Below are 142,724 nucleotides of genomic sequence, written 5' to 3' on the forward strand. Positions count from 1 at the left end.
CATTGCAAACCTTCCAAGCTCGCCCTCCACCAACTCCATTTTAGTGAGCATGGTGATGTCGTTCCCCTCGTGAGAAATCTTGAGGGTGTCCCATATCTGCTTGGCATTGTCCAAGCCGCTCACCTTATTGTACTCGTCCCTGCACAAAGAGGCTAGCAACACAGTAGTAGCTTGTGCATTTTTATGAATTTGTTCATTAATAAGCATAGGGCTATCCGAGCTATCAAATTTCATTCCATTCTCTACAATCTCCCATATGCTTGGATGGAGAGAGAATAAGTGACTACGCATTTTGTGACTCCAAAATCCGTAGTCTTCCCCATCGAAGTGTGGAGGTTTGCCAAGAGGAATGGAAAGCAAATGCGAATTCGAACTATGTGGAATACGAGAATAATCAAATGAAAAGTTCGAATTGACCGTCTTCCTGTAGTCGTTGTCGTCATCCTTTTGGGAAGAAGTCGACTCATCGCTATCGTCGTAGTAGACGATCTCCTTGATGCGCCTTGTCTTCTTCTTCTTCCCATCTTTACGCTTGTGGCCCGAGCCCGAGTCAGTAGGCTTGTCATCCTTCGGCTCGTTGACGAAGGACTCCTTCTCTTTGTCGTTGATCACGATTCCCTTCCCCTTAGGATCCATCTCTTCGGGCGATTAGTCCCTTCTTGAAGAGAACGGCTCCGATACCAATTGAGAGCACCTAGAGGGGGGGTGAATAGGTGATCCTGTGAAACTTAAACTTATAGCCACAAAAACTTGTTAAGTGTTAGCACAATAATCGCCAAGTGGCTAGAGAGGAGTCTCAACAAAACACAATACCACAAGAGATCAAACACAGAGATGACACAGTGGTTTATCCCGTGGTTCGGCCAAGACCAACGCTTGCCTACTCCACGTTGTGGCGTCCCAACGGACGAGGGTTGCAATCAACCCCTCTCAAGCGGTCCAAAGACCAACTTGAATACCACGGTGTTTTGCTTTGACTTTCAATATCCCGTTTGCGAGGAATCTCCACAACTTGGAGTCTCTCACCCTTACACTTGAGATTCACAAAGAAATACGGAGTAAGGGAGGGAAGCAACACACACAAATCCCCAGCAAAATGCGCACACACACGGCCAAGAATCGAGCTCAAAAGACTATCTCAAAGTTCTCACTAGAACGGAGCTCGAATCACTGCGAATGACAAACGAATGCGCAAAGACTGAGTGTGGATGATCAAGAATGCTCTAAGGTTGCTTGGTGTTCTCCTCCATGCGCCTAGGGGTCCCTTTTATAGCCCCAAGGCAGCTAGGAGCCGTTGAGAGCAATTCTGGAAGGCTGATCTTGCCTTCTGTCATCGGGCGCACCGGACAGTCCGGTGCACACCGAACACTGTCCGGTGCCCGATCTCCTTCCTAAAATGTTGCAGCCGACCGTTGCCCGCCAGAGAGCCGTTGGCGCACCGGACATGTCCGGTGCACACCGGACAGTCCGGTGCCCCCTTCTAGCCGTTGGCTCGGCCACGTGTCACGCGCAGATCGCGCGGCCGACCGTTGGCCCGACCGACCGTTGGCTCACCGGACAGTCCGGTGCACACCGGACAGTCCGGTGAATTTTAGCCGTACGCCGTCGGCGAATTCCCGAGAGCGCCGAGTTCACGCCGAGTCAGCCTGGCGCACCGGACACTGTCTGGTGCACCACCGGACAGTCCGGTGACCCACTCGACAGTCCGGTGCTCCCAGACTCAGCAGATTCTTGGCTGCTCGAGCCAAGACATTTCCAATTGGATTTTTCCTGTTTCCAGCACTTAGACACAATACATTAGTCCATAAAACAATGTACTAAGTCTGAGAAACATACCTTAATTCTTGATTTGTACTTTGTCCACCTTTTTACACTTAGGCACTTGTGTTGGACACTAAATCACCAAAACACTTAGAAATGGCCCAAAGGCACATTTCCCTTTCAGAGACTCGACTAAAAACACATTAGATATAGAGTGCTCGGATGAAATAGAAATTTTACCTAACCCTTTTACCTTGCCTTGATTCCCATCACCGAATATTATTGAATCTTGGGAATCCTTGTTTTTGACGTAGGAGGTGAACATCTTCTTCTCCCCCGTCATATGGTTTGTGCATCCGCTGTCGATAATCCAGCTTGAACCCCCGGATGCATAAACCTGCAAGGCAAATTTAGGCTTGGGTCTTAGGTACCCAACTCTTGTTGGGTCCTACAAGGTTAGTCACAATTGTCTTAGGGACCCAAATGCAAGTTTTGTCTCCCTTGCATTTTGCCCCTAATTTTCTAGCAATTATCTTCCTATCCTTTCTACAAATGGCAAAGGAAGCATTTAAAGCATGATATATTGTAGAAGGTTCATTAACTTTCCTAGGAACATTAACAACATTTCTCCTAGACATATGAACAAAATATCTCCTAGACATATCTTTACCATGCATATAGGAAGAACTAGAAGCAAACATGGCATGAGAGTCAAAAGCATCATAAGTATTACAACTCTTATAAGACTGTTTTCTATCATGGTACATAAAAGCATGGTTCTTTTTAGCACTACTAGCCATAGGGGCCTTCCCTTTCTCCTTGGTGGGGATGGGAGCCTTATGGCTTGTTAAGTTCTTGGCTTCCCTCTTGAAACCAAGTCCATCCTTAATTGAGGGGTGTCTACCAATCGTGTAGGCATCCCTTGCAAATTTTAACTTATCAAATTCGCTTTTGCTAGTCTTAAGTTGGGCATTAAGACTAGCTACTTCATCATTCAATTTAGAAATTGAAACTAGGTGTTCACTACAAGCATCAATATTAATATCTTTACACCTAGTGCAAACCACAACATGTTCTACACAAGATGTTGATTTATTAGCTATTTCTAATTTAGCAGTCAAGTCATCGTTTATGCTTTTTAAACTAGAAATAGAGTCATGGCATGTAGACAATTCACAAGAAAGCATTTCATTCCTTTTTATTTCTAAAGCAAGGGATTTTTGAGCTTCTACAAACTTGTCATGTTCATCATATAAGAGATCCTCTTGCTTTTCTAGCAATCTATTCTTATCATTCAAAGCATCAATCAATTCATTTATTTTATCCACCTTGGTTCTATCTAGACCCTTGAATAAACATGAATAATCTATTTCATCATCATCACTAGACTCATCCTCACTTGAAGAAGCATAAGTACTAGTGTTATGAGTGCTTACCTTCTTTTTGAGAGCACCTAGAGGGGGGGTGAATAGGTGATCCTGTAAAAACTTAACTTATAGCCACAAAAACTTGTTAAGGGTTAGTACAATAATTGCCAAGTGGCTAAAGAGGAGATCTTGCACAATACGACAATCACAAAGAATTCAACACAGAGTAGACACGGTGATTTATCCCGTGGTTCGGCCAAGTACAAAACTTGCCTACTCCACGTTGTGGCGTCCCAACGGACGAGGGTTGCAATCAACCCCTCTCAAGCGGTCCAAAGACCCACTTGAATACCACAGTATTTTGCCTTGCTTATCTTTATCCCACTTGCGAGGAATCTCCACAGATTGGAGTCTCTCGCCCTTACACTTAAGATTCACAAAAAGCACGGAGTAAGGGAGGGAAGCAACACACACAAATCCACAGCGAAATGCGCACACACACGGCCAAGAATCGAGCTCAAAGACTATCTCACAGTTTCTCACAAGAACAGAGCTTGAATCACTTAGAATCACAAACGGATGCGCAAAGACTGAGTGTGGATGATCAAGAATGCTCAAGAGTTGCTTGGTTATCTCCTCCATGCGCCTAGGGTCCCTTTTATAGCCCCAAGGCAGCTAGGAGCCGTTGAGAGCAAATCTGGAAGGCTGATCTTGCCTTCTGTCGTCGGGCGCACCGGACAGTCCGGTGCACACCGGACACTGTCCGGTGCCCGATTTCCTTCCTTAAACAGCGCAGTCGACCGTTGCTGATCTGGGAGCCGTTGGCGCACCGGACATGTCCGGTGCACACCGGACAGTCCGGTGCCCCCTTCCGACCGTTGGCTTGGCCACGTGTCGCGCGCAGAATCCGTGGCCGACCGTTGGCCCTAGTCGACCGTTGGCTCACCGGACAGTCCGGTGCACACCGGACAGTCCGGTGAATTTTAGTCGTACGCCGTCGGCGAATTCCCGAGAGCGGCCTGTTCGGCCGAGGCAGCCTGGTGCACCGGACACTGTCCGGTGCACCACCGGACAGTCCGGTGCCCCAGACCGAAACAGCCCCTTGGCTGTACACAACCACCTTTTTTCCTTTTCTTTTTCTTCCTGTTTCCACTACTTAGACAAGTATATTAGTACACAAAACCAATGTACTAAGACTTAGAAACATACCTTTGCTCTTGATTTGCACTTTGTTCATCCATTGCATAAATTCACATTTTAAGCACTTGAGTTGGCACTCAATCACCAAAATACTTAGAAATGGCCCAAGGGCACATTTCCCTTTCACTTTTCCCTTGCCATGAGGCAAGTGTGATGCTCGTTGGGGAAGAGGGATGACTTGTTGAAGGCAGTGGCGGCGAGTCCTTCGTTGTCGGAGTCGGACGACGAACAATCCGAGTCCCACTCCTTGCCAAGATGTGCCTCGCCTTTTGCCTTCTTATAATTCTTCTTCTTCTCCCTCTTGTTCCCTTCTTCCTGGTCACTATCATTGTCGGGACAGTTAGCAATAAAATGACCAACCTTACCACATTTGAAGCATGAGCGCTTCCCCTTTGTCTTGGTCTTGCTTGGCTGCCCCTTGCGACCCTTTAGCGTCGTCTTGAAGCGCTTGATGATGAGGGCCATCTCTTCATCATTGAGCCCGACCGCCTCAACTTGCGCCACCTTGCTAGGTAGCGCCTCCTTGCTCCTCGTTGCCTTGAGAGCAATGGGTTGAGGCTCATGGATTGGACCGTTCAACGCGTCGTCGACATATCTTGCCTCCTTGATCATCATTCGCCCGCTTACAAATTTCCCAAGAACTTCTTCGGGCGACATCTTGGTGTACCTAGGATTTTCACGGATATTGTTCACCAAATGTGGATCAAGTACAGTAAAGGACCTTAGCATTAGACGAACGACGTCGTGGTCCGTCCATTGTGTGCTTCCGTAGCTCCTTATCTTGTTGATAAGGGTCTTGAGCCGGTTGTATGTTTGGGTTGGCTCCTCTCCCCTGATCATTGTGAATCTTCCAAGCTCGCCCTCCACCAACTCCATTTTGGTGAGTAAGGTGACGTCGTTCCCCTCATGTGAGATCCTGAGGGTGTCCCAGATCTGCTTGGCATTGTCCAAGTCGTTCACCTTATGATACTCGTCCCTGCACAAAGAGGCTAACAACACAGTAGTAGCTTGTGCATTTCTATGAATATGTTCATTGATAAACATAGGACTATCCGAGCTATCAAATTTCATTCCACTTTCCACAATCTCCCATATGCTCGGATGGAGAGAGAACAGGTGACTACGCATTTTGTGGCTCCAAAATCCGTAGTCCTCTCCATCAAAGTGAGGAGGTTTGCCAAGTAGAATGGAGAGCAAATGAGCATTTGTACTTTGCGGAATACGAGAGTAGTCAAAAGAAAAGTTCGAATTAACCGGTTTCCTTCTCTAGTAGTCGTTGTCGTTGTTGTCCTTTTTGGAAGAAGTTGACTCATCACTGTCGTCGTAGTAGACGATCTCCTTGATGCGTCTTATCTTCTTCTTCTTCCCATCTTTGCGTTTGTGGCCCGAGCCCGAGTCGGTAGGTTTGTCATCCTTGGGCTCATTGACGAATGACTCCTTCTCCTTGTCGTTGATCACAATCCCCTTGCCCTTAGGATCCATCTCTTCGGGCGGTTAGTCCCTTTCTTGAAGAGAACGGCTCCGATACTAATTGAGAGCACCTAGAGGGGGGTGAATAGGTGATCCTGTGAAAACTTAAAACTTAATCCACAAAACTTGATTTGAGTTAGCACAGTTAAGCCAAGTGGCTAGAGAGGAGAACTTGCACAACACGATAACCACAAAGAGATCAACACAGAGATGACACAGTGATTTATCCCGTGGTTCGGCCAAGTACAAAACTTGCCTACTCCACGTTGTGGCGTCCCAACGGATGAGAGTTGCACTCAACTCCTCTCAAGTGATCCAATGATCAACTTGAATACCACAGTGTTTTGTTTTTCTTTTCTTATCCCGTTCGCGAGGAATCTCCACAACTTGGAGCCTCTCGCCCTTACACTTTTGATGTTCACAAAGAAGCACAGAGTAAGGGAGGGATGAGCAACTCACACAAGACACAAAGATCACAGCAAATACGCACACACAAGACCCAGACTTGAGCTCAAAAGACTAGCACACTAGAACGGAGCTCAAATCACTAGAATGTCGAACAAGTGCGCAAGAATGGAGTGTGAGTGATCAAGAGTGCTCAAAGGATGCTTGGGTGTGCTCCTCCATGCGCCTAGGGGTCCCTTTTATAGCTCCAAGGCAGCTAGGAGCCGTTGAGAGCAATCCGGGAAGGCAATTCTTGCCTTCTGTCGCCTGGCGCACCGGACAGTCCGGTGCACCACCGGACACTGTCCGGTGCGGATTTCCTTCCTTATTTGGCGAAGCCGACCATTGGCAGTCTTGGAGCCGTTGGCGCACCGGACACTGTCCGGTGCCCCCTACTAGCCGTTGGCTCGGCCATGTGTCCCGCACGGATCGCGCGGCCGACCGTTGGCCCGGCCGACCGTTGGCTCACCGGACAGTCCGGTGCACACCAGACAGTCCGGTGAATTATAGTCGTACGCCGTTAATTCCTTCCCGAGAGCAACAAGTTCGCCTGAGCCAGCCTGGCACACCGGACACTGTCCGGTGCACCACCGGACAGTCCGGTGCACCCAGACCGAGCTGACTTTAGCTGAAAGAGCCATCTCATTTCCAATTCAATCTTTCCTATCTCCAGCACTTAGACACAATACATTAGTCCATAAAACAATGTACTAAGTCTAGAAACATACCTTTTGACATGATTTGCACTTTGTCTACCACATTGCATAGATCAACACAAAAGCACTTGCGTTGGCACTCAATCACCAAAATACTTAGAAAATGACCCAAGGGCACATTTCTCTTTCAGCACCGGACAGTCCGGTGCGCCACCGGACGCTGTCCGGTGCGCCTGCCACGTCACCCAGCCGTTGAATTCCGACCGTTGGAGCTTCTGTCTTCTGGGCCACCGGACAGTCCGGTGGTGCACCGGATAGGTCCTGTAGACTGTCCGGTGTGCTTTCTGGCGCGTGCCTGACTTCTGCGCGTACTGTAGCACATTTAATGCGGTTGAAGGCGACCGTTGGTGCTGAAGTAGCCGTTGCTCCGCTGGCACACCGGACAGTCCGGTGAATTATAGCGGAGTGGCTCCTAGAATCCCCGAAGGTGAGCAGTTCGGAGTTGGAGTCCCTGGTGCACCGGACACTGTCCGGTGCGCCAGACCAGGGCATACTTCGGCTGACTTTTGCTCTCTAAATTTGAATCCTTTCTCGGTCTTTTTATTGGTTTGTTGTGAACCTTTGGCACCTGTAGAACTCATAATCTAGAGCAAACTAGTTAGTCCAATTATTTGTGTTGGGCAATTCAACTACCAAAATCAATTAGGAAAAGGTGTAAGCCTATTTCCCTTTCAGCGCGCAATCAAGAGAGGGTGAAAACCAGAGAAATAATATTGGAAATTGATTTTTAATACAAACATAATCCCAAAAACTTGTATAATTCATGTAAAATTCATATATTGTCCAAATTTACTCATTTCAGTTCCTATAATTTTATAATATTATTGTTTATCAAATAGTGCCACTGATTTGACATGAAAGACACTTTAAAATTTATTTCCTAATTAATCTTATATCAAATACATGAAACCTTAGGAAATTCATAACTCCTCCGTTCAAGTTGCGTTAGTCTCGTATAAATATCTACTATGCAATAACAACATTTATTGTACCATGTCTCATTATTTTATAATAAGATATGTATTTAACTGATGTTGGTTAGTCTTGTTAATGTGCTCATCATTATCTACTAAAATATGATCTATAGTCAATGTATAATTTAGATTAAAGTTGAATTAATTACTATTTTTGGTTATCTTTTCTCTGGAATTATAAAATAACACCTAATTTTAATCATTTAATCACATCATAACTTGATGACCACGACTCCGATCTTAGTAGTTCTTGATCCCACAAGCTTGTAGCTTCGCGTAGATTATTATTCAGTTTGTACTTATGTTTGATGTGTTGTTAATTTTATCTATACCATGTTTGTTTGTATTGCTACGACTAGCAGTGAGGTCACGAGGATTTGAAGAATCATCCTGGTACCTGGAATCTCAAGTGTCAGGCAAGTTGTGCCCTTGATCCACTTTTGTTACCCAATAATATTCTTTATTATCATTATTCAATGCATAGATTTAATTTTGATGGGACCCAATAGGTCACCCTAGTCTGATTATCTTTTACCTTGTTTACCCCTGAATCACTTGGGTAGTTTTTGCTATTGCTTTATATGGTTTGGGTTAATATTTCATTATATCCATGTTCGAATTATTCTGTTATTTTATTTATGTTCATGTCAAGATCATTATATTTAATTGGAACATGGAGCTTAACTTGTGAAATACGTGCCACCATAAGGGTGAAATGGGACGACCTTGGCTGACTAGTTAGGAAAGCTAGTGGAAGACTACCTTACCCGAAAGGGGCAAGGGCAGTAGGGGAGTTGCATGCAAGGAGGTTCTCGGGTTTATTTTGCTCCGATGGCGGTCAGACAGGGAATTCTCGCAAGTGCTCTTCCCATAAACTGTAGCGGGTTTTCGAAAACTAGTGGAACTTTGTAAAGGCCTCGTAGTGGGTCCCTAACCATTCACCTCGGTAGTGTCTAAGGGCCTTGCAAACCCTGGCGACATGGGATACACGACTTGTGCGTACAGGGTACAACCTCTGCAGAGTGTAAAACTGGTATACTAGCCGTGCTCGCGGTCATGAGCAGCTCATGACTCTCGCATGGTTAAATTATGGAACTTAAACTCAATTTGTCATATGCATTGCATGAGATTATTTATTAATTTTGTTCTATTATTCTTATTATAGTTTGATATTTACTTACATTTAGTAACTGCTAATAAAATTTGACCAACTTATTAAAAGCAATGCTTAGCTTTAACCCCTATTGTTGATCAGCCTTACACTTCACATGAACTCCCACCTTTGGTGAGTTCATGCATATTATTCCCCACAACTTGTTGAGCGATGAACATGTGTGAGCTCACCCTTGCTGTCTTACACCCCCCACAGGAGAAGTACAGGTGGTTCAAGAGGAGCCATGCAACGAGGAGTTTGGTGGCGTCACCCAGTTGACTTTCTGGCGCCAAGGATGGATCTTAGATCCTTTTATATTTATCTTTTATTTTGTAAAAACTTCCGCTATGTAATAAGTACTCTGATTATTTTATGACATTTATCTCTATACACTCTTTTATTATATATGTTGTCTCCTTTGGCGCATATATGAGATGCACCCGGTTTTGTCCCTTAAAACCGGGTGTGACAGTATATAAATGAACTATGTGTGCAATGTTTCAATCAAAGTTCTGAGAATCAAGAATATTTAGCTCATTCCTAAGTTTGCTAAAGGTTTTCTCATCTAAGAGCTTGGTAAAGATATCAGCTAATTGATTCTTGGTATTTACATAAGCTATTTTGATATCCCCCTTTATTGGTGATCTCTCAAAAAGTGATATCGAATGTCTATGTGCTTAGTGCGGCTATGTTCAACGGGATTATCCGCCATGCGGATTGCACTCTCATTATCACATAAGAGAGGGACTTTGTTCAATTTGTAGCCATAGTCCCTGAGGGTTTGCCTCATCCAAAGTAATTGCACACGACAATGGCCTGCGGCAATGTACTCGGCTTCGGCGGTGGAAAGAGCTACTGAGTTTTGTTTCTTTGAAGCCCATGACACCAGGGATCTTCCCATAAACTGACAAGTCTCTGATGTGGTCTTCCTATCAATCTTACACCCTACCCAATCGGCATCGGAATATCCTATTAAATCAAAAGTGGATCCCTTGGGGCTCCGATACCAATTGAAAGTCGCCTAGAGGGGGGTGAATAGGCGTAATATGAAATTTACAACTCTAAACACACACTACAAGCCGGGGTTAACGTTAGAACTAAAATCAAGTCCGAGAGAGAGGGCGAAAACAAATCAAATGAGAATCAAGCGGATTCACACGTTGATTTGTTTTACTGAGGTTCGGTTCCAAAGAACCTAGTGAGAGCACCTAGAGGGGGGGTGAATAGGTGATCCTGTAAAATCAAACACTAAATAGGCACAGACTTGATTATTAAGGTGTTAGTTAAATCAAGTGGCTATGGAACACGCTCGTGCGAACAAAACAATCACAAGAAGCAACACACGAGACACGCGATTTTTATCCCATGGTTCGGCCAAGTAACACTTGCATTCTTCCACGTTATGGCGTCCCAATGGACGAGGGTTGCACTCAACCCCTTTCAAGCGATCCAATGATCAACTTGAACACCACGACTTACTTCGTTATAGTCTTTCTCCCGTTTGCGAGGAATCTCCACAAGTTGGAGCCTCTTGCCCTTACAATAGAGATCACAAAGAAAATCACAAGAGTAAGGTTAGGAGAGCAACACACACAAGACTTAAATACGCAGCACAACCACGCACACAAGTGAAGACTTAAGCTCAAAGGACAACACAGGGAGTTCACAACTAGGATGGAGCTCAAATCACTAACACAATGAAGCAAATGTGTGGGAGCGGAGTCTGGATGCCTTAGTATGCTTAGAGAATGCTTGGTATACTCCTCCATGCGCCTAGGCGTCTCCTTTATAGCCCCAAGGCAGCTAGGAGCCGTTGGAGACCAACTTGGAAGGCAATTCCTTCCTTCTGTCGAATGGTGCACCAGACAGTCTGGTGCACCACCGGACAACCACTGTTCATGTCCGGTGCACGATCTCCTTCCATATCGGGCGCATCCGATCGTTGCTCCTCGGGGCTAGTTAGCACATAGACACTGTTCGGTGCACCCAACCGACCGTTGGGGCGAGTCACGTGTCGCGCGTTGATCGCGTGGACGACCGTTGGCCGCTGGCGCAGTTGGCTCACCGAACAGTCCGGTGAATTTTAGCCGTACGCCTCTGTCGTTTTCCCGAGAGCAGCCGGTTCTCCGTCGGCCAGCCTAGCGCACTGGACACTGTCTGGTGCACCACCGGACAGTCCGGTGTGCCAGCCCGAGCTGATGTTGGCTGCTCACAGCCAATTCATTTCTCTTTTCTCTGCACTGTTTCTAGCACTTGGACAAACATGTTATTACTTAAAACACAATTCACTAAGTCTAGAAGCGTACCTTGTCTTTGACTTGCACTTCTTACTCACTTTGCACATACAAACTTAATCAATCGTGTTGGGCATTTAATCACCAAAACATTATAGAAATGGCCCAAGGGTACATTTCCCTTTCACCTAGTCCCCGTTGAGGAGGTCACAAAGACCGGGTCTATTTCGACCCTTTCCCTCTCTCAAATGGTCACTTAGACCGAGTGAGGTTTCTTCCTTAATCTCACGGGTCACTAAGACCACACAAGGACCACCACACACCTTGTGTCTCTTGCTTCGCTTACAAAGCACTTGAGAATAAGAATGGGAAAAGAAGAAAGGCAATCCAAGCGACAATAACTCGAATGAACACACAAATTTCTCTCTCACAAGCCACTAAGTGTTTGGAGTGAATTTGGGACTCAGAGAGGATTTGATTGCTTGTATTGTGTCTTGGAGTGAATGCTAGAGCTCTTGTATTGAATGTGATATTCAGAAAACTTGGATGCTTGAAGTTGTGGTGGTTGGGGTATTTATAACCCCAACCACCAAGGTAGTCGTTGGGGAGGCTACTGTCGATGGGCACACCGGACAGTCCGGTGCGCCACCGGACACTCACTGTTCAGTGTCCGGTGCGCTGCCACGTCATCCAACCGTTAGGGTTCTGGAGCAGTCAACCATTGGTGCCTTTGTCTGCTTGTGGCACCGGACAGTCGGGTGGTGCACCGGACAGTCCGGTGCCCCTCTGACTTCTACCGTGACACTGTAGCGCTGTCAGAGTCGACTGTTGCGCGCAGGTAGTCGTTACCCCGCTGGCTCACCGGACAGTCTGGTGGCACACCGGACAGTCCGGTGAAATATAGCGAAGCGCGCCTGCGATTTCCCAAGAGTGGCTGCTTCAGTTTTGTACGGGCATGGTGCATCAGACACTGTCCTGTGGCACACCGGACAGTCCGGTGCGCCAGACCACAGCACACTCAATTCTTGCTCTGGTTCAATTTAGTCCCTAACTTGAATCTTTTATTGGTTTGTGTTAAACCTTATGCACCTGTAATACATGAGTTCTAGAGCAAACTAATTAGTCCATTTATTTGTGTTGGACATTCAACCACCAAAATTAATATTAGGAAAATGTTAACCCTATTTTTCTTTCAAAAATTAACATAACATTAAACGGAAGAACTAAGCGACCAGGGCATCATTCTGCAGGTTGAGGATGTATGTATTACTGAAGCCCCACGAATCATCCAGTGTGAAGAAGAAACATTCTTAAATAGCATCGAAACTGAAACCTGGTACGGTAGGTTCAAGTGACTAGTTGAACAATGCAACATTAACATAAATGACCATATATTATACAATACCTTGATCCATAAGAGAGATTCCCGTGAGTCACATAAAGTACTAGATCAACCTTAAAGAACATGTAAAAGAAATTATCTGCCAACTGTATTTCAAGATCAACTTCTACATAAATCAGAAAGACCGTGCTGAAGAAGTAAGACATAAACATTAGGGGACGACCATAACATGATGAGGCTACTGAAGAAGTATAGAACTGAAGAGAGGATGAGCATAAGGCATCGATCCACGCCGGCTTAAAGAATGTAGTGCTGATGGTGGCACAATTAGCCCTCCATGGTGGGCTCCTTTTGTAATTGAATTTTCTTCTTTATGTACAGAACAACACCCGGAGAAAACAATTGTGTTGTTAATCATTAATCTTACACAAAACGACCCCACCTATATTTTCAAGACAAACAATAGGAAATTGTACTTATTATAGTTTTGGGAATATATTTTTTATTCATTGACAGCGCTAGTGCCAAGTTACTCTCATAATTTCTTTGCGAGAAAGTTACTCATATAAATGATAAATATAAAATAGAACAACATCCAACTGAGCTTCTCAGGTACTTCAGTTTGGATTAGTAGGAACTTGGAAGAACTGTTTACCATGCTTTAGAATAGCCATATCTTTCTTCAATTTAGATATCAACATGTTTTTCCTTTTAAGAACTTCTTGCAGCTCTGCAGTTCTCTACATGCCAGAAAGGAAGATTTTACCAATACTCCAATAGTATATTACCTGAAGTGTTAGTAGTGACAAATAATGAGATTCTACAAGACAACTGAAAAGATGGTAGATCAACCTCTAGATCAGGTAAAATGGCTAGCTTCTAACAGATCAAAATGACTAATCAAACTACCACATCTCAGAACAGAGGGAGAAACCATACTAGAATTAATATGAAAACATGATATAGAATCAATCGGGGATGAACCCAAGACAAAATGAGAGTGTGGGCATACTTGTAAGGATGAGCATCAAAATGATAGAGTAGGTGCATCTAAGTGACATTGAGCAGGGAATTTCATGGTGAAAATTTAGGCTCTACTACTTGCAAAAAAGAATTCAGCGGGGCCTAGGCCCTCATTGGAACCTACGTAGGTCCACCCCACCCCTGGACGAAGCAATAATATTTCAAAATATTGTAGTGTACATAGTTGTGAAATGTGATCAGAGATATTGCAACATCTCCATTTTCTTTTCTTGTAGAATTTATAATAATATCATCAATTGTATGAGTAGTCCATTTAAATATAACCTACACAATTATTATAATAAGGTTTATTTATTAAGGCCACCTAAAATTCCTCATGTCCATAGTAGTAAAAATAGGACTATGCAAAATCCATTATGAGGCTCAGCAAAAAGTGCAGCCATCCACAATTTCATTGTATGATATACGAAGGCGAAAGGGGAAGACAATCTTTTCAACCTGACCGCCCTATATAGGGGTGGTATTACCACCGTATCTATTCTTCGGACGCTCTGTAGCTAAGAGGATATCTATCACCTTTTAAGAGCGTGGTATACTAGTTCTATCGGATCTATTCTTCTTCAAATGACTTAAACTCTATCTTAAAAACTGCTCCACGAGAGAAGCCAAAACTTTTTAAAGTAGTTGGAACGTGCCGAAACTAGCCTATTTTATAACAAAATTAGACAAAAGAGCTAGATGATTAGTGGCGGAGGTGCTATTATGGCTTAGTGTGGCGTCAACCATACCTAAACTTTTAAAAGTTTTACATCTTCTATTATAATTATAAAAAAGATTTAGTGCAATGTATAGGCTATTATGTTTTAAGCCTGGAGGTTGTGAGTTTGATTCTTGTCTCTCTTTTCCCTTTTTCTTCCAACCATGTCTAACTTGTCTTTTGTCTTTTGCTGATATAGATGATATCATATTTTCATAGTTCTAGCTCCTCTATGCTCCTTGATCTCTACTGTTTTAGCATCCACGTTTTGAGATCAGGAGCAGATGACCTATTATGGCTTATTATAGCTAAGTCATACCATGTCTGAAAACAAAATTAACAGATATGTGACCTAATTCTTACAAGACCACAACTCCACCAATCCACCGCAAGCAGCCGACAGCCCTCAGCAGCCAACCTCTCACACCCACCATGGCTGGTCGTTGCGATCAAAAACCTTCAGCAGTTCAGCCCGCCGTCCGTCCATGGCCGACAGTCCTAGCCATAGCATGTTGTCCTCTGCCCATCCTCTTCCGCCAACCGGCCTCGGTCGCATCACGCAGAGCTAAATCCAGGAAGGCTGCCTCCGACGCCTTCCGGTCTCTTCCGCCTGTGGCCTGTAGCCTCCGCCCACATGGTGTAGTTGCTTAGAGCCATACAAAAAAAAATTCTTGTCCTCCGCCACTGCCACTGTCTGGGATTGTTTCACGACAGATGAAGTTGAAGCCGTCACTATACCAAACGAGCCTTTTATCAACGACATGTATTGTATTTGAGAAAGTAACAAAAGTTTTTTTAAGGGATAGTTTAGGAACATCGTTTTTCCAAGGGATTCAATTTTCCCAAGGTAAAATGAACTAATTTTTCTTTGAAAAATTGGAATCGGGAAAGCGGTGTTCCAAAAAAAAGGACGAAGGGAAAAGTTGCATAGAGAAAAACGAAACGGGAAGGAAGCCAAGTACAGTGCATATGCATACTACGTGATGTGTGTGCACTGTGCATCCCAGCGGCATTGACTCGCTGGACTCCTTTCGCCAAAATCGCGTGGCCAACGAATAGGGATGGCAATCGGGTAGATAGGCAGATAGTATGTGGATATATAGTTCACGAACCTATACCCGCTAGACAAAACTCAATTCATATTTATACCTATAAACATTCGTGGGTATGGATCTCTACTCATACCCGTACTCGTCGGGTATCCGTTATCCAGTAGATATCTGTTGCCCGCCCGCCCATTACAATTTTAGCATTCAACATCGAACAACAATTTTATCACATTTCAAAAACAATTATCATTACATCATCATCAAATAATAATTTTAGCATCAATCAACATGCCACAGATAAAAATTGAAAATTAGAAATTAGGTTAATATATTAAATCTGGATGACCCACATGTCAAATATCCATTAGGTAATGGGTATGAATACTGGATATCCGTACTCGCAAAAAAAAATATCCACAGTTATCTTATTATTCATAATTGTACACACGGATACCAAATTTTACCATAACTATATTCAATAAATAATTATCCGTAGTTATTTATCCATACTCGTATCCACTGTAAGACTAGCTCCAACAAAAGCTCTAAAGGGTCCTGTACCCTAAATTTAGAGGATGAGAACGTCCTCTACTCCCTCCAGCAACGTTCTCTAAACGGTCCTCTAAATTTAGAGAACACTGTTGGATCCTCTATATGTAGAGTTTCTCTAAACGGTTCTCTATCTATTTGAATACTTTAAACAACCGGTTTAATAAAACTAAAATATGTATAATACATTTGAGAGTATGACAAATACGTATGTACAAAAATTAAAAAATTAAAAATGTCTTTAATATAGGTATTTACATATGGAGGACGTGATTTAGAGGACGTTGTTGGAGAGAAAGTAGATATAGGAGATAAAATTTTTAAAGAAGACTGTAAAGGATAGATATAGATGATGTATATGTAATACGTTGCTGGAGACAGTCTAATCCCGCCGATAGCCTCCAAGACGGAGCTGGTCTCCCAAAAAAAACAACTAAGAACTAACCAACCCCGACTCCCGCCCGAGACACCAGTGAGAAAAAGACAAAACGGCGGGGGGTCTTCCCTCCCTCCGCGACACCATCTCCGCCACCTCATGATCACTAACGTTTCCCTCTTCTACCCATTAGCGACTTCCCGATGTGCTGGTGGAAGCGCTACTCCTCCCCCTCCCTCTCCTCATCATCCATGCCCGCTTCCCCCGCCCGCGCTTCCACCCTCCGTCCCATATTCGGTTGGGGCAGCGGCCCTAGCTCCCGCCGTGATGGCAGCGGGGGCAGCAGCGAACCGCAGCCGCGGCTGATCAGAGCCCGGTGGATGCGCTACGTCGTCGATGACCTCGAGGTCGGGGTATCCGCGCTCGGCGTGGACTCTCCGGTGAGGAGGGACGCGGCGGCGGGGTTTGGGCTTGCGACCGTGAGCTCCACGCCGATCTCGAAGTCTCCGAGTAACATGGAGGTGGCGCCGGCGAGACCCTCGTCGACCCCCGTGCTGCTGCCGCATCCGCTGCCCCTTCCAGTCGAGGGGGAATCGACGTGCCGGGGTCCTGGGAGGTTGCTTCGGTCACCGGCGCCAAGGATGCTCGACGGGGAGTGGAACGGGCCTGCAGCGGACGCTCCCGGGGTTTTAGAGACTGGGAGCGAAAGGATGACGGCGTTACTCGCACGGAGGTGATTAATTCGTACTATACTTGTAAACGTTATGTTTTATTGCCATTTATTATTCAAGTAGATTATATTGTCTGCAAGGATATCACCCTCACAGCTTGAGGATTCCAGAGTCGGGCTATGATTTCTATTTACTACCAATATTTACATTTCAAAAAGGATAACACCATTTACTTGTATTGTGTCACCATTGAGGTGTTAAACACTTAGGCAGTTAGGCGGGTAGAGTATCTTGCAGAGAATGGCAACAGTTTTTATGGTGCCTATGGTTCAGCGATGTATCCTTGGCTGCAGAGTATGGTGATTTTGAAGATATGGATACCATGGTTCAGGGATTGGATATACATATACACGAGTTGAATTGTGATTTAGCAACTTGAGTTAGTTGTAGGGTGTTACTAGCTAAGGGTTTATTGGGAGACCATGACATCAGCCATCAGGTCATATTAGGATGATGCATCGTAAAATTATATTTGTTGTGTATATTGAGTTATCATGATTTTTGCACGCGATGCTTTCATTATTGATTTGCACATATAATATTCCTAAAAGATGCAAATCATGAATTCTTAACTCTTCCTGTTTAGATCCTTCGAATTGAACTCCATTGTAATAATCGTAATTTAGGCATAGATCAATTAAGCTAATATGATTTTAAGCAGAATATATTTGTATACCATTGTTGGCCATATGAGAGATATTTATGTGCAACATTCGTACTATAGTCTATAGGGGAGCGAGTTGAAGAGTGTGTTATAAGTTGAAGGGTAGAAACATAGCTTGGTGATATATAAAATCAATTTCCATCCCCCACCCTTTGAATTTGAGATAGATTTATATCTGAACTTTGGAAAGTGGTGGAATGTCAAATTCCAAGCCAAATAGCCTAGTCTATTAATTAGATTCCAATTCCTCCAAAATGAGTGGATCCAAACAACCGTTTTGTGAATTGATTAAATATTGACATGATGAAAATAAGTCAGCTAGGGGCTAGGGCGTGGTGTTTTAATAAATAAGTGATCTAGTTTGTTTTAGTGCTGTACTGTAATTTCACTTGGTTGGATTGAACTGCTATGAAGCTTCTAAGATGAACCAAAAAACACCAAATAAGTTTAAGCTACTGGTGAAATAATTTAGTTCAATATTGCTGTTAAAAATTGTACAAGAAACAGTGAATATATCTATCGCTTAATGTTTTTTTTAATATATAAGCTCCGTATTACTCATTGCTTAGACTATTTTCATTTTCGAAATAAGTTTTGTGTTCCCTTGAAGCACTTCAATTCAGATTGGTGATCCTGATGTTCACTTCAATTCACAAATGAATCATTTGTGATATGCCTATTATACCAGAGTGGTGGCCCAAACACTACCAAAGGCTCATGAGCACAACAACTTTCGGTTAAATGCGACTACCTGTTATCAGCAGAGAAAGGGATTTAAAGAGAAGTTCAAGGGTAAGAACTGTGCTGAAACTTTGAACTTCAGATTGAACATTCCTGCTAAAAGTGCTCCAAGCAGTGGGTTTTCAAGTCCTGCACAAAGTACTCAAGGACTGAGTAATGTAGACTTCTCATCCACTGCAATCTCTATCCGAGATACTAATGTATGGTCAGCATGGTCTTATGACGCGATGGGATCTTCACCTCCTTCTGATTCACCTGACAAGTTTGCGGGTCGTCAGGAGCGTTCTCCTCTCTCTAGCCCACTGAGAAGTCCGGTTTTAAGATCAAGAAACCCAAGTGCACGTCCATCACCAACGCATCCAAAGTTATTCCTGGTGAACCATGTTTGTCGCCCTGATGGCAATGGAAGTGCCAGTTTTCACCCATTACCGCTCCCTCCTTCTGTAAGCCCAAAGCAGATAAATGCTAGCCACCAGTTAATTCCAAAAGCTGAGATGTCTTCAGTGGCTGGTCAATGGCAGAAAGGCAAACTCCTGGGTAGTGGCACATTTGGATGCGTGTATGAGGCCACAAATAGGTACATAAACCATTTTTTTAGCATCATGATTATTGTTTCATTTTCTGTTCTGATTTTTGTATTTCCATTCATGTACATAAAGGCACACTGGAGCCCTTTGTGCCATGAAAGAGGTAAATATAATTCCAGATGATGCTAAATCAGCTGAGTCTCTGAAGCAATTGGAACAGGTTTGGTTTTGTTTCATTGTTGTTTATTCTGACTACAATTGATCTATATGTTTGTTCCCCGATAAAATTTGATTTCAGATCTTCATGGTTAAGTAACTTTTTCTTATGATGTATTTGATTTGCATGCGAAAGGGTCTCTAGCCGAGTTGGTTAGGTGGTATGAGTAGCACTCTTTAGGTCCTGAGTTCAAATCACAGTAGGAGCAAATTTCAGGCCGAGGTTAAAAAGGTCACTCGTTGGTTCCCCTGGTTGTGTGCACACAAGATGGACTGACCTATGGGGGGCGGATCCTCGTGTAGGGGCTGGGATGGCTCAAAGCACAAATAAAGATCTGGCCTATAGGGACCGGACCCTCATGTTGCACGGGGATCAACTTACGTGACCTTTCTCGGTCGGGGCTCCGATTAACCTTCTTCTTAATTTAATACCGTGGGGGCGGTCTTTCCCCTACCAGTCGAGTTTTTTTTTTGTATTTGATTTGCGTTCTTTTTGTACATGCTTTGAGCTTCCATACTATATGTTTCTCAAGTTCAGACCAATTTCAGAGCTGATTGGACAATGTTAAATTAGTCATGTCTCAGTAATATCTTTTCCTGCATAAAGATTGTGCAAGTATGCACTTACTTTTGTTGATTTGTTCTCACATTTTTTTCAGGAAATTAAGTTTCTTAGTCAATTTAAGCATGAAAATGTTGTGCAGTATTATGGCAGTGAAACCGTAAGTTCTCCTTTGCCACGTTAAGTACCTCTAATATTTATGTGCCAGTTTCCAGTGATTTGTAATGTTCTTTTACTCAACTCTTGCAGATCGAAGATAGATTCTACATATACCTGGAGTATGTTCATCCTGGTTCAATCCATAAGTATGTTCATCAACATTGTGGATCATTGACAGAATCAGTCATCTGTAACTTCACACGTCATATTCTCAAGGGTCTTTCTTTCTTACATAGCCAAAAGATTATGCATAGGTAACTATTTCTTTGTTTTGAAAATTCTAAACCAATAGTATCTTAGCTTACCTAATATTTAAATTTAAATTTTAACCTAAAAAATTAATAGCATGTTACATTTTTTATTTCCATGTAGGCAGTACACTATCCTGTCTTCTTTTGAACTATGCTCTTGTTGTTTTTCCCCATATTCTAAGTTGTTGCATTATGCTGAAAATGTATAAATGTATGTAAATATAGTTCTGCTCTTGCAGGGATATCAAAGGGGCAAATTTGTTAGTTGATATTAATGGTGTAGTAAAGTTGGCTGACTTTGGAATGGCAAAGCATGTGAGTCCAAAGTTGCCTATAGTTTTCTGCTATTTGATATCAGACACAATTATCCAGTAGTCAGTACCCTGGATTTGGCTTGTCAACTTCATGTCATTAAGCTTATCACTACCATATTATAAAAAACTCGATCTACATGGGTAAGATAGCCTCCGGGCATTGTATTAAGACAAGACCATGCCATTAAGCTTATCACTACCATATTAAAAAAAAAACTCGACCCGGGTAAGATAGCATCCGAGCATTGTATTAACAGATTAAGACCAAGGGGCAGATTTGTTAGTTGATATTAATGGTGTAGTAAAGTTGGCTGACTTTGGAATGGTAAAGCATGTGAGTCCAAAGTTGCCTATAGTTTTCTGCTATTTGGGTAAAAATTGGTTTGTTCACTGTTGCACATTTTTAGGCTCTCTTTTGATTTATTTGAAGTATGGGCCAATTTCAAATTTTAATTGTTCAACTCACTTACTATGATGGTTTGGGGTGTTTACCATTTTTGTAGTGGTATACTAGTGGTGAGAGGCTTCCTGAATTTTTCTTGCCATTAATGTATTTGTCCTTATATTTTTAATCATGGCTTTTCTTGATTTCTTAATGCCAAATAAAATTATAACCTTAGATTAGCACTAGACTATGGTTCCTTATATTTTTCCTAGGTTCTGTGTAACTTAGGCATGCTAGGAAAAATATGGTCATTCTCTGGTTTTCATTTCCTATTACCTTTCTTATGTTTCTAAAGTTTGGGCAGAAATAACCTTTAATGGACATTCTTGGTTTATTTTTGTATACTGCGGTGCTCAGTATTTTTAAACAGTGTATATGCCAGGTAAGTATCTTTACAAATTTTATTTAGCCCGGTATAGAAATATTCCTATTTTTCCTTGTATTAATAAGGTTTGGGTAGTTTTCTAATTTAAATCCAAACTCTAAAATTTAGTACAGAAAACATGGGGTTCAATATTTTTGTCTGACAGTTCATAATGTTTGGAATCCAGCAAAATTGGTTTGACTAATTTTGGATGAGTATTTCTCAAGTTATGCATTTAACTGATTTACTGCTGATTTAAAGAATTGAAATTTGAAATGAAAAGGAAAATCTACTTTGCTCTGGGGTCCCTGGTATTTTCTTCCTGGGTTCCTTACAAGCAGGTCCTCGGTTTCCTATTGCACTGAGTCTCTGACAGTGCAGAAAACCCCCTGGGGTAATCCTGAATCTAACCCGCGGTCCTTTCCCTAATGGAACAGTACCCACGGGGAGAAAAGGGCGGCGGGGCTTACCGGCGGCGAGATAGCTCCGGCAAGGTGGTCGATGGCGTAGGGAGGTCGCGATGGTCACGTCGATGTGCGGATCGTCGTCGGAGGTGACCGAAGTTGGCGGGTCCACGTGTGCAGGCGGGGGAGTTCGTCGGCGGCGAGGACTCTGGCTTAACCAGGGCGGCATAGCACAATCCAGTGAGTCGGGGAGCTTCACGGGAGGTCAGAGAGGTCGTGGGTGCAAGGAATCGAAGAATGGTTCACCTGGTGGCCCGGTCTACGAGCGGTGGCGGGCGGCCGAAGTCCGGCGATGGTGATCTCGCTGCTCCGGTGAGGCAGTGTCTCGATCCTTGCTTGGAGAAGCTTCACGACTCCACGGGGAAACTGTCCAGAGGCTCGGGTGAGGCTAGGGGTCTCTGGGAATGGCTGGCCGCGATGGCTGGCGTTCGGGTGGCTCGGGCGGGCGGCGCAGAGCTCGCCGGAGCTAAGGACTCGGCCGGGACAGTGAGGGCAAGCGTGGAGTGAAATGTTGCGCGTCCGGGGATGGCTTTTAAAGGCGCGAGCGAGCACGGCCGAGGGCTGCTCTGACATGTGCTCGGGGCGTGCGCGGAGGAGTGCCAATGCGCTCTGCCGCCTGGGCACGACATCGAGCACGAGGCAGCGCTGAGAGTGGTCACTTTCAGGCGCCCATTGGCTCCAAATCTTCGCGATTATGGCCATGATCACTTTGTGAGATCTCTTCACCGGACCTTCCTTTGTCGTTTGTGTGTGGCGACCTATGGATTATGTTGAATGGAGCCGAAGATATGGGGCGCTCTAGTAGGGTTTGTCTCACTGCGTGAATCCGAGATAAAATCCTTGACTTGACGTGTCTAGGGCACGAATCTCGATGCCATCTTCACACACGTTGCAGAGGGGTTAATTTAGCACAACTTTGTCAATGGGAGCTTAAGGTTTTGAGTTAGGGGTCAAGGTGAACGCGCCCGAGTTCTAGGTGAGGGCTGAAATTCAGAAATCTGAATTGCATGGCCTTTTTGGGGATTTTGAACAATTATTTTGGCCAAACTTTTCTAGTAGTTTTTGTAGCTTACCAAGTATATTTCAAGTTTTATAGTTGGTTCTGGCCATGATTTCACATTTTTCATTTCCCTTTTTCAAATTTCCCTTCTGCACTAAAATGGCTTAATTAGGGGTATTTTAGGGTTTGGGCATGTTTCTCACTTTGAGGTGCATGATATGGTTAAGGTATGATCCTTAAGATAAAAAGACTCAGTTAAATCTTTGCTGAAAGGGAATTAGGCTTACACCTAGTTCCTATATAATTTTAGTGATTGAATTGTCCAACACAAATCTTTGGACTAACTAGTTTGCCCAAGTGTATAGAATATGCAGGTGTAAAAGGTTCACACTCAGCCAATAAAAAGACCAAGTTTTGGATTCAACAAAGGAGAAAAGGGGCAACCGAAGGCACCCCTGGTCTGGCGCACCGGACTGTCCGGTGCGCCACCGGACATGTCCGGTGCACCAGGGGGACTCAGACTCAAACTCGTCACCTTCGGGAATTCCCAGAGGCGACTCGGCTATAATTCACCGGACTGTCCGGTGTGTACCGGACAGTGTCCGGTGCGCCAAGGGAGGTCGGCCTCAGGAACTCGCCAGCTTCGGGAAACGCCAACGGCTAGTCCACTAAAATTCACCGGACTGTCCGGTGTGCACCGGACTGTCCGGTGCGACTCCGAAGCAACGGTCATCTCCGCGCCAACGGCTCTCTGCCGCGCATTTAATGCGCGCTCTGCGCGCGCAGAAGTCAGAATCGTCCATGCTGGCACACCGGACATCCAACAGTAGCTGTCCGGTGTGCACCGGACACCCAGGCGGGCCCACAAGTCAGAAGCTCCAACGGTCAGAATCCAACGGCAGTGATGACGTGGCAGGGGGCACCGGACTGTCCGGTGTGCACCGGACTGTCCGGTGCGCCATCGAACAGACAGCCTTCCAACGGCCACTTTTGGTGGTTGGGGCTATAAATACCCCAACCACCCCACCATTCATTGCATCCAAGTTTTCCACTTCTCAACTACTACAAGAGCTCTAGCATTCAATTCTAGACACACCAAAGAGATCAAATCCTCTCCAATTCCACATAAAGCCCTAGTGACTAGTGAGAGTGATTTGCCGTGTTCATTTGAGCTCTTGCGCTTGGATTGCTTCTTTTCTTTCTCACTTGTTCTTGAGATCACAACTCCATTGTAATCAAGGCAAGAGGCACCAATTGTGTGGTGGCCCTTGCGGGGAAGTTTTGTTCCCGGCTTTGATTTGAGAAGAGAAGCTCACTCGGTCCGAGGGACCGTTTGAGAGAGGGAAGGGTTGAAAGAGACCCGGCCTTTGTGGCCTCCTCAACGGGGAGTAGGTTTGCAAGAACCGAACCTCGGTAAAACAAATCCGTGTGTCTCACTTCATTATTTGCTTACGATTTGTTTTGCGCCCTCTCTCGCGGACTCGTTTCTATTACTAACGCTAACCCCGGCTTGTAGTTGTGTTTATATTTGTAAATTTCAGTTTCGCCCTATTCACCCCCCCCCCCCTCTAGGCGACTATCAATTGGTATCAGAGCCCGGTGCTTCATTAGAGCCTAACCGCTCGAAGTGATGTCGGGAGATCACGCCAAGAAGGAGATGGAGACCGGCGAAAAGCCCACTACAAGCCAAGGGAGCACTTCATCGGAAGAGTCCCGCACCAAGAGGAAGGAGAAGAAGAAGGACTCCTCCAAACGGAAGGAGAAAAAGTCTTCTTCTTCTCATCACAAAGAGAAGAAAGAAAAATCTTCTTCCCACAAGCCGCATCGGAGCGGTGACAAGCACAAGAGGATGAGGAAGGTGGTCTACTACGAGACCGACACTTCATCACCATCCACCTCCGGCTCCGACGCGGCATCCGTCACTTCTAAGCGCCAAGAGCGCAAGAAGTATAGTAAGATCCCCCTACGCTACTCTCGCATTTCAAAGCATACACCTTTACTTTCCGTCCCATTAGGCAAACCACCAACTTTTGATGGTGAAGATTATGCTAGGTGGAGCGATTTAATGCGTTTTCATCTAACCTCGCTCCACAAAGGTATATGGGATGTTGTTGAGTTTGGTGCGCAGGTACCGTCAATAGGGGATCAAGACTATGATGAGGATGAGGTGGCCCAAATCGAGCACTTCAACTCACAAGCTACAACAATTCTCCTCGCCTCACTAAGTAAAGAGGAATATAACAAAGTATAAGGGTTGAAGAACGCCAAGGAGGTTTGGGATGTACTCAAAACCGCGCACGAGGGAGACGAGCTCACCAAGATCACCAAGCGGGAAACGATCGAGGGGGAGCTCGGTCGGTTCCGGCTTCACAAAGGAGAGGAGCCACAACACATGTACAACCGGCTCAAGACTTTGGTGAACCAAGTGCGCAACCTCGGGAGCAAGAAGTGGGACGATCACGAAGTGGTAAATGTTATTTTAAGATCTCTCATTTTTCTTAATCCCACTCAAGTTCAATTAATTCGTGGGAATCCTAGATATACTAAAATGACCCCCGAGGAAGTTATCGGGCATTTTGTAAGTTTTGAGTGCATGATAGAAGGCTCGAGGAAAATCAACGAGCTTGGCGACCCATCCGAAGCCCAACCCGTTGCATTCAAGGCGACGGAAGAAAAGAAGGAGGAGGCTACACCAAGTCGACAACCAATAGACGCCTCCAAGCTCGATAATGAGGAAATGGCGCTCGTCATCAAGAGCTTCCGCCAAATCCTCAAACAAAGGAGGGGGAAAGACTACAAGTCCCGCTCCAAGAAGGTTTGCTACAAATGTGGTAAGCCCGGTCATTTTATTGCTAAATGTCCTATATCTAGTGACAGTGATCGAGGCGACGACAAGAAGGGGAGAAGAAAGGAGAAGAAAAGGTACTACAAGAAGAAGGGCGGCGATGCCCATGTTTGTCGGGAATGGGATTCCGACGAGAGCTCAAGCGACTCCTCCGACGACGAGGACGCCGCCAACATCGCCGTCACCAAGGGACTTCTCTTCCCCAACGTCGGCCACAAGTGCCTCATGGCAAAGGACGGCAAAAAGAAGAAGGTTAAATCCAACTCCTCCACTAAATATGAATCGTCTAGTGATGATAATGCTAGTGATGAGGAGGATAATTTGCGTATTCTCTTTGCCAATCTCAACATGGAGCAAAAGGAAAAACTAAATGAATTGATTAGTGCTATTCATGAAAAGGATGACCTTTTGGACTCCCAAGAGGATTGTCTAATTAAAGAAAACAAGAAACATGTTAAGGTTAAAAAGGCTTATGCTCTAGAAGTAGAAAAATGTGAAAAATTGTCTAGTGAGCTAAGCACATGCCGTGAGATTATTGACAACCTTAGGAATGAAAATGCTAGTTTAAATACTAAGGTTGATTCTCATGTTTGTAATGTTTCAATTCCCAATCCTAGAGATGATAATGTTGATTTACTTGCTAGGATTGATGAGTTGAATGCTTCTCTTGCTAGCCTTAGATTAGAGAATGAAAATTTGATTGCTAAGGCTAAAGATTTTGATGTTTGCAAAGTTACAATTGCCGATCTTAGAGATAAGAATGATATACTTCGTGCTAAGATTGTTGAACTCAATTCTTGCAAACCATCTACATCTACCATTGAGCATGTCACTATTTGTACTAGATGTAGAAATTTTGATGTTGATGCTATTAATGATCATATGACTTTAATTAAACAACAAAATGATCATATAGCAAAACTAGATGCTAAAATTGCCGAGCACAACTTAGAAAATGAGAAATTTAAATTTGCTCATAGCATGCTCTATAATGGGAGACGCCCTGGCATCAAGGATGGCATTGGCTTCCAAAGGGGAGACAATGTCAAACTTAATGCCCCTCTTAAGAACTTGTCTAACTTTGTTAAGGGCAAGGCTCCCATGCCTCAGGATAACGAGGGCTACATTTTGTACCCTGTCAGTTATCCCGAGAGCAAAATTAGGAAAATTCATTCTAGGAAGTCTCACTCTGGCCCTAATCATGCTTTTATGTATAAGGGTGAGACATCTAGCTCTAGGCAACCAACCCATGCCAAGTTGCCTAGAAAGAAAACTCCTATTGCATCAAATGATCATGCTATTTCATTTAACACTGTTGATGCTTCTTATGTGCTTACAAGCAAATCCGGCAAGGTAGTTGCCAAATTTGTTGGGGGCAAACACAAGGGCTCCAAGACTTGTGTTTGGGTACCCAAAGTTCTTGTTTCTAATGCCAAAGGACCCAAAACAGTTTGGGTACCTAAAGTCAAGAACTAAATTTGTTTTGTAGATTTATGCATCCGGGGGCTCAAGTTGGATACTCGACAGCGGGTGCACAAACCACATGACAGGGGAGAAAAGGATGTTCTCCTCATATGAGAAAAACCAAGATCCCCAACGAGCTATCACATTCGGGGATGGAAATCAAGGTTTGGTCAAAGGACTTGGTAAAATTGCTATATCTCCTGACCATTCTATTTCCAATGTTTTTCTTGTTGATTCTTTAGATTACAACTTGCTTTCTGTTTCCCAATTATGTCAAATGGGCTACAACTGTCTTTTTACTGATGTAGGTGTCACTGTCTTTAGAAGAAGTGATGATTCAATAGCATTTAAGGGAGTGTTAGAGGGTCAGCTATACTTGGTAGACTTTGATAGAGCTGAACTCGACACTTGCTTAATTGCTAAGACTAACATGGGCTGGCTCTGGCATCGCCGACTAGCACATGTTGGGATGAAGAATCTTCACAAGCTTCTAAAGGGAGAACACATTTTAGGATTAACAAATGTTCATTTTGAGAAAGACAGGATTTGTAGCGCATGTCAAGCCGGGAAGCAAGTTGGAACCCAACATCCACACAAAAACATCATGACGACCGACAGGCCGCTTGAGCTACTCCACATGGATCTATTCGGCCCGATTGCTTACATAAGCATCGGCGGGAGTAAGTATTGTCTTGTTATTGTGGATGATTATTCTCGCTTCACTTGGGTATTCTTTTTGCAGGAAAAATCTCAAACCCAAGAGACCCTAAAGGGATTCTTGAGACGGGCTCAAAATGAGTTCGGCTTAAGGATCAAGAAAATAAGAAGCGACAACGGAACGGAGTTCAAGAATTCTCAAATTGAAGGCTTCCTTGAGGAGGAGGGCATCAAGCATGAGTTCTCTTCTCCCTACACGCCTCAACAAAATGGTGTGGTGGAGAGGAAGAATAGAACTCTATTAGACATGGCAAGGACCATGCTTGATGAGTACAAGACTTCGGATCGGTTTTGGGCCGAAGCAGTCAACACCGCTTGCTACGCCATCAACCGGTTATATCTACACCGAATCCTCAAGAAGACATCATATGAACTCCTAACTGGTAAAAAGCCCAACATTTCATATTTTAGAGTCTTTGGTAGCAAATGCTTTATTCTTGTTAAGAGAGGTAGAAAATCTAAATTTGCTCCCAAGACTGTAGAAGGCTTTTTACTTGGTTATGACTCAAACACAAAGGCATATAGGGTCTTTAACAAGTCCACTGGACTAGTTGAAGTCTCATGTGACGTTGTGTTTGATGAGACTAACGGCTCTCAAGTAGAGCAAGTTGATCTTGATGAGATAGGTGAAGAAGAGGCTCCATGCATCGCGCTAAGGAACATGTCCATTGGGGATGTGTGTCCTAAGGAATCCGAAGAGCCTCCAAATGCACAAGATCAACCATCCTCCTCCATGCAAGCATCTCCACCGACTCAAAATGAGGATGAAGCTCAAGATAATGAAGTAGAAGATCAAGCAAATGAGCCACCTCAAGATGATGGCATTGATCAAGGGGGAGATGCAAATGATGAAGACAAGGAGGATGAGGAACCAAGACCGCCACACCCAAGAGTCCACCAAGCAATCCAACGAGATCACCCCGTCGACACCATCCTCGGCGACATTCATAAGGGGGTAACTACTCGATCTCGTGTTGCACATTTTTGTGAACATTACTCGTTTGTTTCCTCTATTGAGCCACACAGGGTAGAGGAAGCACTTCAAGATTCGGATTGGGTGGTGGCGATGCAAGAGGAGCTCAACAACTTCACGAGAAATGAGGTATGGCATTTAGTTCCACGTCCTAACCAAAATGTTGTAGGAACCAAATGGGTCTTCCGCAACAAGCAAGATGAGCATGGTGTGGTGACAAGGAACAAAGCTCGACTCGTGGCCAAAGGGTATTCACAAGTCGAAGGTTTGGATTTCGGTGAAACCTATGCACCCGTAGCTAGGCTTGAGTCAATTCGCATATTATTGGCCTATGCTACTTACCATGGCTTTAAGCTCTATCAAATGGACGTGAAAAGTGCCTTCCTCAACGGACCAATCAAGGAAGAGGTCTATGTTGAGCAACCTCCCGGCTTTGAAGACAGTGAGTACCCTAACCATGTCTATAGGCTCTCTAAGGCGCTTTATGGGCTCAAGCAAGCCCCAAGAGCATGGTATGAATGCTTAAGAGATTTCCTTATTTCTAATGGCTTCAAAGTCGGCAAGGCCGATCCTACACTCTTTACTAAAACTCTTGAAAATGACTTGTTTGTATGTCAAATTTATGTTGATGATATTATATTTGGGTCTACTAACGAGTCTACATGTGAAGAGTTTAGTAGGATCATGACACAGAAATTCGAGATGTCGATGATGGGGGAGTTGAAGTATTTTCTAGGATTCCAAGTCAAGCAACTCCAAGAGGGCACCTTCATTTGCCAAACGAAGTACACTCAAGACATTCTAACCAAGTTTGGAATGAAGGATGCCAAGCCCATCAAGACACCTATGGGAACCAATGGGCATCTCGACCTCGACACGGGAGGTAAATCCGTCGATCAAAAGGTATACCGGTCGATGATTGGTTCATTGCTTTATTTATGTGCATCTCGACCGGATATTATGCTTTCCGTTTGCATGTGTGCAAGATTTCAATCCGACCCTAAGGAATCCCACCTTACGGCCGTAAAACGAATCTTGAGATATTTAGCTTATACTCCTAAGTTTGGGCTTTGGTACCCTCGGGGATCCACTTTTGATTTGATTGGTTATTCGGATGCCGATTGGGCAGGGTGTAAGATTAATAGGAAGAGCACATCGGGGACTTGCCAGTTCTTGGGAAGATCCTTGGTGTCTTGGGCTTCAAAGAAGCAAAATTCGGTCGCTCTTTCCACCGCCGAAGCCGAGTACATTGCCGCAGGCCATTGTTGCGCGCAATTGCTTTGGATGAGGCAAACCCTGCGGGACTACGGTTACAAATTAACCAAAGTTCCTTTACTATGTGATAATGAGAGTGCAATCAAAATGGCCGACAACCCCGTCGAGCATAGCCGCACTAAGCACATAGCCATTCGGTATCATTTTCTTAGGGATCACCAACAAAAGGGAGATATCGAGATTTCTTACATTAACACTAAAGATCAATTAGCCGATATCTTTACCAAGCCTCTTGATGAACAATCTTTTACCAGACTTAGGCATGAGCTCAATATTCTTGATTCTAGAAATTTCTTTTGCTAAGCTTGCACACATAGCTCATAAATATACCTTTGATCATGTCTCTTTCATATGCTATGACTAATGCGTTTTTCAAGTCTATTTCAAACCAAGTCATAGGTGTATTGAAAAGGAATTGGAGTCTTCGGCGAAGACAAAGGCTTCCACTCCGTAACTCATCCTTCGCCATCACTCCAAGAAAAGGACCTTGTCTTTGGGGGAGAGAGTAAAAGCCCAAAGCAAAAGGACCGGACTTCGTCTTTGGTATAATCTTAACTCATTTACTTATGACCAAAGGGGAAGATAGTACCTAAGGGCTCTAATGATTCCGTTTTTGGCGATTCATGCCAAAGGGGGAGAAAATAAGCCCAAAGCAAAAGGACCGCAACCGCACCACCACCAATTTCAAAAGACTTAGTGTCGAATATTTATCAATTGGTTTTCCTATTATGTTCAAAAAGGGGGAGAAAGTAGTATTTCAAAATTATATATCAAAACCCTCTTGAACACTAAGAGGTGGATCTCCTTCAGGGGGAGTTTTGTTTAGTCAAAGGAAAAGCATTTGAAACAGGGGGAGAAAATTTCAAATCTTGAAAATGCTTTGCCAAATCTTATTCATTTACCTTTGACTATTTGCAAAAGATCTTTGAAATAGATTTATAAAAGAATTTGCAAAAACAAAACATGTGGTGCAAAAGTGGTCCAAAATGTCAAAAATAAAATAAACATTCCATGCATATCTTGTAAGTAGTTATATTGGCTCAATTCCAAGCAACCTTTACACTCATATTATGCAAACTAGTTCAATTATGCACTTCTATATTTGCTTTGGTTTGTGTTGGCATCAATCACCAAAAAGGGGGAGATTGAAAGGGAATTAGGCTTACACCTAGTTCCTATATAATTTTAGTGATTGAATTGTCCAACACAAATCTTTGGACTAACTAGTTTGCCCAAGTGTATAGAATATGCAGGTGTAAAAGGTTCACACTCAGCCAATAAAAAGACCAAGTTTTGGATTCAACAAAGGAGAAAAGGGGCAACCGAAGGCACCCCTGGTCTGGCGCACCGGACTGTCCGGTGCGCCACCGGACATGTCCGGTGCACCAGGGGGACTCAGACTCAAACTCGTCACCTTCGGGAATTCCCAGAGGCGACTCGGCTATAATTCACCGGACTGTCCGGTGTGCACCGGACAGTGTCCGGTGCGCCAAGGGAGGTCGGCCTCAGGAACTCGCCAGCTTCGGGAAACGCCAACGGCTAGTCCACTAAAATTCACCGGACTGTCCGGTGTGCACCGGACTGTCCGGTGCGACTCCGAAGCAACGGTCATCTCCGCGCCAACGGCTCTCTGCCGCGCATTTAATGCGCGCTCTGCGCGCGCAGAAGTCAGAATCGTCCATGCTGGCACACCGGACATCCAACAGTAGCTGTCCGGTGTGCACCGGACACCCAGGCGGGCCCACAAGTCAGAAGCTCCAACGGTCAGAATCCAACGACAGTGATGACGTGGCAGGGGGCACCGGACTGTCCGGTGTGCACCGGACTGTCCGGTGCGCCATCGAACAGACAGCCTTCCAACGGCCACTTTTGGTGGTTGGGGCTATAAATACCTCAACCACCCCACCATTCATTGCATCCAAGTTTTCCACTTCTCAACTACTACAAGAGCTCTAGCATTCAATTCTAGACACACCAAAGAGATCAAATCCTCTCCAATTCCACACAAAGCCCTAGTGACTAGTGAGAGTGATTTGCCGTGTTCATTTGAGCTCTTGCGCTTGGATTGCTTCTTTTCTTTCTCACTTGTTCTTGAGATCACAACTCCATTGTAATCAAGGCAAGAGGCACCAATTGTGTGGTGGCCCTTGCGGGGAAGTTTTGTTCCCGGCTTTGATTTGAGAAGAGAAGCTCACTCGGTCCGAGGGACCGTTTGAGAGAGGGAAGGGTTGAAAGAGACCCGGCCTTTGTGGCCTCCTCAACGGGGAGTAGGTTTGCAAGAACCGAACCTCGGTAAAACAAATCCGTGTGTCTCACTTCATTATTTGCTTACGATTTGTTTTGCGCCCTCTCTCGCGGACTCGTTTCTATTACTAACGCTAACCCCGGCTTGTAGTTGTGTTTATATTTGTAAATTTCAGTTTCGCCCTATTCACCCCCCCCTCTAGGCGACTATCATTTGCTCCTAAATTTTTGGTGTCTTTTGCTCAATTGGATTCGCATGTGATAATGATCTTGAGGTTAGCACTGAGAAGAACCCTAGGTAATACAGGGGTGTTACAGCCCGGGGCTGTCACACCGAGCCAGAAGGGTCCTGGTGGCAAGATCCTTCACAGATAGACCAAACGGGTCAAATTCCATAGAACAAGAGTTGTCAGTAGTGAATTGACGGACGGAAAGAAGGTTTTGAATGATGTTGGGGGCGACAAGGACATTGGTTAACTGAAAAGGGCCAGGAAGGACAACGACACCTACTGAGGTGACGGGTAGGGCAGAGCCGTTTCCAACAACGATGGAAGAAGGAAGGGAGGGGTGGGGGAAGTGGAAGACAGGGTACCTGCGTCCGGGGTGGTGTGGTAGGAGGCACCGGAGTCAGCCACCCAGTCAGAGACCGAGGTGGGTGGGGCCGGCGTCATCGTGGAAAAGGAGCTGGTGAGGGACTGGGCGTCCCACCCATTGGTCCAGGGCCCCCACACAGGCGGAGATGGAGGCCCCGGGAGTGGGAGGAGCCCCTGTTGAGGCTGGAGAGGAGCCGAGGGCGCAGCCGGCGGGGAAGCGGCAAAGAAGACCGGCTAGGAGGTGGCGGGGCGAGGGGCCGCAACACCCGCGGATGGCCCGGGCCACATATGGATCGTGCCAGCCCACGGGTTGTAGAGGGAGGGCCACCAGGAGAGCTGCTCCGGCCGCCCGACGGGCCGCCGCGACCACTCTTGTGACCTCGGCTGCGACCGCGACCGCGACCCCCCCAGAGCCAGTAGGCTGGCGAGGAGCTCCAGAGGGCGGTGGGGCCGAAGTGCGGTGAAGAGGACCCCCCCGGAGTCAGAGGGGGCAGTCCGAGGCGTGCTGTAGAGCGCCGTGGCGGGAGCGGAGGCCAGAGTGGCGGAGAGGCGAAGCTCCTCGAGAAGGAGGTCGTTCTTCACCTCCGCAAAGGTGGCAAACGGCTTCATGCGGGTGAGGATGGGCGTCACACGATCGAAGCGGGGCTCAAACCACGTAGGAGGTTGAGCACGAGGCTCTCATCGGTGATGGAGGCCCCGAGGGTGCGGAGAGTGTCCGCCATCGTCTTCATCTGGCGGCAGGACTCGTCCACAGAGAGATCGCCCTGAGCAAGCTGGCGAAAGGCGGTCTCGAGATACAGAATCTGGGTCTGGCGGTTGCCGAAAAACTGGGCCTCAAGGGCACCCTAGATCCGGTGAGCCGTATCGTCCGACACACGAACGATGTCCTGAAGTTCGCCCGTGAGGGTGCCATGGATCCAAGAAAGCACCACCTCATCCATCAGGAGCCAATCCTCCGTCGGGTCAGGAACCGGGGAGAGAACGTGGTCGGCGAGGGCGTAGCGACGGAGGGTCTGTAGGACCTGGTCGCACCACCGAGGGTACTAAGTGGAATCCGGCGCGAGAACGTCGGTAACGGTGGCCCGGATACTGGTGAGGGCGGCCGCCTGAGCGTGAAGAGAAGCGCGAAGAGTGGAGGCAGGAGCGGGCGCAAACTCGAAGGTGTCGGCGCAGTGACGAGCAGACGTGGGAGAACCATCCGACACGCCCTTGTCGGCGAGACGGCGGTAGGTCTCGGCGTACTGACGCTCGATGGCGTCAACAACCGCCTGCTCCTACTCAAGAGCACGGGCAGCGTCCTAGGCCCGCTGGCGAGCCGTCGCAACGACGGCCCGGGTGGCGGCGAGGATGGCGGCAGCGTCATCCGACGGGGCGCGCAGGGAGGTGACGGCGGAGGGCTGGCTGTAGACAGTCACCGACGGAGGGCGGTCACGCACGGGAGCCCCAACCGTCGTGTCGAGCGGGAGGCGCGACCGGTCGGCCATGGGGTGGCGGCGGCGGCGCTGGGGGAGGGTTGACTAGGCGTCTGATACCATGAGAAAGGATTGACTGGTACAGTAAACCCTAACCCTAGCTACAATACAGGTAACATAGAGACCCCTAATGGGCCAGGCCCATGAACACTCTAACAGATACCTTCGGCTTGCTCGAAGGTGTTGACGAGAGAGTGATTACCATTCAGCGTGAACAGTACGGAGCTACTGTTCATCTATTTATAGGCACGTGACGCAGCCCGGGTAAAAGTACATTAATGCCCATGACATTTACCTATAATCATAACATGAATCATTAGAAACTAGCTAGTCTTTTTCCCTTCCGGTCAGCATCATGTTCAGTCTTCATCACCATTATAAGCCGAAGCTATTATTTTTCGGCTATGGCTTCGGCGTTTATTCTTATCATCTTCGGATCATATATTCACCTCGTATGCCTTTGTCACGGGAAAACCTGCATCCTAAAGCCGAAGCTCTCTGTAGCAATCCTTATTATGCTGAAAAACAAATGGTTAGTCATGTTTTTAAGGACCTTCGGAAGAGGAAGACCCACAACATTAACCAACTTAGTTTTTTTTGATAATGGAAACAAAAAATGTTCCAGCCTTTTGTAGTTTCCTACATACGGCATTACAGATTGAAAATTAATAAAACATGCATCATTACAAAAATAACATCCTTGACAAGAACTTGTTCTCGAATCAAGCGTCCTTTAATCTGGCATTAGAACTCCAACCATGTTTTGCAAGGATCTCCATTGCCATCATCTCTAAGGATTGACATACCACAAGAATCTCTTGGTGAGCTTCTTGTTTCTGCAATAATCTCCAGAGTCTGAGCCAATACATCCCCCTGAAAAGAACCTGCAAAATTGATGGTATTGGTTTAAAATTAAAGGCCACATCATTGCGGCACAACCAAATAGACCAAAACATTGCTGCCACTCCAATTAAAAGTTTTTTCCGATGAGCTATTCCCTTGTTAGTAGCCCAAGAGGCCATTTCACATCACTACCGTATTCAAGATAACAATAGTACATACCATATGCTACTGAGCATGAATATTTGATTTATGATTTAGGTGTTTAGTTTTTGGATCATGATTCTCGAATCAAATTTGATATGTTTCTATATGATCAGACTATAGCGATCAATTTGTTGGATTTGAGATCCTACATGATTCCACCAAAGATACGTTATACAACAAGGGAACATATCGAATGTGAACCACATTTTGGTTCAAACCCTGTGCAAACCTACTAAAAAAAGTTTCGAAAAATTCTGAAAAAACATGAATGTACATATGAGCTTACCTCATTTATATATAAAATTTCATGGTCAAATTCATCTTACTCTAGAAGTTACAAAAAAGATAATTTCTGACAAACAGTAAAAGTTCAAATGAAATTTTGTATATAGATGAGGTAAGCTTAGATGTACATTCATGTTTTTTCAGATTTTTTTGAAATTTTTTTTAGTAGGTTTGCACGAGGTTTGAACCAAAACATGGTTTGCATTTGATATGTTCCCATACAACAACTCTACCATGTATATATACATTTGTACATAGCCGCTTCTATATTAAACACTGGGAGGTAGTATGAAACTATGAATTTTTTGTAGCTCAACCCAATAATTCTACCTAATTCATACAATTGCATGTCTATGCCTCTTTTAAAATCTGTAACTGAATGCTGCAGATCAATATAACATTCATTTTTTTCCTGTTGAGATATATTGCTGGTAATCCTCATCGTTTTCTTTGTAGTTGATCTTTATTGCACATTTTCTTCCATTTTCAGTTGAGTGCTGCTGCTCCTAATCTTTCATTGAAGGGAACACCATACTGGATGGCTCCTGAGGTGCGAACTGGCTATTCTTCATGTTAATTTCATCTGTTCCGACTGTAATGAGTCTGATTATTCCAATGTGATGTAAATACATAATCACTTTTGTATGCATTATTCAGAATACAAAGCGTTGCCCAAAAAAGGATATCTTAATCCAGCAGTGGACAAAGACCTTCTTTTTTTAGGGATTCCAATGCCTTCTTGTTGTTGCCTCCAAAAAGAACGTGTTAATCATGTAGTGAACGGGGACCTCCTTTTACAGAATCCAATGTCTTTTCCATCAACACAGGAGAGCTGCACTCATTTCATTAAAAACAAATAGTAACAACTAACAAAATGTACAAAAACAGTAACACGCACATGCTACACACTTGAAACCAGTCTACCATCTAGAGCATTGGATATTTGGATACAAAGATAAAGGAGACAACCATAAGGCATGTACACACCCCAGAGAAGGCCCCAGAGGCCATGAGCCCCAGCTGTGTATCATAGGGCTCCATCCTTTCTACTCTCTGCTGTCAATTGGAATGAAGAAAATCCAAGGCATACTGTGCCTTCTTTTCTATACTGTGCTTTAAGTTCAATGCATTGTGGTTCCAGATGACAAGGAAACAAAATTATTCAAAACTTACACTTAGCATTCTAGAATTCAGTTCATGCATATATCAGTGAAAGACTGAAATACAGTTTTCGGCCATGCTCCTGCTCCTTCTTGAATCATGCAGGAGAGCTGTGTCATTGTATTAAGGTAGAGAAAAAAGAGCAAAACAGGCCAAGAACAGAGGCTGGATCCAAGTATAAAAACCCACTCGCTGCCTCAAAACTCCAACCAGATAGCCTTCACCCTTCTGCTAGTTAAGTTTCAGATGTTAGCGATATTAGTACTATCGTGAATTGTAAGCAATTAGTTGTAGCTGTCATCCGAATGCTCTTGCAGCTCCAAGTTTATGGCTTCATTATGTCATTTTCTACTGGAGTTTCATGAGTTTAATTTTCCTTTGTAGAAAATGGACCAGGAAATTGGCCCACTTTTAGACCAAAGTTGCTTGTATGACAGAACCTATTTCTGTAGAAACAGTCAGACAAAAGTTTTGTGCTGCGGCAAGTGCTGCCAGCTGTTGACCTGACTGAAGAGCCCCCCTCTTTTATTTGTATGGCGAAGTTTGATTAAGGCCGTTTCCAGCACCTTTCCTATCTATCCCCTATCCCACCTCTTATTTCAAACTTTATTCTATAAACAGTGTTGTCTACAGTATAAAATATTATTTTGCACGGCCATATACACGATTTAATGAAGACAACCTAATAAAGTTATTCAAGTGGGCTTTGATTGCTTAGCTAATAACCATGGAAAAATTTATGTCTCTGGAGGAGTTTCTCATCCTTTGACTCCATTCCCTCTTGATTACATGGGGGCCACAGCCCGCAGCAGCTCTGACATTGACACAACAGCCAGCAGCAACGCGCAAACGCACTGCTTCCGGCTCTACAATTGTCACGATCATTTTTTTGGACTCTTTAGACATCTGCATAAACTGAGGTGATTACACAGATGTTCTTCATGCTTAACGGAACGGTTGTATTTAGTGAAACTTGTATCTTAGTGCTATTAATTTTCTTGAGTTAGAGAATCAATTTACTCTCAAAATCACCATTCAATGTCGCCAAAGTAGGATATACTTGTGATGATATGTGGAGCTTGATATCTGTTTTCCTAGAGTTATACTACATCCCAAAATAGTAGTCGTTTTAGCTCTTGATTTTTATGTCTATATTCAAATGGATGAAGATGAACCTAGACACATAAAACACATACATCAGGTAGTGTATGAACCCATTAATTAACTAAAACGAATTTTAATTTGGGACGGAGGGAGTACTAGATACTGTGATGCGTTGTAATATTACAGGTCTTAGCATGGCGCAGTCACAACAGTTTTATGTTGCAGGTTGTTCGGGCTACACTTGATAAACGTGCAGGTTATGATCTTGCTGTTGATATTTGGAGCCTTGGTTGCACAATCATTGAGATGTTTACAGGAAAGCCACCTTGGAGTGGTCTTGAAGGGGTAAGTTGTTTGTGGAGGCTTCCCTGTGATTTGGGTTAGATGTAAGTAATCAGAGTTGCACATCTTTCTTTACCTGCTTCATCTGATAAATGATGATAACATGTCTTACATAGCACCTTGGCCTAATCAAGTTTTGATTAAGAAACAAATATTGATCTTGATTTGTGCATACGTGATCACCTGTCTAACAGTCATATGAGATAATTAATGTTTCCATTGTGGAGTGCGGTCTGTGATAAGTGGAGTGAAAAAATGTTGTCTCTGGATCCTTTTTTAAGGCAAGGCCGCAAGGCGATGTGTGTTGGGATTTGTGCATACACAGTGTCTTACTTTTTTGATTTTTTTTTCTTTGGACTCTAACCATGAACTATATTTTGTGGTGCTACAGCCTGCTGCAATGTTTAAGGTTTTGCACACGGACCCACCAATTCCAGATAATATGTCCCCTGAAGGGAAGGATTTTCTGAGATGCTGCTTAAAGAGAAACCCTACTGAGCGACCAACAGCAACCAAGTTGCTCGAACACCCATTTATACGAACTTCGAATCACTACAGCCCGCGTAATTCAATTTTGGGAATTAAATCTCCAGTAAGCATGTGATCTCCAGTAACCCTAAACCCGTTCTCCGTCTCACATGGCATGCAATATCTAAAGTTTCAACTTAAGGGTTTATGCATGTGTATGGCTTGTTGGTGTCAGGATACTGTGCGCAGCGCTGCAAGAGATAAAGTACCCTGGAAAAATGATTCATGTAAGAGAGGGAAACATGCAAATGGGTGAGTACATGTATTGCCTTGCTCTGTTTATTTTTTTGGTTGATCTGTATATCTGGTGATGAAAGGTTCACGTTATTTGAGTTTTTTAACCCCTGCTATTCTTCATTCTGATAGTGAAACAAGCAGTGCTCGGTCGTCAGGGTCATTGACTTATCGATTGATGACACCTCTACCCAACTTGGGAACCAATAGCTTGTCACCTCCACCTTTGAGTTCGGCTTCCAATTCTGGCTCTGCAGCACATACACCGAAAATTATGCATTTTTCAGTCGCATACCATCGGCCTAGTCCTTTGCCAAAGCCTAACGGGAAGGAAGCAATAAATTTGATTTCACATTGAATAACAACATGGCAGCTATCACAACATCTGGGCCAAAAGCCACATAACCCTTGCGCTGTTACTCATAGCTGACAATTTTTGGGTCTCGTAAAAAATATTTTCCATGTAAAAAGATTACCACTATATGATCATAGGGAAATGCTGCTAAATGGAGGAGCCCTGTGAGGTCTGTTGTACTGTTTGATTTCTGAGGAAATGATTGTATTTTCCATGTAACATGTTTATTAGGGTGTAGCTGTAGGTAAAACTAATGGTCCTGATTCTGCCGACAGATAGGACATTAGGGTTATAGTTGTAGCGTGTTGTTGTTGTTGTTGTTGATGTTGTGTAATGAGCATACTTATGTAATCGTTATTGATTTTTTTGGGGCCGTGTAATAATACACGTCAATTGTCAAACGGGGATTGAGATTAAAGATCTATGTTACTTTCATGAGTTCGTCATCACGACATGTCTCGTTTGGTCATAGGTTGATGTATGTATCTTCAATGGCTCAGATACTCGAAACACTCAAGAGGCATGGACAATTTATCTTTCTTATCCCTACGTCCATCAATATATGATGGCCTTCGTGTTAGAAATGTTCAGTCACAAGTTTCTTACAACAACGGGAATGGAAAAAGACTTTGACATCAATTGCGCGGTGATATCCTAGGGATTGGTTGGACTCACGCTCGACACTGTGAGCCAATATGCTATCTAGCTTAGGTTGATCGGTGTGTGGTTTCTCAATCAAATCAAGTCCACTACAAAGCCCACTCCATTGTTTAGTTTCCTCCTTGCACTTGGCAGAGCTCATCTAGAATGCCCACTCTGAAATCGTCAGGCAAAGATAGGGGTGGTAATGAATCACGATCCAAATGCCACTTCATAAAAAATTAGAGCTCTTAAATAATTTTAGTTCAAAAATGAATAGAAACATGGCTCGATCTTAATTCGATTCGATCTATAAATTTTGTAGTGTAAAATTTAGAACTCATTACCACCCCTAGGCGGAGAACCTTCCTTGAAACTAATTGCTGACGTAGTCGTCGAGCCCTAAGTAGCAGGGATGGCAATATGTATAAAGCCGATTCAAGGTTTGCATTCTCGTACCCATGAGGTAAATATTAAATCCACACCCATCACACACGATGGAAACAATATGTTACCCACACCCGCTATCCGCAGCCGCAGGTGTGACGGTATGTTACCCAAAATGAAATGGCTGCCTTGCAAGTTGCTAGTCTGGTCCAGGCTTGTTGGGCCGAAGCGGAATGAAAGAACATACTTACTTGGGCCAAGTTTGCGGTTATGACGGTTATCAGTTAGTTGCTTTCCAGAGTTTTTTCCCCGTGCGAGAGATTCGAGAGAAAGAGAGCGCGTTCTCGTCTGTCTTGAAAAAGAAGCAAAACTTTAGCTGCCAAGAACGGAGAAAAAGAGCAAGGACGGACTGTGCTTTACGATCAGCGGTAGCTGGTACGGTGGTACTACCCTTGAACTAACCCAAACCATTTCCTGCCACCGGTCGCGCTTATAGCTAGCTAGACTAGACAAGCGAAGCCAAGCCGGGTAGGCAGGCGCTTTCTCCATTAAAAACTGGATCAAGCCAACCGCGCCAACCACCACGAGATTCCCGTTGAGATTTGCCACCGGGGCCTCGTGGGGGCACCGAGCGCCAGGCCACCCGGTGCCGCGACCACCACCTGTGATGAGAACCAGCGTGACGCCATGTCATTTCTCTCCGCGCGCAACCAGCCGGCGGAAACGCACGGCTGTTGCTGTTGCGGCCGCCACGCCACTAACGAGCATAGTGCCATAGTGGGTACTGTCGTACTGAGAAGTGACCACCAGCCAGAGCTAGCTCCCAACGACCAAACACGGCTGCAGGCAGGCAGGCGATTAGGCCGCCGGCCGCCCTCTCGCACCGCTGTACTAATAACTCGATTAGGTCCGTGTACTTGCGTGCGTACGTCCTCGTCGAGACGGCGAGAGGCGCAAGGAACACGTGGGGGGCGACGGAGTGGAACGGCCGGCCGGGCACGCAGACGCACACGCACCCCCGGCCACTGGGGCAGGGAGACGGGGCCGGCCGACGCCGGGACGTGTCACTTGCCGAGTTGCCCCGCTCAGCCGCGAATTGCGCGGACGCTGAGTGACGCCGGCGCCGGCGAGCCGTGCACCGAAGACCGAACCGAGGACCCGGCCGGGGTGAAACCGGACTGGCCGCCAAAATAGAAGATTTGCAGGGGGCGGACGGACCAAGGGCGGACTCTGCTCTTCGCAGCCAATCAAACCAGGGTGGAGCGGCGACGCAGCTCGGCCGCCGGCCGAACAGATAAACCGTCACTTTGCTTTGTCCAACGCATGTGGCGACCTGCTAATCCAAATCCGACTTTTTTATGCGAGCAGACAAGCAACGTGTTAGGCGTGGTATACGACGTGACTGACAGCAGAGGGAACGACGCGCATGTGCCATGTGTGTTAGTAGTATTATTTACCGACGGCATAGAGGGCTGTTATTCTTATCTATTAGTGCTGTGGTGGTGCTGGTGGTAGTCTTTTAATTGACCACGTGAGGTTTCGCAAGGATTACAGTCACGTTGCCATCATGCATTAGCACGTCTTATAAGTTTTATATATATGCTCATCGAAAAAGGCATCGCTCGGAGATCTTTTTTAAAGAAAAGAAAAAAACAGTATATTGTTGGGAGACACTACATGAATCCTAATGATTCCCGTCGGCCAGTATAATTCCTGTCGGCCAGGGAAAAAGCCGACGGGGATAACGTAACTCCCGTCGGCTACACTGAAGCCGACGAGAATAACATAACGCCCGTCGGCCAGAGAGTAGGCCGACGGGAGTTAACTTAACTCCCGTCAGCCAGAAAATAGGCCGACGGGGATAACTTAACTCCCGTCGGCCAGAGCGCAGGCCGACGGGGATTAGGCTTTTATGAGCGCGGGATTCGCCCGCGCGGGCTCATTTCTCCGCTCTCTGTCTTAGCGCCGCCGCTGCCCTTCTCTCCTCGCCGCCGCCTCCAACCGCCGCCGTGCCGCCGCCCATCCCCGCCGGAGCGCCGCCCTCGCCCCACCGCCGCGCACCCGTCCTCGCCGCCCGTCCTCGGCGCGCCGTTCTCGGAGCGCCGCCCGTCCTCGCCGCCCGTCGCCGCCCCTCGCCCGACGCCGCGCACCCGGGCGCCCCGGTGTCGCCCGTCCGCCACCCATCCTCTCGCGGCGCCGAGCGCCCAGCCGCCCCACCGCCGCGCGCCCGTCAGCGCCGCCGCGAGCCCGGCCGCCCGTCCCCGCCGCGCGCGCGCCCGTCCGTCGCGGCCGTGCCCGCCCTCGCTCGTCTCCGCCGTGCCCCACACCGCCCACATCGCCGCCGGGTCTCTCGGAGCGTCGTCGCTGCCTCCTCGAGCGCCGTCGCCGTGTCCAAGCGCCGTCTCCGCCCCCGACCGCCACGTGAGTTAATTATGTGTGTACATGTTAATGCATTGGATTGTGAATTTTAATTATGTGTGTACATGTTTATTTTCGTCGGTTTTTTATGGCCGACGGGAGTTACCTTTCATGTGATTAGTATTAATTTAATAACACTTGTGATTAGAGTGTGACTATAGTTAATTTAATATCACATGTGTGGCTTCATGTTAGGTAATTATTTATTGTATTCTTATAGTAGATTTAACTTATACTATTGAATTGTTAAATTTGATGTTATTTATTGATTAGATTTAACTTATAATATTAGGATGTATGAATGTTTCGATATTGATTAATTTGATGTTATTTATGTGTATATATAATTATTTATGTATATATATAGTTTTACTACTTACCTATAGATGTATATATGTATGTATATATGTGTGTGACATGTAGAAACGTGATTGTCTCACACACACTCTTTACTCGTACACAACCGCAATAATGGGTGATAGACGTGATTGGATGTATGAAGGTTTCAAGAAGGGTGGGTGTCACACTAGTGAATGGTTTGCCAAGACGCAAAAATTTCTGGACCATGCAGCTGCTTTGTCACAAATAGATAATATTAGGTGTCCATGCAATAAATGTAGAAATATGACGAGCCACACCAAGAGGCAGGTCACACTACACCTGTGCTCGCATGGTTTCGTGCCAGGCTATAAGGTCTGGTATCTCCACGGTGAAGATGCTGAACGAGCAGCAGAAGTAGAAGTTGATGACGGTGAAGATGATGTTGATAGGATGGACCAGATGCTTGAGGATCTGCAGCCTGAACTGGCACCAGATCATCATGATTCACCTACACCGGAGGTTCAGAAGTTCTTCGACCTACTCAAAGCATCAGAAGAGCCTCTTCACGGGCACACTGACGTGACCGTCCTCGAATTCGTGACCCGACTGATGTCAATCAAGTCAAAATTTGCATTTTCAATTAATTGTTACAAGGAGCTTGTGGATTTGATTAGCGAGGTTCTTCCTACGGGTCACAAGATGCCCAAAGACATGTACCAGTCCAAAAAATTGCTTGAAGGTCTTGGTATGGAGTATGAGAAGATTGATGTTTGCCAAGACAACTGTATGCTTTTTTGGAAGGAACATGGCAGAGAACAAAAATGCTTAAAATGTGGGAAGTCAAGGTACGTGGAGCTTGTAAATGAAGATGGGGAGAAGGTGGTGACAAAGGTTGCACATAAACAGCTTCGGTACATGCCTCTCACTCCTAGAGTGAAACGTTTGTTTCTCTCGAGGAAGACCGCTATGCACATGAGGTGGCATAAAGATTGTATGGACAGACAAGATGGGTTAATGGTGCACCCGTCAGATGGTGATGCATGGAAGGCTCTTGACAAATTTGATCCAGATTTTGCCAGCGATGCAAGAAACGTTCGTATCGGCTTGGCAACTGATGGTTTCACGCCGTTCAATATGACCGCTGCGTCGTATTCATGTTGGCCTGTCATTGCCATACCGTACAACCTTCCACCTGCTCTTTGCATGAAATATGAGTTTATGTTCCTATGTCTTGTTATACCTGGGCCTGAGCATCCTGGCGTACGCCTCAATGTGATGCTTCAACCACTGATTGAAGAGTTGAAGAAGCTATGGCATGGTGTGGAAGCCTTTGACTGCTTCAAGAAGCAGAAATTCAATCTTCGTGTTGCATATCTGTTCTCGGTTCATGATTTTATGGCGTATGGTATTTTCTCTGGATGGAGCGTGCATGGTAGATTGACGTGTCCTTATTGTGCTAAAGATACAGATTGTTTTCGTCTTAGTGCTGGTGGCAAGATATGTTACTTTGATTGCCATAGATGTTTTCTACCCTTTAATCACCCCTTCAGAAGGCAGAGAAAGGAATTTAGGAAGGGCACCATTGTCACGAAGGGACCGCCCAAGCGACGTAGTGGGATAGAAATTACAGAAGAGCATATGAAACTTGTCCTAGACGAGAGTGGTAAAAGGTATCAAGGTTTTGGTGAGGAGCATAACTGGACTCACATATGTGGCTTGTGGGAGCTTCCTTATGCTAAGTCATTGATTTTGATGCACAACATCGACGTCATGCATCAAGAGAGTAACTTTTGCCAAGCCCTCATAAATACATGCATGGATTTCCCTGATAAAACGAAAGACAATGACAAGGCACGCATGGACTTAGCAGTGATATGTGATCGTCCAACCCAAGTGCTTAGAGAAAACGGAGGCAAACCAAAAGCTGACTATTGTCTGAAATCTAAGCAACGGAGAGAAGTGATGAAGTGGATGAAGGATATTAAATTCCCCGATGGTTATGCCGCTGGTTTTAGAAGATCTGTGAACTTGAAGACAATGAAGATGAATGGACTGAAGAGCCATGACTTCCACATAATTATGGAGAGGCTCATGCCTGTAATGTTTTGTGGGTACATTTCCGAAGCTGTGTGGAAAACGTTAGCTGAAGTTATCTATTTCTACAGACAGTTGTGTGCTAAAGAAATCAGAAGAGATGTGATGGAACAGCTGGAGAAAGAGGCACCGGTGCTTTTGTGCAAATTGGAAAAAATATTTCCACCGGGTTTCTTCAATCCTATGCAGCATCTCTTTATACATCTTCCATATGAGGCTAAGGTCGGTGGTCCTGTTCAGTATAGGTGGATGTTTCATATAGAAAGAGCATTAAAGAAGCTTAGAGCAATGGTGGGCAATAAGGCAAGAGTTGAAGGATGTATTGCGGAACAATTTAAACTAAAGGAGGTAGCACACTTCACAAGTTGTTACTTTGCAGAAGAACATAATGTATTTGCTCGAAAGAAAAGGTACCATGATGATGAACGAGAGATGCCTCCGTGTAGTGATCTTTCGATTTTTCAGACAAACGGCAAAGCCGTTGGTCCACCCAAGGCATATCACCTAAGTATGGAAGAACGGAAGTCTGCTTTACTGTACATGTTCACGAATATGCCTGAGGTGGAGAAATACTTTGTGTAAGACTTGTTTTCTTAAACTGTTCATATGTGAATTAGTTTATGTTATCAAATATCTCATGTCATACAATAATATTTGACAGCGAGTTTGATGAACAAAACATGAGGTGTCTCGGTAGGCCAACAGCGAGAGACATAGACAAATTGCGACGCGATGGTATGCATGGGCGACCTAATTTCATTATGTGGCTTCGGGACCGTGTAAGTCTTAATTATGTGGCTCCGAGAGCTAATTTAATTTAACTAATATTACAGAATTTGCTAATGCTTTGTGGCATGATTGACAGTTTGGGGAGGAAATGAATTTGAATGATGACTTACGTCAGTTATCTATTGGAAGTGTAACTGCCAAAAGCTATGGAAGTTACGACGTCAATGGATATCGCTTTCGTTCAAGCATTTTCGAATCAAGTCATCCTATGGCCGCCACTCAAAATAGTGGAGTCGTTACTAGGGCAACCGACATGGAAGGACACGAAGCCTGCTATTACGGGAAAATCAAAAATATAATCGAGATTACATTTGCTGGAAATAAGCCTTTAGCGCTAGTTTTCTTTGAGTGTAAATGGTATGACCCGAAATATTATAGGACCGAATTTGGGATGACACAGATCCAACCTGAAAAATTGCTTCAAGGACACGACACGTATATCCTTGCCCATCAAGCAGACCAAGTTTATTTCTCGACATATCCATGCAAAAAGTTGTCTAAATGGAGGGTTGTGTACAATGTAAATCCCCGCGAACGCCTATACACTCCTGGTGAGGACGAATATCAAATTGGTCACCTTGAGCAGGTTGATGAGGTGTTTCAAGAAGAAGAGTTGCCAACTAGTTTTCATATTGATCCTGCACCGGCATTAGATTCACTAGTTGCAGACGTTAACGACTTAACTTTTCCCGAGAAAAGGAGAAGACAACCTGTTAGGAGAAAAGTTACATGGCGACCTCTGCATAGAAGAGAACAAATAGATCCTGATTTTGATGATATTTAACAAGTAAAGTTGTTTTGTTATTTCATTTGTTTATATTTTAAGTATTATGTCATTTTTGATGCACTAATGAATAATTTCTTATTTTTTATGCAGGATGCCGCCAAAATCAAAGAAGTCAGTGAAGGGGTTGTTCAAGGGCCTGGGCCTTTTTCAGGGCAGTTCTTCGAGCAGCAGCAGACGTCGAGAGCTGTTGAGCGCGGTACATGGAGATGAGGTAACATATCTTGTACAAATAAATTTGTTTACATATTTACAAATAAATCTTGAGTTGTATGTACCAGGATGAGCAGCACACTGAGGAGCAGCACATTGAGGAGGAGGAGCACAATGAGGCTGAGCAGCACAATGAGGAGGTGGAGCACAATGAGGAGGTGGACCACGTGACATGGGACCAGGCCGCACAGCATCACCAGCCATGGGACCAGTGGGACCACCAGAGAGAGCAGCAACAGGCGTGGGACCAGTGGGGCCAACAGGGCGAACCGGCTGACAACCCGATGGATGATGGCTCGGGAGGCTCTTCAGCGACACGCACACGTCGCTCAAGAAAAAGCCACTCAGTAAAGCCTCGTCACGCGATAGAGCGAGAGGCTGATAGGACTTTAATCATGCCACATGGAGATCGGTGAGTGTAATATATTAACTTATCTAATATAACTATTATGTGTATTGTTAATGTTTTTGTGTAATGCAGGAATTGGGAGGACCTGTCCTTTGACGGCAAGGGACACCACACTCAGGTTAACCTTACGTTGGGTTCTCTTTGCCGCCTTCACTACCCTGGTATAGTGAAGGTGTCAAACGGTGATACCGAGGATGAGGTGCTCGTCAGTACCTGGGATGAGTACAAGTTTAAAAAGGAACGAAACCACACCGACAGACAGGGACTTGTGCGTAATGACTTTTGGGTATGAATTCTTTATTATTTTTGTTATGTTTCTTAATATTGTAAATCTATGACTTATACCATTGTATTTGTATTCTTTATGTTGTAGCTTCGATATCGGTTGCCTGACGGAGAGGATTACATGGGGCACGCTGAACGTGTCTTGCAAAACAATGCAAAGAAGCTGGTGAAGGATGCCATATACTATGCGAGAATTCAGGCTACAAACCTGTATTTTCAAAAGCATCCGGAAGAAGCAGGCCCCTTGAATAAAAAGGAAGGGTCCTCAAAGATATATTTGACTGAGGATCAATATCGTGAGGTTAGTATTAAATTTGTTTTACCCTTTATATTTATTGTTGTGATTGATATAATATGTAACATTGTGTGTGTGCAGGTGATGGTTCCATGGATGGCGCCCGTGCCTGATGCGTACTATGCTTGGTGTCGATATTGGGCTTCCGAAGGCTTCCAGAAAGCGTCAGCGCATCACAGACAATGTCGAGGAACCAATCCTAACCACAAGTTTGGCGGTGACGACATGATACGAAAAGCTAAAAGAATGGTAAGTTTGATCTTTCTATGTCGATCAACAAATAATACGATTGCTTATGAATGTTTTTTGTTTATACAGGAAGCTACGAGTGGCCAAAAGCCTAGTGACATTGAGGTGTACCAGGAGGGCCACAAAGGACCAGACCCGAACAACCCTGACCAGCTCTGCAGCCAGACAGCCACGGATCGCTTGGTGAGTTTTGGCTCAAAAGTACAAACGTTCAAAGTATATAAATTCCTGCATTTGTAAGGTTGTGAATGATGTATAGGCGGCATATGGGGAGGAGATGGTTCGTCGCCATGGCCCTGACTATGACTGGCGCCATGAACCGGTGGATCCCTCGGTGGTGTACGCAAGTGGTGGTGGCAAAGCGCATGGACGGTAAGCTCTAACTTATGAAATTATATTGTTGACACTAAATTGATTATGCAGTAATAACATTTTTTGAATCACTTATAGATACGCACTCTTCGACGGATTCATTGACTCATCGTCGGTGAGATCTCAGAGGACGGGTTCATCTTCCCGTAGCTCATGCTCTCGTCGACCGAACGAGCAGGAGTTGGAGATTATGAGGATGCGTGAAGAGATGAGACAACAACGCGAATTTATGGAGGCTTGCAATGCTCATAATCAAGCGATGTATCAAGTGAGTACACATAATCCGAACTCTAAATTATTATATTTCAATACAACATCTTTAGTAGTAACACATATGTGTTTAACAGTTAATGCAGCAACAGGGCATGACATCAAATTTTCCACCGCCACCACAATGGAGCCAATTTGCAAACACACCAGTTCCACCACCACAGTTCACCACCCCTCCGACACATATACCTGCACCTGGAGATAGGGTACGTTTGATAACTCTCCATTAATTTATACACTTGTATACTTTTTGATATTTGCATTTAACGTGTTGATATTTGCTAACTTGCATAGGTTACGCCTGAAGCGGGTGGCAGTGGGTCTGATCCAGCAGTAGGGACTGGATTTGTTGACTCGCTCTTCGCGTTCCCTCCTCCTAGTGGTGAAGGCGGCAGCGGTCAAAGCTCTAACCACCCATGTGGTGGTTATCTCTAAACACTTAAACTTATGTTTGAAATGTCCTACTCGTTGGTGGATGTTATGTTTCAATACTATGTCGTACTCGTTGTTTGATGTTGGTCGATGCTATGTTTGAATACTATGTCGTACACGTTGGTGGATGTTTTAATTATAAATGCAAGTGTTTATGTCTAAATGCATGTGTTTGTGGATGTCGTATCTCAATATGTGTTTGTAATGTGGCGGTTATATGTGATTATGTTTGATATATGTTATGTGTGCAGAAATAGTGACATAATTTAGTGCTGTTTTGTAGGAGTATAGAGTAATTCCCGTCGGCCCAGTTAATTCCCGTCGGCTATGGTCGAACCGACGGGAATTAATAAATAACTCCCGTCGGCCCAGTTAATTCCCGTCGGCCACGCAGGGCCGACGGAAATTAATTAATAATTCCCGTCGGCCAGCAGAACCGACGGGAATTAATTAATAACTCCCGTCGGCCAGCAGAACCGACAGGCATTAGCCGTAATTCCCGTCGGCCACTATCTAGCCGACGGGAATTAATTATTCCCGTCAGCCGCCGACGGGGATAACCTTATCCCCGACAAGGGACATCCGTCGGCCTGAAACCGACGGGAATAAGCCTTAAACCGACGGGAATTACTTATTCCCGTCGGTTTAGGGCTTATTCCCGTCGGTTTCAGGCCGACGGGAATTAAGTGAATTCCTGTAGTGAGAGGATATCTTTTTTAAACAAAAAATCCTGTTTCTACAACAGAATTATAAAAATGCGTGACGTACTGACGTGGGGAAATGCAAGTGTCACCGGCTGCTTCCACTGGGGTATTAACGCATCTGGAAAGAAAAATCTCCGCAGCCGCGTCCGCGTGCCTATCTAGTTGGTGCAGAAGATGCATGCAACGGGGTGCCCGTGCCTTGCCTCCCCCACTTCAGCCGACGGAAGCTCGTAGTCGTCGTAGTTGACCCCGGCCTCACCCCTCGAGGTGACCAGTTCTGTTTGGAACCTTCCATGCACTCACTTGCCTTGCGGTTCCGTCTCGTGGTCTGTGTCTGACCTGCTACCGGGTCGGTTCGGTTTGTTCTGGACCTGGAACCGTCCAGACCGGAGGGCGCGCGCGAAGACCACTTATTGAGGGGCTTTGCATGTTTACGCATGTGTGCTTAATAAAAAAAATGCTTCACAGACTGTCTCCCACTTGGACACTTCGGCCACCACCACGTATGATTCAATATCATCATCATATTATCCAACTATTGGCTCGCTTTCATTTTTTGCACTATTGTTGACCGACCTCGGGCAAAAGAAACTAGCAGCTAAGCTAGCACACCATTTGAGGCTTGGATGAAACGTTTGTTCTGAGATAAGCATGACGCGTGCGTGTTGAAGACAAGGCTACTTGATTTTTTTTCTCTCCCTACAAACAGTACAGAATTACTGCTTGGCGTGGCGTGCTGGTAATAGTCAAAGGCGGCAGGTGGGTAGTTAATATAAGCACCCAACGAAGTTTGTGATCCGGGTTCGTCAGCCCATTTGATCTGGCCACGTTCAGCGGCGAAATGAACGACTGTGCCTTACCGGGCCCGGGCCGGGTATATATTTGCGTGGATCCGTCGAGATATGCATCCGCAGAGCGACGCAGCCGCTCCAACACTTGTGTACACATTCCCTCTCCATCCTACCACACTGGCACTGGCAGTCTGGCACTACCAGTCGTCCGTCGTTCCACCAGCAGCTTCCCTTTCTCATCCCCTCCCCGTGTCTTTCCCTCCACGTTGACCACGACTTTTTCGCCTCCTCCTCCGCTCCACCAGCCACCCGAGGCCGCCACTCCACCGGCTTCCCACCCACTGGCCACTGCCGCCGCGCCCCCACCGGCCCCGGCGCCCCACCTGTCACTGTGCCGCGTGCGTGCCCACGCCGCGACCACCTCACATCCCCCACCTACGACGCAACTTCCCACGCCCATCACAACCGCCACCGCTTTAAAACCTCCTCCTCACACTCCCCTCACTCACACAGCGCCACGCCAAGCAACCAGTAACCACAGCCAGCCACCACCGCGAGAACAAGTCGCAGCCAAGAGAAGTCGTCCTCGCGCGCGTCTCGATCTCCCAGCGAAGCTAGAGCTTGCCGTGTGCCGTGACTTCCATGGAGCTACTCCACGCCGTCATCCATGGAGCTGCGACGACGACGACGACCACCACCACCACCACCACGAGCAGCAGCGCCACCGTCACCAGCGGCGACGAGGGCGCCCACCTGCCCCAGGGGTGGGCCAAGAAGAAGCGCTCGCGGCGCCAGCGCTCAGAGGAGGAGAACCTCGCGCTGTGCCTGCTCATGCTCTCCCGCGGCGACCGCCACCGCGTCCAGGCGCCGCCGCCGCCGGTCCCGTCCGCGGAGTTCAGGTGCTCCGTCTGCGGGAAGTCCTTCGGCTCCTACCAGGCGCTGGGGGGCCACAAGACCAGCCACCGGGTCAAGCTGCCGACCCCTCCTGCCGCTCATGTCCAGCTCCCGGCACCACCGGCAGTGGCCCTCTTGGTGGAGGCCCCCGCACCACCACCAGTCACTGCCACCCCGCCCCCGCTGCCGCTAGTCGCGGTCGCCGTCGCCGTCCGTGAGCCGGCCACGTCGTCCACCTCCGACGGGGCGGCCGCGGGCAGAGTGCACAGGTGCACCATCTGCCACAAGGAGTTCCCGACCGGCCAGGCGCTCGGCGGCCACAAGAGGAAGCACTATGACGGAGGCGCCGCGGCGGCCGAGACGTCCGAGGTGGGGAGCTCCGGGAACGAAGGCTCCGCCGCCCGCGCGTTCGACCTCAACCTCCCGGCCGTGCCGGAGTTCGCCTTCCGGTGCGGCGCCAAGCCCGGCAAGATGTGGGACGAGGACCAGGAGGTGCAGAGCCCCCTCGCCTTCAAGAAGCCCCGCCTCCTCATGACCGCGTGAGCCTGAGCCTGAGCCGAGGCGCGGATCTGATGTTGATCCGCACGAGACTTTTTTGGATGTTCGGTGGAACACTATTCGTTCGTTCATTCGTGTGGCGCCCGCCAGTGCTATTGTTTGATTTGTTGATGCTCTTCTTGTACAGTACAGAGAGAGCTGGTGTGAGAGATGCGTAGTCACCACACTCACGCATAGTATACCATACAATACATATAGCCATATAGGTCTTCCTGTTCCTGGGATCTGTATCCTTAGCTGTCAGTATAGTGTAGTCCATACATACTTCGTTCTCATTGCAAGAGATGATTGATGGATTAGTTAGTGCTCTGTAACATAAGCTTATTTATAAATGGATTAAGATTACTGTGGAATCAGATACCATCTTCTCGCAGCACTCTGTGTTCATGTATCGGTTGCTCAAACCATCCGTTTGCTTGCTTGCTTTCATGTGAAGAAAAGGAGCAGTCTGCATCGCCTCTCTCTCTGAAGCAGCTAGCGTCCTCTTGCTTTTTCTATCCACGAGCTTCCATCACTTGTTGCGGAACCCTGCGGCCGCAGCAACGAACCTGGGGCCGTTGCGGGGCTTCGGGAACGCCGACGGACGGCGCCCACTAGCGGGTGGAAAAGCCCGTCGACTGCGACGTCGCCCCGCCGCCGACGGCTCGGTCGTTGAAGAAGCGTGCCTGTGGCGTGGCGTCCTCGTGTCCCGGTGGCCTGGGCTGGGTGGTTTCGCTGAACATGTCGTGGGCCGACGGTGGTGGACACGTCTTTTGGAGAGTTGGCCAGCTCGGTGCGTTCTGGATGCAGCAGGGGCTTGCACGCCTTGTCATCTTTCGTTCTTTTGTTTAGGTTCATGCCACGGTGAGTCTGTGACGTACGCACGCATGCTTCGTTGCAGCTTAGGAGATGCCAATTGGAGCACGAGTGGTGCTGCCCACGCCGCTCTTCGTAGTCAGCAGAAGCCGGCCAAACATGGCAAGTCCAAAGGAACAGGACACCTTGACCTTCCAGCCGGCCGACGATCTTTACGAGTCCTGGAATGCCTCAGCTGCATGTACTGGGCTAACATGGGCCTACATTAGCTTGCGATCAAGTCAATAAACTAGGAATAGTTTTTTTTTCTCTAGAAACAAGCCAGGAATAGCTGACAGGCCAGACTCATTCCGATGCGCTGTATATGGCCGTGCTTGCCATTTTGGCATATTGCACTGTATACGTCTAGCTAATAGAACCGTGACCATTCTGCACTTTCTGCCCCCAGTTACGATGGACAGTTACTCCTGTTCTACAAAAGAATGCACCAAGAAGATGTAGTACATTTGAATTTGCGCATTCATATTCCTTGGTCTAATGATTCAAAGCGTCCGTCCTAACTAACAATCTTCAGTGCTCTTTATCCATTTCTGTCTGTTAGACAACACTTATTAATCCAGGCAATGAATTCTATACAAATTTAGAGATGGATCAGGCATCGCCGCATCACAACTCCAATGCCATATGTCAGTATAATTAAGTAAAATGCATTTAAAGGAAAACAATAAGTATATGCAAATGTCTGGTACATATATAATGCCATAGTGGGCGCAAGTGAGCTCCCAAAAAAAAACAAGTAGCTTCTTAGACTAATCAAATTGCTAAAACACATTCTGCAAAAAGAACGTTGTTATTTTCTTTCAATAATAACTTTTGGCATGTAAGTGTGTGCCCTATATTTTATACTCCATGGTATGAAAAAGGAACACACTATGCATATTGCTGCTCCAAGTATCATATAGGTATTGTTGAGCGCAAGAAATGATGTGCGGACGGTCTGGCCCTGAGACCGGACGGTCCGCGGTTCGAACTGTTCGTCGTAGCGGTGTGGACGATTCGTGTGTGCGCAGAATCAGTTACACGCGTGCACAGAATCAGCTAGGGTTTCAGATTTCTTAGCGGATTTATTATCTAACGCAGCAAGGTTAACTCGAGAACCAGCTTGTAACAGGTTCAGACTTCCCCTTTATATAGATGAAGAGCTACAACTGATTAAACCCCCATAATTGATCTAATCAAATCTACCTTATGCAATAGGAGTAGCTCTAGTTTAGCCTCCCTCTACCTCCAATCTTCATCTCTCTTCGGCTCTACGTCGACTAGAGACGTCTTGGGTAGCTTACCGACGTCAAGACACACCCTAGGATCTTTCCTCCCTGACGGGGTCCCTCCTGGGAGATAAGATCTAGGTCTACTACGAAAAAGACGACCCTCTGTGCCATCATGGACTGTCTGAGCCCCACGCGAACCTTCCGGGTGTACGCAGAGGAGAAGTCGCTCCTGCGCCCAGGTCGTGGACTGTCCTGCCCTGTGTCGCGAACCGTCTGTGCCTCCGCAGAGAGCACTGCCAGATGATTCGTTCCAATGTTTGGCGCCCAGATCAGCGCCAACGCACTTTTTGGTGACTCCGCTGGGATTAGTTGTCTAGATCTACTAAAAATGAGGCCCTCAAATGATCGGTTCTAAAGATCATACTGATATCTCCCCAGACAATATCCTGAAGCCGGCTGTTGAAAGTCTAACGACTGATGAGCAACAACAATACGAAGACTACATGCGTCAAACGAAGAAAAAAATTCTTGTCACAATACACGGTGGGTCGCCACCATATGGTGGTCCAACATGGTGAGACCGACGTCACATCTCTTCTAACTTCGTTCCAAATCACCAACGTAAGTAAACCCGACGATATCCAATCTATCAAATAGTATGTAGATCAGTAGTAGAATAAAATAAAACAACAGATTGGAGGGTTAGAAGAATCAATTAGAAAATTAACATGTTCGTTGCAGAAATCCGTTGCTCCTAGTTTTCCATGATATTAAACTAGTAATAGGATATCTATGTCTAATACATCGACAACAAATAGGGATTCACAACCCCAGCCATTATATGGTATGACGATGAACTCATATTCAGAGCAAATACCACCACCGTCGTCCATGCTTGGCAGATCGGCTCCCTTGGCACGGTCGGACCGTTTGAGCTTTTGCCCGGACAGTCCGACCTTTACGCGAACCGTTCGGATTTTCCTGACGAACAGTCTAGGGATGCACCAGGACCACCACATGGCGCCTCAATAGTAGCGAACACAACCGGATAGTCCTGACTTACCATCGGACTGTCCGGTATCGCACTGGGTCGGACAGTCCGAATACACATACGCAGAACCTACTGTTGCACACTATGCACCAAATTATTACACACCACAGCAATAGTACGTTCCGCCTCCTACATATTTAAACCATAGCACATCATATGATTACAGGCCGATCAACATTATCGATCGATCAAGGCAAAAAGGTCGGCATAGCAACGTCCGACTAGGGATGGCAATCAGGCGGGTAGTACACGGATATATAGTTCGCGAATCCATACCCGCGAGACAAAACTCAACCCATACCCGTACCCACAAACGTTCATGGGTATGGATCTGTACCCATACCCGTACCCGTCGGGTATCCGCTATCCGGTGGATATCCGTTACCTGCTCGTCCACTACAATTTTAACATTCAACACCAAAAACCAATTTCATCACATTTCAAAATAATTATAATTCCAGTAGCATCAAATGATAATTTCAGCACCAACAACATGGCATGGATGAAAAATAAAAAAATGAGAATTTATGATAATATATTAAATCCAAATGGCCCACATGTCAGATATCCATTGGGTAACGGGTATGGATACCCGGTATGTTGTAAATTTAGAGAAATAAGTGACATGCTTCCTTCATATTTAAATAAATTAAATATTCTAATTCCGAATAAAACAAGCATATAACTCAGATAAATGACATATATAATTATTGCAGCAATGAACAGTAGCAATTCTAGAACATGTAAACATGTAAAATAGCTACTCAGATCCATTTCATAATTAAACATGGCTTGCAGATGAAGAAGGCAGATTAAACTAATAAACATGATTGTTTATCTCAAAATATTGCTCTCAAAATAGCGGGTTGCTGCACTAAACAGCCCTCCAACGCTAAGTGGTGATCAAAGATCCTCGACTAACGTGACAGTCCTATTTTACCAAATCAGGGTTTTAGTTCAAATATTATAAGCCTAGAAATCAAGCATGAATATCAAGATCAAAACAGTGTGCACAGGAATTAAGGAACAATAATGAACTTAAATAATCAGCCTGCACAATATAGTAAAAGAGATGACTAGGCACAAATAATATCAATGCTGAAAATTAACAACACACTAAAACCCAGACTGTCACGTTGTCTCACTACACCGCTATCATCATTGAGCTAATAAATCCGCCCACAAATTGTGCAATCACACCCAAGTAAATAATACTAGCAGATTGCACAAAATTACTCAATAAATAAATAGAGGCAACGGGTAACTCACAACACGTAGATTGTCTACGTGGGAAGACCAGCTCAGCGAACACGAGGTTCTGTCCCAGAAAACCAATTCCGCCGCCCACGTCCGGACCTGCACGGCGGGAGGTTGACGGAGATACTAGAGCCGCTGCCGGAGTCGAGGGAGACGTCCTCGACACCAGCCCGAGAAGAGGAACACCGCGCAACAGGGAGCCCAAGCACCAGGCCACGGTGGACAATAATCAGAACAGACCGAACACCACACAGGCGCACGGATCGAGCAACAGGGCACAAGAGAGCCACCAACGCAGCTCTACTCTCTTCCACTCCCAATCACCACTGGCAAGAATCACCACAAGAACACCAGGAACGAACAAATCGCTCCAAATCACGACTGTAACTGAGAGGGGAAGAAGAACAGAGAAACTTGCGTCTCTGCGAGCTGGCCTGAACAGGGGGCAAGACGCTATACTTATGGAGCCGGGCGAGCCGCAGGTGGTTGCAGAGGAGCAGCGGAGAAGCCGGCCGGCCGTGCGAGCAAGCCGTAGGATACGGCTGGGCGTTGAACGCCGCCGCCACACAGCCTTGGCGGCTACTCCTTTGGCAGCCACCCTCTGCCCCTGCTTCTACTCACCGCAAGGCATGATTATCCCTTGCCTTTGATCCCAGCCGTCCATCCAAGGCGAGCTCGCCCAGGGCCAGCTGACCGGCGCCAGCCGCTGCTGGGCTGCTCGGCCGAGCGCCTGGTAGCGGCCCAGTGGCCGGCCTTTTCTCCTTTTTTTCAATAAAGAAAATAAAGGGAAAATCCCCTCAAATGAACAGCAATCCCCACCATTTTCACTCTTATTTTCTGATCAATGTCATTGAGCTCCCGTACTGTTTATATACTACTTTTCGGCAGAGGTACTTGTTAGGTTTGAACCAAAGCCTATCCCAGTGTGTTCCAACCCTGCACGAGTAAGCGGAGGACTACGCCTTGATCCACAAACCCTAGTGTGAGAATCTTCGCACAAAAGGCACATAGTACTAGGCAGATTATCTGCTTCTCTTACGGGGCAGGGCGTTACGGTCATGCCCTTTAATATCTATTCATGAGCTCACTAGAGAGAAAACCCCATTCTTTCCTGGACTGCGACCCCACAGTCAGCTCATATAGGTGAAATCGTTAAGGAAATTTTGTAGGACAATTTCCCTGCTTATAGCATTGACTTCATTAAGAGCATATCGCTCAACCTGCCATACAGTCAGAGCACAGCAGCTCATGAGACTCTTTATCTTTTGTGCTCTTGGTTCCACAGTGCTTCGTTTCCTGGAGCCTGGATCTCGGGATCTCCGGTCACACAGGACAGTTATCCGCAGTTGAAACCGCTAACAGGGTACGAGTCCCATTCCCATGCACGCTGCTTGGATTGGCTTTTGAGCCAGCCCTTTGGTGAAAGGATCAGCAAGGTTCCTTTCAGACTTGATGTAATCTACTGTTATTACACCCGTCTCTCTAGCATGCCGACATGAATCAAGTCGTCTTCTGATATGCCTCGAGGATTTTTGGTTGTCCTTTCTACTGTTCACTTTTAGCAACACAGAAGTGTTGTCACAGTATACTAGGACAGCCGGTATCGGCTTTGCTAGCATTGGAAGGTCTGATAATAGGTCTCTTAACCATTCAGCCTCCAATGCTGCTGAATCAAGTGCAACTAATTCAGCCTCCTTGGTGGAACGTGTCGACACTGATTGTTTAGACGATCTCCATGACACGGCCCCACCAGCTAAAGTGAACACATAGCCACTTGTAGACTTCATTTGATCCGAGTCAGAGATCCAGTTTGCATCACTGAATCCTTCAAGTACTGACGGAAATCCGGTATATTTAATACCAAGATTCATCGCTCCCTTCAAATATCGAAGCACTCTGTACAAGGCTACCCAGTGTCTATCTCCTGGACTGGCCGAATAACGAGCCAGTCTGCATACTGCATATGAGATATCTGGTCTAGTTGCACTGCTCAGGTACATGAGAGATCCGATGATCTGCGAATATAGTAGCTGGTTCACAGGCTCGCCTTCATATTTACTGAGCGTGTAGGATGGATCATAGGGTGTGGTGACTGGTTTACAGTCCATATGTCCAAAGCGAGTCAGGACCTTTTCCACATAATGGGATTGTGACAAAGTAATTCCATCCTCACCCTTTATCAGCTTGATGTTCAGTATAACATCAGCTTCACCCAAGTCCTTCATATCAAAGTTCTTGGAGAGGAATAATTTTGTCTCCATGATAGCCTCCAAATCGGTCCCAAATATCAATATGTCATCAACGTATAAACACATGATGACACCTTTGCCCCCAGAGAAGCGATAATACACACACTTGTCGGCTTCGTTTACACAAAACCCGGCAGTGGTCAGAGTATTATTAAACTTCTCATGCCATTGTCTGGGAGCTTGCTTCAGACCATATAAGGATTTAATCAAACGACACACTTTGCTCTCTTGTCCTTTAACCACAAATCCTTCTGGTTGCTGCATATAAATTTCCTCTTCCAGCTCTCCATTTAGGAATGTTGTCTTTACGTCCATTTGATGGACAAGAAGTTTATAAGCAGCTGCCAGCGCTAAAAGCACACGGATTGTGGGCAATCGAGCTACCGGAGAATAAGTATCAAAATAATCCTCCTCTTTCTTTTGAGTAAAACCCTTAGCCACAAGACGGGCCTTGTACTTTTCAATAGTACCATCGGGTCTCCTCTTCCTCCTAAAGATCCATTTACAGCCCACGGGCTTGCAACCAGCTGGGAGATCAGTTATCTCCCAAGTTCCGTTCGAGATGATTGAATCCATCTCACTACGGACAGCCTCCCTCCAGTACTCTGCATCCGGAGATGTATATGCCTCTGTGAGGGAGCGTGGTTCTTCATCCACTAGATAAATAATATAATCATCACCCAGAGACTTTTCAGTCCTTTGTCTCTTACTCCTCCTTAACTCCAAATCTGGAGTCTGGTCATGGACACTCGAGGGCAGAGAATATGTCCGAGATGGACCATCTGGGGCTACTACTTCCTTATCCCGCATAGGGAAGATGCTCTCAAAGAATGTCACATCCCGAGACTCCATTATTACATTTACAGCGATTTCGCTTGTCTCGGAATGGACCACTAGAAATCTATAAGCTGCACTGTTATGTGCATAACCCAGGAAGACACAGTCTACGGTCTTAGGGCCTAGCTTTCTCTTCTTCGGCAACGGGACATTCACCTTTGCAAGGCAGCCCCAAGTTCGAAGATGCGAAAGATCTGGCTTCCTTCCTTTAAATCCTTCATAGGGCGTGACCTCACGGTTGCGAGGCGGCACCCTGTTCAGGACATAGCACACCGTGAGTACTGCCTCGCCCCACCAGATGTCAGGCATCCCCGAACTTTGCAACAAAGCATTAGCTAAGTCACACACCGTTCGGTTCTTCCTTTCAGCTACCCCATTTGACTGAGGTGAATATGGAGCAGTGGTTTCATGAATGATTCCACACTCTTTGCAGTACTCATCAAAAAGGTTGGAAAGGTATTCACCTCCTCTATCAGACCGAAGCCTTTTAATTTTCTTGTCTAACTGGTTTTCAACTTCAGTCTTATAGATCTTAAAGTGTTCTAGTGCCTCATCTTTAGTTCTGAGTAAGTAAATATAACAGAACCTGGTAGCATCATCTATCAAGGTAAGAAAGTATCTTTTACCGCCTTTTGTGATTATACCATTCATCTCACAGATATCTGAGTGAATTAGTTCTAAAGGAGTGGTACTTCTACCTTCAACCGTATGAAACGGTTTTCTAGGCTGCTTAGCTTGCACACAAATACCACATTTTACACCTTTAACATGTTTATATTCAGGAATTAAAGACATGTCACTTAATCTCTTAATGGCCTCAAAATTCACATGACACAAACGGGAATGCCATATATTATTAATGGAATCGTTATTACAGACCACATTAACATGGTAAGAAGAATGATTGTTCAAAACAGAAAGACGGAACAAACCGCCTGACTCATATGACTTTCCAACAAAAGTACCAAACTTAGACAGGACCACTTTATTAGACTCAAACACTAATTTGAGACCCTGTCGACATAACAGCGACACTGAAATGAGGTTCCGGCTCATCGAGGGCACATAGAGTACGTCCTTCAGCACGAGCGTCTTTCCTGAAGTTAACTTCAGGTAGACCTGTCCAGTACCTCGAACTGCTGCCGGAACACCATTTCCCATCAGGACTGGTGCGCTGTTGAATCCCTGGAATGAAGAGAACATGGATCGATCAGCACAAATATGAACAGTAGCACCGGAATCCATCTACCAGTCATCTGATGGACTTGCCATAAAGGCCTGAAGTGCATACCCTGGGGTGGAGTTAACCACCACGTTCCCTTCTTTGCGCTGAGGTGGAGGACCTTTTCCCTTCCTAAGTTTGCACCTCCGAGTTGTATGCCCGGAGACACCACAAACGTAGCAGATAAAGTCCTCCTTTTTCTTCTTCATCTTTTTGGACTTAGGTTGGTTCATATTCTTCTGTGGAGAGTTCTTCTTCTTCTTCTGGAATTTTCTATCTCCACCCTTCTCAACAACGCGAGCCTGGAGTTGCTGGGATGGCTTGTTACTGGACCTTGCACGCTCTTCCACATTTATCGCAGCTGACAACTCAGTGAGAGTCATTTGCTTCTTCATGTGGCGGCGTGAAGTCACAAAGTCTCGCCAAGAAGGCGGGAGCTTTGCCAGTATTGCATTCACTTGAAAACTGTCTGGTAGGACGCAGCCATATTGGACCAAGTCCCTAACAAGGAGTTGAATCTCCTGTAGCTGCTCCATAACAGACCTTCCCTCAACCATTTTATAGTTGAGGTAGTTTTCCGTTGTGAATGACTCATTGCCATTGTCAACTTCAGAGAACTCGTTCTCAAGATCAGTCCATAGACCCTTAGCGGAGGTAAAAGCAGAGTATACGTCAAATAAGCGGTTCGACAAAACGTTCAGCAGACGAGACAAGCATGCCTCATTGGCTTCGTCCCACTTGGCCTTCTCCGCTAGTGCGGTGGCCTTCGCTGCATCATCAGAATCATCTGATGCAGCCTGGGGAACAGCCGACGTCACTACCCAAAATAATTTTAGGTCAGTGAGCCACATGCGAGTCTTAATCTGCCAGCGCTTAAAGCTAGCGCCGTCGAACGCTTCAGGCTTAATGACATCAGAACTGGAGGCCATAATACGAATTGGTTTTCTGGATTGTTGTAAATTTAGAGAAATAAGTGACATGCTTCCTTCATATTTAAATAAATTAAATATTCTAATTCCGAATAAAACAAGCATATAACTCAGATAAATGACATATATAATTATTGCAGCAATGAACAGTAGCAATTCTAGAACATGTAAACATGTAAAATAGCTACTCAGATCCATTTCATAATTAAACATGGCTTGCAGATGAAGAAGGCAGATTAAACTAATAAACATGATCGTTTATCTCAAAATATTGCTCTCAAAATAGCGGGTTGCTGCACTAAACAGCCCTCCAACGCTAAGTGGTGATCAAAGATCCTCGACTAACGTGACAGTCCTATTTTACCAAATCAGGGTTTTAGTTCAAATATTATAAGCCTAGAAATCAAGCATGAATATCAAGATCAAAACAGTGTGCACAGGAATTAAGGAACAATAATGAACTTAAATAATCAGCCTGCACAATATAGTAAAAGAGATGACTAGGCACAAATAATATCAATGCTGAAAATTAACAACACACTAAAACCCAGACTGTCACGTTGTCTCACTACACCGCTATCATCATTGAGCTAATAAATCCGCCCACAAATTGTGCAATCACACCCAAGTAAATAATACTAGCAGATTGCACAAAATTACTCAATAAATAAATAGAGGCAACGGGTAACTCACAGCACGTAGATTGTCTACGTGGGAAGACCAGCTCAGCGAACACGAGGTTCTGTCCCAGAAAACCAATTCCGCCGCCCACGTCCGGACCTGCACGGCGGGAGGTTGACGGAGATACTAGAGCCGCTGCCGGAGTCGAGGGAGACGTCCTCGACACCAGCCCGAGAAGAGGAACACCGCGCAACAGGGAGCCCAAGCACCAGGCCACGGTGGACAATAATCAGAACAGACCGAACACCACACAGGCGCACGGATCGAGCAACAGGGCACAAGAGAGCCACCAACGCAGCTCTACTCTCTTCCACTCCCAATCACCACTGGCAAGAATCACCACAAGAACACCAGGAACGAACAAATCGCTCCAAATCACGACTGTAACTGAGAGGGGAAGAAGAACAGAGAAACTTGCGTCTCTGCGAGCTGGCCTGAACAGGGGGCAAGACGCTATACTTATGGAGCCGGGCGAGCCGCAGGTGGTTGCAGAGGAGCAGCGGAGAAGCCGGCCGGCCGTGCGAGCAAGCCGTAGGATACGGCTGGGCGTTGAACGCCGCCGCCACACAGCCTTGGCGGCTACTCCTTTGGCAGCCACCCTCTGCCCCTGCTTCTACTCACCGCAAGGCATGATTATCCCTTGCCTTTGATCCCAGCCGTCCCTGAGACCGGTGTCCGGCCCTGAGACCGGACGGTACGCGGTCCGAACTGTCCGTCAGCGGTGTGGGTGTGGACGCTCCGCGTGTGCGCAGAATTAGTTACGTGCGTGCACAGAATCAGATAGGATTTTAGATTTTGCGGATTTATTATCTAAACCAGCAAGGTTAACTCGAGACTTTAAACTCCAAACCCTACGATACAATGTTGATATAGAGGATGAAATTTAGAGAACATTGCTGGAGATGGAGAAAATATAGAGAACATAATCTTTTAGAGAGTGTTGTAAATGATAGAAAATATTGATTTAGGTGATGAAATTTAGGGAATGACGTTGGAGACAGTATGAGACGATACTGCACCGCAAGGTTTCGCCGACCGGCGTCAGCTGTCAGTTGTCATGTCACACTCCAAACCCGCACGTGCCGTTGACCGCAGCCATTTCCTCTCTCGGCCCAAACAGCCACCAACCAGACACGGCCCAGCCTCATACACCCGCGCCCGCTGACACTGCTCCCTGCCAACTACCCTTCGGCCTTCGCGGCTTCGCGTCGCCCACCCACGACTCGTCGTACACCCGGTCCGCCCTCCGTCGCTGAGTTCGTTCCCCTTCACCCTCCCCCACCCCCTACCCCGATCGCGCAGCTACGGCGAAACCCTAGCGACGAATTCCCCACCGAATCGAGGATTCCAAGTAAGTTCTGCTCTTCCCTGCGCTCCATCCTTGCCCCGATTTCTTCGGGGCCGACGGGCCGTGCTGGTTCGGTTAGATCTGAGCACCCGGGCTTGCATCGTTAGGGTTCCTACCGGGGCGAGCGCGGGGGCAGCATTCCGGGAGCGGTTGATGGCGACCTGCCGCAAGACGGCGCGCGTCGATGTCACCGAGCTGAAGCAGCGCCTGGTGAAGCGCCTGGGTCGGGAGCGGGCGGTCAAGTACTTCGCGCACCTCGCCAGGCTGCTGAACCTGAAGCTCACCAAGGTGGAGTTCGACAGGCTCTGCTTGGCCACCATCGGCAAGGAGAACATCGCGCTGCACAACGCGCTCATTAGGGGGATCATAGGCAATGCTCTGTCGGGGGTGCCTCCGCTCAGCCGGCAGGCGGTGACGGGGCAGTCGGGCACCACCACCGCCCCCAGCGGGCAGTGCGTGGGCGTTGCGCTGCCGGTGGTGGAGAATGTGGGGGCAGTGGTTGATTCGGGTGATGGCGAGCTGGCGAGGGAGCGGGGGGCGCCGGTGGGGAAGCTGGTGTCCGTGGAAGATGGGGAGGAGGTGGAGCAGGTTAGGTATGCTCCGTGTGTCCAGAGCCGGAGCCCGATAACAGCGCCATTGGGGATTTCAGTCGCTGGGGGCAGTGGTATGAGGGTAAGGAGGAAGTTGGATGATTCAGTGGTGTCATGCTATGATTCTGGACAATTGCTGGATACGGGTTCTCTGTGCGAGGGTTTGCAGCGGTGGCTGTACAGTAACGGCACTGGAGTGACGGTGCAAGCCGTCGATGCTTTGAATCATGGGTTAGATGAGCTGTTGCGAAGATTGATTAAACCGACCGTAGATTTGTCGAGGGTAAGAGCCAGCAGTAGAAGAATTAGCAAAGTCAATCAAAAGTTTGCTGGTAGAATGAATTCTTTGCAACATCCAAATCAGGGTCAGTGTACAACGTTGCAAGATTTTGCAGTTGCTGTGCAATCTGATCCACGTTTGCTTGGTCCAAATTGCCCCACGCAAATCGAGAAGATACAGGCAATGACATTTGGAGGGGAATGATACATAGTAGCCCGTTATAGCTGATGAATTTCTCAAAAGGAGATGCTGTTAGCTGGCATTGAAGTAAATGAAGCGGCAGATCCAACAGCGCTACAAAATCTGAGTATTGCAGCACTCACGGAGTCACGGGCAAGAAATACCAAGGCCCAACAAGTGAACAAAGGGTGATGCAATGGACAGTGTAGCATAAATTCTTTTTTGGGAATATATAGCCCGTCGATAATAAATCGAAGAATCAATATGGTTGGCTGATGTCCAGGTCAAGCTGAGTAACTCCTTGACAAACATACTCTCAACTCTTGGCACAGACTATGTTCCGGTAGTACTTTTAGAGATTTGTTGCGATGTTGTAATAGAGCATTTTCCTCTTATTACAGACTTAAATGTAATCATTTTTCTCAGTGATCAATGATCATAAATGATGCCTTTAATGGCTCATTGCTCCTGTACATTGTATTCAGATTATGGCAATGACCGATTGCAATTAAGATAAAAGTTTAACCCTGTTGAATAAATATATGTTTTTTATGCCCAAGGACTTCAAATTCTCTCCTATGGCTGGAATATAAATGTTCTAAACATGCATTCATCCAAATGAGTTACAGTTGAGTTGCCAGGAATTATGATATGTACTTTTCTAATCGAATCAAATTTCTGGTTCTCTGGTGTGTTGATTTCGCGTCTATTACTGTAGTTTCTTTTATTCTAGCATCAAAGAGTTTCATATTCTGTTTTGGAATTTTGCTTGAATACACTATGCACCTTGTTCTAGTATCCATGAACTGCGCAAAAGTTATTCAAATGTTTTTTTGTTAACATTTTTTAATGTTTTCTTGGAGTTGGTATTCTTTGTTGTGATTTTTTCAGCACCCGGTTCAAGCCAAAGATTGCATCAGTTGCTTTGGGACAAATGTCTTAGTTTAGTAATTTGGGTTTTATTTTGAGTTTTTGACACAACTTATGCTTTGTTTCTGTACGCCATTACAAAACTTTGCTTGTCTTGAGCATATTTTTCTTTTTATTATCTCACTGAAGTGGTATAGACATATAGGGCTGTAAAAAAAAAAGGATTTTACCCTCTTAGAATGGTAAGCTCGAGTTCAGACTATCCTCTTTTGTTGAGAAGCATGGTGTCTTTGTCGAACTTTTTGCTATGTTCTTAGCATGTCAAATGTTGTTATATAGTCTAATTTTTCTTGCATATGATGTTTATTTATCAGTTGACTTGTTTTTTTGACGTTTCCACATATCTATAGTGCCCGCTAGGAACCTTGGTAGCCAGGATGACAGGGCTGAATGCTACCAGGTGCTTGCTATCCTTATTGAAGCTACCTGGAATAACCAGCTCAAATTAGGTTTGGTTCACAAGCAGCTTACACGGTTACACTGTACTTGAAACCCCCAAGTTTCTGCTGTCTCAGATCTAAGAACCCATATGTGATTGAGAAATATTATCCTTTTAACCTAGAGGAAATTACCTGAATTCTTATGTTTAGCTGACCATTATCTCGAGATCTTGTACTTTTTCAGTTGTCTTGCAGGTTAGTGGTTCGTGGATTGCACGTCATGCCCATGGACAGCGATGGAGATTCAGCAAGGTGCAATCATGTTTCTAAATTTGTGAATGCCATCTGCTGATTCATGTTGATCAAATCTTTGATGTCAATCAAGCCTCCTTTTCTGGATGGATTCTCATCAAGGAATATCCCCATTTCTGTCTGTTCTGCCAATTTTCAGGGCTCTGGAGTCACACACTGTCATGAAGTGCAGGATTTCTGATTAGTGCTGCTTAAGCGTAGCTTATGGTATTTCACTGTTCCCAGGTGAGTAAACCAAGAAAGTTATGACATTGCCACTAAGAATGTCAGAGTGGTAAACTACAACACATTTTTCTAAACAGTAATACTAAGAGAGGTTGGAAGAGTAATGACAATTTTTGTGTTTGTGCTATCCCATAATCAAATGATCACATTTCCTTCAAATGTGTCTTAGGTAAGTTGATTTGACGATTCTGTAAGTTGTTTTCAAATGGGAATCTGTGCCTCTTATCTCCTAAGGACTTTCCTGAGACTTGGCTTTAGGGCAAGGGGCCTCTACCAATTAGATTAATCATGTTTCTGGTTTTTTTTTTTTTTTTGCGCTCTTTGGATCACTAGGAACAAGATGGGCAGATGGTCATCGAAAAGAGATTCTCGAAGTCACCTACTGATGTAGTCTATATTGCTATATCCTTGTTGTAGAAGTGGAATGTGTTGCTAAAGGAGGTGAATCAGGAGCGTAGCATCCATGTGAAGCGCGAGGTTATCTGCTGGATGAAGAACTTTAGCCCTTCGGCTTTTATACCCACGGATGTCTACGGGATCTAAACCTGGTAATAGTAGTCTCTTTTACTTCTCTCTGTAAAACTAGAGTTCCTAGTATTGTGTACCTCATACTGCTTTCATAAAAGCTGGGTTCTTCCTCTTTAAAAAAAATAATAAATACTCGTGTCATTACTGGGCGTTGGTTTAGTTTCCTTCTATTTTCCCATGTACGCCATCTCGAGTTATATAGATTCCGCGATGTAATCTGTTGTAACAGAATATACAGTTATATTGCTGATTAGCAGTGAATTGAGGTGAATATCGCACAAGGCTTAAAAGATACGGCGGTTTCAGTTTGTGTCGAACAGCACGGAAGTTGTTCGCTTCGAATTAAAGCCACCTATTGAGACTGCTATAGCTGTAATCTATAGAGATAAAACACCACTTATTGAGACTGCTATAGCTGTAATCTATAGAGATAAAACACTATAAAAACAGTAGAAGCCATTTCGGATTATATTAAAGCCAGCGAACAACTTCTGAACTCTTTGGTCGCGCAGTCATAAAAATATTGATATTCTGGGCTTCTATGAAGCCGGAATCAGACACACAGATCTTAACCGAACTCATACATGCATGCAGACAAATGATAATTGTGAACTTATGATTGGAACAGGGCGGGGGCCGCCGGGCCGGGCAACCAACATAACTTGCCTTCATTCTATCGTTTTCTAGTGGATGTGATATGAGCGCAAGCTTATTAAGATATCATAAATAATATACTAAAATATTGATATTTTTTTCACTCCATAGCATTTTTCATGCTACCGTTTATTTTGGATTAAATCCGATATGGATTAAAGCCAAATGAACAGGCTTAGGGGAGTTGTATCTCTCCTTTCTTTCTTTTTCTCCTGGATAATTGTAAAATGTTGGCACAAATCTTCCTTTCATATCTGCTACTGCATGCGCTGTGCACAACGCCGCACCACCTCGCTCTCCGTTGGATCCAGACAGTCTTGGGCTACGCGGATTTGCCGCAAAACAGCGTCCATAAAGCTCAAGTAGTTGGCCATCGCTTGCAAGCAAGAAACGCCAGGATGTTATGCGGCTGGTTGAGCCCGAGTCTTGACTGCTTGAGTGCGTCAGTTGTAGAACAGAAGGGTGGTAGACTGGTAGTGATGATCAACACCAGCTCCGTTCCACATGTCTTTTTGTTTTTTTTCTTGCGGTTGCGGGAAGACCAGCGTGACTACGTGCTTTCCTCGTCTTCACACGCTGACGACTCCAGTGGTTCCAGCTGTACTCTAGGTATATGCATGTCATGATACACCTGTGTGCTGTGTGCCTCCTCTCGATCGTCAACGATCTTTTTAGGAGTAACTGACAAAGGCAAAACGTAGAATTAAGCACTGGCACGAATCAAAGCAAAAGTCTTCTTTGGTTCGAAGTTATTTTTTGTACATCTCGATCATCCCTTTCTCTCCGCACCCACTCCAAACTCTTCCTATGTACTCATACTCTCGATCTTCGCCGGGGGACGAGACGATGATAGTCTCGAGTCTCGAACGAGCTCACGTTCCCCTGATGACGCCCCCGATGGCCCGATCACGTTCGAGATTTTGGTCACGGGTTCACAAAGCTCGCGACCTTGGATCTTTGAGGAGCTAGCTAGCCTAGGACGATCACCAGCACAAAGCTAGGACGCCGGCCGTTGGGTTCATCAGCCAGGCTGATCGATCGATCGACGCGCGTCGCTCAGAACGCGCAGCAGTAGTAGACGAACCGCCTCCACGCGTTCCTCCTCTTCCTGGCGCCTGCGGCGGCCGCGACGGCCGCCGCCGCCGCGGCCTCCTTCTCCGCCAGCGGCACCGCCGGCCCGTCCGTCGCCCGCAGCATCTCCCACATGACGTGCACGTCGCGGTACTCGCACGTGCGCACCTCCTTCCTCAGCTTCCTCAGGCCTGCATTCACCAGCCCGGCCGTCCGTCGATGAGAAACAGTAACCAAAGGTCGAACGAGGTGCTAGTGCTAGTACTACCCGCTAATCGGCGACGGCGTACGACCGTCGACCGACGACTGAGAGCTAGCTAGGGACGACGAGTAGGTCCGGAGCCTTAGAGGCATGCAGGTATAGCAAGCGTACGTACCGGTCTTTCGGCGGAGGCCGAGGCGCGCGGCGATGCCGAGCCAGACCCTCTTCACCGGCACGGCGCCGTCCATGCACATCTTCCTCGATCGATCCTCTCCTGCTGCTGAATTTCTTGCAGGCGGCTGCGTGATCTCCTTCTCCTCTCGTCGATCGTTGGCCTCTTCTCGACCGACCTCCGTCCGAGTGTCGCCCTCGCAGCTCGATCTCACTCTCTCCCGGCCGGCCAAGCCGCTCGCCGCCTCCGCGACACAGATCGGGGGGACGCAAGCCCTGAGGCGGACGCAAGAGAAACCACTACTCCTGGTAGCTGCTGGTGCTAGAATGCTAGATATGAGAGCCTGAGCCGAGGCGGGGACACGGCCGGGACCTTTTATAGGCGAGGCGGTAGCGGCGCGGGGGAGAGGGAGGGAGGGGGAGTGAGTGACCGATCGAGCTGGAGACAAGGGAGATGCGCGTGCGATCCGGGGGCTTTTCGATCGGGGGGCCGGGGCCCGGCGCTGTCGTCCGATCTGGACGCGCGAGCAGCACGGGCCGGTCGCTGTCCGCGGCCGCGCCCCAGGTGTCGCTGTCCCCGGCACGGGCGGCTTCCGCGCGATTTCCCTCGGGATCCTGGCGCGCGGCGGGCTGCCGCGTGTGAGATCCCACGGCCAGGGCGCGCGTGAGCTGGTACCTGCTCCGCGGAGAATCGGAAATCCCCAGGGGCCAGGGCCCTTGGTTTTGGTTCCCAATTTCGCCTTTTCTTTCATATTCCGCCTGACCGATCGAGCGGAGCGCGAGCGCCGGAGGTGGACTGAGGCCGTGGAACGGCCGGCCGGCGTGAGACGTGTGGTTCGGTTCGGTCACGTTCTGACGTTTACAGCGCAGCCTTTTTTTTCCGGTGGTGGGAAATGGAATGACGGGATTGTGAATCCGAGTCAACGATCTGCATGCCGAGCGAACCGGTGTCGTACACGACAGCAGGTAGTTAAGACTAAAGAGTGTGCGTAGATATTTGATGATCTCCACCGGAACGAGGCAGGGGAAGGGAAACGTTGTTACTTCGATTGACTAGAATAGGTTTGGATTACCGTGCCTCATGACAGGTCACCATGCCACACTGCAATTTAATTTGCTTGACAGGCGCATTTTATATAGTGACGGGTTAGTGAACTGAATGCCATCAGTGATAATAACGAAATCGCTGTGAAATTCATCGTGCGGACACTGTTTTCCCAGAGTTGTAGCGCAGTTTAAAAGGTTTTCTTTTTTAAAAAAAGGAAATCCGTTTTTTGACCTTTCAATCTGGAAACAAGGTATATATAGGACGAGAAAAGACGGCAACGTACATGATAATTTAAGTTAGACGAAAAAAAACGCTGATTTAATGTACAAGAGGTCAATCCACGAAAAAATAATAACAGTCAAAGCCACGGACCCGTCTTTTGATGTCATGAAAAGAAAAGAAAAAGGCACTAGCAGTGACCATATATAGTAGCCTCACCCGCCGCTACTATATTATCACTCCGACCTTATGTCCAACAAGCAATATGTACGGGGTTTCAGAGTTCTGGTTTAACAGCTCGAGGGTTTGTCCGATTAGTTCTCAATCCATATAGATTGAACGTGATTGAGTGAATTTAAATCTCAAGCAAGTTAAAGTTTTTCTAAATATTTATCAATTCTATCAAATTCATGTATAATGGGAATAAGTGAATAAGGCATGAGGTATCCGGAACAAGCAATTCTACCGGACTATAAAAGCCGTAAAAACCATCATAAGATGCAATGTACAGTATCTCTAAAGCCGTAAAAATCGTCATAAGATAAGATGCAATTCGCAGGTAAAATAATAAGCCAGTCCGCGCAAATCATCTCTAGAGCCGCCAAAAAAAAAAAAAGATTATTTCATGGTCAGCTTGCAGCATCGGCGCCGACTCATGATGGTCCAGTATCGTGATGTGCCATCATCTATCAGACTCCACTCCAGCGACTGGCTCGCTTTTCGTTCCATCGCCGTTCGTTCGTTCGCCTTTATATATGTACGGCCGCACCACTCTGCACTGCACGATGACGATGCTACATCTCAACCACACACAGTCACGAGGAACCCGACAAGAAATGGAGGATGGCTAGCTAGATATAGCACGGCCGATGCATTCCCTACGATCGATCGAGTTGCTCATTATTAACCGCCTCTTACCTCTGTTGCTGCTCATCAGGGCGCCTGCGAACAGCGGGGGAGCCCTACTGCCCACTCCACCCTCGCCGTGCGTGCGTCGTTTGCGCGCGCGGCCGACGGCCGGTCACTTGGCCAGTTGCGCCGAGCGCGTCGCCGTCAATCAGGCGTCGCGATCCCTCGAAGTGAATGCATGGCGCTGTGTGTGGCTAGCCGACTGGCGGCGTCGTGCATGCACCGGCTGTCAGTGTCACAATCGCCGGGCTCGCTGCGTCGTACGTCTCCCTCAGCGGCTCAGCCTAGCTCTCAGGGTAAAGCTGCTTTGCCGATTGCATGCACGCACGGCGCCAAAACAATTCAAGGTGAGTCCGCCTTGGACCCGCGCGCGCGCCTTGTCCGCGTCGGTCGGCCGGCCGGCGCCGTCGTCACGCGTGCTTCTCATCCTTCCTTGCGTATGAGTATGTGAACAGCCAAACCCAACTAGCCCCAGCTTCCACCGCACCGGCCGGGCTGCCGACTTCTTCCTCCGGGTGAATGCATGCCAGTCGATGTGCCTACGGCGTGCTGCGTAATTAGCTGTCTCCAACAACAACTTCTATATACATCTCATATCTATCATTTACAATCTTCTTTATAAAAATTCATCCTCTATATCTACTTCTTCTACAACAACAACAACAACGTCCTCTAAATCACGTCCTCTATACGCAAATATCTATATTATAGACATTTTTTTATTTTTTGTACATACGTATTTGTCATACTTTCAAATATATTGTACATATTTTAGTTTTACTAAACCGATTATTTAAAGTAATCAAATGGATAGAGGACCGTTTAGAGCAGTGGCGTAGACAGTGGGTGGTTCGGGTGGGCCACGACATATCCTAAGCCGGCCCACCGGATTAACAGTCCACCAAGATCCATATAAAAATACTGATATATATTATATTTGCATTCTAATATACACATTTATAGACTTAAATGTTTAATCTATAGAGTTATATGCTATTTTTTATCTTTATATTTTAAACTAAATACCAAATTATTATATATTATATTAAATTATTTAAAAAAAATCTAATGGCATACCTCACGAAAAAATTCTAGCTACGCTACTGGTTTAGAGAACGCTGCTAGAGAGCGTAGAGGATCGTTTGATCCTCTATATTTAGCGTAGAGACCTTTAGGGACCCTTGCTAGAGCCAGCTTAATATTTGGGAAAATGGGAGTGAGTGCTTACCAACCATTATTTGGGAAAATGGGAGTGAGTGCTTACCAACCATTATGTGAGAGCAACTTAACCATTGTTGTTATACATCATCGAAAAGCGAAATGTAACTGCTGGTAGGCAGCCTGATTAAAAGCCTCAGCAGAGCGAATGCATACGATAGATGGCATGCATGAATTAAGGTGCAGCAGGTCGTCATCGACTTTAATTTGCGCGCGATTAAATAACCAATCTGCAGATCGACTTGAAGGCCCCGGGTAGGGAATGCTCTTTCTGTGCCCTTTTCATCCTCCTTTCGTTCGCTGTGACGATGGTCTCGACGAGCCTTATCCATGCTCTGCATGCCGTGGATCTCATCATGTGTCTCTTTTTTTTTTAAAAAAAAACTATCGTGGATGTCATGTCGAGATGCAAGTCAGTGTATAGTAGTAATTCTTTGTGTGGCGGATGACAAAAGAAGGATACCACTAGTCCACTACCGTTCGCATACGCTTTGTGATTTTTGAACTTTACTAGAATAATGCTTCTGTTGAAAGAAGACGTTGCCTTCTTTATCATTCCTCAAATATTATATTGGTTGATGCGATGGTTTCGCCGCCACTTGTCTTTTACTGGTTCAGAAAAATGCATCGCTTTTCCGCGTTCTGGTGTTACGTTTGCTTTTTTTTTTTAATTAGCTAGGGAGTGGCGGTTGATAAGCCTTTGTTTTATACAGCAGTTGTGCCGCTTTTAAGACTTGGCTTGTTTAGAAGGAGGAGGAATTGATGGGTTGGAAGGGCTAAAATTTTCTTGCCGTACAATTGGAATTTGAAATAGCAAAGAGATTTTAGTCCCTCTAAACCCCCTTATTTCTCTTGCTCCCAGACATTTTCTAAGTATAAGCTCAAGAGTTCAGCAAAGACATCAACATATTGAAATCTACGATTGCTAGCTAGCATTGTGTGTCGAGACTGGTGCAGAGCTGAGTCAACAATGTGTTGATGCATCTTCGCTAGCAAAAAAATATATATTAAGAAACAACACGACAGTACAATTTATTTTGTTTTTTTTGTATAAGAAACAACATGTGGTGGCTAGTACTATCATATTTATGCCTTCTAATAGCCATTGGTACCTTTAAATGTTTCATGGGTTCTTGCTCAGATCCAACATAATTCAGAAATTTGTGAGAACAGTTAACCACTGTGTGAATCATAGTGTGAAGACGAAGCAGAGTGCCTACCTCTACCTGTACAGTGCAATTATATATAATATATCATTTGTACTGACGGTTTTAAAATACATAATCATTTTATCCTATGGAAGCTTCATCCATTTTTCTATCAGATAACAGCACAATGTTATGGGAAATAGTATTCACGATTAATCTTGTCTTCATGCGCAACATTAACCGACTTTGTTTGCACTAAAACAGACAGTTGATTGTACGAGCCTTAGACGAACTCCTGTCTAGGACCTCCTATTTATGGATTGAATACGACCTAACGGTGGTTGATGCGGTAGTTTCACCGCCATTTATATTTTATCGAGAGAAAAACGCATTGCTTTCCGCGTTTTAATCACGGCAAAAAAAACCTTTGAGTTGAATGTGTGTGTGTGTTTTTTTTAATAAGAGTTCAACGTGGCTTGTTTTATATACGGAGCATCCTTGTGCACGCACACAGTGCAGCTCTGCTGGAGAATTCCGCAACAAAAGTCGTTTCCACACGACTGTGCACGCGTTGTCACCTTTCTGGATCAAGCACATACGCGCGTTGTCAGTCCATTCTGCTCCGCACCACGGAATTTCTATTCCATGAAGGCTTGAGTGCCTGAAAACAGCAAGGGATGTTTCGGGGGAACAAGTCTACTACAGAAATGATCGTTCATCCTTTCATCCACGAACCAACACTGACATAGTGACAGACTAATAACATCCACCACACTCAAATAAATACTAAACAAATACATTTGCGCATGCGACTTACTCGAGACCGAGCTCGGGCGAGACGGAGATTTCGAAAGACCCTCGTGGAGGCTCGGTTGAGACGGAGTTTTAGAGAAGACCCCCGACGTGGACCTCATGCGAGGCGGAGGTCTGGTTCCTCGCTCTCGGGGAACGTACCTAGGTAGAGTTTTTTAAGCTTGTTTTAAGAGCGTAATCTAGGTACCGCTAATTATGATACTCAACACTACCATAATAAATAAACTAAAGTATGAGGTTAAATCAGATGATGTGTACTGATCAGACATACTGGTAGACGGCGACTGCGTGGAAGCAGCAGGGTCGACGACAAGATCGAGAGCGGTCGCGTGAGGACGCTTCCCAAAAACCTTATTCGGCCTCTCTCCCGATCGCAAATGCACCTCGGCAGTCAGGATGAAGAGGTCCACGATGACGACGCGGCTATAAGCAGAGGCGAAAACCTAACTTGTTTTGAGATATATGGTCATGACCACGGACCGATAAGCACCAGCGATCCGATCTACGTGTTACGTTATCCATGAATCGATCGCGTCCTTCGCCCAACCCAGTCAAGGCAAGCGAGCGCACACACGTTTGGTTCTCCACATTCTCTCCCCTCATCCATGACTTGACGAATGAGTGTAGCTTCCATATTTAAACTAGTTTCACTCTACTTGAACTAGCAATATAGGACTATTTGTTCCATCATTTATTAGTCATACCCATACATAGGTTTTTTGATATTTTTCTAGGATTTAATTGAATTTAAAAGACCTATTAATCCAACATACCTGAGACCCGTTCCTGATCGGGCCCCTGCCTTTAGTCTTTTACAACGAGCTTTAAATCGCTGCGTTGCTGATGGGCCTGGATCGTGGTGCATTATTTGCAACCCAAACAAACAAACAGGCCACAGTCCAGCAGTTTACTAATCCAGCCTTTTCCTAGCCACGGCTCACGAGCGCACATTGGGATCAGGTGTATCGTTGTCGTACACATCAAACGCAACTTGCTCAACTGGATAAACGCGTGCCATCGTCACGCCATGAATGTGGCCTGGCCTAGGAAGTTTGTCCAGGACGAGATAAGGCTAAAATGGGGGAGAATGACGACTCTGATGTTTCGGTTCAGCTGTCCACTTCTCGGGTACTTGTGCTAATAAGGTTGTAAATGGTAAAGATAGATCTGACCGTATTCTGAGTCTCCTTGTTCGGTATCCAATCCTTATGCGGTTTATAACTGTATACGTACACTTAAAGTTGAATATTTAAAATGTTAATATTCATTTAAATTTTATATGACATAACTCGATAATATCTATAATTGAATCGATTCTAAAGAGAAAATATGAAAATAAGTATAAAAAAGCAATATCCATCAAATATCCTATCTGATTATATCTCTAGCATTGCCCTCTACAGCCATGGGTGGTTCCCAAGTCTTGCTATCTGATTAGTTGTCCATATCATTTTATCATGGACCACTGTGTGTATTCATTTTTCCTGAGTTTATGTTTAGTTGTCTGCATGTAAAATAAGTCATTTAGAGCATCTCCAACAACAAACCCTAAAATGGAGTCCTAAAATTTAAAATAGGACTATATTTAGAATGTTTAGGGTCTCAAAAGAAATGTTTACTCCAATAGTCGGACCTTAAATAATGCTATTTAGGAAATAAATCATGATATTAGGAAATAAATGGTTGGAGATTAAGTGGAAATGAGGATAGGGCTCCAGTATATGGATACTATATTTAGGACCCGAGAGACCGAACCCTATAACCATTTGATGAAATTTTATAAAATATGGCCGCTGTTGGAAGGATGTTTTATGGTTTTGAGCCATATATTTAAAACTAGGTGTGTGCCCGTGCGTTGCAACGGGAACATATATTACCACGATAACTTATATACAAAATGTGTGTTATAGTGTTATAAAAAAATGTTTCATAATTCATTTGTGATCCTGGCCATACATAAATTTTGTTCTTTTAATCTAACTGTTTCACCACTACATTGCAACCATCAGTAGCATCAGACTTCAATATATGTCATGATTTGCATAGTCTCATCGTTGGAGAGCACGTCCCACACATTTCGGAAGAAATTCCCTCGTACATCGTCAGTCATTAGGCACGCACCACCATAAGTGCTTGCTTAAATAAAAAGTCAAGTGTGTGTTTGCGAAGAGAATTAAAGGCAGGCCAACACAAAAACTACCCTGGCGGTGGCGAGAATGACGAACTGGTCAATATTGTCGGTCTTTCTATGCGTCACCTTCGGCGCTAAGATGACGCACAGTCCTTGATATAGTAGTCAAACGCGCGCGATATGGCGAGTCTCGATGACTTTTGGCTAGCCTGTCAGACAAAGTATATACCAGGCTCATCAACGAGGTAGTACACCTAGTCGTTGCACCACCAGATGTGCTACTCCTCTGTATACATCATGTTCGAGAACCACATGCGGGTGCAGCAGAAAGCCAAGCCATGCATGGATTTGCATGCGATCCAGCTAGGTCCAGGTGCTCGTGAAAGTAGTTAGGACGTCACGTGCACGTAGCGGCTACCAGGTGGGCCCGTGCCGGGCAGGGACGAGAGGGTTTTAATGGCCCTAGCTCGCTTGTTTGGTGGCTGGAGCTAGGCAAGTTGCTTCGTTTCGAAGCATGTATATGTTGCATGCACGCCGTTGCCCACCGGCAGGACGTACAGTGCAGCCAGTGCGCGCGCGGCGGGGAAGGCGTGAGCCGTGCACGACCGGCCGACGTAGGGGCGGGGTGGCTGTTATATAGTCAGTTGCTTCCCGCACCGCACAAGCGGCGCACAACAGCTAGCACACAAGAACTTCTGTCGTTGAATTCAATTTTTCTGTGATCTTATATTTTCAACAGCCCAGGCATGTAACATGAGGAAAAAAGATGCAAGAACATACCTAATGAAAGTACTATCCACCACAATCAATGTCTGCCATAAGAATAATATATACCAATCTGGCATGTCAATAGATCAACAGGCAAGTGATGACCAAACAAAGAAATGTCAACCGAACCAAATCAAAGGTTAGGAAAGCCCAAAAATTCGAAACACATCCATCGCAAACTCCCCGAGCCGATCCTTGGCCAAGATTGCATGCATCCCCTCCTTCATGAGCTCCTCGAGCTGATCATCGTGAACTCTTCGAGCCGATCCTTGGCCATTTTAGACATTTTTGTCTTCAAATATATTTCAATATAAAAATAAAAATATATTTTATGATTGTGTCAGTAATACTTATTCGGTATATGTTATTATAGTTTACAGATTTTATTTCTCTACAAACGAGAAATAAACTATTCGGAGACAGAGAGTAAGGTAACGTAACAAAAGTGAAGAAAAAAAGAGGGAGCTCTCACAGCCGTCCATTCCAACCATAGACGCGTCGACGACCGGCAGTCCGCGGGGATAGGGCACAGCAGGTGATATCACAGAGGTTTCATGTGTGCCCCCGTCATGCGTATCTGCTCCAACTGTAAATGGATCCTGCCCTCTGTAATATTTGATGAGTGACCCTAACAGAGCACAACAGGTAAAACCCTAAACCCTAGTGGAGTGCCCGTACGTTGCGACGACACATAGTAATATTTGATGAGTGACCCTAACAATCTATTATCATGTCATGGCTACTATACACAATATTCACATTGTAAATGGAATTACAAGCATGAATATAAAAAGTAACATAGGAGCAATTCAGATATCCTTAGTCACTATAACTTGTTTTTCTACAAGATGGTCGGAGTAAACTTATTTTGTATGTATTGTAACTTAGCAACAGATATATAATTTAGTACATAGTCATATGGTCATAATTAGGAACCTACCCTCTGTAGCTTGAGCATCTAATACAAATCTATCAAGTACAGGGGCAGTTGCAAGTTGCAACACAATCAGAGTAGCATAAGGTATTTAAGGTGTAACAAGATAGGTCTTGAAACATCTCAAAGCATCGAACATTCTTAAGCGGCGGTGGCAGCGGAAGCCTTGGAAGCGGCAGAAAGCTTGGACCTCCTCTTGGCCAAGCTCTCGCGGTCTCTCTGTTCCTTCAGCCTCTGAGCAAGAAGCTTTTGGTACTCGGCAGCCTCAGACTTCTTGGCGATCCTCTTCTTCTTGCCAATGACTCTAGTGCGCTTCCTCTAAAGGGTCAAGGGGTCACAAGCCACTGGATCTCAGTGTGCTTCTAACTTCATGTTTCATTGATTCGATGACGCCAAGACTGAACTGTATCTAGAAGCACACTAAAACCAATGAAATAAATACAGTAGCAATGCAGTTAGATACAAGAGACAATTTTTTGTGTTGGTCGATCAGCAGAAGGTAAAAATAATGTGTGCAACTATTGTCATGGAGCAGGGAAGGCATCTCATGCTAAATGAAGTTGATGCCCTTAGAAACATGGACAACTATATTTTTACTTTGTACTATGAGTATGGCACAAACCTCGAAAAGAATAGCATCTTCCTTTAATGTGAGATGCCTAGCAAAATTAGATAAAGTAGAAAAAACTTGAAGCACAACCAAGTTAAAAAACTGAAATGTAAACTCCTTATAGCACCTTACTTCCAATAAAATCATCTAACAAGTTTGCGGTTTTGTAAATCTGCTTAAATACCTGCTTTGTGACATGGTGTTGTCCAGCTGGATTTGCATTGAAATGAAAACTTGACAACCTCATAAACCTGCATATCATAAAAAGCCTATAGATTACTAAAATAGACAGGGTCATCCTCATGGGCACTTAGGCAGGACAGATACATGTATCCCATTTAGAAGTGTAAGTCAACAAATGTATTAGCAATCTTGAGGCAATTCAAGAAAAGTTTCGGTTGTCTACACACAGAAGAATCTTCACTTCTTTCGTTCAACTCTTGATTAGCATAGGTCAATATTTGATCATTATGTAACAGTCCAATAACTATTTTACTAAGAGCAGAAAGGATAGTAACATTTTCAAACTTCTCAGATGAATGCTCAAGGTTGGCTTGAAACAATACCATGTTTTCATCAATAGTGCAAACCAAGTATTTGTAAAAACCATCAAAGAAAACTATGACTGTAAATTTGTGTTTGCCCAACTGATTCTAAGATACTTGAGGATCTCCATATTGAGTGAGCATAATAGCTAAACAATCTGTTTTATTGTTACATGGGTCTCTAATGGTTTAAATATTATTCGTCTCCATATTATATACCTCTATCTATGAAACACGAACAAGAAAAAAAAGTGTTAACAACATACTGCTCATGTGTTTTTCAGTTATAAGATGTGTAGCCCCTGGGTCCCTAGCCTGAAGAAAACAAGTCTGTTAGACATTTTGAGGAAATGCTGTTGTAGATTGAACTTTTTTACATGAATCTGTAGATTGCAGAAAATGTGAATTTAGGGCTGACTCCCATAATCTTCATATAGTATAAGTTATGACCAACAAACCTCTTTATGTCATGAACAACCTTATAACCTATTACATGAAAAAATATCTCTAAGAAACAACAAATCTATAAATTGTCAAGTAAATATTGCGTAGAAGCAATTTTTGAGATTAGTGGCATACCGCTTGGATTGAAGGCTAAACAGTCACACATTAATCCTTGAAGCAGTAAGAGCCAAAGGTCTAAGAATCATTGCATAAATTATTTACCTATCGGACACATAATTTGTATTCCAAAACAGGCCTATCAAGCTCGTAAATATTGTGTTCAGAGAATAGCATGTAGGCTAAGATAACTGTGAATTCTTGCCTCCTACAACTCTTAGTACCAGGCTTAGGGGCGACTTGCAGTAGCAATGGCCCTGCCTCTGCACTCTCATGGTCCAATGTTTTCATTAGACCCTTCTATCAAATAAAATCTTATGTTGTAGCTCATTTGGTTCAATCTTCTGTTTAATGCAAATGTAGTTATGCATATTCGTTCAGTGGGTCTCATGCTAACTATGGTGCCCCTACCTTGCAAGATCCTGCTAACCTCAGAACACTGATAAGATAAGCTTGTGCTTTCAAATGTGTATGCATATTCTTTCCTTAAACGATGAAGCTTGTGACAAAGGCGAAGCAAGCCTGCAAGAGAAGATTACAAAATTCTTCAAACTCAATAATTCAAAAGCGTTTTATTGTATTTTAGAGAAAATGGATAGGTTGAGAAAAGATAGGGGTGGAAACTTTACCTTCATTGATATCCCCATTGACAAGAATACTCTGATCTTTGAGAGTCAAGGCCATGAAGAACCTTGAGACCAGATAAGTGGTCTGTTTTTTGCAAAACAAAAACAAAGGCACTTGTAACCATTGCAATTCACAACATATTAAAACAAACTCTTGTATCGTTGTAGCTGTTAGCCAACTATTAATGGTTCCAAGAAAAAAATCTTTGTGACTAAAAAGATTTGTTATCACTACATCCCACTTGTGTTTCCTAATGGCTCAATGCACATTTCAGAAAACCATCTAGATCATGATATCAGGTGAATTGTTGAATCCTTACAGCTCACTACACAACCCAACCCTTGCCCAATAAGGGAAATGTGTCACCACACCCTTCGCTTAATAAGGAGGACAAAAATTAGAGTTACCTGAAACTATAAAATAAAATGTATCACTTATGTGCACAACGATGGATACATAAAAAGAAAAGATTAAAAGAACAAGTACACTGTCATTACTTGAAGGTGGCCAGGGGAGATCCAATCCTACCTGCATGCAGGTCATCATACACGCTCAAGAATGGATGGCCCTGCATCGAAGACAACAGGAAGGGAAGGATAAGATAAGTGGTTTAGTCTTGCAGACGATTATTGAAATGAAATGAAGGTGTGAAGCTGTTTTTCAGCTTACCAATAAGGCTTGTGTTGAGGACCTATCATTAGCATCCTTATGGAGACTACAAATTATGCCGATGCACAAGTCCACTCATTGAGAATACCAAGACAACAATTATAGATGGAAACATATGATCCAAACTTTATTGGTGTTACCTTCTACATGCTTTTCCATGCATATGTAATAAGTAATATAAAAAGCAGACATTTTTACTTGAGCAATAAAACCATGAACAAGAAATGCAAGCACCCCTATGATGGCGTTTTAAAATAGGAGTAGATCAAAATTGCCAATGCCAAAATAATTACCTAATGCTAACTGTTCTATCGGACTAATGGGTCTGTTAGGACTATGAACTGTCCACCGATAAAGTTTGTGAAAAACAGGAGCTTACCTCCCATGCAATGTCAAGTGATTAGATTTTTGTTCAAATTAAAAGGCAAACTATTGAGCAAGGTAAAGGAAGTTATTGTCTTTACTGCTAAGCAAAGCGAAGGAGCAAGAAGAATGACCTCGATTGAAATTAAGTCACAGTAATTTCATAGGAGTGAAATGGAGTGATATAATTTGTAGAAACTAATTGTGAAAATGTAGGAGTGATAAACTTTGCAGAAACCAAATCGAACCTGGCACCGAAGGCTGCTTTGTCTGTGTCACGCTCGCGGGGTCGCTCCTACCAACAGCAACAACAACCTACAAGAGGCACATATAGTGTTATCGAGCAGCTGCACAGTGAAGCAAAGGCAAGACTGGCGGCTTATCAGGGAGCGTGCTAAATGAAAAAATTGTTGTGTCGAAACTTCAGATGATTGGGGATGGTAGTACCATCAAATATCCTAGACACAGGCCATATTGATAAAATGGATCTCAGAGACACCACTATACAATTAGTGCACCAAGAACTGAAGAACATGGTCGTCTAAAACTGAATCGCAAACGACTGCATTAAGAGCAGCAAGTAAATCACCATTGCAGGGGGTGTAGAATCAGTGGGTGTACACTGGTGCTTGTAGCGGTGGAAGAGGCCGAGCCACTTGAGGCGGACGTCGACGTTGTCCTTGGTGGGCTTGGCGGCGTCGATCTCCTCCATGGAGATCTTGGCAGGTCCCTGATGTCGTCATCCACGAACTGCCCCATGGGCTCCTTCTCTAGCTTCACCTTCTCCTGCGGGTTTAGCCCGGTTCGGTACTTCTCCTTTAGGGCCCAGTACCCTCCCTCCCACTCCTCGACCCTTGCTTGATTGTAAATTCAGTAGCTTGCACATTATTTTTCTTAGCGTGTAATGACTTTTTTTAGAATTAATTTCTTAGCAAGTTCTTGATATTCCCGGACATTAACTGGTAGATTATCCTCCATTCTGCTCCATCAAATTGTTAAAAAAGGTCATTCGTATGTTGCAAATATATCGATTTCAGCCATACACATTTTAGAGAATTAGCATACAGAATGTTCCTTTTTCAGTGCAAGCACTAAATCATTTCATTTTGGAGCTTTGGACACATATAAAGATAGAGATGTGTCGGTAAAAGAAAACAGTATATCAAAAGAAGAGAAACATGCATTGGAAACCAAGAATGTGGAACCAAAGAAAAGCACTGTATTTTTCTCAGGGTGGGTTTGCTTGTGGCACTTATTTGTTTGTTGATTGGATCCAAGATTAAGCATAGGTTATAATTCAGCAAGAATGTGGGTCAGCTACCTGTTCACTTAATGAAGAATCATCTATATTAAGCATAGGTTATAATTCAGCAAAATAGCAAGTGGCATCCTTTCAGTCCTAGCGCTTGGAACATATGTGCAACCTAGAAATATCATGAATGGCAACCTATATCAGGATAAATGTGATCTCAAGTACAGAAATAGGAGTATTTATGCCTTTAAAAGTACTCTATTTTCAGCTAAACTGATTTACCACATAATTGAAACAAAGAGTCCATACATCCTACTAATCTCTCCATAGTTTAGGGTCCAAAAGGCACCATTTCACCCTCAGAAAAATTCCCAAATGTCCTGCACTTAGCAACATATAATCAGTTTGCACAATCCGAAAACCCACCCAGGTTCTCCCTGTCCAAATAAATTGTTTCCAAATTGTTTTTGATGTTTTCCTGATAAGAAGTTAGTGCCATTACAATAGAAGATCATAACCACATCGAGGACAGTGTTGTACCATGATTAATAATAGCAAGATCTAGTGTGAGTAATAAGATCTCAATTAATTATAGTTTATGTTGCTATCAGACTACTTCACCAATTTTTGATGCTATCAGACATTCAGACTACTTCACAAATTTAAGAATGACATTTATATTCAGGTTTATACAATACAAATGCAATTCCAAAATCATGCGGGACATCATCTATCATTTGATCTAAACCTCATAAGTAAAATCAAATGACCCATAAATATTTCCTCAAAATATCTGGTGTTCCTTGGGGCCTGCATCCCACGATGGCACGATGTTCCTCCCTCTACGAAACTAAAGAATCAAATGAGTAACAGAAATAATTGATCGATATAGGAGTCAAGATGTTAGGATGCGCTTAGCTCAATTCTGAAGCAGATGGAGTTTTGTGCGATCCGATTCAAGAAACCTTGCAGGCCATTATTTGGATCCTCTACTAAAGACATCTATAGGATATTTCAGGCACCCTTTCATAAATCAAAAGAATATAGAATATAAAATAACTCATATCGTTCAGAATTCAACATTCTTTTAAAAATATTCCAACCAAACATGGTACAATAATAATGAACAAACACGTACATCAATAAGTATCAACCGATTCCGTGCTAACTTTTAGCAGGAAGCTGTTTGCACTCACCTGCTAATAGGTAATTAGATAGTGAGTTTAAGATGCATACGAATTATTATCACATATTAGCAACTCCAAATCTGCTAATGAAACTAATATCAGCCCTTCACGCCCTTCAACAAATAATTAGCAGGTCCGTTTAGACCCACTCGTACTAATTTTAGCTGCTAAATTTTAGTGCTAATGGATCTGGACATGCCCTTACTGATAAAGGAAATGAAGAAGCAACACGAATTGAAAAGGAATGCCTACTTCAGTTTCAGGGGTCCATATTTGATACATATATATATGAAATGCAGTACGAAATTTATAGGGAAATTAAACATGACATGACTAAAGGGAACTGCAATTGGTTTGGGGTTGATGGATAACAATACCCAGTGCAAACATCCAAACTAACTCACCAATCCACGGATAGGAGAGCAGACATGATGTAGTACTTGTTGAACTCCTCTCCACCTCCTGGCCTCTCGAGGCCCACCAGTATTTCAATGTGTAAGTTCATGATCACTACATTGTGGGAATAAAACATGCCAAGACAGAGACGTCATCAGATGGTGCAACCCAGGCCCGATGTAATTATTTGACCAGTAACCCCACCCAATTTGATAGAACAGGAGCATAGTTTTTAATTTTCTAAAGTTTAAATTTTTTCTTTGGTAAGATTTTACACCTTATTCTTTAAATCGTTTTGTGCTCTTTATTATCTTTGGTAAAATCCCTTCGTTTCAGTTACTTATTGTATGTGGTTTATCAAACAAATATGGTGTTCCTGTACTACAAATGGTTTTACTGAATTATATAATACTATTTCCGTTCTCGAATATTTGTCACTCGCTAGTTCATTTTTTACTAAAACACGTACAAATGAAAAATGTAGGGAGTAATATATTTCTTGTGGTGTATTCTATTACAAAATCTGAATATTTTTTATGTGGCGCACTCTGTTATAAAATCCTTGATCCATTGTTGGCAGGGAATGGTCATGAACGCTAACAGCTATGGCAAAGCATTCATAGCAGACAAGAAATATGGTAGTGAGGTTCCATACACTTCGGACAAGGAGCATGAGCCACCACGTGAGCTGACCGGTGATCCTTGGTGATAGCTCTTCCACACCCACCGTGGACAAGCCATGCACAACCCAGGTCCCTCCAACCATGTCACCTATGGACGGTGGCCAGCCTCTCGACCTGGCCCTAGCGACCACCACAGAGGTGCCTACGCCTGAACCTGTGGCAACGCCCTACCATGGACAAGGATAGTGTTGATGCTTCTTCAATGGTGGACAATGAGACAGTATTTGCACAATGCCCAATTCGAGAGAGCCTAACAGCCGAGCTTGCAAGCTGGCACTCTTGACTCCTGTTGTTAATGGTTTTGTTCCAGTGTTGATTGCTGACAAGAAGGATGGTGTTACAGAGGCTTCATCTGCAACCTACAATGATGTTTATCAACCTCGTAGGGCCAGCTCTGCTCAAACTGCAAGCAAGGTTTGTGGCAAGGCTCTGCCTCAGTCAGCTACACCCAAGGGTCGTTAACTGTAGTGTGTTCTCTTTTAAATATCTTTAGTGTGTCATATTGTAATCAATTATTAGGCAACTTAGCGCTTATGAGAATCTCAGTCACAATAGTGGTTTAAACTATGTGAATGACAACTGGTTTATTTGAATCTCTACTACAACTTTTGCGAATCATTTTACATTTGGGTGCTTCAAACATCAAACTCTATACCAGAATTTCATCAAGAATGAAAAGATACATGAACTCTATTAAAACCAATAGGCTTTCTAAATATTGTAAAATAGTTAAATACAATTTCAATAATCACCACCAAGAACTGTATAACCAACCGCGTGAATTGAAGCATATGACTTATCAGAAAGCAACATATGCTTGAAATGGAATTTATAAGAAAAGATATACAAGTTAGTTTGGCTTCCAAACAACAAAAGAAATTTTTGTCAAATTAATTGGCTTGCCTGTATAGCTAGAACAGTTTATACTTTATACAGTGGATAATTATTGCATCAATAAATACATGTTTACGAACCTTAAGAGAGTCATAGCATCCTGCAATTGGATTGGCAGCTGCAAGAAATGAAGTCCCTAAAATGAGTACTATTGTAATGGCTGCTTTTGGCAATTGATATTTTCTGCTGCTCCATGGCCTCGGGAATCGCAGCTCTGGAATTCTATAAGAAAACATGGACTGGGTTAATGAGGTTTCGACAGAGCATACCAAGAAAGAAGATTTACTATGTCTATTCTAGTTTCACCAAACATATAAACTGGTGCCAATCTGTCTTCAGGTCGCATCTTATCAAATTCATCGATACAAACCACTCCACCATCACCCAAAAACCATGACTCCTTGTAAAAAAACTCAAGGGAACTTAACATCTAAGTAAAACAAAATAAAAAGCAATAATATGGTCTCTCTCTTTTTCCTGATCAGCATTAATTTGCTTATTGCCCAGCCTTGTTGATAAGGAGACGCGTGAAAGTTAGTTATCATCAAGAAGCCAAGGCAAAGTCATTTCTTTTTACCTAAAATTTCTGATCATTCCTTTTTACCTAAATAGAGCTTAATCGCTCCTTACTGATTCACAAGCTCTACAGGTAAGATGGTGATATAAAACAATATGTGATAGTGATATATACTATACATATCACCAAAAGTATGCACGACAAGCATGTACTTAGACCCTCCAAAATCCTAGTGCCCCAAAAACAACGTACCAGTGAAGGCGTTGTAGCTCAGGTCTAGCGCCTGCAGATGCGCAAGGCGAACGATGGTCGCTGGGACCTCCCCGCGGAACCGATTGGAGCTCAGGTTCAGCATACGCAGGAACGAGAGGTCCCCCGATGGCCGTGGAGAGCGTGCCAGTGAGCCTGTAGGAGGGCAGGCTCAGCGACACCACCTGGCCGCTGCCGCTGCACACCATGCCTTCCCATCTACAGACACCATCGCAGACTCGACACCTCCATCGACAGTGCAGGCGCCTCCACCTTAGATTTGGGCTGCATGATTCTCGTCGATTTGGGGCGAGGATAGCAGGGAGGGCAGGTAGGACCACCATCCCGAACAACCCAGCCATCACCATCTCGGCCGCCGCGCGCGAGGCAGGGGGAGAAGTGGTGCGGCTCAGCCATGGCCTCGACGTCCGAGTCCCTTCGGCGGACCTTCCATATCAGGCGCGGGCGCGGGCGCGGGAATGGGAGGAGGTGAGGTGGCGGATCTCCCACGCCATTTTTGTCGTGGGCCGAGGAGGAGGTGGCGGATCTCCCATGCCCTCCGGCCTCCGCGCATCCTCTGAGTTGCTGGTGGCGGAGCCTCCCTGCGCGGCGGTGGGTTGCAGCCGCGACATCCAGGCGTCCGTTCCGACGAGCCTCGAGGCGGGGAGCAGCGTTTGCGGGTGGGATCGGACGACGGCGGCATAATCGGGGTAGGGGCAGGGGGCGGAGTTTGTGGCCAGCCAGAATCGAGTGAGGCGAGGGGAGGCCGGGGGCGACGGTTTCGGGGCGCGATCTGGAGCGGGACTGTTGTGCGGGATCGGGGAGCGGGACTGAAATGTAGGATCGAACGACTAAGATTATAGAATGGTAGAACGGATGGTTGAGATCGCAGAATGGCAGAACGGCAGGCTACCCTTACCGTCTTAATAAGTAGTAGAGATAGGACCATATTTAGAGCCTCTCTTGGAGATGCTCCTACAGTCCAATTGCTGTGTACCGCCAATTGCCTGTGCACGGGCACAACAAACCAATCAGCCGGGCTGTGAAGGGTTGGAGCGCCAGCTCCTGCCACGGCACGGCGTCTAGCAGTCGCAGCAGCACTTCTGTTCCAGCGATGGCGCGCGTGCGCTATGGCCCTGGTGCTGGTGCTGCTCTCTCTTATCGGTTGGTGCGCGCGCGACGCTATGTCTGTAGCGGCGGGTCCGCGTGTTCTGTACTTCTGTGTTCTCAAGGAACGGCAGAACGGGTCGGTCACACGGGTTTGGGTTCGGAACGATCGAGAGGGCTACAAATGAAATTTGAAAAAGGAAAAGAACAACTCTTTTATCTGCGAAAGAACGAACGCATTTCATGAATTACAATAGGGACAAAACCAGATCGGAGCAAACACGATTACAATAACCAGTATTTAGCGGCTCACTCACTAGGACAGAACCCTCCAAACAACACTATGCACATGTAACGTTTTGCCATACGAGCTAGTTGAGCTACTTGCACGCTCTAGCGACTTTTACGTGTTTTAACATCCGGAAATTAAAAGCAGTTCCGCGCATGCTCTCTTTATCTCTCTTTCAACATTCGAGAAACTCGAAAGCTGAGGACGAACTAGACTACTATGGCAATCAGTTGATAACAAGAACATCAGGATAATTAAAATTAGCAAACTAATTTCTTATAATACGCTACCTCAAAAGCAACATCCATATCGAATTTAGCCCATCCTGCCGATATGGTCTCGTCCATTTTTGCCCGTATGCCTCCCGTAGGCACTGAAATTGGTACGATGCTTTCATTTTTCAGATATTCTTACTGATAGCAGTAAATAAGATTATCAGTAGGCGCAACTTGTGCGGCAGACGACACTAACAGTTGTTCAGTAATTTTTTGCGTCGGACAATTTAGTTTGAGGTTGTCAGTTGTCACCCCTTTCAAGCTTTTACTTGTGGCGACGACGAAACACACAGACTTTCGAAATAAGAATTGCTCGCAAGTTTGACAAATTCGGGCCTCACCAATAATTCCTCTGGAAGATAGAAGGTTCAGCACGGAGGTTGCGGTGGCCGCTCGTGGTTTCGAAGGCGGAATGTTCGTGACTCGAGAGCGATCGATCATCGTTCTCACCCATCGCCAGACTGCCCAGATAATTATTATTTTGGAGAATGGTTTTTACAGTATTTTTTATTGAATGTGGATACGTACGAGTGTGAGTATTCAAATTACAGTGAAATCAACTGTATCTATGTATGATCTAATTTTGGCTGCTATTTGGGGTTTTACTCTATGACAAAGCAGGCAGAACCATTATTCACCACTTTGTAGAACAACTAATTGCTGAATAATTACCACACACAAGTTTAAGAATCAACCGCGTGCTATGCAACGAATCAAAGAGAACAGATGCATTACAAGCAAAACACCCAAATCAAATGAATCTTCCGGAGGTTGAACACGATTTCCCTGTCAGTTGAACACGTCGCACTGCTTGCGGACGTTGCCCCGCCTGCCGGACTTGACCCCGACGCGGCCGAGCCGGACGACGGCGTCGGCTAAGGCGCGGTAGAAGGCGGCGGTGCTGTTGGCCAGCGAGTCCACCATGGGGCGCGTCCGGTTGTCGGTGTAGAGCAGCTGGTCGGAGCCCAGCAGCCCGCCGCCGTCCTGGAGGTTGCGGTAGTACTGGTTGTCGAACTGCGCCGGCGTGGCCTGGTCCATGAGCACCAGGTTGTCGGGCCCGCCGTCGGGGCACCTGCTCTCCAGGAACCGCGCGTACTTGGGGTTCAGCGTCGGGTCCGTCGGCTGCCCCGGCAGCTGGTAGCTGTACAGCCGGCTCGCGAACTTGCTGCAGTGCGCCAGCCCCACGCTGTGCGCCGCTGCTCCATCACAGACAGCATTTCATTTTCAGCGATCATGGCCGTTCACGTACGTACGCACGCATGTATACAGTACACAAAGCATAGAGTTGATGCGTGTGTTGTGTGTCTGACGACGAACGCGGACCTGAGAGCGCGACGAGGTCGGACATGTTGAGCCCGTGTGCCTTGAAGACTGCCAGCAGTTGGTCCATGGTCTGGTTGGCCTCGGGAAGCTGGCCTGGCACGCTGCTGGCGGTGGAGATCAGGCCGTCCAGCCTGCCCAGCTCCACTGGGAAGAAAGGCCCGCCACTCTGCATGCGAGGATAGGTTATATACTCCTACTCTAGAGTGTTCCCGTGCCTAGCTGCCTGGAACTAGCTAACGTGCAGGCATATAAAACGGTGACTTAGATGTTATTAGACGATGTATATGCACCATGGAGATGGCGTCCCGAGCGGCGATGGCGAGCACGTCGGCGCAGGAGACCGTGTCCGGGCAGGCGGCCTCGACGGCGGCCTTGGCGCTCCGCACGGTGTCGAAGCCTTCGGACGCGAGGGACTTGTTGTCGGAGGCGTCCTTCTCGGCCTGGTTGCCGGGCGTGGATTCGATCAGCACCGAGCCGTCGCAACCCTCGACGAAGCAGTCGTGGAAGAAGAGGCGGACGGTGGAGCCGACGGCCCGGATGGTGGCCTGCAGTCGCTGCTGCACCACGCCGCGCACGATGGCCTCCACGTTGGGGCAGGTGCTCGCGTAGTAGTCCTGCTTCAGGTCGGCCGCGCCGGGCTGCGCGAGGGACGCCACGGCGACGGCCACCGCGAGGACGACGACCGACGGCCTAGGCCTAGCCATCCTCTGCTCGTGTTCTAGCTATCTATCTGTGTCTATATCTACTACGTGTGCGAAACTGGTGGGTATATATCATGGGGTGTACACGTACACGTACACACCCCAGGATGTGACGTGAATTTCTGGAGTGATGAAGTGTCGAGCGTGAGGTACAAGGATCCGACGAGCACCGGCACGGAACAGCGTGAAGGGTTGACATTTGTGACACAGCAGAGAGCCATGTCATGGCCTGGTCCCGGTCGATGTGTGTCTGTCTGATCGTTTGTTTTGTGCTAGCTGTCTCAGGACTGACTGATTCTTGATGCGTTAAGATGAATGCTCGAGGAACATGGACTTGAATGAGACATGCGTGGTTGAAAATACTTGTATGCCTTGTGTGCTGCTTAGCTCATGCTAGGAATATCGCGTGATAACTGATTACTAGTTTTCCCCCCTTTAATTTGTGGAAAGGAACTGATTGATTTTACCATTGTTTGACCATACAAACGTATATATGTCACCTCAATATTATGGGTGGCACACGTTATCAAATCCAACTATGTAAGGGTTTTGCATTTTTTTTTATCAAAGGCAATATAAGAAAGGAAGATCTTATGGCCCATGAGTTGCTAAATCTCTACAACTATTAAGAGCGGACTGTAGACTGCCCCCGCCGCTACCCAACTCCTCCTGCTACCGCGCGCCCAGCCCCGCGAAAATCGCCGCAACCGAACGCCCGCTGCCTACCAACCGCTCCGTGCATGCCGCAACCGCCGCGATCCGCCCGCCCGCCGCAAATACTTACGTTCGATCTGTGGTGTCTCGAATCAACTGCCCCCTCAACCATCCTCGACCATCTGCTGCTCCTCCGCCGTCCACACGCGGCGTGCTGCTGAGACGCAACATGACAGCGACGGCATGGCTTCGCCGGTGCTCACTGCTGTCGCCGACAGCTACGACTGCCACCCCTACTCTATCTTCGCCGTCTCATAGGACTCCGTTGTGGCCACCGACCCGCCTCCGATCCCAACCTCCTCCAATATGTAACCGCATCTCCCTACCATCCCTTCTCCCCATGTTCGATCTGTTGGATGTAAACGATGATTCTTAAGAATCTTCCTCGGCCTCGACAACGGTGGCAAGACCTGCCTGCCCTCCCCCCATCCCCCGACCGATCGAGATGTCTTGGGGATTGGATTTGTATCCTAACTCTAGGGATTTCAGTGTCGAAAGGCAGAGGTAGTTTCTTTGGTTGCTTGTTAGACTGCCTTGTTTTACTATGAGAATTTTTGTGATTTTTCATTATTCTGTTCAGGGGTTACTTACTTGTCATTTGTCTCCGGTAATTATTGCTATTGTCAACAAAATTAAGATGATGCCATTATCTGCTTATTTTTTTCTTGCAAGGAATATTTGAAAATCTATCCTAGAACAATGGCACATACATGTATAAATACGTGGAGGATCAAATCAAATTTCCTGAATAACTGATTCATGTTACACAGAAGATATGTTTGGTGGTGTTCTCATCACAAGTTTTTTATAGACCTAAACACCAGATTTCATGTTTATCTGTTTGTAACTTGTTGTCTTCGACTTAAATATCATAATAATATGAAATGTACTTTTCCTTCTGCTTGCAGGCTCCCTTCGATTATTTATAACATGTTGCTCTACAGTCTGTTTAGCCTATTGACGATGCTATTATCTCATCACCATTGGGGATCAATCTAACACGACACATTTGTTTTGGCATAGCTTTCTCTTATGCAGAGCTTTTCATGTATATTAGTATGGTCTGATATTAAGAATTAAGATGGCCACTCCATACGCTAAGTGGACAACCATCTTAAATATTTGTTCTGCAGTGGGTGCTATCGGTACTGTTTTTGGAGAAATGGGAGCTCTCCAGCCAAGTAGGTTATGTGTGATGGTTTCAATGACATTGTCTATAATGGCCCTCTGCACTCTCAAGACAAACTGAACCGGTGATGTGGATATTTCATGGGTATACCTTTGGTCTGTGAACTATGTTCCTTGGTCTCATGCTGCTTCTCGACATATCCACATTGTTGAGTCCCTGGCGGTGTCTGCCAAGGCCACAAGGATGACTGCGACCTTCTCCATACCAGCAGACAAATGCTCGTAAGTCCAAAGATCTGAATAGTTGAGTTTTATTGTGCATGTGTATTGGTTCTTTGATGTTTCTTTTTCCTTTTTGCCACGTACATTATTGGAGTTGTAATTTTTACTTTGTACGACTTATTATTTAATTAACTGTTGGACCTAAGACTATAGGTTATGACTTATGGTATTCTCTACCTTGTTTCTTTACAGCTCATGGGGTTGAGTATGCATTTGGAGCACATAACTATTCGATTAGTGGAGTTTTGGAGGTGGAACCCGGCAGTGACCTGGATCCTCTCCAAGTCAGAGAGTTCATGGAGATTCGCTCATTAAATTACAATGGTGATACCTTCTGTTTGGTAGGTAAAAACTACAACCACTTCTGTGAGGATATCTGCAAAAGGTTGACCAGAAATTTTATTCCAAGATGGGTTAATCGACTTGCTACAATGTATTTTTATCAGTTGAGATCATCAGATAAAACGAAGGGGTGTGATTGTTGAACTCAACGTCTTTATCAGTTGAACAATTTGGAAACGAAAAGACACGAGATCCTTATGCATTTGCCTATGAATGATTGAAGCAACAACAACACTTTCGACGCCAACAGTGGGAGTTCATACTCAACTGTTCAACCAAGTAGATAATTGTATCCACTCTTTGTTTTTGTTGAGGAATGTATTATATGACATTAATCGTTTTTCAGTAAGTTATCTGGTGAACAATATTTCAGCAAGTTATTTGAGTGATTATATCTGTATGCTCCATATGAATGCCTTTTCATTTTAGTATATCACATCCGAATTACCAACCTTTATACTGACAGTGTGATAAGCATTGAACAAAAGTTTTTTATATGTTGAATATTCAACAATATGTGTATAATTTTATATATACATAAATATAATATTCTCATACGCGTGATTGATCCGTTGGTATATTGTTGAAATATTGTTTTTTACGATACATGTGCTGACATGACCATGCTTTGATCTGCCTGTAGGTTGAACCGTATAAGCTTTATTTCTTTTAGGCTCGACTATATGATAGCTGTTACTTAATCTGTGTTGATCTATGTAAATGTGGCAACACTTGGCAGTTTCATGCTTTTACTAATGGAGGTCTTGTACTGTTGAAATTTAGAGAAATCTTACATTTATGTTTTTGAGCACATATTGCTCCAACTTATATGTCTGCCAACACAAGTACTGACATGCGGATGTTTACTTGTTTAGATCATTGAAGGATCCGGCAAGGTTGCTATTAGAGGATGATTAATTATCTTACGTTATTCCAGTTCCCTTGGAGCACTTAAGTTTTTAATAACTAATCAGGTATTCGCAAGGTATGGACTCCAAAAGTTGTTTGGCCTAGACTGCTTGGCACTCACCTCAGACCAATCTCCACTTTACCCTGATCTTCCATCTAATATGGTATGCATAATCGTTTTAAACAAGTTTGAGTCAAGAAATTTAAGGGAAACCAGTGTGGATTTTATATGTACTAACTCATGTTGTCAGTTATGATAATTTTGGTGTCTTTCTTTTGGATTCTGAGCATTGTGTTGACTGAAGTAAAGATGCATAGTCTTGCTGATGGTGCTGTCCTATGGATGGGCTGCTCGGTAGCACCTCCAGGTGTTTGGTTATGCTGGTACCTGGCAACGCTCAATAGAGATCCTTGAAATGGTTGCCCACTAGGACCCTGGTAGCCAATGTTCTTGCTACAAGCATAATGGCAGTTCTTGCTATAACATCCAAAGTGGTATGAGCAAACAATTTTTCATACAGATTCACTGTTTGCGGTTGGTATATTGACTCTTCCATACATCAGCCTTTACACCTGATTTATTTAATTTTTCTTACAGGTAAATAGAGATCCTTGAAATGGTTGCCCACTAGGACCCTGATAGCCAATGTTCTTGCTGCAAGCATAATGGCAGTTCTTGCTATAACATCCAAAGTGGTATGAGCGAACAATTTTTTATACAGATTCACTGTTTGCGGTTGGTATATTGACTCTTCCATACATCAGCCTTTACACATGATTTATTTATTTTTTTTCTTACAGGTAGATACAAAGCGATCGACAACTATTCTTAGTGGAATACAACTCGACTTCCTTGGTTGCTTGAGCACAATGTCTACTTTTGATGCTGAAGTGTATACAATGAGAAGAAGTGGGCAGATTGCTAGGACCTTAATTTATGCTGCATCCACCTTCATGCTTCCTTTTCTGCTAGCACAACTCTCTTCATGGTAGGTCTGTAATGGATAGTAAATCAAAGTATTTATAGGCTACCATGGTTCAAAGTATTTATAGGCTAGCATGGTCCATGGGCATAATCAGGATTAGAGATAGAAACTTATTATCAAATAGCCAATTGGTTGTAATAGTGATGCAATCAATGTATCTCGCTTTCAGGTGCCCATCGAGGATGCTACAGGCTCATCGACATCTCGGGCAACACACAAACATTTTGCCACATGGATTTTTACATATTATAGTGATATTTGTTGTTTTATATTGATGTTTTATACTAATTTTTAACTTACGTGGCAACGCACGGGCACACAGCTAGATGGTGTTTTCTATTTGAGCAGTAAATGATGTTTTATATTAAGTACAAAGCCTGCACAGAACTCTGCTTCACGGGCTGAACTACACCGGAAAAGCATAGCGCAAATGAATGTTTGACACTGCTCTGTTCTGTAAGCATAGTTGAGTGCAAAGCTTGCCTCTGAAACATTTACTGATTTGAAGCATTTTGCAGATCAATACACAATCTGTTCAAGATATGCATATAGATGCTGATCCTTCACATGTTCCTGTTGTTCTTATAGAAAAACATGGCATGGTTGTTCCACAACATAGTTCCAACAAGGATTTGGCTTCGAATGCTTCTGAACAAAAAGATACTGTTGTGCTACCTAAACTACAAGGAGAGTCTCTGGTACCCAAAAGTAGTGCTGGTAAAAAAGTGGGCGCATCTTGCGAGCTGTCATTTTTGTGCATGGTTTTTAGGCAAGTTACATTCGTCTCATTTGTGTTTGACCTGATTTAAAAGTAATACTTATCTGAACCTTACTCTGATTTAAATAAACAGGGCCACCATTTGGATTTACGTCTTGTTAGAAACCAATGGCTTCTATTGGACCCTGGAGCTGATTGCCTAATGTCTGAGGCTAATGAAGATAAAACATCTAGAGACTTCAAAGAAATGGGTAGCAGGTTGGCCGGGGAGGTAATTGCCTTCCTGAAGAAGAAAATGGATAAACTTTCTAGATATGGAGGTTGCAAAGAGCTGAAGTTAAGTTTTGTCGGCCATTCCATCGGGAACATCATCATTAGAAGTGCCCTAGCAGGTCTCTTCTAACTTTCCTAACAAATCTTTTCAGGAATCTGATAGATATTTTGCTGATTTTTCTCCCCGTCTTAACAGAACCTGCATTGCAGCCATACTTGAAGAACCTCTACACTTACATGTCAATATCAGGGCCTCACTTGGGTCACTGGTACAGTTCAAATTCTTTGTTCAATTCTGGACTCTGGCTGCTGAAAAAGCTCAAGAATGCTCAATGCATCCATCAACTCACTTTCAGTGATGATCAAGACCCCCACAATACATACTTCTATAAGCTTTGCAAGGTACCAAGTCTCTCTGGAGTAACTCAGACCGTTCAACTCGTTGCTGATTTTGCCATATTCTATTTTCATCAAGATGAATTTACATTTAACTATTGCTCTTTTTGTTCATACAGTTGAAAACATTGGAGAACTTCAAAAATATCATATTGTTATCATCACCACAGGTTATTCTTTTTTCTCATCTCGAATAGTAATTTACTTGTGTACACAGAATTTGTTTTGCTGCACTAAATGATTTGGCCTCTCCCTATATAGTCCTTATAGCATGTCATGACTTGCGAGCAATGCACATGTTTTTCTCTCTTTCAAGGATGGCTATGTACCATATCACTCAGCAAGAATGGAGCTCTGCCCAGCTGCATCATCGGACACCTCAAAAAAGGGTCAAGTCTTCACAGAAATGCTCAACAATTGCTTGGATCAGATCCGTGCGCCCTCATCTGACACCCGGACGTTCATGCGCTGCGATGTGAATTTTGACCAGTCCAACCACGGACAGAGCCTGAACACCATGATTGGCAGGGCAGCCCACATCGAGTTCCTTGAGACCGACATCTACGCCAAGTTCATCATGTGGTCCTTCCCTGACCTGTTCCGATGACCAACAATGTCGCTCGTCTCTGTAATACTGCTGCATACCAAACCAACCAAATCGATAGCGCACACTACTGAGTACTGACTAGGCAAGGAAAAGTAATCTTGCATAAAGGCTCCCCCAGAATCCAACACCGCGACAGGCAACCAACACCGCGACAGGCAGGGTAGCACTGTAAAGATCCTAGAAGCAGCGGTTTTTCCAGCTTGCTAGATCTGATTCTGTATAAATAGTTGATTCTTTCGTCATTCCATTCATAGTGCTATAGATGTGCACCTTTGCTGTGAATTTATAATCCTTTGTCGGCTGGTGTATCTAACGCTTCGGTTTAGGATGTGCTGACATTCAGTGAGCTTATGTCCAAATAAGCCCCCTTTCTTAATGTTTGGTTTTAGTCACCTTGGTCTTTGTGCTGCTGTAAATCCAGGGTGTTGTTTCTGTTTGGTGAAATGACTGCTACATGAATATCTGGTTCTGGCATCCTGCCATAGCCGATCTTGCTTCTGCTAAGGTTATTCCTATCAGGGAGGATATTGGATAGGATCGGAAAAATATAAAAGATTTTGATTTATTTGGAATTTAAACCTATGGATTGGGTAGTATTGAGACAGTTTAAATCTATAGAAAATTTAAATACATCTTAATTTATTTCAATACACATGAAATTGAAATAACTGAACAATCCTATTTAATCCACATGAATTGAGATCAAAACGAACACGTCGCTTACGCTCGCGTCAGTGCTGCGTATGTGCGTGACATGCTGGCTTTTCCGGTGGCAGTCGAGACCAGCATGACCTAGAGTCTGGTGCTGATGTTGGCTGCACGTCTGAAGCCTTGTCCAGAAGAGAACAACCATGATTCTGGTATGCAGTTGACTGTTGAAAAGGCAGAGGCGGTTGGTCCTCTCAGCACCGAGTGATGGCGGGAGACTTCGCATCCGATCCCGGTCGTCGTGCCGACCTCCGGTGACTGGTGCTATGAGAGTGAGTTGTGCTGTGCCGGGCGGAGGGGCCCTGCTCTGCCCTGTCTGTCACCGCCGACGTAAACGTGACGCGAGGGGACCAGACCGACGGTAGCAGCCGGCCTACCGACGGGTCCGTCCGGGGATGGGGAGAGCGACAGCATGTTGCTGTTGCTGCAGCACCAGCTCCAGCTGGGCGAGGGAGCCTACCGTTGTTGAATAGAGCTTTGCAGTTCTGCTCTGACCGAGGACGGTTCTGCAAGGGTCGCTGGAGGACAGACAGCTCACGGCAGCGACGGGGCATCACAGGTTCGCAGACTGGTGGGTGCTGAATTGGCCTCAGCACCATCGTAGAATGGGGTCAGAAGCACGAGTGATGGGGTCTGTCCCTAGAATGGGGTCAGAAGGCTAGAATGCATCAGCTGAGCTGCACTCCACCTCATCCCTTCATACCACATTGATGCTCCACATTGTGAATCATCTTTGTGGAATGCATGGATTTTAAAATATTTTAGCTTGACTAACTTTTGTTAATGGTTTAGTATGATCAAGACATCCATTAGCTCCAACCAGCAAAACGTTACTGAAAATGTGATCAAATTTGTAACAGCACATTGCTTAGAACAAAGCAGCTACGTAGATTTTGATATAGACTTTTGTCATGCTACATTATAGGATGACATGAGTGCGAAGTTTCAACCCTTTTAAGATAGAAATATCTGTCAAAGACCTGCAAAACGTATTGAGGGTAAATTTAGATATGACTCTAAAATGTTTTGATATGGTTGTTCGATTGTTGGCCATTAAAGAGTCACATATGTCGAAAGATGAAATGATAAAGGATAAAAAACATTATATGGACATGCGCTTCTGGGTAAGTTTGTTTCCAATCAATAATATAGTAATATATAGTATCTATACATATAATCCTCATGTGGGCATGTATATATATTTATTCAGAGAATGGTTGGTTTTGGTAAACTTCTAAAGTACCATGAGGATCCTATAGCAGAAGAGTTAGCCAAAACACTCGACTGTTAGCCTTCATTGAACTATTATATCACTGGTTGTAAATATGTAAGTATGTGTTCATTTCGAATGTATTTATAAAAGGCACTTCGTTGCAATCCTAATGACTGATATTTTGTAGGTTCTTATGCCATGGAAATTCAACGGATGCTACGCACTTTTCGTAATCGATCATGGTAAAAAGCACGTAACTTTTATAGACTTTACACCCACTCAAGATTTGTGTAAACACATGCCATACAAGAGGTTTGCGGAAGCAATTATCATATCCTCAAAGAAATATAAGATTGCCTACAACAAGAAACGTTCTGGATGGGCAGAAGATATTTGTAAGTAGGAACATACAATTTGGTCTGGTGTTCCAATTGACTTGAAAGGGTATTTTCTCAATACCATGTTCTCGACAGTTTAAATTTTTTCTACGATAACCATTGTATATAATATAGTTGGCCAAACATTATTCTATAGGGTTAATACCAGTTACTTTGTTCTACAAGCTATGATCATGTGGGGGAGTGCTAGACGAATGAAATTTGATAGGGTGAGTGTAGTACGTTTGTTTCATGTTCAAACATACATTTCAGTTACATAATATAAATTTGACGTTTTGTTCTCTTATGTCTTTGTGTGTAGGATGCAAAGATTCTTCGAAGGAACTTTGTAATTGATCTGTTAAATTACGAGGACAATTCATGCCGCTATGCCATCCCTACAAACATACAACAACGACTTATCAATAACGCTAAAAAGGATTAGATTAATGTACGGTTATCGACATATTTGCCTATTATTAAAAAATTTATATTATCTTTAAAATAGTTTGTGCGATATTGATAATGTTTGTCACACGAATTCTGTATATTATAGAGACTATGCACGAGGCATGCAAATTAGCAAGACTCATACAAGCGCGGAACAGTGTGCTGATTGGGCAAAAGGGTAACTCATGCGTCTTAATATGTTTGGCTTCCGAACAAACTTTCTCCAGACCTCCAAAAAAATATAAGATCCGATCAGATATGTGTCGATGCTCATCCTAGCGTACTCCCGTTGCAACGCACGGGCACACACCTAGTATATATATATTGAGAACAAAAACAACTCTGGCATCCAGTAGCTCCTAATTATTATGTGTGTAGACTAGCCTGCACACATGTATTTATGCATATAAAAATATTGTTTGTAGTAGTCACCTATAGTTTAGTATCAGAAAAATCTTGTATCTGCATGTACTCATCTGTAGTCAAGCAAGTAAATACAATCAATCACCCTTTGTTTTGCTCAACCTGTTTTTCACCGTGTGGTTAAAGTCGACAGAACTATTTCCAATATTTTTAAGAACGAGGCAGCGAACCTGTCGGTTCTCATAGGCCTGTTAATTTGAATACAAATATACAATCACCGCCTTTCGCCTCTTTTAAAATAGTAGATGGTTTCGAGTGTATATGCTAGTATAACCAGTTCTCAAGCTATGTCAGTTGTCAGATCTACTTTATGGTCTGGAGCTCACGGCTCACATCCTAAAGATCGCAGCACTTTCAACTACTTACTGTTAACCACAAACAGAGGCTATTCCTGATATTAACTTCGACAGAGAAACAAATTAAACTTTGATTGGGCCAGCTTTTCGACATCGATGGCACCCCACGCGTGAGTCATGAACGGCGTTGAAAAAATGCATGAACCATCATCTGACACTCAATCTAATCAACAACTCCCTGAAAAAAAACAAATCCAAATAAACCTGCCGGTTGACAACTAGCTAGGCCTTTGTGAGTAAATTGCAAAATAACTCAGCGCGACTTTACGAAATCGTCCAAGTTTTTTTCCTGGGCAACCCGCCATGTGTTCGTAGGACTAGTTCTCGGCTTCGCTTTGAGAAACCGAGCAGAGCAAGCGGAGTAGGGAATGCATGGAAACAAGGTTTGAATGGCGTTCTACAAGTGTTGGTAATAAAGCATTGAAAACTGTAAGTCGAAACCCAAACGTGGTGGCCAAGGTAATCTAGCATGAGTAATACAAAGTCCAAACTAGTAATCTGGCTCGGATTGGTTGCTTTTGTTTGTTTGGTGACGTTGTAAATTGCTTTTAACGCTAAGGTTCAGTATGGTGTTATTTTACTGTTATAAACGTGTATATATATTTTTTGCTTTTAAGTAATGAAATTTAGCTCGCTCGTAGTCGTAGTGAAAGAATATATATATATATATATATATATATATATATATATATATATATATATATATATATATATATTTCCATCTGTAATTGCCAGTGATATTCGGCAAGAACCATTACCGCGTTGCTTGATTTGCGAAGCGTTTGACATGCACACACACGGTTTTACTGATTCACCCATACGACGAAGTACAAGTTTTACCTTCACTTCTCTTGAGCAGGGATGTAAATGGTACGGTAATCACATGTCCATATTTGAATTCGATCCATCTTGGAGGACTAATATCGGATCTGTATCCGAGTCTGAGTACTCAGTATCCAATCCGTATTTAATCTTTATTTGTATATGTATTCTAAAAATTAGATATTTAAAATATCGATATTCATTCAAATATTATCTGACACGGCTGGATAATATTTGTATCCAATTCAATTACACCCCCACTCTTGAGGCAAAGACCTGACCAGCTTCTGCATTCTTATTACTCTCCCCTTTCTTAAAATATAAGGATTAAAATATTCAAAAGTTTGTCAATATAATGCATCTTCGGAGAATTAACCCCCTCATAGCACCGATCACCACGCATTGTACGCAAGATCTCTCTATAGTTAAGGATTTGTTTTATTTCATAATATATTCTGTAATTTCTAAAAGATTTTAGAACATAGGGAATACTACTGTAATAATATTTTGACACTTCAACCAAGTTTCTGCATTAATTCTCACATGCCATCTCGTATAGTAAAAAGTCGTAAAATGCTCACAGGTCATATGTCCAAATCCATATCACCATTATTATCCATTTTGACCCGCCTCAATCTTGTCCATAATAATTAGATAATAATCATTAATCAACCTTATGCATAATCATTGTTTTGAGTTGGACTATTAACTTTTATTACTATTTTAAACATATATACATGCTATAGAGTCCACCTGCCACAATCTTGTCCATAATTAAGAAACTATATTCGATCTCACCCTGTGTTTGGAACCAAATCGAGCCTTGCGGACGGTCCGGCCCTGAGGCCGGACGGTCCGCGGTCCGGACAGTCCGCGTCTGGAGGTCGGACGGTCCGCGCGTGCGCAGAGGAGATTAGGGTTCCGAATTTTGTGTTACGGTTGTTAGCTAAAATCACGGGAAAAGCTCGGAACTTAGTTTGTAAAGGGTCAGACCCCCTCCTCTATAAATAGAGAGGTATACGGCCAATTTATCATCATCAATCGAATCAATACAACTTCTATTTCGTATTTATTTCCAGTACAATTAGGAGTAGTTCTAGTTTAGCCTTTCGATCCCCAAATTCTCCGCTTCTCTTCGACTCTACGTCGATTAGAGGAGTCTAGATCGGCCGGCCCGAGCCTAGACAACTCCTAGGATCTCTCCTCCCCGACGGGGTCCCTCCCGGGAGCGAGATCCAGGCACCGCCGGTGATCTTCCGCCGCCCCTGCGTACGCGCGAACCGTCCGGCCCCAGGGCGCGGACCGTCCGGCCATCAGGCAGGAGCCCTAGCTAGGCCTGCAAATGGGGTGGGTGTAAATGGGTATTTTAGGTGGGTTTAAAAAATGGTTTTGTTTTGGTGGGTTATGATGGGTTTTAATTATTAACGGGTTAGGTTGGGTGGGTTTATTTTATATTGCGGGTCAGAATGGTTGATACCCATGAGTATAGATGGATTTGTATAGGTATAGGTTTCCATGGGTATTCACCAATCAGACTACCACCCTAATCAGTACCATTTTATTTTAGGTTTATAGAAGTCTTTGATTTCTTTAGTCACACACATCACACTATACTATACCATTTTATCAGTACCATTTTATTTAAAAATGTGACCAACTATAAAGTTGCATAACTTTTTAAGATCTACAAATTCTATTTTAATAGTTTCTACATCTGATGCCGTTTACAAAATTTGAATTTTAAATTTGAAAACTTCACACGAAGTTTTCAATGATAAGATGATTTCAAATAAAAAAGTTGACAATTACAAAGTTTCATTACATTTCAAGACCTATAACTTTTATTTTGGTGGTTTTTCCATCCGAGATAGTTTGAAAAATTCAAATATAGTTTTGCATGACAAGATGATTTTAAACCAAAATATTGTCAACTACAAAGTTTCATAACTCTTGAATACCTACAACTTTCATGTTGGTGGTTTTTTCTTTTGAGGCTGTTTTCAAAATTCAAATTTTAAATTTTTTAGATTCAGACATAGTTTTCGTTGACAATATGACTTCAAATGAAAAAGTTGTCAACTACGAACTTTTATAACTTTTCAATATCTACAAAGTTTATTTTGATTGTTTGATCATTTGTTCATCTCACATGATAGTTCTAACAATATGCACAAATTCTATACATATCTCTCGTAGTTCCATAAACTACGAGAGAGATATAAGTTTTATGAACAAATTTATTTTTAGTTTGTCATATGAAGAAATGTTCAAAATATAAAATGTGCATCATGATGAGTTATACAAATTTGTGGTTGAAAACTTTTTCATTTAAATTAATTTACTGCTTTAAATGTGATTTTTAAATTGTCTTTGCCTAGTGTTGGAAAAACCCACGGGTTTTCCATGGGTTTCCACCCAATTACGGGTTGGTTTGAGATCAATAATGTTATTGGATGGGTTGGGTTTAACTTCCTTCTAGTATTTTTGGTTGGGTGTGAGATGGATATCAAAGTAATTAGATTTGGGTATGAGTGGGAGTGGATTGGATTTTTTGCCATTAGCAGGCGTAGCCCTAGCCGCGCACCAGGCCACGGACCGTCCGGCTCTAGGCCGTGGACAGTCCGCCCCTGTGCAGAGAGTATCACCGCGTCTCGCACCAGGCCGCGGACCGTCCGGCCCCTGCGCGCGGACCGTCCGCCACTGTGCAGAGGACACCACCATGGTTTTTGTTGAGTGTTTGGCGCTCCAAAAAGGCGTCAACACCCTGTTTCCTGCAGGATTGCTGCCAAGCATGCCTCGCTCTTATCATTCCTACTACTGTTTTAGTTCTGTCGCGGGAGCTATCCGTGCAAGTTCGTGCATGATGAACGGCGCACCGAATTCACGAGACAGCTAGCACGTAAAGGCGAGGGAGCCCTTTCGTGCCCCGGCTATTACGTGCCAAAGTGACAACTTGTTCCTCGCGGGGTATGTGTGTTACGGCGAAAGGACACGTACGGATGGCACCATGCATGGCAGCGGATTTCACCCCCTTCCACAAACTTTCTGCCGTTCTGCTCCTTTTTTATCCCTCCATTAAGCTTGCCAACTTCCATTTTCTATTCCACGGCTCCTTTTTTCAGTCAAACATTGTGGCATCCCCTATAATATTAGGTGCATTGGATAATGCTAATAAAGTACCCCTCCATTTTTTTTTATTTTTCGCGGTTTAGCGAACGACGAATAAACGAGAATAGAGGTAGTACACATTAATTATAGGAGAACAACCGTGCACATGTTTGTTTGTCCTCACTTCAACCTAAGTACGAGTAAATATGTCTGTGTGTTATAACAAAACGTATTACACTGTTATTTGGATCAAGACACACCAATAATAATGAACTCCTATCTTTGTCAGATTTAATTAGGTTTAGCCAACCTTTTTAATTAATCAAGATAAATCTAAAGGTCTACAATAAATAAAAAGTGTAACAACAATATAATTAATAATTCATTGTGGTAAATTGATGGACGAAGAATGTCGCAGCTTATGACTTATGGATGGTCAACTCAACTTGAATCGATCTGGTCCGACTAATTCAACGGGTGGGTACGAGCCATAGTTTTTAATCCGCAACAATCTACGGGTCAGACACAGGTCATGATTTTTAACATAGAACACGACCCAATCCGGAAAAAAACTTGACCTAAATAAACCTGAATGCTATAGGAGAACAACGTGCGCTAGCTCACCTGCATGTTTGTTCGTCCTCACTTCAACCTAACTACGTAGTTTTATTTTTTATAATATCTACAAGTAAATATGTCCTTGTGTTATAACAGAACGTATGAAACTATTATTTAGATCAAGGCACGCCAATAATAATGAACTAGCTATCTTTATCCAACAGTGAAGCACAGGCCGACCCAATCCCACATTAGACATGAGTGGAGTATAGACTATACCAAACAACTCACGGCTCTCGATATTAAACCAACTTTAACCTGACCTGACATTTAAACGGGTCTCATCTCGGCGAGATCGGATCGGAAGCCACACAAAGTAGCACGACGCGAGACGTTACTGAGCATCTGCAATGGCCCAGGATGACCGGGCCGGGACCATGGGCCGGTGATACCATGTGGGCCCAACGATGCAGCGGGTCCCGCCACCTGGCCCGGCTGCTCCTCCATCTCGCGGCAGCGCGTGCGCGGCTGTCGGCCGCCTCGCCGTCCGTTCTTCCACCCCGTTCCCCCACGCTCTACAGCGCCGCTGATTGAAAAGACCATTTCTAACCCTACACTGCTGCACTCGGTTCTAGAACCACAAGTGAACCCATAGTATCGTGCGTCCTTCTGCAGGTGTGGCCACTACAACTACCCCATCTGTTAACCAATTGGGTGCTGTGCTGGCCTGGAGCCTGCTTGGTAGTATTGTTGAATATATAAAACTGCTGGAGTGATCACTACACTCATCTCATCTGGGGCATTGTTTACTTGCTTCACAGGCTCCTGCATGCATGGTGTGGCGCTGCCCTTTCAGCTCATCTTTTCTTGGAACCGCACTTGGGCATGCACGGCTACCTCCTCTAGGCACCATGTGGAGGATGAGCGTGACTGCGTGAGTGGCATGATGGACCGGTGGTTCAAATGGGAAAGCCACCTTTTTAGCTGTGGGTTAGTTCTTTTTTAACACGCAGTTTGTCTGGTCCGGCGCCCTTTTCCCTTCTGCTAACACTAGATTACTAGCTTCCCACTGCAATTAGGGTTGGAGTGTAGTAATACTAGTACCTCATGACCGGGGACCGCGAGGACGGAGGAGGAACAGGAAGAACTGCAATGGCTGGACTGCAGGACTGGACTGGACTGGACCACTTGCATTGCCGGCCCGCGGCCGGGTCCTCCCATCCATAGAGCGCTGCACTGACCAGTGACCAGAGGGAGAGGAGAGGACCCCCAGTCCTTGCCCCCAAATCCTGCACCATATCAAAATGTTTCAGGACTGTTTCTTGCGTCATCATGATCTTCTTAAAATAAAAGGCAGTCAAACCGGAGTCAATCAGGCGTGCACTGAGAAGGAAATCTTCATCACTCGGCTAGTACCGCATTTCATGCCCAGATCGATCCCATGTGTCCGATTAGTAGCCATTTTTCACATCCAGTGATCTGAGCTTGACATGCTAACACCTTCCTTCTCGTCTAGCTAAAAAGACATGTTAACCGCTCCAGTTGAAAGAACACGGCGATGGCAAAAAAAAAAAAAACCCCTCCTGTTCTACTACCACTTCGATCACGACGATGGTGTTCTGGAGCGTCCCCTGCTTGTACCTACCCACCAAAACCCTAACTTGGAGATGGGAACATGAGCGACGGTAGAGGAAAAGGACTGCCCGGTATAAAAACACGGTTCAAAGCTGTTGCTGTTGACGCCTTGTTGTATATACACATTGAAAGAATAGAGGTCCACCACTGACGTATTGCTGCCGTCCAAAAGCCTATCCTTTCACCTTGCATTCGGCTGGCTCACAAAAAGCTTGCATTCATCACCCCTCTTTTACCGGACACTCTTTTGCAGTAATTTTCTATTACGGCCGAATGATTACGCAAAGGCGCGTGTAATTTGTGTGCATGGTGGTCCATTTCTTGACCCTGTAGGACAGCAGCAGCAGCAGTAGTCCTGTTTCCCTCTTGTTCCTGGGACCTCTGCAGGAACAGGGGTGGTCACAGTGGTGTAGGCTTTTATCGTTCGGCTTCGGCACGCGGCCTAGTTAAAAATACGACCACTGTGAAAGGAATCTTGCATCGTTCGTGTTTTGTCCCCTGCTGCTCTTTTTCTTCAGAGTCTAGAGAGAAGCGGTTCAGACAGACAGAGAGAGGCAGGAGCTGCCCTGCACTGCATGCTTGCTCTGCTTGTGGATTGGATTGGAGTGGAGTCGGAGATGGTCAGATGGATGTGTATATAAGGGAAAGCTTGTGGCCTTTGGAGCCATACAATGATCAGGAACTGGGAGTGGCAAGCGCCAAGGAGTAGTTAGAGCTCAGTAGGGATACAGCAGTTTCTGAGTCACTTCGTCTCTGACATCCACGAGTACCAGCTATACCAGTTTTGATTCCACTCTGATTTGCTCATCAAGCGTCAATGCTCCCTCCAATCATTCTTAATCTCAGGAAGTTAGCAGTGAGATGCTTTCAGTCACACTTGTTTTAGTCTTCTCCTTTCAGAAGGCTGATAGTCTTAGCCTTATACCGTTGGTCTTCTCTATTTCTCTCCTTCCTCTGCATGCAATGTTGCATTTCTCGATTCCAGTTCAGAGACTTCCATTCCTAGAGTTGCGTGGTACTCACCTCTTGTTTAAATCCACTTCATTGCATGCAGGTTGAAAGAGATAGGAGTGAGAGGCAGTTCCCTTCCCTACTCTCACAATGCCCATGGAGCAAGCATCCAGGCACTGCGATAAAGACACGCTGAAGATGGCCATGCTGAAACACGAAGAGACTTTCAGACAGCAAGTAATAAAGCTCAAGAACTCAGAGAGATTTCCAGAATTTGTTGAAGCTACTACAAGCCTCCAGAAGAAAAGCGCAGTACTCTGATCGACGTCTTCTTGTCTGATGCCACAGGTTCACGAGCTCCATCGCTTATACAGGATCCAGAAGCTCCTGATGCGAGACCTCACACGGGAGCTCAAGCTCAAGAGCCAGAGGAGCCTGCCCACCACCTCGCCGAACGGCAGCTGCGCCGAGTACAGCAGAGGGGCTCTCGGCATGTGCGCCTACGAGCGCCTCTACGCCGCTCTCGGCCGCGGCGGACACGTAGCAGCAGCAGCGACGCCGACGCCGACGCCGCGCACCGCTCTCGGCCTCGACGTCGTGGCGCCAGTCGTCGAGTACGTGCGGAGCGCGGAGGAGGAGGACGACGACGACAGGGCGGAGGAAACCGACGAAGACGCGGAGCTGGAGCTCACGCTCGCGGTGGGCGGAGGCGGGGCCAAGAAGCGGTACGACGAGTACCCGTCCGGTGGGGAGAGTCTGTCTTCGTCGTCCACGGAGTCCGACGTGCTCACCGTCTCCGGCCGTGAGTGGCGTCGGGCGCGCGGCACGCCGTATCACAAGATGAGGCCGGCGACCGGGCTGGACGTGGTGCAGGTGGAGGACGACGTCGGGGTGCCGCCGCCGCTGCTGTTCCACTGGCTCAGCCTCAAGATGGCATGACGCGATGCGAGGAAGCAAGAGCACATTGCATGTGTGTTCGTTGCTGCTTGCTGTGTCAGGGTGTTGACTTGCTACTGTTCTTCAGTTGAATGCTTTTGTGTGTTAGGTTTTAGTGGTGGATCAAGTCTAGAAATCAATAATTGGCTGGCTGTTCATGATAACATGTAGGAGAGTCTTCCCTAACATAAGCCGGGTGTGGGGGCCTTTCAGATGAAGCTGTGTGACTGACTTTCTGCCAACTACAATCTGCAAGTGTTACCTTCTGCCCTGATCGACGGACGTAATACTGCAAGACTTCAGTCTAAAAATACGAGTAAAAATGAACTTCTGACAGTTTTTGCAGATCAAGTAAACAAATAAGTGCTTCTTTGGAACATAGCAAAGAAAAACATGGGAAATAGGAAAAACATAATAATATACAAATATTGTACTAGGATTGTAGATACAGAAGTATATAAAAATTGTAGAAATTTTTATGGAATAGCCGTTTGGATAAGTCACGGAGAAACCATAGGAATCCTAACAATTTTTATAGGGTAAGTAAACTGCTAAAGATAGACTAACGAAGTTGTTTTTTTTCCACTAGTTGATCAGACATGGCTAAAATATTTCTTTTACATACAGGCACCGCTATTATCTAGTAGCAGCAGCACTGAGTTTCTCATTATCCGTGCACACAAATTTTACCAAAAAAATATGATTGGACCTGGACGCTAGAAATCCATTGGAACTATGCCGGCTATGCTAAATTAATATTAAACAACTATATAGATAGTCGGTTTGTTTCTTAGCCTTTGATAATGAATATATGACAATTTATAATTTAGATTACTCGAAATATTTACACGGTTAATTTACTATATAATAAAATAATATTTATCAAGGGATGACTCGTAAGCCGAATCGAATCTCATTCTTAAGCTCATCAAGTGAGCCAAGCCCTATCATGTGGTACAAGTAGCGCCGCTGGCCAACGACACTGCCAAGTAATGTGCGACATTGCAGCGTTGTTTAGATGTCTCTGATTTGCCACTTTCAAACTTTTCAATGTATGTTTTGTGTTTCTTTTGATTTGATAGTTTGATATTCTTCTTGTGGACTTGTTCAGGGCATCATATACTGATTAAGGAATTTTTTATTTTTAGATCTTTTGGTGTCTTAGAGGTATGAGCTGAACTTTAGTGAACTAAGGTAAGATAGCTTAGTGTAAATATTTTTTATTAGCTTTGATTCCCCCTTTTCCCTAAGTCGCGATCCTTCAATTGGTATTAGAACGGATTAAGGATCTTTATATTAGTCGGTCTAAGAAGGCAACATGGAATATGATGTTGACAAACCACCATTCTTCGAGTCAAATTAACCGTAATAGAAGATCTGCATATCACTATATCTTTAGAGCATTGGTTATGGACGTGGGAAATTTGTCTGGATGACACTTGACACCTACGTGGTCCTGCCCATTCGAGCTACTTTCTATGACTCGTAATACTTTGTTTATATGTCTCTTGATCTCTGAGTTTGATAAAGCGAGAACATTCTGGTACGAGTACGACTCGAGATCTGAAATACCTGAAGGAATTCTATAAGATTAACGATCTTGTCAAACACAGATCTTTTAAGACCTATCAGCGAGAGTATGGTAATTTTGTTTTTTTTGGTTAGAGAGAACATTATAAATAAGACGTATCCTACCATAAAATCGTCTTCCGAGGGGCCCACGTCAGCGTACAAGTACAATCCACCTATAGCGACGAAAAGCCAGCAGATTCCAGCGTCAGCCGGTCGCAGTCCGCCGGTATTCACACGCAGCCACGCTAAACAAAGCCCGACGAGAGATTCGTCTCCATCTCCCCTCGTCTTCCTCCCTCCTTCAGCCCGAGGAAACCCTAGCACGTCCCGTCTCGCCTCGCCGCCGGCGATGGCCGCTGCATGATCGGTTTCCCCCCTTGGAACTGCCTGCCTACCGGCATCGCCAAGATCGCCGCCGCGGCTGCCGTCGTCGTAGCGGCGCTCGCGTCCTCCGGGATCGCCCTCCCGCGTCCACGCGCCGCGCCGCCCCCATCGGGATTCGGCCTCCTCATGTCGAAGGCGAAGGTCTACACCGACGTCAACGTCCTGCGTCCCAAGGAGTACTGGGACTACGAGGCGCTCACCGTCCAATGGGGGTAAGCGTTTACGTTACGTCACATTCTAACACCACTTGGCGCAGTTTGCACGTTCGAGCGTAAGCTTCGGTTGATGGATTCGTTTGTATCTCCGTGCGGTGGATTAAGTGAGGTTGTTATTATTGGCTGGCCTGCTTGGCTGCTTTTGGGTCATCTTAGCTAGACTAGATGCCTGGTTGAGCAACATAATCTTTCTGTCTGTGCACAGCTAAGGTTGTACCAATGTTGTTAGGAGCAGAATATCCTAATATTGATGCAATATCACAATAGAGCCCATGTTCTCTGGTAACTTGCAGTATAAGCAGGTGATAGTTTATTAACTAAGTCTTAGTGTTTTATAGAATTTGATATGAGAGTTCATTAGATCTTAGTTGTAGTATTGGGATTCATTTTAGTTGATTAGGCTAAATAGTTCCTTGTGTTTCAAGGTTGATATTATTGTGTATTGACCCGTAAAAAAGTGTCTATTAAATATAACAGCGAGTTTAAACCTTTTCTTTTTAGAATTAAGGCAGGCACAACTGAACTTTCATCAAATTGAGAATGTGAAGCATGCTGATCACATGCTAATTCCAGCAATTAAATGTTTGTGGATGTCCCCAATTCATGCTGCAACACATTAAGCAAGTACCAAAAACATGTAGCTCATTGTCCCTTTTCTACTAGAGGTCGTCTACACCATGGCAGTGAGTAGGTGGAATAGACCTAATGTTCAGTGACACCAAGAAAGTGAGCTGTTTTTCTCTTGCTACATAATTTTATTTTAGCATGTAATGAGTTACAGTTCTTCTAAATGGTTTTCCTAGTTTGTGGTGAAGTGCTATTATCTTGATAAAAAACCTTAAGAGCTGGTTGATTATTTGCTGTCTTTTTTCTTCTGATACTCGCGGGGAACTATAGAAAAAAATCAATTGCATTTTCAGTAACTTTTATTTTCACCAGTTTTTCTTTAGAATACAGGTTTTATCCATGGAACTTGCATGGACTACATATTCATTTTCTATTATCCAAACTTTAATAATGGACATTTGAATACATCTATTTTGGTCTGTTTAGCCCTTCTATTAATATTTATGGAGCACTCAATATTTCCAGAGCATCGTTAGCACGTTACAAGTTCTGTATGCCTTTCCAGGTAATGTTTCGCTAACCATTATGTATGTCTTTGATCAGTGAGCAGGATGACTATGAAGTTGTCAGGAAAGTTGGAAGAGGTAAATATAGTGAGGTCTTTGAAGGCATCAATGTTAACAACAATGAGAAATGCATCATTAAGATCCTTAAGCCTGTCAAGAAAAAGAAGGTACTTAAAGGAATATGCTGGCAGTTCTTTGCTACATTTTTCTTTCCACATTTATTTTTCTAGTGAACTCACTGTTTTGATGATAGGAGTTGAGTGTTGAAGAGTTACTGCTTATGAAAATAGTCATTTTCATGGTGGGTCTCTTAACATACTCTTCATATGTTTTGGCAGATCAAAAGGGAGATCAAAATACTTCAGAATCTCTGTGGAGGTCCAAACATTGTGAAATTGCTTGATATTGTCAGGGATCAGCATTCAAAGACTCCCAGTTTGATATTTGAATTCGTCAACAACACAGACTTCAAAGTTTTGTACCCCACATTGACGGATTATGACATCCGCTACTACATATATGAGCTACTCAAGGTCATGATTGGCATCCAAATTATTTGACACGTTGTCATTTATACATTACATTATTTTTCTTGTGGAAATAGTTTCAGGTAGTTTCTTTCTTATTTGGTTAAGCCCCACTAGACACAGTTTGAATCAATCTGATTGCTTGAAATTCTTCCTCCCATTCCTCTGCTTTGCACTTGCATGTGTTATACTGGGATTTCTGAAAAGTGAAAACACCATTTTATGGATTTTTATGTTTGTTGCAATGCTGTTGCCGTTATATCGTTGATAAGCATGAATTACTGTATAAGAATCTGTATATCTGATTCACTATTTCATGTTTCTAACATTTTTCTTCTGAAAAATAGTTTTAAAAAAAAACATACTAACATTTTTGTATTGAAGATCTGTTTTTTTTAATAGGTAAGATTAAGAACACCAATGTATAAGAATCTTATCTTATGTAGCTTTGCTGCATGTTTAAGAAAAAAAGATAGAGCACCAATGTGATTTAGATCTTGTGTTCTCTCTGGCGGCCTGCCTTTATTTCAACCTACAACCTACTAGTTGTTATGTAATAATTATTTCTTTTAATTCCAGGCCCTTGATTACTGTCATTCTCAAGGCATCATGCATCGAGATGTCAAGCCCCATAATGTAATGATAGATCATGAGCTTCGAAAACTTCGGTTGATAGACTGGGGCTTAGCTGAGTTCTACCATCCAGGCAAGGAATACAATGTCCGTGTTGCATCGAGGTAGGTTGAGATGAGACTGAACAGCTTGTTTACCATGCTTTTCTTAATCATACTTAGGTTGAATTTCATCCTTCTAATCACTTACATTTTTTAACAGTGAAGAGCAGACCATGTTTACTTTGATTTTTATTTTGATGTTGACCGTTTATTATTCTAGAGTCTTGAAGCAACATACCAGAGGGATTCAATAGATTTGAGTCACTTTTATGTGATTGTAGTTCTGAAAGTTAAGCAATAAAGTTAATGAATCTTAAGAAATAAGCAAACTATGTGAACAGCGTAAAAGCCCACAATAATTACTCTGTATACTTCTATGCTAGCATGCTATCCTTACGCGCTGCAATTTATTTTTTATGAAATATGAATTGTCAAATCACATCTAATTCTCAATATTGGTCGATGCTTTCTTTTTGACATCTGACCTGTGCATATTCTTCCACTTTGGTTCAGGTATTTCAAGGGACCTGAACTCCTTGTTGATTTACAAGACTATGATTATTCTTTAGACATGTGGAGTCTTGGTTGCATGTTTGCTGGAATGGTATGTACATGTAAAAATGCTCTCCCTACCTTAATACTATCAGACACAATTTAGGGGGGAGGGTTGACATTTTGTCAGTGCTTTCGTGTTTTTTTACCTATATATGTTTGCTGACTGATGGCTGCAGATATTTCGCAAGGAACCATTCTTTTATGGCCATGACAACCATGACCAACTTGTGAAGATTGCAAAGGTAAGCGTTAGTTTGATTGTTCATTCCACATGTTTCTGCGGTAAAGTAGATGTTTTGGTATGGACCTTAGATGCAACTCGTGGTTTGACTATTTCTAGAACTTTGAAGGGTTCAAATTATGCATTTGTCTTTGATGTTACACCCTGTGTTTTGCTATTACACCGTTTCTTAGAAGTTGATGTTGTGAAAGAAAGTATATGATCACTTTTTTAACCTGAAACTTCACCACATTAAAGCAACAGAATGGCATACTTGTTTTAGCAAATTTATGTGTTACGGTATGTTTTCAGGTTTAAGTATTTCGTATGTGATTTATATGATATAATTATCCATACCAGAGTTGGATAAAGCTTATGGAAAACCTGCCATCATACAATGGAGTTTATGTGATTTATGTGATATAATTATCCGTACCAGAGTTGGATAAAGCTTATGGAAACCTGCCATCATACAATTGAGTTTAGTTCAAGGTCTGAAGTCTGCTTTGTCTGTAGCAGATAAACGTTACAGAAGCAGATCAACTCCCACTCTATCTCAACATGAAGCATATATTGTTTGTTGCCGATGGCACTTGCCTGATTTTAATCACTGTCGAACTTGAAACTTTGAAATCAAACTCACAGCCCAGTCAGACCTGCATGTTTACAGCAACCCAGTAACTGATCTCTAGTTTTCTTTGGCCTTTGTAATGTGACATGGAGTCTTCCACCATACCTTAATATTGCAAAGCTATAATTTTAAAGTATTGTACCTGATACTTAATGCAGCATTTAGCATCTATCTGAGGTCATAGATTATAGATAGCAAGTCAAAGATTTGTGTACTTACTATGAATAACTGAAAAAAGTTCTAAAGACCTTGCTGTGCTTGTTTGTTTGATGCTTATACTGATATATATGCAGTAATAAACATGAGACATTAAACAAATGACTGTTTGGCCCAGTATCTAAATCTTGTCACCTTCCCATTATTTTTCAGGTCCTTGGAACAGATGGGCTGAATTCTTATTTGAACAAGTACCACATTGAGCTGGACCCTCAACTTGAAGCTCTTGTTGGAAGGTAACTTTCCATGTTTTGAGATGATCCTTGTATTTAGGTGGATTATAACCCTTCTATGTACTTCATATGCAGGCATAGTAGAAAACCCTGGTTGAAGTTCATGAATGGTGATAACCAACATCTAGTATCACCTGAGGTTTGTTATTAGCTCTTAGTACTTCTGTTTTTTCTGCTGTAATGTCTGTTGCTCAGTATGATTTTGTGTATACCTGTAGGCCATAGATTTTCTCGATAAGCTCCTGCGCTATGATCACCAAGACAGGCTTACTGCACGGGAAGCTATGGTAAGCCAGACAGATAAGCTACCTTAGCTCCTAGTACTTGTTTTCAATGAACAATTTCAAGTTTGAAAAGAATAAGGTTTCTTATAAATGATTCTTGGATTTTTAATGGCCCGACACATGAATAATTGTAGGCACATCCCTACTTCCTTCAAGTCAGAGCTGTGGAGAACAGTAGGACGAGAGCACAATAATCATGGTCTGCACTCTTGAAATGGAGTTGTTGCTAGTTCGTGAAAATCATAGGCTTAAATCCATGTTCAGTATTCACATCGCTCCAGGAATCTGGGCCATGACTCCATGGCAATGAATCAAAATAGTACGAGCCGCATCATGTGGACAACCTTGGCAGATCTTTTTATTCTTGTCTTTATTGCTGGGAGCACTGTAGCTTTAAACCTACAAGTAGTGCTTGAATGAGATGAGATTCATATCATCTCCTGTGGTGGAATGTGAAATTGTATGTGACCTTTAGACTAATTAAAAAGTACAATACAGCGCTAAGCATACTGCTTGTATTATGTTGTGCTATTATGTATCTACGATTCTTATTTATTTTGGGCGATAGTCACCGTGATGAATTACTTTTTTTGGATCTCACGGATGAAATTATGAGTTGTCTCTGATTTCGACTCTCTTCCCTCAATCCTCGGCCTGGAACGAGTATAGGTGACCTGCCTTCAGGATTGGTTCCTGACTTAGAAACAGGCTGACCAGGAATGGGTGACAACTTATGATCCACTCAATCCTGGGCTGGCTTGATGTCGGCCTGCCGAACGGAGCTGAACATTGCAACAGACTTTTAGATGACAGCACAGTTCTCAATCAGTCGGCTTTGGATTTAAATTCTTATAAAAATACAGCAGATGTGCAAAATGGTGGATACCACCATGGCACCATCCTTTTAAGTTACATGTCACTTGTAGCTAAGAAATATGCATAAAACGATGTAGAAGACATTGTCATGTAGGATTCTGGCTATCTTACCATCAGTGTCAGATCATTTATCGCACGCTCTGCAAACCTTTACTATCATGTTGTATATCAAACGGGCAGGGTAGTCAACAGCCTCAGAAAGATGTCCTTATCAGCTATCATATCAAGAAAGCACATTAGTTTCTAACTATACAGTAGCATACTAAAAAGCAGCTGAACAGAACCAGCAAAGGGTGTGACACCACAGGTTCAGTCTAATTGTTAAAGCGAGACCCCAAACAACTATTTTCATGGTGTTCTCGTGTCAATCCCCTTTCTCTCCATTAGCAACTTTTTTTGAACAGCTGACGAAGATGAGATAAGGACCATTGCAGCAAGCTAGTCACATTCCATCGTCTTCTTCCAGCATCTTCAAGATCCAAAGATCTGTAAGCCAGAGCAGCAAGATACATTGCAGGATGCAATCTCCTGCAATTCCAGGTTGAAGATCTGAGTTAACAAACATTGTGGACCTTGTGGATATCAACCAAACAAGCCCATTTTAGTAAGTTAAACACATGTAAAGAAAAAACTTACTTTTCAGAATGTTCATTGGAACCATCCCACTGTCTTTGAGACGGAATCGTCCTCCCTTTCTTGTCTCTCCCATAAGTTTCGATATACCATCCACCAGTGTCATGCATGTAACAACGAGGCTCAAAAAGCCAATACCTGCAAAAGGATTATATAAGAGGACTGGTTGTTGTTGCCTTCAGTGATGGTATTCGGCATGTTTTCATCCTGAAAAGAATTTGTATCGGATGCAAGTTGGCATGCATTACTTGTTGGGTTTCTTCAAGACTAGGGAAAACTAGGGGGTTGTTTTTCATGGTTTGGAATACTACTTCTGATTGATCTATTACTCAACTATACAGTTTTTTTACAAATGAAAAGGACATCCTCTCTGGTCCTCTAACCAGGAAGTCTCAGATCATAAGTCATTTTGCTTGCACTTGATACAACGGTAGATTAGACAGGCCTATTTTCTTCCATACCCCCTACCAATCTTATATGTAGCTGGACGAACCATGGTCTTCAGGGCATCCATATTTCTGTTGCACATAAAAGTATTGTTGAGCTGCATTAGATCCTCTAAATTATTTAACCTAAAGGTTTCAAATTTAAGGCATGTGCTCATACCATCGCCTCATCAACATTTAAATCATGTTTGGAAGGACTAATTCGCATGGTCCGATTAATACAGAAAAGTATATCCAGCATGAGTGCAACATGGCCGCACAAGCAGCATAGTAAAAATTGTATACCTGCTAGGTGGCAATCGAGCCCTACTACATCGACACTCACAGGGTGAAACTGTATCTCCAACCTGATACCAGTGCATGTGTTTAACCTGTGCAACATATGGATGCAGCTAACATTCAATACTATATACAAGTCCAACGATTACTGTTGCACCATCATGCAGTCATATAACAAAAGTCACCGTTTATTTTGCATGAGTATTTGATTGATATAAGCAAACTTTGTACAAAAAATATTGTGCATAATATTTAAGGAATGTGTTCATACTTCATACCATCAATGTCCTGTGCTTCATAATAATGTGTGTCTTTATGTTGTGACCATCGTAGACACAGCAAGATCCTTCCTCACCAGTGGTGGCTAACCCAGTAATTGTGCCGAGGAGAAGTTTCCCATGTGTTAAATCAGATATATTTGCATTTGGAACAAGATACACATGAATGTGATCTTCTTCCAAATCCGATTTGTCAATGCAATCGCAGTTGGGGCTCCTAGTCGCAGTAGCAACTAATTTCCCACATATTTGCAACTCAATGTCCTTGAAGGAATCTGATGAAGGAACATCATTTTCATATCGCATTTCTTGCTTGTTCATATCAACAGGATTCATAGATATTGAATTCTTATTCGCATTTCTTGAAACAACATGAGTAAATTCCGAAGATCTACAACCAGAGGGTACCAGTTTTTCACGACAAACATCTGACAGCTCTTTGACACTATCAGTTACAGTAACAATACCAAAAAGATCACGGCCTGAAACAAGGTGTAATAGCTCAGAGGTTTCATATGCAGATCTCTCCTCGGCTTCAAAGCAATCAGGAAGGACATCCATGGAGTCGACATCAGGGCCATAGTATGCAGCATGGATAGCCGTGTACAGCTCGCTTTCGAGCCTTTCAAAATAACCAGAGCCAGTGGCAACCCTCTTCTTGGTAACTATGTCGTCAATGGTAAGCCTGTACCATTTCAGCCATTCAACAACATTGCTCTCTCGAGGTACCACAATGCCTGAGCCTGAACCACTTGGGTACACGAACTGAGATGGCCTGGGATGTTTCCCCACAACCCGCCTCTGCGATCGCAGGTAGCTATCATAGTGAGCCCTTCTCTGTGAATCTGATAGGATCTGTAATACAAAACCTGCTAATTAAAGCTGGAGCAAAAAAATGTTCATGGAGCAAATAATTCATCGCATCCTCAATAATGCAAACTCAAACAATTATCCATAGCTTCACTCATAATCACTAATCGGTGGGTTCATGGTAAATTTAGAATGCCCATGATCGGAGAAAAAGTATGTTAGTTTAGTTAGGTACCTCGTAGGCGGCGAGGATCTGAAGGAACCGTCGGGAACCAGCAGCCGCGGCGACGTCTGGGTGGGTCTCTTTGGCTAGGCGATGGAAGGAAGCCTTGATCTCGGCGCTGGAACTGGTCTCCCCAACCCCGAGGACCTCGTAGGCGCTCTTCCCCGCGAGCTCGTCGTCCGCCGGGGCGGATGTGCTCGCTGGCCGGCCGCGCCACGCGAGAGGAGGCAGGGCCGCCTCGCCGCCGCCGATGCGCCGGAGAAGGAATCTCCGGAGCTCCACAGCGCGAAGCGCCATTCAGTTTGCTGCCGACTGCTTCTTCTTCTTCCGTAGTTCTGTGGAGTGGGCCCGAGTGACCTAGGCACCGATGTGCGGTGCGCCGGTGCCCCATCGGAAGGTGATGACGTGGAGGACTCAGGCACCTGGTTCATATGCAGCTGTCTTCACGGGCCGGCCCAATTTTATATTTGGTTCGCCAACGGGCCTAAAGCTGGATCGGTTATCTCCAGATTCGCAATTTTTTTCTCCTTTCAAAAAGGCGTTTTGAAACTACTATTTAAAAATATTTTTGAGTTTCTCTCACGTGAATAGAAAGATCTAAATTAAGAGTGATTGATAATATAGAAAGATCACTGATAATGAGTCAACATTATTTTACTCCAACAACAATAAGTCAAGTGAAACCGCTAAGTACATTAACGTCAACTATTATGTTGTTAAGGGAAAAATCTAGGATTAAGCGTACTTGAATCCATCAGATGCTAATGAACCCATTCGCAAAAGGTCTTCCATCCACATGGGATTAAAAGAAAGCCTATAATTTTTAGATAAGGGGTATAGAACAACCATAATAGAAAGTTACTCTATCCTGAGGCGTGTTATAATCAGTGAGTTTGATGACATATAATTAGGCCATGTTTGTTTCAGATTATAATCTCTCCAGATTATATAATCTAGCGCAAATAATCCATTAGGTAAACAAACAACTAGATTATAGGTTCAGATTATATAATCTAAAGCCCAAATTGTGATAATCTCATAATCTCCTCAAGAGTAGCTTATTTGAGATTATTTTGACAAAAGACCACTATCCATGGTTATGTAAATAGAAATTACAATATATGTCATCCTTCTTTTTCTCACCTCAAATAAACAAACAAGGGTATTGTTGTCTTTATGAATAATCTACATTTGTATAATCTAAACTACCAAACAACTACATATAGATTATAATATATTTAGATTATAATCTGGATTATATAATTTAGATTATAATCTAGATTATATAATCTATAAGCTGAAACAAATAGACCCTTAGTCTATGTAATAGTTTGGTATTAATGTGTCAATTTGTCAAAAGATGAAATATATAAGGTTAAAGAATAAGAAAGTAGCACTACCGGAATTCGGGCCTTTGCCGAGTGCCAGGATCTTTGCCGAGTGCTTTTTATCGAGCACTTGGCAAAGAAGATTTTGCCGAAAGCCGTACTCAGCAAAGTCCTGCGCTGGGTAAAGAACTTGTTTACCGAGTGCGTGACACTCGGCACATAGAAGCACTCGGCAAATACTGTTTTGCCGAGCGGCAAACACTCGGCAAATACGACGCTCGGCAAAGGGCCGTTAGCGATCGTCTACAGCTGACGGTCGTCAGCCTTTGCCGAGGGCCGAAAGCCGGCACTCGGCAAAGCAGAGTCTTTGCCGAGTGCCATATATAGGACACTCGGCAAAGAGTGTCTTTGCCGAGTGTCATCTCTGAACACTCGGCAAAGTACATTTTTATTTTTTTATTTTGGCCACCAAATTTTTTGTGGTAGGTTCCTACACTATGTAGACCTACATGTACTATTTTGGGACAATTATAACATTGTTTTCAACAGCTAGTAGATTTAGTTCGTTTATTTGAATTTTTTCGGAAAATTCAGATTTGAACTGCAAGTCACTCGAAACTTGGAAAACCGTGCATGCAAAAATAATACACATGCTATTTAGCACAAGTTACGACCGATTTCAGGAGCGGACCGGAAACTTCGAGCACCATGCTCACTCAACATGGCTGTGAACTTGTCATCCAATTGTTTAAAAATTGTATAAAACACAAACAAAGTCAAAAAAATCATGAAACTTGTCCACGTGTCATGATATCATATGTAGAGGCTTTGATAAAAATTTAAGAATGTTTCGAGAAAGTTGTGACGTACTATGTGTAGAAACCTAGGAGAACTACTTTGAAACTCTATGATTTCATGTGTGGGACTCCTAGGTTTTTACACATAGTACGTCTCAACTTTCTCGAAACATTTTCAAATTTTTATCACAACCTCTACATATGATATCATGACACTGTTGGAACTTGCTCACAGGCGCAAGTTGATCCAACGGGGAGGGTGTAATAGCGCAAACAGGGTTTCAGCACGTGATGGCAAAAGCTCTGTTCCTCCAGCCTCTCAAGGGCACTGTGCGGGGGTATTTATAGGTACCTGAGTGCCTAGCGTCTTGTGTTAAGGACGCATGTGCCCTCAGACACCTAGGTTATCCCCAGAATATTCCCATAAAGCGGGGTTACAGACTGTAATTACAGGGATGCCTTTACAAGTTAGGTCCGTAACACGCAGCAGCCACGCAGGGCCCGTTACAATGGGCCGGATCACACGTGGGCCCCCATGCTGGACGAGGCCGCACGGTGGGATGACCTCGCCGCAGGTCTTCGTCCGATGTCGTATGGGGCGAAGGGTGTCCCCTGCCCGTTGTCTTGTCTCCGTTGGACCAACGACTACGGCGAAGGCCTCGAGCGAAGGGTGGCGTCTTCGCCTTCGCCCCAACATTTGCCCTCCGAGGGACCAGTTCGACTAAGTCATCTGGTGCCGAAGACGTCGCTAGATGGCGGAGACGCTGCCCTCGCTCGAAGTGGTTCCGCGGGGGTTTTTGACATGACCGTTGATTGACACTGTACTGTTGGACTGCGGGTTTCCCGAAGCGCCGCGCCCTGTGTATAAAAGGAGGCGGGGGGCGGTGCGTTTTGAACCTTATCTTTCCGCGCTCCGTGAAAACCCTAGCCGCCTTTTCCACCGTCTTGCTGCTCGTGTGCCCTCCTTGCTCTTGTTCGCCGGAGATCTGGCTCGAGTGAAGCAGACCGCCCGCCGCCGCCGACGGTACGTAGCGATGCCGACCTCTTCTTCTTCTGCTGCCGCTACGCCGCCGGTCGACGCGTCGTCTAAGGAAACGCTGAGTACTGTGGCGGCGGAGGAGTTGCGCGCCGGCGATACGGTGGATTTTGGTGTGTCGTGGATGTCGTCGGTCCGCGTGCAAGATATGCAGCGGCTGGGTTACTTTGGCGGCGGAGTCGCTCGTGTCCCGGGGACGGAGGAAGTCCCCGAGCTGGAAGGCGAGTTGGTTGTGTTCGAGGCGTTCTTCGCCGCTGGTCTCCGCCTGCCTGCGCACCGATTTGTTGGAGAAGTCCTGCGCAGATTTAACGTTCAGATCCATCAGCTGACTCCGAATGTCGTGGTGGCTCTGTCGAAGTATGTCTGGGCGACGACTTCGTACGGCGGATAGCCATCAGTCGAAGTCTTCACGAAGTACTATTGCCTGCACTGGCAGAAGAGGATGATTGGAGATGAAGTTGCCCAGTTTGGGTCCTGTACATTTACGCCGAAGACCGGCAAGACCAAGATGGAGATAGTTGAGTTGGTTCCTTGCGCTCGCAACAAGTGGGGCAATTGGCATGAGTTTTGGTTCTACGTCGCGGAGGGTAAAGTCGAAGACCATCCGGGGCTCCCCGTGTCTGAGATGTGTTCGCATTTTTACTCAGCATACCCGCCTTTTGAAGTGGCGGAGGAGGATGCGGACGAAGGGGCCCTTCGGTGCGCAGCCGGCCTGAGCAGCGGGCGCGATTTGGTTGAGGAATTTGTGGCGTACGGGGTATGGCCTTTGGCGCATGGCTGGGCGTTGGGCGAAGTGTGCCCTCGCCAGATGCCTTCCCATGGTGGGAAGTTGGTGCGAAGTCCTGCCTTCGCGCTGGATCTGCATAGCCGCGATCCGGCCGCCTTTGTGCGTGAGGCGGAGGATGGGGCGGTGCGGATCGTTGGTCGGTACGTGCCGAGGACAAAGGGCCAGCGTAGCTGGGATATCCGCAGGTCGAATGACCGCCTGAACAGGGTTTTTGAGTTGAATCGTCTGCCGTATGGCGGTTATCCCGGCCAAGACGATGTGGATCGTCGCAGGAAGAACCCGGTGGTAGAGTCTGGAGACGACCCCACGCCGGCGGCCGCCCCGTCCTCTAAGAAGAGGAAACTAGGTACTGCTATGGGAGGACTTGGGGTTTCCGATGGTTTTGCTAGAGAATTGATGAGGACATGCGCGGCCCCGGGGGGAAGGATGTCTTCGCCCGAGCTCCGGGAGTCTTCGGCGCGGATGCTGAGGGTTACCGGGGGTTGGTGGCCTAAGAATGTTCCTATCCCCCACGCGGCCGGCGAAGACTTTTTTACATCTCGTATGGTTCGTGAATGGGAAGTATTTCCTTACGGGCGGAATATTGCTGCTGTTGTGTCGGCAGTGATGGATAAGGATCGCCAGGGAGCTGCACAGAAGCGTCAGGCGGTCGTCAGGCTTCATGAAGCTAGGCCGAAGAGGCAGCGGGGGGCTGCGAAGGCTACTGCCCCCGACGGAGGCCAGCCGCCGCTGGCGGCGAAGTCGGCCGTCCCTGCATCCAGCAGGGCGCCGGAGGCTGTGGCTGCCGCCAGTGGTTCCAAGTCTGCGAAGGCTGCACCGGCGTCTAGCAGGGTGCCGGAGGCCGCGAAGGCGGCCCGAGAGTTGCCGCCGCCGGGCAAGCACGTCGCCGACTTCGCCACCGACATTAGTGTGGACGACTATCTTGTTGGTAAGCCGTTGGCTCGATTTTATATATATATATATATATATATATATATATATATATATATATATATATATATATATATATATATATATATATATATATATATATATATATATATATAATTTGTTGATGCGTCGCAGGGTCGGACGAAGGCCAATTTATTGTTGTTCCGCCTGCCGTGGTGCCAAAGGCGAAGGGCGGTGCTCTTAGTGCCGGCGGCGAGATGCCGGCACTCACTGCTGTCAGGGACGAGGCGGGTGTTGTGTCCCGCCGGCTGAAGGAGATGAAGGAGGCGCTAAGTCAGGTACGTTGAGCTAGACTTTGGTTTTTTTTCGGCTTCGTTGGGGCTGCGGCCTTATGTGTGTTTTGCAGGCGGCTGACTTCGCAGACCGCGCGGCGTCGGGGGCCCTCACGGCAGTTGTGTCTGCCGAAGTCGAGAGACTTCGGACGCAACATGCTGACGCCGTCCGGGAGAAGTCGGCTGCCGACAGTAAATGCCGCAAGCTGGCGGATAAGGTGGCCGTGCTGGAGGGTGAGAAGGCTGTCCTCCGGCGCCAACTGGCGGAGGAGAGGAAGGAGGCCAATGAGGCCCTCGCCAAGGCGCAGTCTGCGCAGGCGGAGGCCAATTTGGCGCGGGCGGAGGGCAGTCTTGCCAAGCAGCGCGCCGAGCAATTGGAGGAGCGGCTCAGCGCTCTGCGGGCTCGTGTGGAGAGGGCCGAGGCCTCGACGCGCTCGGAGGCTGAGTGGACACGCAAACAGCTTATGGATTCATACCATGAGCTGGGCACGCGGACCGCTGATTTCGAAGTGCCGGACCGAGAGCCCGGACTTCGCTGCCTTGAGTGAGTACAGGAGGAGTTGCAGGCGCTCCCCACCATCGTGGAGGGGTTTATGTCCTATGCCTCCCTGGTCGCCTGCGAGGGGGCGATGAACGCGCTCTCTCGCGAAGGGTGCCAGCACTATGAGGTCTTCGACCAAGCTGATGAGGATTTTGAGCGTGATATCTACAAGGTTGAGGACCCTATAGTGAAGGAATCCGCCGGAGCCCTCTACGACCAGATGTGGGGCCCCCACGGTCGAGAGGTGGTCAGGGAGCGGGCCGAGACGGCGAGGGGTCAGGTAATGTTTGGCTTTTGTTTGGTGTTTGTTGTATGGGTTTGCTGAATTTGTGTGTTTTGTCTCAGGCGGCGCGTGGCGAGAGGGTGGATGATTTCGGGGCTTTGAACAGCGCGCTGCCTGACCCGGAGTCGAACCCGGCGGCGGCTGTGTCCGAGGCCGCCCTGGAGCTGCCCCCGGAAACCGCCGAAGGCGCTCCTGATGCCCCCGCAGCCGCTGCGGCCGACGGAGGCCCGCCCCGGAGACCGCCGAAGGCGTTCCTGACGCCCCTGCAGCCGCTGCGGCCTGCGGAGGCCCGCCGCCAACTGCTGCGCCGAGGGCTGAGGATCTTGTGACGGTGGAGGCGGAGGCGACGGCGGAGGCTCCCGCGACGGCTGGGTCTTTGCAGGTGGCCTAGTGGGTGTGGATAGTTAGGAAATTTTGGATATTGTTGTTGAACCTTGGTTGCTGCGCAGGTTCAAGATTTTGGGCCTGCGCACGCAACCGCTACTACTAATTTTTTGGCGGCTTCGACTGTGGATGATGGGAATAAATCGGATGATTCTGCATCTAAGTTTTCTGATTTTGGTGACTCTGGGGGCTCGGTTGAGTGGACCGAAGAGTCGTCGGATGAGGACTTGGACTATTTTGCGGCCTTGGATGTGGCAGCGGCGGAGGCTTCGCCGCATGCTGCGGATGCTGAAGTTGTGCCTGGTTCGAGTGCTGGGCGTAAGCGGCGAAGGGCGGTCGCGAAGCGTAGAGTGAGTGAGGTGGACGGTGGTCGGCTTCGTGTGAGTAGGGCTGGCAGGCAGAAACTGTTGTCCTTGCCGGCCGCTGTGAGTGCAGGTGAGGGGGAGCTGCGGCGTTTTTTTACGGGTGAGGAGCTGAGGATAATGCTATTTAATTATAGGGAGATGGGAATTATTCCGAAGGTTGAGCCGATGTAAAGTGTGATGCCCTCGCTTGTACATATGTAATGGCTTGTATGATGGGGTTGTGTGCCTTCGCACATTCGGCTATGCGCACGAAGGCGTTACGTACTGGGTCTGGTGTGTTTGTTATGTTGGTCTGGTGCGCGTGCAGTCGGTCTTTTGCGGGCAGTTTTGGTGTAGTCGTTTTCGCACTTGTTGGGCTTCGTCCAGCTGCACCCGTAGGCGATTGTTGCACGGGTAGTTCTCGCGGAAGGCCTTGATTTTTCGTATTTGTAGTGCTAATCCTGCGGCACCCTTGAGCGACTTCTGCGCGGATAGCCTTTGCGGAAGCCTTTGATTTGTCGCACTTGTGGTGCTAATCCGGCTGCACCCTTAGGCGACTTTTGTGCGGATAGTCTTCGCGGATGACTTCGATTTTTCGCACTTGTTGTTCTAGTCCGGCTGCACCCGTAGGCGACTTCTGCGCGGATAGTCTTCGTGGAAGACTTCGATTTTTCGCACTTGTTGTGCTAGTCCGGCTGCACCCGTAGGCGACTTCTGCGCGGATAGTCTTCGTGGAAGACTTTGATTTTTCGCACTTGTTGTGCTAGTCCGGCTGCACCCATAGGCGACTTCTACGCGGATAGTCTTCGTGGAAGACTTCGATTTTTCGCACTTGTTGTGCTAGTCCGGCTGCACCCGTAGGCGACTTCTACGCGGATAGTCTTCGTGGAAGACTTCGATTTTTCGCACTTGTTGTGCTAGTCCGGCTGCACCCTTAGGCGACTTCTGCGCGGAGTTGTCGCACGCGAGGGCGGCTGCCGCTGGGCCTCGCGGTGACTATGTGTTGGTCGAATGTCGAAGACCGTCGGCGCGGTCTTTTTTTGACGTGGATTTTGCGGGGGATTTTTTTCTTGTATATTACATGACTCCGCCTCGTTAAAAACCTCACCCCTCGGGAGGAAAAGAGTGTGGGCCAGAACAAAATTGTTTTTGCAAATTACAAGGGCGAACTGGCCCTGATGAGTCAAACAAAAAACTTGCAAAGATTATCAATGTTCCAGGAGTGCTCTAAGTCTTCGCCGTTCGGCGTTGCGAGCCTGTATGCGCTGGGGGAGGCCTTCGACTTGACAATGTAAGGGCCTTCCCACATGGGCTCCAGCTTGCCTCTGGACTCTGTTCGAGCTGTCCGGACGAGTACGAGGTCCCCTTCGCTGAACTCCCTCGGGATGACTGCCTGGTCGCGCCATGCTTTTGTCTGGGCTTGGTATTTGTCCAGAGCCTGTAGCGTGAAGACGCGGTCTCCGTCGATGAGATCCTTCGAAGTCGGCTCGTCTACGTCTGGGACGGCCGACGCGGCTGTCCGAGGCGACCCATGCTTTATTTCTTGCGGAGTCATGGCCTCCGATCCGTATAATAGGCGGAAGGGGGTAAACCCAGTCGCCCTGCACTCAGTTGTATTCAGTGCCCAGACCACTTCGGGTAACAGGTCGGGCCACTTGCCTTTTTTGTCATCGAGGAGCATTTTCTTGACAGCTGTGAAAATTTTGCCGTTGGCGCGCTCCACGACTCCGTTGGACTGGGGATGGTACACGGAGGCGAAGGCAAGCTTGGTGTCGATGGAGAAGCAGAAGTCTTTGAAATCTTGGTTGTCGAGCTGCTTGCCGTTGTCGACCGTGAGTTCGGATGGTACTCCGAAGCGGCAAACAATATTTTGCGAGAAGAATTTCTGGGCCGTCTTTGATGTGATGGTGGAGACTGCCCTCGCTTCAATCCATTTGGTGAAGTATTCAACGGCTACAAAGGTGAACTTGAGGTTCCCCTGAGCCGTGGGCAGGGGCCCGACAATGTCTAGGCCCCAGCGCTGAAGGGGCCACGTGTGGGCGATCAACTTCGTGAACTGCGAGGGGCGTCCCGTGCGTGGGGAAAATTTCTGACAGGCCTCGCAGGATCTGACAACCTGATTTGCGGTGCAGATAATGGCGGGCCAGTAGAAACCTTGGCGAATCACCTTTACCGCTAGGGCCCTGGGGCCTGCGTGGGAGCCGCAGGTCCCCTTGTGGACTTCGCGCAGAATTTGAACGCCTTCGGTCTCGGTGACGCACTTAAGCATCGGCTGACTGACCCCCTTTTTGTAAAGTTGGCCCTCGATCAGTGCGAAGTCCCGGCTTCGGTGGTAGAGGCGCTTGGCCTCATTGCTGTCGATTGGGTGGTAGTATCCCTGTAGGTACAGGGTTATTGGCGCCCGCCAGTCTTCGGTCATGATAAGGTTGATCATGCGGTGGCCCTCGCTGTCGTTGGTTATTTGGAGCCCTTCAGGGCTGCGGACGGCTGGCGTGCCGATGACGTGATAGAACACGTCGGAGGGTAGGGCTTCACCCCTGGCGGCTGCCTTGGCCAATGCGTCAGCTTCTTCATTCTTGGCCCGGTCCACATGCTGCAATGTGAATCCCTTGAACTGTCTCTTGAGACTTCGGATGGCCGCGAGGTATTGCATAAGTGCGGGGTCCTTTGCTGCATAGTCTTTCTCGACTTGGCCGGCGACTACCTTGGAGTCTGTTCGGACTATGCAGGTGGTGACACCGAGGGCTCTTAGTTTGCGGAGGCCGAGGATGACAGCTTCGTATTCTGCTATGTTGTTTGTGCATCTGTCGGATTCCAGAGCGAAGCTTAAGCGTGTCGCGTATCTGTGCCTGACCCCGGCGGGTGAGGTGATGACCACATCAGCGCCTGCCCCCGCATGGCACCAGGCGCCGTCGCAGTGGATTGTCCAAACCTTCTCTGCGGATGGATCCAGCTGTGTTATTAGCCCGGTCCAGTCGACGACGAAGTCTGCTAGAACTTGTGACTTGATCGCTGTCCTGGGCTCGAAAGTGATGTGGTAGCCGGAGAGTTCGGCCGCCCATTTGGCGATCCGTACCGATGCCTCCGGATTTCTAAATAATTCGCCGAGTCCCCTATCTGAGGTGACGCGGACCTTGAATACTTCAAAGTAGTGGCGCAATTTGCGCGAAGACATAACAACTGCATATGCAATCTTTTCGAGTTCCGTCATGTTGCATTTTGACGGTGTGAGCACTTCGGAGACATAATAAACTGGGCACTGCCTGATCACACCCTCTACTGTCTGCTCCTGAACCAGTGCGGCGCTGACCGCGTGCGGCGAAGCCGCAACGTAAAGCAACAGTGGTAGCGAAGAGTCGGGGCCCGTAAGAACGACCAACTCCATCAGGTACTGTTTTAGTGAGGCGAAGGCCGCCGCCTGCTCTGGTCCCCAAGTGAAGTCTTTTGCGCCGCGGAGTGTTTTGAGGAAGGGAAGACTTCGCTCAGCAGATTTGGAAATGAATCTGTTGAGGGCGGCCAATCTGCCCGTCAGACGCTGGACCTCTCTGGCTGACTGCGGGGGCGTCATGTTGATAATGGCCTAGATTTTGGTTGGGTTGGCCTCGATGCCGCAGTGTGATACCAGATAACCCAATATTTTCCCCTGGCGAACGCCGAAGACGCACTTACCGGGGTTCAGGCGAAGTCGTGCGTCCCGCATGTTCGCAAATGTCTCGGCGAGGTCTGCGAGATGGTCCTCTTTGTTCCTGCTGGCGACGACAATGTCATCCACGTATGTGAATACGTTTCTGCCGACTTGCCCTTCGAGCACTGTTTTAGTGAGCCGGGAGAAGGTGGACCCGGCGTTCTTGAGTCCTTCCGGCATTCTGATGAAGCAATATGTGCTGAAGGGTGTTATGAAGCTGCTGCTGGCTTTGTCCTCCTCCTTCATGTATATTTGATGATAACCGGAGAAGCAGTCGAGGAGTGACATGACCTTGCACCCGGCCGCGCTATCGACTATTTTGTCGATCCGGGGCAACGGGAAGTTGTCCTTTGGGCAGGCCTTGTTGAGACTGGTGAAGTCTATGCACATTCGCCACTTGCCGCTCTTTTTCTGCACCATTACCATGTTGGAGAGCCACGTGGGGTAAGCCATTGGCTTGATAAATTTGGCTTCCAAGAGGTGGTGTACCTCTGCCTTGGCGGCCTCTATCTTCTCGTTGGACATTTTGCGAAGCCGCTGTTTTTTCGGTATCACCGAGGGGTCAATTCCCAAGCTGTGCTCAATTATGGATCGGCTGACCCCCACCAGGTCGAGGGCTGACCAAGCGAAGACGTCCTTGTTCTTGGACAAGCAGCACAGGAGTTTTTCCTCGTCAAGCGAAGTGAGGTCTTCACTGATCGTGACTGTTTGCTTGGGCGTGGCCTGGTCGAGGGGAACAGACTTGGTCCCGTCGTTGCTTTGCAGCTGCGCCTTATGTTGTTTTTCAGTTGGGCTGGCGGGCGCTGGGACCTCGCGCTGGGCCGTAAGGCAGTGGACATTTCTTTGCCCAGGGACGAAGTCCCGCTCTATATTGCGCGCAGTCTGCTGATTGTCGTAGACCGAGATGGCACCTAACGGACCTGGTATCTTCATGCACAGGTACAATCCGTGAATGGCTGCTTCAAACTTGTTGATGGAGCCCCGGCCCATGATGGCGTTGTACGGACACACCATGTCGACGATGTCAAAGGTTATTTGCTCACTTCGGGCATTGGGCGCTACACCGAAGGAGAGAGGCAACTCTATTTTGCCGATAGGAAAAGTGCCCTTGCCGCCGAAGCCGTACAATGGATTGTCCGAAGGCTTGAGCAAGCTGTGGCTTATGCCCATGCGGTCGAAGGCATGGAGGAAAATGATGTCTGCCTGACTGCCATTATCGACGAGGACTTTGTGCAGGTCCCAGCCTGCCACGCTGCAGTTGATGACCATGGCGTCGATATGGGGGGCGCTGCGCAGGTCGACGTCTCGGGCGTCGAAAGTTAGTGGTACATGGGACCACTTCGTCTGCACGACTGGACCGGTGATGGCGACGTGGTTGATGCTGCGGTAGTGGTCCCGCTTTTGTCGCTTGGTGTCGAAGTCGACACTGGACCCCCCAGTGATCATATGAATGACTCCACGATACGGCTGATCGGCGAAGTCTTCTTGCTTGGGGGTGTGGGGGTGGGGGATGTTTTGTTGTTGCTGGTGTGGAGGTGGGGGTGGGGGAGGTACGATTTGTACTTCCTGATGGTGTTGGTAAGCGTGGTGCGGTGGATGCGGGGCGGGGGCGTGGATGTATGGTGGAGGGTGTTGCTGATAAGTGTGCGCGACGACTCTTGGGTTGTCGGCCGGTTGCGCCCGTGCCATCCTGTCTCTGGTGGCCTTCGTCTCTGGGCAGTCTTTGGTTTGGTGGGCGCAGTCTTCGCCGTGGAAGAGACAGTAGAATCGGCGCGGCGGCTGCGCGCGTCCCCGGCCCCTACCGCGAGTTCCACTTCCGCGGCCCTGAGGGGGATATTCCTGGCGGCGAGGGGCATCACCAGCGGGGTGCTGGTTGGCAATGTTGTGCACCTGCTGCTGATTACGGCCGTCTCGACCGGAGTCTGGCTGCGGAGTCCTCGTCCACGTGCGGCTGGATTGTGGAGCATCTTTGGGTTTCCTCTGAGACTCAACCTTGCGCTGGTGGAGCTCTTCGGATTTGGCATATTTTTCAAATAGCTGATATAATTCCTGGAGGTTCTTGGGCGGGTCCCTGATGCAGTGGCTGTAAAGGACGCCGGCGCGAAGGCCACTGATGGCGTAGTGAATGGCGATCTGGTCATCAACTGAGGGCAGCTGTGACTTGAGTGTTAGAAACTTGCGGTAGTACTCCCACAGAGTCTCTTTTTCCAGTTGCTTACAGAGTGAGAGTTCGGCCAAGGCGTCGGTGTCTGGGCGGTACCCTTGGAAGTTGAGCAGGAATTTGTCCCTTAGGCTTCTCCAGGAGTCAATGGACAGCGGGGGCAACCTGGTGAACCAGGTGAGAGCTGGGCCTTCGAGGGCGATGATGAAAGATTTGGCCATTGTGGCATCGTCCCCTCTAGAAGATGCAACGGCGACCTGATAACTCATGATGTACTGTGCTGGGTCCGTGCTGCCGTTGTACTTGGGATAGGTCCCTGCCCGGAAGTTGGCAGGCCAGGGTGTCACTTGCAGATGTGGTGCCAAGGGACTTCGCTCGTCGAGGTAGTTGACCCCTTGAAATGGCGCGGCGTGTGGGAAGGCGTAGTCGCGCTGGGGGAAGTGCGGGTCTTCCACTTGCACGCGCTGTTGTAGGGGTGGCCCGTGCTGCAGGCCGAGGTGGCCTTCGCGAATGTCTTCCACTTGCGCGCGCTGTTGCAGGGGTGGCCCGTGCTGCAAGCCGAGGTGGCCTTCGCGCTGCATCAGCGCGATCTCCCGCTCGAGGTCCTGGGCCTTCTGCTCTTCGTCGCGTATCATTTGCCGCACCTTGGCTAGTGCAGACACGCGCTGGCGCTTGGCCTCCAGTATCTCTTTTTGCCTCTGGAGATTGCGGTTCTTGAGGCGCAGGGCGTGCAGCTGTAGCTGTTCTTCCGCTGAAACGCCGAGGACTTCACCGTCCTCGGTGAGGTCCGTGCCCTCCGGTGGGGCAAAGCCTGGGGGAGGTTGCGGTTGTCCTTCATGGCCGCAGGTGTGGAGAGCGTCGTCTTCGCAGGTGCGGGGAACATCGTCTTTAGCAGCCTCTTGGTGGGTGGAGTGGGTGAGTGCGAGGGCCTTGCCCTTTTTTGCGGCCAGCAGTGCTGCCTTCGCAGCCTCGTCAACCTTCGAGCTAGCTTTCTTGGGTGCCATCGCGGGTGGTTTCTTCGTAGCACGAACGGTGGGCGCCAAATGTTGGAACTTGCTCACAGGCGCAAGTTGATCCAACGGGGAGGGTGTAATAGCGCAAACAGGGTTTCAGCACGTGATGGCAAAAGCTCTGTTCCTCCAGCCTCTCAAGGGCACTGTGCGGGGGTATTTATAGGTACCTGAGTGCCCAGCGTCTTATGTTAAGGACGCATGTGCCCTCAAACACCTAGGTTATCCCCAGAATATTCCCATAAAGCGGGGTTACAGACTGTAATTATAGGGATGCCTTTACAAGTTAGGCCCGTAACACGCAGCGACCACGCAGGGCCCGTTACAATGGGCCGGATCACACGTGGGCCCCCATGCTGGACGAGGCCGCACGGTGGGATGACCTCGTCGCTGGTCTTCGTCCGATGTCGTATGGGGCGAAGGGTGTCCCCTGCCCGTTGTCTTGTCTCCGTTGGACCAACGACTACGGCAAAGGCCTCGAGCGAAGGGTGGCGTCTTCGCCTTCGCCCCAACAGACACGTGGACAAGTTTCATGATTTTTTTGACTTTGTTTGTGTTTTATACAATTTTTAAACAACTGGATGGCAAGTTCACGGCCATGTTGAGTGAGCATGATGCTCGAAGTTTCCAGTCCACTCCTGAAATCGGTCGTAACTTGTGCTAAATAGCATGTGTATCATTTTTGCATGCATGGTTTTCCAAGTGTAGAGTGACTTGCAGTTCAAATCTGAATTTTCCGAAGAAATTCAAATAAACGAACTAAATCTACTAGCTATTGAAAACAATGTTATAATTGTCCCAAAATGGTACATGTAGGTCTACATAGTGTAGGAACACACCATAAAAAGTTTGGTTGGGAAAATAAAATAAAAATAAAAATGTAGTTTGCTGAGTGTCCAGAAATAACACTCGGCAAAGAAACCTTTGCCGAGTGTCAGCTGGCTGACACTCGGCAAAGAATAGTAAAATAATCTTTGTCGAGTGTTGCCCAGCTGACACTGCCCCCATCTGACACTCGGCAAAGTGTATTTTAAAATTAAAAAAAATCTTTGCCGAGTGCCAGATCATGGGCACTCGGCAAAGCTCTCGTACATAGCATGTTGTAAGTGAAAGGGAAATAGGGTCAAACCTTTTCCTAAATGATTTTGGTGGTTGAATTGCCCAACAAAAATTATTGGACTAACTAGTTTGCTCTAGAATATATGTTCTACAGGTGTCAAAGGTTCACAACAAACCAATACAAAGTTAAAAGAAGGGTTCAAAACAAAGGAGCAAAGTAAACCGAAGGCAACCCTGGTCTGGCGCACCGGACAGTGTCCGGTGCACCAGGGTGGATCAAATCAAACTTGCTAGCTTCGGGTTTTCGGGGAGCCGCTCCGCTATAATTCACCGGACTGTCCGGTGTAGCACCGGATTGTCCGGTGTGCCAGCGGAGCAACGGCTATCCGCGCCAACAGTCGTCTGCAAAAAGCAATAGTGAACGCTACAGTGCGGACTGCACGCGCAGAAGTCAGAGCAGGCGCCAGAAGGCGCACCGGATAGTGAACAGTGACTGTCCGGTGCACCACAAGTCAGAGCTCCAACGGTCAAACCTAGGGATGGCAACGGGTACATACCCGTCGGATAGTACCATTCCATACCCGTACCCATCAAAAAATTTCTACCCGTCGGGTTACCCATATATACTCGCAGGTATAAAATCTTACCCGTACCCGTACCCATGCAGGTATTTTTACCCGTCGGGTAACCCGTACCCGCTAGGAAAGTCTTAAATTCCAATATACCAATCACTCAAAATATTAAATAAACATATAAAAACAACTTCAACTTCACATATAACAAATCATATGATTGCATAACTTGGTACCTAGACAAATGATAGCTAGAGAAGGGTTTTATTTTAGCTAAGATGGGCTCTATTAGATGGTTATAGTTGTATTGATGCGGGTATATTTTACCCATGGGTAGACGGGTATGGGTAGTTCCAACCCGTACCCGTACCCGTCTACCCAACGGGTAGAGGTTTTTACCCATTAACATACCCACGGATAAAGAAATCATCCCGCACCCGCCTTCATATCGGGTAAAACCCGTCGGATATTCAGGTTTTGGGTACCCATTGCCATCTCTAGTCGAACCCTAACGGTTGGGTGACGTGGCTGGCGCACCGGACAGTGTCCGGTGGCGCACCAGACTGTTCGGTGCGCCATTCGACAGCAGCCACCCCCAACGACCACTTTGGTGGTTGGGGCTATAAATACCCCCCAACCACCACACTTCAAGGCATCCAAGTTTTCAGCCATTACATTCAATACAAGACCTCTAGACTTCACTCCAAGACACAAACAAGAGATCAAATCCTCTCCCAAGTCCAAAGATCATTCCAATCAAATAGTGACTAGAGAGAGTGACATTTGTGTTCATTTGAGTTCTTGCGCTTGGATTGCTTTTCTTCTTCTTTCTTTCTTGTTCCCAACTCAATTGTAATCAAGGCAAGGGACACCAATTGTGTGGTGGTCCTTGTGGGGACTTAGTGTCCCGATTGATTGAGAAGAGAAGCTCACTCGGTCTAGGTGACCGTTTGAGAGAGGGAAAGGGTTGAAAGAGACCCGGTCTTTGTGACCACCTCAATGGGGAGTAGGTTTACAAGAACCAAACCTCGGTAAAACAAATCACCGTGTCATCCGCCTTATTTGCTTGTGATTTGTTTTTGCCCTCTCTTTCGGACTCGATTATATTTCTAACGCTAACCCTGGCTTGTAGTTGTGCTTAAAGTTTATAAATTTCAGATTCTGCCTGTTCACCTCCCCTCTAGGCGACTTTCAATTGGTATCAGAGGCAAGTACTTCATTAGAGCCTAACCGCTCAAAGTGATGTCGGGAGATCACGCCAAGAAGGATATGGTGACCGGCGAGAAGCCCGCCACAAGCCACGGGAAGGCTCCATCAGGAGAGTCCCACAACAAGAAGAAGGAGGAATTACCTCCTCACAAGTCGCATCGGAGTGGCGACAAGAAAAAGAAGATGAAGAAGGTGGTCTACTACGAGACCGATTCTTCGTCGCCATCCACCTCCGGCTCCGACGCACCGTCCGTCACTTCTAAGCGCCATGCGTGCAAGAAGTTTAGTAAGATCCCCCTACGCTATCCTCGCATTTCCAAACGTACTCCTTTACTTTCCGTCCCATTAGGCAAACCACCCGTTTTTGATGGTGAAGATTACAATATGTGGAGTGACAAAATGAGGCACCATCTAACCTCACTCCACACTAGCATTTGGGACGTTGTTGAGTTTGGAGTGTAGGTACCATCGCCGAGGGATGAAGATTATGATTCGGACGAGGGTGCCCAAATCCGGCACTTCAACTCCCAAGCAACTACTATACTCCTCGCCTCTCTAAGTCGGGAGGAGTATAATAAGGTGCACGGGTTGAAGAGCGCCAAAGAGATTTGGGACGTGCTCAAGACCGCGCACGAAGGAGATGAGGTGACCAAGATCACCAAGAGGGAAACGATCGAGGGGGAGCTTGGTCGTTTTATGCTCAACTAAGGGGAGGAGCCACAAGCAATGTACAACCGGCTCAAAACCTTGGTGAACCAAGTGTGCAACCTCGGGAGCACTAAATGGGATGACCATGAAATGGTCAAGGTTATTCTTAGATCACTTGTTTTTCTTAACCCTACTCAAGTTCAATTAATTCGTGGTGATCCAAGATATAAACTAATGTCTCCCGAGGAAGTGATAGGAAAATTTGTGAGCTTTGAATTGATGATCAAAGGCTCCAAGAAAATCATCGAGCAAGACACCTCCTCCACACGCGAGGCACAACCCGTCGCATTCAAAGCGTTGGAGGAGAAGAAAGAAGAGTCTACATCAAGTAGGCTTCCCATTGACGCCTCCAAGCTCGACAACGAGGAAATGACGCTCATCATCAAGATCTTTCGCCAAATCCTCAAGCAAAGGAAGGGGAAAGATTACAAGCCCCGTTCCAAGAAGGTTTGCTACAAGTGTGGTAAGCCCGGTCACTTTATAGCAAAATGTCCCATTTCTAGTGACAGTGACAGGGGCGACGACAAGAGGGGGAAGAAGAAGGAGAAGAAGAGGTACTACAAGAAGAAGGGTGGTGATGCCCATGTTTGCCGGGAGTGGGACTCCGACGAGAGCTCCACCAACTCCTCCTCCGACGAGGACACCGCCAACATCGCCATCAACAAAGGCCTCCTCTTCTCCAACGTCGGCCACAAATGCCTCATGGCAAAGGACGGCAAGAAGAAGAAAGTAAAATCTAAATCCTCCACTAAGTATACAACTTCTAGTGATGAGGATAATTCTAGTGATAATGAGGATAACTTGCTTACTCTTTTTGCCAATCTTAACATGCAACAAAAGGAGAAATTGAATGAACTAATTAGTGCTATTCATGAGAAGGATGAACTCTTGGATAGCCAAGAGGACTTCCTTATTAAGGAAAACAAAAAGCATGTTAAGGTTAAAAATGCTTATGCTCTAGAGGTAGAAAAATGTGATAAATTGACTAGTGAGCTGAGCACTTGCCATGACACTATCTCTAACCTTAGAAATGAGAATGCCAAATTAATTGCTAAGGTTGAGAAATCTAATGTTTGTGATGATTCAATTGTTAATCTTAGAAATGATAATGCTAGTTTAATTGCTAAGATTGACATGTTGAATAAATCACTTGCTAGCCTTAAGTTTGAAAATGAAAAATTAATTGCTAAGGCTAAAGATTTAAATGTTTGCAATGATGTTATTTCCAATCTTAGAAATGAAAATGCCATATTACATGCTAAGATTGATGAACTAAATGTTTGCAAACCCTCTACATCTACTATTGATCATGTCTCTATTTGCACTAGATGTAGAGATGTTAATGTTGATGCTATCCATGATCACATTGCTATGATTAAACAACAAAATAATCATATAGAAAAATTAGATGCTAAAATTGTCGAGCATGAGTTAGAAAATGAAAATTTTAAATTTGCTCGTAGTATGCTTTATAGTGGGAGACGTCCTGGCATTAAGGATGGCATTGGCTTCCAAAAGGGAGACAGTGTCAAGCTTAATGCCCCTAAGAAATTGTCTAACTTTGTTAAGGGCAAAGCTCCCATGGTTCAGGATAACGAGGGTTACATTTTATACCCTGACGGTTATCCCGAACACAAAATTAGGAGAATTCATTCTAAGAAGTCTCACTCTGGCTCTCATTATGCTTTTATGTATAAGAGTGAGACATCTAGTTCTAGGCAATCCACTCATGCTAAATTGCCTAAAAAGAAAACTCCTATTGCATCAAATGACCATAACATTTCATTTAAGACTTTTGATGCTTCATATTTGCTCACTAACAAATCAGGCAAAGTAGTTGCCAAATATGTTGGGGGCAAACACAAGGGGTCAAAGACTTGTGTTTGGGTACCCAAGGTGCTTGTTTCTAATGTGAAAGGACCCAAGACCGTTTGGGTACCTAAGAACAAGACCTAAATTTGTTTTGTAGGTTTATGCATCCGGGGGCTCAAGTTGGATCATTGACAGCGGGTGCACAAACCACATGACTAGGGAGAAAAGGATGTTCTCCTCCTATGAGAAAAACCAAGATCCCTAAAGAGCTATCACATTCGGGGATGGAAATCAAGGTTTGGTCAAAGGACTGGGTAAAATTGCTATATCATCTGACCATTCTATTTCCAATGTTTTTCTTGTAGATTCTTTAGATTATAACTTGCTTTCAGTTTCACAATTATGTAAAATGGGTTACAACTGTCTTTTTACGGATGTAGGTGTTACTGTCTTTAGAAGAAGTGATGATTCAATAGCTTTTAAGGGAGTGTTAGAGGGTCAGCTATACTTAGTTGATTTCAATAGAGATGAACTCGACACTTGCTTAATCGCTAAGACTAACATGGGTTGGCTCTGGCATCGCTGACTAGCTCACGTTGGGATGAAGAATCTTCACAAGCTTCTAAAGGGAGAACACATTTTGGGACTAACAAATGTTCACTTTGAGAAAGACAGAATTTGTAGCGCATGTCAAGCAGGGAAGCAAGTTGGTGTTCATCATCCACACAAGAACATCATGACGACTGATAGGCCACTAGAGCTACTCCACATGGATCTATTCGACCCGATCGCTTACATAAGCATCGGCGGGAGTAAGTACTGTCTAATTATTGTGGATGATTATTCTCGCTTCACTTGGGTATTCTTTTTGCAGGATAAATCTCAAACCCAATAGATCTTAAAGGGATTCTTGAGACGGGCTCAAAATGAGTTCAGATTGAGGATAAAAAAGATTAGAAGCGACAATGGAACGGAGTTCAAGAACTCTCAAATTGAAGGCTTCCTTGAGGAGGAGGGCATCAAGCATGAGTTCTCTTCTCCCTACATGCCACAACAAAATGGTGTAGTGGAGAGGAAGAATAGAACTCTGTTGGACATGGCAAGGACCATGCTTGATGAGTACAAGACTTTGGATCGATTTTGGGCCGAGGCGGTCAACACCGCTTGCTACGCCATCAACCGGTTATATCTTCACCGAATCCTCAAGAAGACATCTTATGAACTCCTCACCGGTAAAAAGCCCAATGTTTCATATTTTAGAGTCTTTGGTAGCAAATGTTTTATTCTTGTTAAAAAAGGTAGAAAATCTAAATTTGCTCCTAAGGCTGTAGAAGGCTTTTTACTTGGTTATGATTCAAACACAAGGGCATATAAAGTCTTTAACAAATCCACTGGACTAGTTGAAGTTTCTTGTGACATTGTGTTTGATGAGACTAACGGCTCTCAAGTAGAGCAAGTTGATCTTGATGAGCTAGATGATGAAGAGGCTCCATGTGTCGTGCTAAGGAACATGTCCATTGGGGATGTGTGTCCTAAGGAATCCGAAGAGCCTCCACAAGCACAAGATCAACCATCTTCCTCAATGCAAGCATCTCCACCAATCCAAGATGAGGATCAAGCTCAAGAGGATGAAAATGAAGATCAAGAAGATGAGCCACCTCAAGAGGAGGACATTGATCAAGGGGGAGATGCCAATGATCAAGACAAGGAAGATGATAAAGGACCAAGACCGCCACACCCAAGAGTCCACCAGGCGATTCAAAGAGATCACCTCGTGAACACCATCCTCGGCGATATTCATAAGGGGGTAACAACTCGATCTTGAGTCGCTCATTTTTGTGAACATTATTCTTTTGTTTCCTCTATTGAGCCACACAGGGTAGAGGATGCACTTAAAGATTCAGATTGGGTGCTGGCGATGCAAGAGGAGCTCAACAACTTCACGAGGAATGAGGTATGGCATTTAGTTCCACGTCCTAATCAAAATGTTGTAGGAACCAAGTGGGTCTTCCGCAACAAGCAAGATGAGCATGGTGTGGTGACAAGGAACAAAGCCCGACTTGTGGCCAAGGGTTATTCACAAGTCGAAGGTTTGGATTTTGGTGAAACCTATGCACCCGTAGCTAGGTTTGAGTCAATTCGTATATTACTTGCCTATGCTACTTACCATGGCTTTAAGCTTTACCAAATGGACGTGAAGAGTGCCTTCCTCAATGGACCAATCAAGGAAGAGGTCTATGTTGAGCAACCTCCCGGCTTTGAAGATAGTGAGTATCCTAACCATGTTTACAAACTCTCAAAGGCGCTCTATGGGCTCAAGCAAGCACCAAGAGCATGGTATGAATGCCTTCGAGATTTTCTTATCGCTAATGGCTTCAAAGTTGGCAAGGCCGATCCTACTCTCTTTACTAAAACAATTGAAAATGATTTGTTTTATGCCAAATTTATGTTGATGATATCATATTTGGGTCTACTAACAAATCTATTTGTGAAGAGTTTAGTAGGATCATGATACAAAAATTCGAGATGTCTATGATGGGGGAGTTGAAGTATTTTCTAGGATTTCAAGTCAAGCAACTCCAAGAGGGCACCTTCATCAGCCAAACGAAGTACATTCAAGACATACTCACCAAGTTTGGAATGAAGGATGCCAAGCCCATCAAGACACCCATGGGAACCAATGGGCATCTCGACCTCGACACGGGAGGTAAATCCGTAGATCAAAAGGTATACCGGTCGATGATAGGATCTTTACTCTATTTATGTGCATCTCGACCGGATATTATGCTTTCCGTATGCATGTGTGCAAGGTTCCAAGTCGATCCTAAGGAAGTTCACCTTAGGGCCGTGAAGAGAATCTTGAGATATTTAGTTCATACACCTAAGTTTGGTCTTTGGTACCCCAAGGGATCCGCTTTTGATTTATTAGGATATTCCGATGCTAATTGGGCAGGGTGCAAAATTGATAGGAAGAGCACATCAGGGACTTGTCAGTTTCTGGGGAGATCCCTGGTGTCTTGGGCTTCAAAGAAACAAAACTCAGTAGCTCTTTCTACCGCCGAAGCCGAGTATATTGTCGCAGGCCATTGTTGCACGCAATTGCTTTGGATGAGGCAAACCCTTAGGGACTATGGCTACAAATTTAGCAAAGTCCCTCTCCTATGTGATAATGAGAGTGCAATCCGCATGGCGAATAATCCCATTGAACACAGCCGCACTAAGCACATAGCCATTCGGTATCACTTTTTGAGAGATCACCAACAAAGGGGGGATATCAAGATAGCCTATATTAACACCAAAGATCAATTGGCCGATATCTTTACCAAACCACTAGATGAGCAAACCTTTACCAAACTTAGGAATGAGCTAAACATTCTTGATTCTCAGAACTTTGATTGATACTTTGCACACATAGCTCATTTATATACCTTTGATCATCTCTCTTTTATGTCTATGACTAATGTGTTTTCAAGTGTATTCTCATGCTTAGTCATAGAATTGAAAGGGAAATGGAGTATTCGGCAAAGACGACGCTTCCACTCAACTCCATCGTATTATCTACTCTTTACCGGTATTTCGCATAGTTCTTCACTTAGGTATAATCTTCACTCATATCTATTTATTTGCCATTGGGGAGAAAGTAAAAGGGCTTGTATTTCACTCACAAGTATCCATTTTTGGCGATTCGTGCCAAAGGAGGAGAAAGTATGAGCCCAAAGCAAAAGGACCGCACCACCACCGAATTTTAAAAATGAAAGTTTTCAAATTGGTATCTTATTGTGTTCAAAAAGGGGGAGTATCTTCAAAATTTTGTAAAACCCTCTTGAACACTAAGAGGAGAATTTCATTGAGGGGAGTTTTGTTTAAGTCAAAGGAAAGGCATTTGAAACAGGGGGAGAAAATTTCAAATTTTGAAAATGCCTCTTTCAACCTTATTTTTAACTATTTGCAAAAAGGATTTTGAAAAGAATTTACCAAAGAATTTGCAAAAACAAAACTTGTGGTGCAAATGTGGTCCAAAATTTTAATAAAAAGAAAACCATCCATGCATATCTAGTAGAAATTATTATTGGTGTCATTCCAAGCAACCTTTGCACTTACCTTATGCAAACTAGTTCAATTTAGCACTTTTATATTTGCTTTGGTTTGTGTTGGCATCAATCACCAAAAAGGGGGAGATTGAAAGGGAAATAGGGTCAAACCTTTTCCTAAATGATTTTGGTGGTTGAATTGCCCAACACAAATTATTGGACTAACTAGTTTGCTCTAGAATATATGTTCTACAGGTGCCAAAGGTTCACAGCAAACCAATACAAAGTTAAAAGAAGGGTTCAAAACAAAGGAGCAAAGCAAACCGAAGGCAGCCCTGGTCTGGCACATCGGATTATCCGGTGTGCCACCGGACAGTGTCCGGTGCACCAGGGTGGATCAAATAAAACTTGCTAGCTTCGGGTTTTCGGGGAGCCGCTTCGCTATAATTCACCGGATTGTCCGGTGTAGCATCGGACTGTCCGATGTAGCACCGGACTATCTGGTGTGCCAGCGGAGCAACGGCTATTCACGCCAATGGTCGTCTGCAAAAAGCAACAGTGAATGCTACAGTGCGGACTACGCACGCAGAAGTCAGAGCAGGCGCCAGAAGGCGCACCGGACAGTGAACAGTGACTGTTCGGTGCACCACCGGACTGTCCGGTGGCCCCACAAGTCAGAGCTCTAATGGTCGAAACCTAACGGTTCGGTGACGTGGC

At 45.4% G+C, this 142,724-nt stretch overlaps 9 protein-coding genes and 2 pseudogenes across 24 annotated transcripts; 6 read left to right on the forward strand and 5 right to left on the reverse strand.

The window, feature by feature from the left end:
• The first annotated feature begins 16,530 nt into the window (after positions 1-16,530).
• LOC103625860 (mitogen-activated protein kinase kinase kinase 5) lies at positions 16,531-39,891 on the forward strand. Of its 2 annotated transcripts, XM_008646257.3 has the most exons (11): positions 16,531-17,109; positions 18,460-19,089; positions 19,172-19,259; positions 19,915-19,977; positions 20,067-20,230; positions 20,467-20,542; positions 36,220-36,279; positions 38,220-38,339; positions 38,728-38,928; positions 39,040-39,116; positions 39,231-39,891. In XM_008646257.3, the coding sequence occupies exons 1-11, from the start codon at positions 16,580-16,582 to the stop codon at positions 39,454-39,456; spliced, it is 2,235 nt and encodes a 744-aa protein (XP_008644479.1). In that variant the 5' UTR covers positions 16,531-16,579; the 3' UTR covers positions 39,457-39,891. The 2 variants fall into 2 exon arrangements, 1 of the variants encoding a protein (XP_008644479.1); XR_004849344.1 differs by lacking the exons at positions 16,531-17,109; positions 18,460-19,089; positions 19,172-19,259; ... (1 more) ...; positions 20,067-20,230; positions 20,467-20,542 and adding an exon at positions 27,238-30,631.
• Positions 39,892-50,770: 10,879 nt separating this feature from the next.
• On the forward strand, positions 50,771-52,715 carry LOC103625861 (zinc finger protein 1). The gene has a single exon (XM_008646258.4). It carries the CDS (start codon positions 51,548-51,550, stop codon positions 52,340-52,342), a length of 795 nt encoding a protein of 264 aa, XP_008644480.1. The 5' UTR covers positions 50,771-51,547; the 3' UTR covers positions 52,343-52,715.
• Positions 52,716-63,766: 11,051 nt separating this feature from the next.
• Positions 63,767-67,574, forward strand: LOC100216774 (uncharacterized). Of its 8 annotated transcripts, none has more exons than XM_008683053.2 (4): positions 63,772-64,000; positions 64,105-66,669; positions 66,809-67,063; positions 67,228-67,574. In XM_008683053.2, the coding sequence occupies exon 2, from the start codon at positions 64,151-64,153 to the stop codon at positions 65,069-65,071; it is 921 nt and encodes a 306-aa protein (XP_008681275.1). In that variant the 5' UTR covers positions 63,772-64,000; positions 64,105-64,150; the 3' UTR covers positions 65,072-66,669; positions 66,809-67,063; positions 67,228-67,574. The 8 variants fall into 8 exon arrangements, with proteins under 8 accessions (NP_001136645.1, XP_008681275.1, XP_008681277.1 ...); XM_008683055.2 differs by having other exon boundaries at positions 66,809-66,894; positions 66,972-67,574; XM_008683056.2 differs by having other exon boundaries at positions 66,809-66,894.
• A 1,221-nt stretch (positions 67,575-68,795) lies between these two features.
• Positions 68,796-69,866, reverse strand: LOC100275806 (uncharacterized). Its single transcript, NM_001149803.2, is given in 2 exon segments — positions 68,796-69,338; positions 69,525-69,866. Coding segments are annotated over 2 exon segments (285 nt in total). The 5' UTR covers positions 69,604-69,866; the 3' UTR covers positions 68,796-69,132.
• An 8,815-nt stretch (positions 69,867-78,681) lies between these two features.
• Positions 78,682-82,900, reverse strand: LOC109939511 (40S ribosomal protein S6-1; annotated as a pseudogene). Its single transcript, NR_164644.1, has 7 exons — positions 82,673-82,900; positions 81,549-82,398; positions 81,054-81,135; positions 80,836-80,946; positions 80,130-80,178; positions 79,503-79,569; positions 78,682-79,128 (listed from the first exon to the last, which is right to left on the reverse strand). The product of NR_164644.1 is annotated as a 40S ribosomal protein S6-1 (transcript).
• A 1,092-nt stretch (positions 82,901-83,992) lies between these two features.
• Positions 83,993-88,052, reverse strand: LOC124462143 (DNA replication licensing factor Mcm5 pseudogene; annotated as a pseudogene). The gene is made up of 5 exons (NR_174996.1): positions 87,265-88,052; positions 86,576-86,717; positions 84,927-85,032; positions 84,474-84,531; positions 83,993-84,358 (listed from the first exon to the last, which is right to left on the reverse strand). The product of NR_174996.1 is annotated as a DNA replication licensing factor Mcm5 pseudogene (transcript).
• Positions 88,053-89,463: 1,411 nt separating this feature from the next.
• Positions 89,464-90,975, reverse strand: LOC100285899 (uncharacterized). The gene is made up of 3 exons (NM_001372346.1): positions 90,546-90,975; positions 90,256-90,421; positions 89,464-90,128 (listed from the first exon to the last, which is right to left on the reverse strand). Exons 1-3 carry the CDS (start codon positions 90,957-90,959, stop codon positions 89,722-89,724), a joined length of 987 nt encoding a protein of 328 aa, NP_001359275.1. The 5' UTR covers positions 90,960-90,975; the 3' UTR covers positions 89,464-89,721.
• A 4,022-nt stretch (positions 90,976-94,997) lies between these two features.
• Positions 94,998-97,312, forward strand: LOC103625864 (protein FAM135A). Its single transcript, XM_008646259.2, is given in 9 exon segments — positions 94,998-95,027; positions 95,133-95,224; positions 95,687-95,753; positions 95,836-96,034; positions 96,037-96,086; positions 96,169-96,427; positions 96,505-96,710; positions 96,824-96,874; positions 97,021-97,312. Coding segments are annotated over 9 exon segments (1,245 nt in total). The 3' UTR covers position 97,312.
• A 10,053-nt stretch (positions 97,313-107,365) lies between these two features.
• Positions 107,366-109,114, forward strand: LOC100273834 (uncharacterized). Of its 4 annotated transcripts, none has more exons than XM_008683267.4 (3): positions 107,366-107,887; positions 108,016-108,149; positions 108,261-109,114. In XM_008683267.4, the coding sequence occupies exons 2-3, from the start codon at positions 108,063-108,065 to the stop codon at positions 108,849-108,851; spliced, it is 678 nt and encodes a 225-aa protein (XP_008681489.1). In that variant the 5' UTR covers positions 107,366-107,887; positions 108,016-108,062; the 3' UTR covers positions 108,852-109,114. The 4 variants fall into 4 exon arrangements, with proteins under 4 accessions (XP_008681489.1, XP_008681488.1, XP_008681491.1 ...); XM_008683269.4 differs by having other exon boundaries at positions 107,380-107,727; NM_001245933.1 differs by having other exon boundaries at positions 107,640-107,817; positions 108,261-109,061.
• A 1,443-nt stretch (positions 109,115-110,557) lies between these two features.
• LOC103625865 (casein kinase II subunit alpha-2) lies at positions 110,558-116,050 on the forward strand. Its single transcript, XM_008646260.3, has 10 exons — positions 110,558-111,016; positions 112,190-112,319; positions 112,491-112,685; positions 113,259-113,416; positions 113,867-113,957; positions 114,085-114,150; positions 115,129-115,211; positions 115,284-115,347; positions 115,427-115,495; positions 115,627-116,050. The coding sequence occupies exons 1-10, from the start codon at positions 110,781-110,783 to the stop codon at positions 115,684-115,686; spliced, it is 1,152 nt and encodes a 383-aa protein (XP_008644482.1). The 5' UTR covers positions 110,558-110,780; the 3' UTR covers positions 115,687-116,050.
• Positions 116,051-116,310: 260 nt separating this feature from the next.
• Positions 116,311-119,421, reverse strand: LOC100193639 (Chaperone DnaJ-domain superfamily protein). Of its 3 annotated transcripts, none has more exons than XM_008682951.2 (6): positions 119,050-119,421; positions 118,005-118,859; positions 117,733-117,818; positions 117,470-117,519; positions 117,005-117,139; positions 116,311-116,896 (listed from the first exon to the last, which is right to left on the reverse strand). In XM_008682951.2, exons 1-6 carry the CDS (start codon positions 119,332-119,334, stop codon positions 116,811-116,813), a joined length of 1,497 nt encoding a protein of 498 aa, XP_008681173.1. In that variant the 5' UTR covers positions 119,335-119,421; the 3' UTR covers positions 116,311-116,810. The 3 variants fall into 3 exon arrangements, with proteins under 3 accessions (XP_008681173.1, XP_008681172.1, NP_001132210.1); XM_008682950.2 differs by having other exon boundaries at positions 117,463-117,519; NM_001138738.1 differs by lacking the exon at positions 117,470-117,519 and having other exon boundaries at positions 116,499-116,896; positions 119,050-119,343.
• Between the last annotated feature and the right edge of the window lie 23,303 nt (positions 119,422-142,724).

Source organism: Zea mays, chromosome 5, assembly GCF_902167145.1.
Source record: "Zea mays cultivar B73 chromosome 5, Zm-B73-REFERENCE-NAM-5.0, whole genome shotgun sequence".
Classification (NCBI taxonomy): Eukaryota; Viridiplantae; Streptophyta; class Magnoliopsida; order Poales; family Poaceae; genus Zea; species Zea mays.

Coding starts and splice junctions, on each gene's coding strand:
- LOC103625860 (XM_008646257.3), top strand. CDS start 16,580: ATGTGCTGGTGGAAGCGCTACTCCTCCCCCTCCCTCTCCTCATCATCC. Junction 20,231..20,466: donor AGCCAAAAGATTATGCATAG/GTAACTATTTCT, acceptor CTGCTCTTGCAG/GGATATCAAAGGGGCAAATT. Junction 38,340..38,727: donor CTTGGAGTGGTCTTGAAGGG/GTAAGTTGTTTG, acceptor GTGGTGCTACAG/CCTGCTGCAATGTTTAAGGT.
- LOC103625861 (XM_008646258.4), top strand. CDS start 51,548: ATGGAGCTACTCCACGCCGTCATCCATGGAGCTGCGACGACGACGACG.
- LOC100216774 (NM_001143173.2), top strand. CDS start 64,151: ATGGCGACCTGCCGCAAGACGGCGCGCGTCGATGTCACCGAGCTGAAG.
- LOC100285899 (NM_001372346.1), bottom strand. CDS start 90,959: ATGGCTAGGCCTAGGCCGTCGGTCGTCGTCCTCGCGGTGGCCGTCGCC. Junction 90,422..90,545: donor CTCGGGACGCCATCTCCATG/GTGCATATACAT, acceptor CCTCGCATGCAG/AGTGGCGGGCCTTTCTTCCC. Junction 90,129..90,255: donor CGACCTCGTCGCGCTCTCAG/GTCCGCGTTCGT, acceptor GTGATGGAGCAG/CGGCGCACAGCGTGGGGCTG.
- LOC100273834 (XM_008683267.4), top strand. CDS start 108,063: ATGCCCATGGAGCAAGCATCCAGGCACTGCGATAAAGACACGCTGAAG. Junction 108,150..108,260: donor AAGAGACTTTCAGACAGCAA/GTAATAAAGCTC, acceptor CTGATGCCACAG/GTTCACGAGCTCCATCGCTT.
- LOC103625865 (XM_008646260.3), top strand. CDS start 110,781: ATGATCGGTTTCCCCCCTTGGAACTGCCTGCCTACCGGCATCGCCAAG. Junction 113,417..113,866: donor AATGTCCGTGTTGCATCGAG/GTAGGTTGAGAT, acceptor ACTTTGGTTCAG/GTATTTCAAGGGACCTGAAC. Junction 115,348..115,426: donor AACATCTAGTATCACCTGAG/GTTTGTTATTAG, acceptor GTATACCTGTAG/GCCATAGATTTTCTCGATAA.
- LOC100193639 (XM_008682950.2), bottom strand. CDS start 119,334: ATGGCGCTTCGCGCTGTGGAGCTCCGGAGATTCCTTCTCCGGCGCATC. Junction 117,520..117,732: donor GCTCGATTGCCACCTAGCAG/GTATACAATTTT, acceptor TATGTGCAACAG/AAATATGGATGCCCTGAAGA. Junction 117,140..117,462: donor ACATATAAGATTGGTAGGGG/GTATGGAAGAAA, acceptor ATCCTTTTGCAG/GTATTGGCTTTTTGAGCCTC.